Genomic DNA, 107,553 nt, shown 5'->3' with positions numbered 1-107,553 from the left:
GTTATTGGGAAATGAGTGTCTTTGCGCCCAGCCGTGCAGCAGGTGAATGCAGGTGGACTGAAGGGGGGGCATAAACCCTAAAGGCTTAGTTCTGACTCCTTCCCCAGCCCAAATTTGTGCTGGCAGGGTGTTTTAGCCCAGCAAGGACCACAGGGCTGGGCCGGCTGGGACTCGGAGGGATCGTGGTGCCATCTCGTGGCAAAAATAAAGTAGACATTGGATTGTGTGCAATGCTCGTTGCTCTGGCCAGTGCAGAGGAGCTGCAGGTGGAGTCGCTGCAATCCTTGTCCCTGGTCCTTGCCCCTCTCAGGGCAGGAGCCCCTGGTCTCAGCACCACACAGCCCTGGGGGTTGCTGGCTGGGCCGTGGGACAGTGCCACAAAATGAGTTGGTGTTGTTCAGATCTGACTCTAAACATCCAGGTACCTGTCCTGCCTCAAGGTGTTTGCCTTCAATCCAGCTGAGAGTTGCAAGGCACAAACATGTTTTGCAGCTCCAGGGAAGACCCTCAGGGCCACTGAGGAATGTGGAAATGGTATTTCCACCACTGAGAGCCAATGTTTTCTGCTAGATAAATAGATAGCTGAGTCATAATCAATGTTCTGCCATCGCTTGGCTGAGCAAATAAATGGGAGAGAGGTACTTTATTTCGTGGAGATATGTTCAGCTGTGTAATTCAGTGTGCTGGGGAGGGATCACTTCTATCCATCTGCTGACACAGGCATAAGTAGGATGCATTTTTCAAAGGAATCAAAGGAACCTGCTTTCCTTGGATGTTTGCAGCTCTGAAGGCTGCTGTGCCGTGGAGGAAGGGATCCATCTCTCTACTTGAAAGCTGAGGACCTGAGAGCCCACGGCAAGGGGCAGGTCTGAGGTTCCACCAGTGAATCCTGCAGAGTTGAGCCCAGCCCACTGTTGTCCCCTAGAGCACTACATTGCTGCCTTACCTGTCTTTCGAGGTCACACTATTTTCGGAGGGGTTAAAACAGGAACAGTCCTGACCTTTCTGAAGCCAAAGGCAAAAGTCTTTTTTTTATTATTTCAGCAAGACCAAAACTTCCTTCACAGGGTTTATATGCGGTTTGCTGCCCAGTTGCTTTACCTGTCTCTCCTTGCCTTCCCATCCAAAGCACTGAGCAGAGGGCCAGCACCAGCATCAGTGAGGCTGTGGTGGCAACCTTTGGTTCAGCCTCTGCAAGCAAGAGGCATAGAAGTGAAGAACTGAGGCTGTCCCCAGGGCTGACTCACAGCCCATAGCTGAGCAATTTGCCCTGATGAAACCACCCTGCAGCTATGGAGGGTGTCTTGTTGAGCTGGTGTTCACTAGGATGAGCATATGCAGAACTTCTCAGCCATGGGATACATCTAACATTTTATTTGTTGTCACTCTGGGCTCAGGACCAACCTTTCATGGTGTTTGCATTTCTGTGTACTGCAAAGTTGGGTGCCAGGCATAGGAAATGTAATGAGGACATGGGATCAAAACTTTATTGGCTTCCCATGAAGGGGAAACAAAGAGTATGATAAAACACATAAGAAAATGCATGTGGAGGAGTGGGAAGTCACAGGCAGATAAATGAATGGGAAGCTGCCTGAGCCATATGTCAGCTCGAGTAAGGTTGTGGAATATAATGGAATGTGACTGCCACAGAGAGAAACAACAGCCAGGCTGAGCTACAGAGGAAAGGAAGCCAACCCAAACCAGGTCTCGTTTAATCCCCGATCCCAATTCTCTGTGCATGTGTGTGTGTGCAAAACAAGCCCTGTGAAATGAGATGGCGTTTGCAGGGGAATTGCACGGCTGGTTCCAAAGGCCAGACCATCCCAGACACCGGAATGACTGCTGATGTGGGCTCTTAACATTAACCAGGATAGCTGAAGAGAGAGAACAGTCTTTGCTGCTATTAACAAGGTCAGGAAGGACAGAGATGCGTAAAACTAGCAGTGGGTGTAGTTTATTTTTCTGTGTCATTAGCCTTTTATGACTGGATGCTGGTGCAAATCTCACGTGGCCTCATGATTTAAATTGCAAACTTCGGAATGTAGCTCCTGTTTCATTCAGACTGGGGAGCAGTGTTGAGCTTGGTAGCAGCACTTGCTTATCTGAATGGGTTTGCAGACCCTGGGGCATCTTCCAGGACACTGTTCCAAGGCAGGAATAACTTAGTCCTCAAATCACATGAACCAATCTGTTTTTTCACTCTTGGTGTTTGACTTGGCTGCCTGGTAGGTGAAATCCTGATAGGATTTTGGTGTGAGATGTGGGAAAGCTCAGGAGGTACCTATGGATGGCTCAAGCAGTGTCTTTCTGTGGCTTCCAGCAAACTGTGGTTTGTTCTTCCTCAGGATTCTGGGCAGATTTCTGTGACGTGGTGAACCTTGGGAGCCTGGGTGTTGCCCCTACTGCTCATGGGCTGCATCCCCTCCACCAGACCAGCAGCTTGGTCCCTTCATCAGCTCCATGCACGGTCTGTCTTGAGAAGTGGGGTGTGATTGTCAGCACCATGGTTTGTGTTTGCATCTCCCCCACAGCACGGGAGCACAGAGCAGCCTGTGGGGGGCATGGAGCAGTGGAGGGGGAGTGGATGGAGACAGTGGGAAGGGGATGTGGTGGTGAGGCAGCATGGGGGGATGGTGAGTTGGAGCAAAGTTGGGGTCTGGGACCCCCAAAGCTCTTGGATGAGGCCGTGGTTATTCCCGCAGGACAGCACAGGTGGCCTGAGGCTGAGGCCGTAGTGTGAAAGTCGTTTGGGGGACAGTGAGGTCCAAGTCAGACTCTGAAACTCCCGGCTGGGGTCGGAAAGTGAATGTTTGGAGCAACCCTACAAAGAAGACAAACAGCTCCATCTTGGCCAGGCTTTCTCCGATGCAGTTCCGCCGCCCTGCAGGTGAAAGCAGAGTGTTTTACCTGATGGAAAACCCGACTGGAATGTTTGCCATGCACACGTTAGCGTCCGAGATGCTGCAGTGGGAGCAGGAGGGAAACCTTGAAATGCACTAAAGCATTTTGGAGTAGAGGGGCCTGTGTTGCTAAAGGCTCCTGCCTGGTCTCTTTTGTCACAGCCACAGCCATCTTACAGGGTTATTACACATTTGTGGTGTGCCCTCTCCTCTCCTTAGCTCTTCCAACCCTCTCAGCATCTTTAACCCTTTCTTTGGAAAAGCAGCCTGATCGAAGAATGCCACCTTCTTCCAAAGTGGAATGGTTTGAAACTCACTTTTCCTGTGGAATTTATCCTCACATCCCACTTTAAGAAAAGAGTGTGTTTCTTCTTTACCACCCTTCTTTGTGCTATATTTAGCAGTGGGAGAGCTGTGCTCTGAGAGCAGCCATTTGCCCAGATGCAGAATAATTGATTCCATTCTGTTTTCTGGTTGCTTATTGACGGAGTTAGGGGCAGTATTTAGACATGAAGACCTCATTAGTGTGTATTGTAATGAAATGGCCCTGCCATAGCCCCAGCTCTGTGCAGAGCAGCCTTTTAGTTACCTGTGGAGAAGGGCAGGAAAGCTCCTTTCTTTACAAAATTCCCTTCAGCATCAAGAAAGTGGTTGGGGTTGAACTGATGTGGTGTCTCCCATTGTGTCTTATCCAGCAGCACTGAGGTAAGTGATGGGATTACAATTATACCCTGGAAGAAAAGTACATGAAGGCACAAAAGATAGCAAAGTGCTCTGTTTTGGTTCATTTTCTCACACAGACTTTGGTGTCCTAGGAGATTTGCTCTACCTGGGGTAGGTGGAGACCACGAGGGTTTTATCCCATCAGCCAGTGGAGAGACATCAATGAGACTGTCCCACCAGTGCCAAGGATCAGAGCCAAACCCCACATGGTGCTGTGGAAACCTCAAGTGGAAGGCAAGATCCTGCAAGTTCTCTGGCAGATACTTCACTGTATCTTGCTGCAGATGGCAGCAAGGAGGTAAACCAGGGTTGTCATGGAGTGGGGAAGTCCTGAGCATGAGAGGGACTGGATTGAGTCCTGTGGCACACTCCGAGCTCAGTACAGGAACTCTTCTGGGCATGATTTTGGGCTCTGTCCAGTAATTCCCTCTAAAGAAACCATCCTCCAGTGGCACTGGTGAATCTGGGGAGGGTGGTGGATTCCTGGGAGGGAGCAGTCACCTACCTTGGGAAGGAAGTAGCCCCTGAAGTGGGTGTCCACAGCAGTGCAGCGGGGCACGTGTGGCAGGAGGGTGATGAACCTCTGCACCTCGTGCAGCACCGCGTTGGTGTAGGGCATGTTCTTCCTGTCCTCGTATGTGGCCCAGCTCCCCGCTTTCACCGTTCTCCCAATCTCCTCCTGGACCTTTTCTGGAAGGAACAAACGAAAGGGATGTGTCCCAGCAAGGAAGCCAACTCCCTCCTTGGATTTGGTTTGGGGGAAAAAAACCCATTTTTTTCCAGAGTTTGAAGAGAGAGAGGATTCTTAAAGCAGCAGTGTGGATATGTTTAATTCAGGCATGTAGGTGGGTTGTTTTCTCAGCATCGTACTGGATTTCCACTCATCCTCTCTCCTAGCAAGTCAAAGGGACTATTTTACTGTGACTTTGATCAGCACCTAGGTACATTAGGGATTCATCACAGTGAAGGGACAGGATTCAGCTCTTAAGTCAAAAGAGCTTCTGTGGATCTGAGGCCAGGCCTCTCCCTTCCCCATTTCAGCCTTGCCATGGATGGAGTAGGTAAAAGCTGCTCACTTTGAATCTCTGGGTATTTCATCATGAGCAGGATGGACCACTGGAGTGTGGTGGCAATGGTCTCTGTTCCGGCCATGACCAGGTCAAGTATGGATGCCATTAAGTTGTCGTCATGGAAAAGGCTGTCTTTCTTGTTCTTCTCCTTGAAAAACACGAGATGTAAGAGGAGTCATAAAACCATCAGTCTGAGTATTCAGCAAGCTCAGGAAACACTGCATAACCCAAAGCACTGCTGGCTGTGGTCTCGTGTTTGTGACCTGGGTGATAAAATAGACCTGATCTTGAATGCACAGCATCCCCCAGAGACAGAGCACCACAGGTGGAAGGTCTGGAGTGGAGTTTTGGTTCAACACCCATGTCCCCTGGAAGCAGGCTGAAACCCAGAGCCAGGTGCTGTTCACAGACTCAGCCTCACAGGTTTGGAAAGTGCCTGGTCTCTGCCCTGTACAGAGTAGATTCAGCTAATCCTACCTCTGAGGGACTCCTGCCCAAGGCCAGGTTTGAATCCCCCACAATGCTCAAAATCACCTTTCAGGCCATTTCTGCCTGGGCTTTAGAATTGTGCTAACTCCTCCTCCACACAGCTGAGTAGAATACTTAGTGCCTAAGGTCAGCCTGGATCCAGCTGGAAAGAAGAAAAAGCTCAGAGCCCAAATATTTTGTGTTGAATGAAATCAACTGATGTGTGAAACTGCCAGGCCTCTACTAAGTAAGATGCAGGGCAAGGTTAGGGCTTGTACTGATGATTTGTCGTTCAAGTACTTACTTTAAGGGGATCATTCATCTTGATGGAGCAACAGTATCAATGATTAATTGATTTGTTTTCATAAAAAGAAAGGCAGAGTCAGCTTTCATGTGAATTCAGGCATTTTCTACTAGGAGCAAGTAGGTGATCTCACATTATTAGTGCTGCTATTTCAGGAGTGGATGAGAGTACCTTTTGTATCTTAATTTTGATAGAAAAATGTACCAATTGTAAGAGGCTAGCATCTGATTTAAATACCACTGGAATAACAGCATGGATTTCAAAAGATTTACATGACATGACTGGAATCAAGACTCAGCAACTGTTTCAGCTAGAAAATCCAAAGGAAACACTGCAAACAGCCAACAGAGCTAAGCAGTCCAATACCTCTTGTTGCTTGAATATCAGTGCATCGATGTAGCTCCTCACACTGTTCTCGTTGATGTCCTCCCTGCTCGCCTTCATGTATTGCCTTAAAATGACACGCACATCTTCGATTTTCTTGAGCATAATCTTGTGGGTTTTGAAAAGAAATCCAAGGAACGGGTAGAAATTGAAATACTAATGAGAAATTAAAGAAGAGAAGCGTTAGGCCTGCAGAAATATCACACAGAATCACCTTGGCACATGCTGAAACAGCTTTTTCCTAAGGCACAACATATCAGTTGAGTTTTGTCTTTAGTAGCAATATCTCAGCATCCCAGGGACTTCCTGGGCAGATTTTCATAAGCTGAAATAGCCATAGTTCAGTTTTTATTTCAGCTCCACACAAATGTGCAGGTTGGTCAAAAGGAAAGTAGGCAAGGGGAGATTTTGGTGACCAAAGTGGCACGCGGAGAACTGTCACGTTTTAGGTGTGGTGGCTGGTTCTGAATATTTGAAAGCTGCTGAAGTCAATCCTATGGTCGGTGTGGCTCACATGCCAGTGTAAAAAAATTGTTTATCTGTGGGACAGGCTACTTACGTTTAAATATGGGGATCCGAGAAGAATCATAATTTCATCTATGAGTCTTAAGAGAGTGAGAAACGTTGGGTCCTTGTAGTCAAACCTGTCCCCAAAGAGCATGACGAAGGTGACGTTGATGGGAGCGCAGTTGAAGGATGGCAGGCTGAAAGGTTCCCCTGCAGCAGGAGCAGGATGGGAAAGCTGTGAGCCATGGAGCAGCTGTGACACACACGAGGCTGGACAGCCCCAGGATTGTCCCCAACTCACCTTTGAAGGATTTGATCATCTCGATGAGGAAGTGGAGCTCCTCGAAGATTCTGCCTTCTATCATTTGTTTCCCCATGCCGAGGTTGCGCATGCTGGACACGGTGAACCTCCGCGTTGTCCTCCACAGCTCCCCGATGGAGAAGAACAGACCTGGGGAGCCCGTGAGAAATGTGCTGGGTTCAGGCACGGAGGAGCCCCCCACACCAAACCACACAGGGCACTGGGTGAGCAGGGAGCTCCACAGGTGTTTCTGCTGCCTGTTTTCCCATGGATTTAGGGGCTAAAGGTCTCCCCTTTCTGTGCGTCTCGTCCCTGTATCCTCTCAGCTCCACTCTCCCCATCTCACTGAGCCTGTAGTTTGGGAAAAGCAAGCTCCCTCCCAGCCCAGTTACCCCAGCCCTCTCCTGAGTGGCAGATGGGCAGCTGTGGCTTTCAGATCAGTATGGCTTGGCTGTAGAGCTGGGGGAGGTGTTGGTCTGAGTCAATCACAGGACATTTTTGACTCCATTGATTGCAAGTCTAGGGCCTCAAGCACCTTGTATCTCTGAAGCTTCTCCCTTCATCCTATTCCAGTCATAAAGGTAATTTATCTGTGTGGGATGGGATAATTCAGTCTCCTCAACCCTAAATGGTTTTATTGAGATTCCCAGTAGTGCTGTATTTTTAGCAGTGGTGAAAATACTGACATTTTTGTGGAGGTTTCTGAGCTCATGCCTCGATGATCTCTAGCACCTCCAAGCAGGGATGGCTATTTCATCCCATCAGAGTGCTGTAAAGAAAAAACTGAGTCAATAATCCAAAAACTACCTCAGATTATGGTCAGTTGAAAAGCTGTATACCAGCACTTCGCATCTTCATCGTGGCTGTGAGGCTTTTAAATATGTCTGCTTTTCTGTTTAAAGCAGTGTAGTTTTAATTTGGATAGCAAAACCTTTTGCTCTAAAAATGTCGAAGCAAATTTCTAAACTTCAATTTCTAATTTTTCTTTAATTTATGCAATTTCATCTGGATCATTCCTTTTCTGAGACCATCTTCACAGCCAACAAAATGGCTTTTTCTGAAGAAAAAATGTTTCACGGGAAAATTTGTGACCATTGTTGCTTAACAGCCCTTGAGAACTTCCATCTTTGGGTCACCTCTGGTGCCTCAGACTCGGGTTGAGAAGGTAACTGTGAAAGGACTTATGGTGCAATACTGATAGTCTCCCACAGGGATGTTTTACATGTAAATTAGCTCAAAAAAATACCTTTCTTCCCACTGATTCCTTTTATTTGTGTAGCGATAGATTCACCTATTGATATTATGGCTGGGTAATTTAGTTTCTAATTCCAATCCCAGCTTCAGCCTGTGACCAGCATATAAAGCTGCCTTTTGGTTCTCAAAGCTAAAGCCTCAGATGAAGCAGAGGATGGACAAAGCTAAAAGTGCTCTGAAATAGTCAGGGGTGGAAAGTTACCTTGGCAAAACTATGGGATTGTTTGTGGGGGTAAATTTCCAGCCTCAGCCTCTTGCTTCTGCCTGAACCTGTTTCAGGCTGGTCAACCTAAGAACCTTTGTGGGGAGGCAAAGGTGTGGGAACTGACATGACAAAGGCAATGGGAGAAAGGCAAAAACCCAACAGCTCTGAACAGCCAAGCCAGGTAGTCCAAAGTCTCCTGGAAACGTGTGGAGGGTTCATAAACACGGTGGTGACAGCGAGCCGCTTGCACCAACATCTCACAGAGATTAACCCCACAATTACCACAGTGCCTTTAAAAATCCCACCCCTCCCACCCTTCAGCTTTTAGGATATGGATGGGCTGCAAGTGCATCAGCAAAAATGATGGAAAGCCAGGAGTCATTGCGTGCAAGGAAAGCCAAATATTTTCTGTTGGCTTGGCTTCAGAAGGGCCCAAGGGGGATGTTTAAAAGCTGGGCTCAGGGGACGCACAGTTAGGCTGTATTTCATCACCATCATCATCATGGGCACTAAGCAGCAGTGTCGTCCCTCCCACCCACCCCCACTCATTGCTCTAGTACCGTTTCTGTTCTGAATTTGGTCAAATATTGGGATGGATGGTCTGTCTACAAACTCCTCTGTGTAGTTCACAAGCGCCTCCCGCACAACTTCGTACCCGGTCAGGACCACAACTTTCTGGAACCCAAAGTGGAGGGTGAAGATGGGGCCATATTTTTCTGCAAGCTGAAAAAAGAGGTGAGCTGTGATGATCAGGAAGGGAGGAAACCTGCATGGAACAGCTCTTGCTTTCTGAAAGGACATTTTTCATTGTAGATCCTGCTGGGAATGGCTGCAGAGCCACTACCTGCAGAAGGACGCCTGTGAGCCAGAGCTCATCATGGTCAAACATTTTGTACAGATGCCTCACTGTCATCTGTATGGAATTCAGGCTTCTTGCTATGAAAGAGCCCCCACCCCATCAGTGCATCACTAATCTGTTTTTCCTGTTAAGGAGAAAATAAATGGAAACCAAAAAACCCACCCAGAGTTAAAGACTAGACCTCAAATGGCAACAAAAGTTGGCAAACCAGAGATAGACCAAAGAAGAGAAGGCCGTTCAGTGCAAAATGATGCTGTCACAGAGGAAAGCTTTGGTCTGATGCTCCTGATGTCCTAAAGCACTCCTGCATCCTGCTACCAGAGCAGAGGAGCAGTGCATCTTTCACAGGACAAAGGGGGCACCCAGCAGTACCCACCCAACAAACCCCAGCTGGTGCCAGCTGCTTAGTGCAAACACCACTTTTTGCTCTGCGTGGGGTGAGATGGAGGGATAACCCCTCTGGAGTAATCCCAAAGCAAAGGCAAACATAGGCAACACCAAACTCAGCCTAGCAAGGGACAGAAGCACGCGGAGGTAATTCCAAAGCGCCGTTCAGAGGCTGCAGCCGCGTCTGCCCAGCCCTGCTGGGTAAACTGACCCCAACCCTGACACTGCCCGTAACAGCTCCAGGTGCTGGAGCCTCACCCCATGGCAGCAGAAAGCCCCAGCAGCTTCTCCCGCAGCACAGCCCGTGTTTGCTGAGCGCTGGGGTCACAGGAGCCGTGTGGACAGCCGGCTGTGACCCCCGCTGCCTGTTTGCTCACTCTCTCCGTGACCCCGGTGTGGGTCAGCCCCAAGGGAGCCATCTCCAAAGCCAGGTGGGAATGCCCGGCAGCCCCAGGAACAGCCTCGTCCTGCACACAAGGACAGTTTACCACCGTGAGTGGGGTAAGTTGTCTTAATTACAGGTTAGGGGAAGAGCTCACAGGTTTTTCCCTCTGGTTCCTTAGCACAGCCTTCCCATCTCTCTCTTGCACTGCCTTCTAGACTTTAATGCGTATCCCATTCATCCAGAGAGAAAGGGATTTTGCAACGGAGCATCTGGATTTGGCCCTCTCCGCGGCAGTTTTGGGGTCACTGCATTGTGGAATTCCTCTTGCCAGATCTCTGGGGCATAGAGGAGGGAAGCAATTTAATTCATGTTAGTTATATCCTAATGCTTTAAAAGATTTCTGGGTGTCCAAGCTGTCAAATTAATATTTCAAATCCCACAAGCATTATAGACTTCCTGTACATCATCACAATTACATGAAGAAATCCCATATTACCCAGAGGTCTTTCTTTAATGGTTGATTGCTCCTAAATTACATTGCATCAACACAGACATTGACTAGAAGAAGCCCAGAAAGATATTATAAAGCTATTTTCACACCTTTACAATTTAGTTTGAATTTAAAAAGACAGAAAGTTCTCACTGATACATCCCAGGCAGCTTTAAAATCTATGAGGGTCTGGGTTAGGGGTTTTTTTTTCCTACCTTCATTAGTGATTTATCTTGCCTTCTAAGATCCACCAAGTGCAGGTTACCAATGATCGGAAGAGGAGTTGGACCAGGAGGTAATTTAAAAGCTGAATTTTTATAGCCAGTTGAAAAATAGACTACAGCTAATAATACTGCTGCACACAGCAGACAAACTAATGCAGGATCAGAGAGAAATGAAATTAAAAAAGACATTTTTTTTTAGTAATAATCTGGTTTTTGGGGTTAGAAGCAATAAAAATGCAGTGGCACTGTTCAGTTTCTGCCAGCTGGCTTTCTGTTTGCTCTCTGCAATTGCTACAAGCACTCAATTCTTATTAAGGTTTGTAGAGTACCTAAATAAATACTGCATACTCCACCCTCTTTAAACACCTCAGAGAATGTGGTCTAAGCAGTTTGCAAAGCCTGTCCAGAAGTAAAGAGAGTTTCAAATTACAAACCCATGCATGTGTGTGCAAGAACATATACATGGGAAAAGGTGCTTGGCATTCCTCTGTAACCTCCTCCTCCCTGAGACCTCAAGGTCCTTCATTAGCGGTACTATGACCCTCCAAACACTCTGCTGACACAGGGAAATGAAAAGGCTCTTGGAATCCTATCAGAACCTTCAGGTTTAGGTAGGATTTGAGATCTCTGTGTTACTAGAGAGAAAAATCAGTATAGTTACAGGAGACTTTCGCTTTCTTGATGTCAAGTGGAGATCAAAGGTCGTTAATAATGGTAAAGCCCAACTATCCCTGGGGGGTTGTAGCCCATAAACTTCTTCATAAAGTCAGCTCTGAACTGCCTGGGGGGGATGTGAGTTCAGACTTTGTGTCTGAGGTAGAAGACATGTAATAGCTAGCCATGGAAAATTAGCTTGGATCAAGTGATCATGAGTGGATTCATGAGTGCAATGGAAAGACAAAATTAGATTTGAAGCTTCTGTGAGGACTCGTCATTTTGCAAGGGCAGCTTCTAAGAGATAGAAGGAAGAAGTTAATGAAGTTAATGAAGCCAGCTGACCTGGCAGGCTCCAGAAGGGAACAAGACAGGAGAATGCAATGATTTTAAGTCAAAGATACTAAACACCTGGAGCTTGCATCCCTCATAAAGGCTTAAATCTTGTAGAAAATAATTGAGGTCTACCTGGTTGAATAGTGGTTTTCAGGAGGAAGTTGGGCATAACCAGCCAGAGGAATAAGATTGTTCAGGGAAGAAAGGGCTGTCTTACATGATGAGGAAGCGCAAGGCTAAAGGTACATTTGTCCAAAGGTTAGATCATATAAAGGCCATTATTCAGCAAATATGGGCCCTCAGCCTTGGAAATGCAAAGAAGGCAGGGAAGGAGGTGAATCTGATCCAGAGCAGGGCATAGGCAGCAGGGTCCTGGAGCAAACAGCTGCTGGGCACTCACTGGAGCTGCCTGCATCGTATGGAGATGTTGCAGCACAAAAGCCACCCAGAAGCAGAAGCAGCAAGTGTGTCGCAACATTTCTGGGATTTATTTTTTTATTAGTTTCCAAGAAATGGGCTGGAGGCAACAGTTTCTCCCAGAGCATGCTTAGGATGACTCAGCCCTGCCTGCTCCAGTGAGCTAAGACGCAAAGGGGCTGTAAAGACAGGCAGGAAGGATCATGGCTGGCACAGGATGCAGAATGTGGGCACTGCGACAAGAACTTGCAATGGCACATGCCCTGTGCCTGGGCAAAATGTTCCTGCAGGGTTTTCTTGGACCAGCAGCACCCTGCAGGGCAAAAGTTACGTGTTGCTGCTGCTCTCCTGGTATTTCATCCTTGCCCTGGGAGCCTCTGAACTCATAAAAAAGCCTTTCAGAAAGAGACTTAAATTATCTCTGAAAAGCCAGGGGGAGTGTATTGTGTTTTTTTTCAAGCCAGGCTCTGAGTGCAATGCATTAAAATGACAAAGGTAAGTAAAAGTCTTGCGATGACAAGAAATTCCTGTCTCACTAATGTGTCTGGTACGTGTTTCGCTCCGGAGCTGCGCTGCTACGTGCTGCCCTGCCTGAGCACACAGAGCCGAGCACAAAACACCTGCCAGGCACTGACACTGCTCTGGGTGCATTCCTGGGGCAGCCGGGTCCCTCAGGGTGCTCGTGGCCCGGTTGTCCTCCATCCCTCGTGCCCATGTGGCATTCAGCCACCTCTTGTGACCTGGGTGGTGCTGGTGAGGATGGGGAGCATCGGCCACCTAAAGGCAACCACATCACTGCCAGTCAGCCAGCCTGGGCCAGTAAAACAGCAGCCCTGCATCCTGTAACTTAAATCCCCCCCCCAAGTCTCTGTGCCTTCCCTTCAATGCCAGTCCCATTCTTGACCAGCAGTGCATCCCAGACAGCACCCTCGGATAACTCCTGCTGGATTTTATTGTGATGGGTTCCTTGTGAGCATGGGCAAGAGACACAGGAAGCACTGTAAGGGGCCACATCAGAGAGGCGTGCAGAGCCACACCCTGCCTCACACAGCAGTTGTGATGTTCTGGGGTTAGAAATTCAGCCATTTCCTTTGAGATGTCTGTGGCTATGAGTATATTGCTCACTTTTTGTGCTGCTGAACATGTCCTGGCTGCAGGCTGCCCCGGGGATCCCTGTGCTCACCTCTCTTGTGCGGGTGTATTAAAGGTGGTGCAGCCCAGCTTTATCGGTTTGACCCAAAATCAACTTCATACTGTCACACCAGACAGAGCAACAGAACAAAATATTTAATGATCAAGTAGGTGATAAGGTCAGGCTTGCAGTAGTTAGACTGCAAATAGAGCAACAGCAAAACAAGTGCAAGCAAGCGCAGCAGCAGCAGCTTCCTTGTCACAGAGCCTGCTGAGCACTCCCTGAGCTGTGCCCAGGAGCTGGAGCTGGGCCTGTGGTACAGCCCCTGTTCAAGTGCAACACCAGCACAAGTACAAGCTGGAGTATAACTACTACAGTGCTACCTTTAGTCGCGTGAACTAAAGCTAGTGAGGCCCGAGGCCGCCCTACTTTGTCATCCCTTTATATTCTTCCTCCTTTCTTTCCTTCCATTTGCAGCACAGATCAGCTTTAGATGACAGCAGCTTTAGTTTTATGTTGTAGGTTTACCATAACTGCCCTATTTTCAGTCGAATGGACAATACTGTCCCTATTCATCACAACACACCTGCTAATTGAGACTGAAGTTTGGAATTAGAAGCCTGTGGATGATGGTTCACCCTGCAGTCAATGCAGAGAGTGAGAAATTACCTTATGCCAGCTGATTCATCCCCTGAAGGATCCTTTCTCTGAAGGGTAGAGAAGAGCTCCTGAGCAGGTACAGCTCCTGAGGTGCAAGTGCAGCAGGGGGCTGAGCTCTCCCAGCTCTCTGGTGGAGCGTGGCAGTCCTGCTGCCCAGCCCCAGCTCCATTGCCCTCACACCGCCTCAGGCTTGTATCGCTTCAGCCACACTGACTCAGAAACTCTTCCCTTGCCATGGCTTCTCATTTTCTGCCACTTTAGGGATCTAAGATGGCCCAGTAAGGGATTGGACAAGTGCCAGAGCCAGGATGAGCCAGGAGAGGTGAGAGAGGGGTAGAAATGCCTTTCTCAGCAGAAGCAGAAAGCTGCTCAACTGGCCCCATCATAAATAGGCTGTTAAGCATAAAGTGCCTGGTGTGAGTTGGAAAGAACCCACTTCCCAAACCACTTAGATGTTTCCTGATAACTGTCTCGTGCCTGGGTCTTGGCATCAGCCCATGTTACACCCTTGTGTCTGGGACTCTGTAACAAAGATAAGGCAGGTTGTATCGCACAATGGAAGCTCAGTCTGAGGCTCAGCTGAACAACCATCCTGAGGAGACTTCCAGATCCATTGAGTGTCTCTTGTCTCCAGCTAGGCCATCGATAATCAGCTCTGCTCTAGGGTTTGGACTTTGGGCTGAGAAATTCCCCATAGGGGCTGTCAGGGGAGAGTTCTCATGGGTTACATCTATAGAGGAGGTTTGAAGGCATTTCACTCTTTCAAACTGTCCTGAAAACAGGATCTCTGATGTGCTGTTCTGGGAATGAATCAGTTTCTGAGAGCAGGAAGGGTTTGCATGATACAGACATTGCAAGAGCTGTTGGAGAGAATGTCATGAATGAGAGAAAGTAACAGTGCCTGGTGTCTTCCTTCCCCTAAAGCTCAGGGCCAGACAGCTTCTCCCCACTGTACCTAGATTTGCTTTCAAGCTTGAAGTGCTCACTACTCTAATGCCATGTTGTTTGATCATTCACAGGGCACAGCACAAACCAGGTGAGGCATGGGAGTCAAGGTAAAGCCGACATCAGCAGTGAGATCCAGGTCTGACTTATCCACTCCTGGAGGGGGCTGGAAAACAAATTTGCGGAGCAAGCCCGAAAAGAAGAGGAACAGCTCCATTTTAGCCAGTCCTTCACCAAGGCAAGCCCTTCGTCCTGAAAACAGCCAGGGGAGAAGTTAATGATCAGCACTGTAACTGTTAATGTTGATGTCTGAGACCTTCTAAACTGGAGGTACAGTTTGGAAGAGCAGGCTGCTGAGATGGGAAATCTTCCCTTCCTTCTCTCAAACTACACAGAAGCCTGTAGGTGTATGAAATTGTTCAGTGACTGTGGGTAACTCAGTGTCTCCCAGCTCTCCCAAAGAAGAGGTGGTTACCTACAGCAATGGTGGACAGGAGAAATGACCAGAAATCCCTTACCCTCTGTTCTGTGTCCCTGGCTTTCATACTTTCCTGAAATCAGGGGGAACTGCCATTAGCCTTGTCCCAGATGGTACACCCACACCCCTCTTACCTATGGAGAATGGAATAAATGCTTCTCTCCTAATGAAGTTCCCACTGGCATCCAGGAAATGTGAAGGGTTGAACTGATCTGGGGTTTTCCAATGTAACTCATCATTCAGAGCGGAGGTCAGCAGTGGAATAATCTCAGTACCCTGAAAGAGATCAAAGAAACTCATGGAAGAGGAGATCACTCCCCTACTTGAGCCAGACTTTTTTTTTTTCCAATGTGAAGAGGCAAATAAGACATGACAAATAGAACTGGGGAATGCTCCCCTGCCCCATTGTGGCTCTGTCTGTTTTCAGTAGCTGCTGTTTTATTTTTTTGGACCACAAAACATTCCTTTCTTACAGAGTCAGATCTTTCAAGAAAGGTGCTGGGGTAGAGGTTCCACAATTGACATAAAAGATTCAAACCAGTGTGATTTAATTAAATCTCTGGTTAATCGTGATTCAATCAACTGCAGCAGACCACAATCCATTGTAAGTTTATAATAATTATCCTGGATCCAAGACAAAGGGTCACAGCACAGATTAAACCATGCATCACCGTGTCTTTAAGTTATTTATGTGTTTCTTCATCTGCTTTAAAGAAAGCTGTGAGGAATCTGTGCAGCATAAGCTGCCAGCCTCAGAGCTCACCTTAGGAATCACATAGCCTCGGAAATTCACATCGCTGGGAGTCGATCGTGATACACCCATGGGGACAATATTGGCAAACCTCTGTATTTCATGTATTACTGCTTCTGTATAAGGCATTTTTTTCCGGTCCTCCAACTTAGGCAGCTCTCCCGGTTCAATGACATGGTTCATTTCTTCCTGAATCTTTCCTTGGAGGGAGGAAAGGATTAAGAAGCTGATAACAATCTCATCTTGCAACTGGAATGGCTACCAGTTTGGCAGAGATGAAGAAAAGGGAAAACTGTAAATATCTGGGAAGGGCAGAAGTGGGTAAGTCAGGGCATGGTGTCGTTCTTTCAGGTTTGTTGTTGAGCTAAGGCAGCTTGAATAGAGTCAGTACCATCCATCCCATGCCTGACTCTCATTACACACCTTTGTTACCCTATAACCTTCAACAGAAACCAGATCAGAATCAGCTCCTGAGGAGACCTTTAGTGATGTCAGCCCATAGCCTGCAGGTGAATAACGATGGGGGAGCTTTACTGTACCTGTAGGCTGCCCCTTAGCCTCTCCCACTTGGCTGGGCTGGTTTATTGCAACCCAGCTGAATAAAATTCCTTTGTAAAGTCAATGGTTTTTATATCTCCCAGAGCACTCAGAATAATTACTCTAGGCAACACTGAATGAGTTCCACTCCCTTCCACAACCAAAGACTTAAGCATGCAGCAATAAATTGTACAAGAGACTTGTCCTCCTTACTCTGAATTTCTGGGTATTTCATCATCAGAAGCAGCCCCCAGCGCACAGTTGTGGATGTGGTCTCAGTCCCAGCAGCAAAGAGGTCCAGAGTTGAAAACATCAGGTTTCCATTGTTGAATGCAGTGTGGGGCTTCTTTGACTCCTTCAAAACATGTGGGTAATACAGCAAGTGACACCCATATGTGACTGTGTTGCCACCATTTTTATCTGCATTTTAGCTTTCTGTGGCTTTATATGTGCTGGAAAACTAAACATTTAGTCTTTTAGCATTAGGGCCTATGCTGTGTGGAATTTGTCTGGTCCCAAGCATATGTGCAATCCCCAGGCCCAGATATTAGAAATAATTCCAATAAATTGGAATTTATTTACTGCAACACAGTTTATCACTGTACCATTCTCACAGGAAGGTTTGGGATGATCTCTTCCTCATCTGTGCTGAGTGGCAACTTATTTCACCCACGTGGGACATCTCGACAACGAAATCCCTTTAACCAGCAGTTCCAGAGGGGCCATGGAGCGAACACAGCACAACTCCCTGTGAGTATGATATATTCTGCTTGCTGCAGTTGTTCTGTTTCCACTCACTCCCAGTCCCTGACAGATGGCCAGTCCTAAGAATAAGCCAAAGCTAAAGGAACAGAAAGACACTGAGACTCAGCTTTAAAGTACCTGTTTTTGCTTCAGCAGAAAGGCATCCACAAAGCCTGTTAGGTCATTTTCATTCAGCTCCTCTTTGTGTTCCTGGAAGAGCTTCTGGAGAAAAGCGTTCAATTCACTGATATTTTGTAGCACTATCTTGGAAGCTCCAGAGAGAAATCCAAGGGATGGGTAGAAATTATATAACTGTGGAGCAAGAGAGGTCTTACTGTTAATTGGCATTTTTGAACACATACTGGTATCTCAAATCTCACTTCTGGTCCCTTGTCCTATGCCCTGCCATTTCAGGCTGTAATTGCCCCCCTTCTACAGTCCAAGGAGCTCTGGATTCCTGCAGAAATAGTATTCTTTCTGTAATACAAGAAGGCAGGTTTGGGATTGTGCTTCTGCACTTCAAAGAGGATAAAATTGTTCATTTCTGAAGACTTTGGTTTGTTGGTTTTTTTTTTTTTTCTTTTTCTAATAAGCTTCACAGACTAAGTGCAGGAGCCTGGGAATCTGTGCACTGCAGATACAGAACCACAGATGTGTTCTGTACAGGATGACTTGCTGATAATGTTCTTGTTCTCAAGAAGAAAGATGTGGGAGGCCAGGAGAATGAACCCAGGAAACTGGATATCCCCCAAAAACCTAAAAGCTAAAACATAAAATTAGGCTCTTACCAGCACCATAGGGGAGCCCAACAGCTTAGTATTTTGATTTATCAGCTTCAGCAAAGCTAGAAACACTGGATCATCATATTCAAACCTCTCTCCAAACAATATAGAGCAGATGACATTGGATACAGCATTGTTGAGTATCATTTTCGTATCAATTGGTTTCCCTGTATTTCAAGCAATGAAAACAAATAATGATGTGATTATGTTCCTTTCAGTCTGGTTTCCTATGGAAATGTAGTCCTGAGCTCCCAAAGAAAACTCATTCCCCACCCAGAATGCATAGCAGGGAACTCTGTTTCAGTGTTTTAAGGCCTTGGTTCAATAACTACTGCAGTGCATGCTGAACTTTAACCACGAGATACCATTTGCTCAGAGTTAAACTTTCATTAATCTTTATTGTTCTGCTAGACCTGTTCTCTGTCTCTGGCTGAAAGATTTGACACTCACCATGATAGGATTCAAAATATTTGATAAGGGCATTTACTTCCTCCAGGATTCGGATCTCAAGGGTTCTCTTTCCCATTCCAAAATCTCGCAGCGTGGACAAGGTAAATCTTCTCATAGTTTTCCACAGCTCTCCGTGGCTGAATGCTATGCCTGAAATAAAAGTGTAACATCCTTATGGCCCCTGGGGTTCATAAACGTTTGTAAGGCTTTCTTATGCACTGGTACCTCCTAAGATCACAAAAAGTGATCTCTAAGAGGACATTGCTCTCTGCTGTGAGAATATAATGAACAGAGACAAAACTTATCCAACCAAAACGTCAATTACCATTTCCTTGTGTCATTTTCCTAAATATGGGTATTTCTGCCCTCTCTCCAAACTCTTCAGCATGATTTAAGAGGGCATCCTTGATGGTTTCATATCCAGCCAGTACCACAACTCTCCTGGGTCCAAAATGCACAGTGAAGACGTTGCCATATATCTTGGAGAGCTGTCAAGGTGAATAAATATGTTCATTCAAAGCCAGATCTGGACTCAAACACTAGTACTGGCCACCCTAGGTGGTTTCTAGTCCAAAAGGAGCCTCCCAGCCCTGTCTGATGTCTGCAGGTAATTCAAGTAGTGAGCAACAGCTATCGATTGCCAGCATCTCTGCTTGCACCCTGTTTGCACAACAAGGTGTCTGCTATCAGTGCTCCTAGCAGGGGAGTCAGGAAAATGCCACAGCATTCCTGTGGTGTTCTGCAGTAACAGGCCAGCAATACCACGTTGGGAGGCTGGTTAGAGAATGCTGTAGCAGGCAGGCCTGTTTATTGTAGTGCTGGTGACCTGAGGCAAGCGGGTGTGCACACACCTATGCTGAAGCCACAAACACTGCAAAAACAAAGCCAGACAATAACTCTTTCTTTCAGGACAGCACTTGTCTCTAATTATGTCAAGGTGGGTAGTGTTGCAGTCATCACGAAATTATTTGCTGGCCACCAGAAACTTGAATCCAACTAGGAAGCATATTCTGGTAGATAATGTCACAGGAACGTTAGGCTTTTATAGCAAATTAAATATGAATCATCTGTTACCCAAAAGGTGGCTTTGACAAGCTAATCATTCACTCGGTATTTTAGGCTTCGTTCAAACACACTGCAAGCCATCCGCTCCAAATGTCTTCTTGTTTCTGCTATGCCTGGGTTACCATTTTCTATGCATTAGATACATTCCACAAATTGAATTTCAGATTAGAAGCAGCTCCTGTTATTACGCCAGACAAATTGAATTTGTTTTCATCAAACGGTGGTTTGACGGCTTGGGAGATAACATTAGTGCTGGTTCTTTCATCCCTGGCAGCTCACAGGGTGTGTGGCAGAGCCAGGGGCAGGGAATCACAGCTGCCTCCGAGCCTTCCTTTGGCCATCTCCTTGCGTTAGTGCTTCTTGGCATCCACTCTGGTTTTGCTCAGCAGCACAAGTATTGAATGTGGCAGGCCTGAAAGCCCAAATAAAGCTTCTTGGTAGATTATAGGAAATCAGTCTGGTGCCATCACATGACATTTGTATCATAAAATCCCCCAGCACTGCCAAAAATAGTTCATAGTTTCATACTGACATCCTCAAACATACCCAGGATCAGATGGGAACTCAGGACCAGAAGCCCGTCAGAACTGATCTCTACACAATCCTCTGCCCCATAAATCAAGGCAGATGAGCACTGTGTGCCTGCTGTAGGAATTCTGTACTTTGGCAACACAGGATGCCCTTTCTTCTACAGCTAACTGGAGGATTTCAGTGTCTGCACTGCCCTCTCACTGCAGATGTTCAAGTGGCTGAAGGAGTTCTCTGGGGACCAGCTTTCCCCCATCATAGTGTCCAGTAAGCAGCACAGACACAGGGCATGTGACATATCACTCACAGCACCTCAACTGTCTCTACAGAAACCAGATAAAATCTGAATTCCCCCTGACTTGTCCCCAGCTCCCTATGGGAACACAGCAGACACTTTCTGAAACAAACATTGCCCCTGGCTTTTTAATATTTAAGTCTTTTTTTATTTTTCTCTTCTAGAAATATAAGTATCCATGGAACTGTGTAAGAAAAAGCAATTTGTTTAGCTAGACATATAAAATCCATGCATCAAGTCCTTAACAACCCTGGGCAGTGTGTGCAGGGGAAGGGCTGGGGAGGCAGAGCTGTGCTTTGCATTGCAGAGATATAATTAGTTTTGGAAATAAGTGTGCATAGGACACCCCCTTTCTCTCTGCTGTGGGGATGATGCCTGTTCTTGCTTCATCCCTTCCATCCACCCATTCTTCCTAGAGGTCTGGTGGCAATGAGACATCTCTTGATGGCAGCAGCCTGGCCCAACCTGCAGCCTCTGAAGGGCTCAAAACACCAACGATTTGGAGTGGATTGCAAGGGGGGTGTGTGTGTGTGAGGGGGGTCTACATTTGAGTGTGTATAAAGAAAGGAGTGTCTTATATTTATATATAAATACAAGTATGTGCATGTGCACCTCTGAAGGTGAAGTTGTTCTGCCAGCCTACCTGTATGCCAAATATCCCCTTGCTGCCCTCCACACAAAGCAAACACAACCACATCTCTATTTCCCCAGCTGCGTTTCTCGCTTCAGGAATTGCACATTTGCCCCCTGCCTGCTCGCTCAGCCCCTACCTCTGTCAGCGACTGGAACGGCTTTTTCAGGTCCACCACGTTCAGGTTTCCGATCAGAGGAAGAGGTCGTGGCCCAGGGGGCAAATTGCAAACTGACTTCTTGGAGCTGGAGAAAAAGTAAAGGAGAGCAAACAGCCCTGCTGCCAAACAGAGCAGTGAGCTGGAGCCCACGTACTGCAGGAAACTCTGCACAGCCATGACCAAACCCAGGTGTGGGCATGAGCATATTGGGGTCCCTTTATAGCCCTTCTGTCCTTGCCTGAACACACCTTCTGGGAAAGTGCCTTTACACAGAGAAAAGGGCTCTGCAGACTTGTTTACGTCCACTTAGACCAGATGTACTCAATTTTCCTGCCAGATAAAACACCCTCTTTTATTCTGAACCATGGATTATCATAATCTGGAGCTCTTATTTCAGCTGTAACACTGGGATGAGGTATTTGTTTTCCAGTGAAGATCTGTGTTATGGGCGTGTTGTTCTCTGTGTGATTTCAGGGCCAGAACTCAAGGACAAGACCCATGCTGGACTGCTGTCACTGTGCCAGGTCACAGGACTCAGCTGGACCACTGGTGGTGCAATGGAGGAAGCAGGACGCAGGAGGGAAAGCCCACAATAATGCAGGGCCCAGGGTGCAGCTGGCAAGGAAGCCCTCGGGGAGGACAAGACTGACCATGGAGAAGCTGGAATGGTGGATTCAGGACTGCTGACAGGAGCAGATCTATTTACAGGTGACAGTTCTGATTCTCTTTGCTTTCCTGACACCTCTTTGAACAAATCAGTGTTTTCATTGCAGTGTTTTCATTGCAGTGTTTTCACTGTTACTGTCTTTGTCCCAAAAATCCTCTACCAGCAACCCCAAAATGCTCCTGAAACCACTTCAGTCACTATTTTGCAGTTTACTGCCCATAGAACTGTGTGCCTGGATGGCCGTGTCTGGCTCATCACCATTTGGTGATGACTCTCTCTGTTCATGAACAGCTGCAATCCTCTAGGAGAAACCATCCCCTGCCCCTGCAGGCAATCCTGCCTAGATTGGGCAAGAGATCCTGAATCCTTGTAACTTGGGAGGAGCCAGGATCAGAATCTGCAGCTGGCCAGGCAGAGGATGGAGGAGGGAGGCTGCCTGGGCAGCTGCTGCCAAGGAGGAGCACATGGCAGCAGTCCTGGCCCTGCAGGTACTGAGTCATGTCCCAAGCCAGGGCACGGTCCTGCAAGAGCTCACGTGCCCGGGTGACAGCTCCCCAGGAGCCACCCCCACACTCTGCATCCTTGGGGGGTGACAACAAAGCAGAAGTGACCATGAACAGGAAGCCACTGTTAGAGATGGTGGCTCTGGGGGAAGGAGCTGATTTGATGCTCTATCCCATATTCCCCAGTGGGGATATTTTGCTCCCCAGTTGCAGATTCTGGCAGATTACTGGGCCGTGCTGCTGTTCAACCCTTTAGAAATCTTTAGTTTAATAATTCTTTTGCTGGAATTCTCCAAGGCTCCGGGGTGCAGGCTACACTGATGGAAAAATGATGATTATTTATTAATAATAATAAAAGTACATTAGCCAAAGGCAAGGGGAATCAATAAACTCTAACTAGATTGACAAGAAAAAGGAGCCTGCACGTCTGCCTGCTCTCCAAGGCTTGTTATCAGGAGTGGAGTTTTTCACAAGGGGGAACTTTCCTGTGCAGAAGAGGACCAGGCAGGGTGGGCAAAGAAAGCAGGGCAATGGATGGTCACGTCCATCTCAACATTTGCTGCACAGTTATGAGGTCTTGGCCTGCACCCTCCTCTCCCAGACATTTCCAAGAATATCCTGTTCTGCCAGATTCTTCTCTGAGCAAATGGTGTGACTACTGGGACTCCTGAGACTTCATAATATGCAGCAAAGGAAGGAAAAAGCCCTACATGGGGCCAGTTGGGTACCAAAGGAGGAAATTTGTTGTTTCTGTTTACATAAAACTCTGTTGGAGTAGAGCTGGCTGCTGCCAGAGTGAGCAAAAGCACCTTCCCAAGGACTTCACTCTGTGGTAACAATACAGGGTGAGGGCCTTTCTCAAGTATTGAGCCCATGGACTTGCAGCCTGCTGGATTGGTGTGCTGTGAGAAATGATGGATGAGCTCTCCAGAGGGAGGGAATCTTTGCAGTTTTAAAAGACAGCCAGTGTGATTCCTCACCTCCATTTCTTCCTCACATCCTTCAGCTTCCAGTATGCAATCCTGAACTCAGCCTACAGCTACAGGCTTGCAGGTGAGGATCCCACACAGGACTGGGGAGAAAACATTGCTCTCTGCTCATGTCTTTGTCTTTCTACCAGCCCAAGGCAGAACCATCTTCAGGTAAGCAGACTTTGTAGGCACAGTTCAGGGGACTCATCAGTTCCTCCTAGAAAATGAGCCTGCACCTTAAACAGCACAGTAACTCCTGTGTGCTCATCTGGAGAAGGTCACATCACCTTCTAATGGGACACAGGTTAGCAGTGCTACAGTAACCGTAGGATAATGCAGGGAAAGAGTTGTTATAAGGCCATAATTCAGTCAATGACTGCTGATAACATAATAAACCATGAGAGTGAACACCAAGTGCTTGTGTGCCTTGCAAGGCTCTGCCACTGATTTACAGCCTCCAGAGATGCCTATCAGCCCATGCATTGTTATCAGGGATATATAAAGCCTGAGCACACCCTATTAAACATTAACATTTTTAAAGACCCAGATGTGTTAAAACTCAGGCTGCTCCTTGCTAATGGATTTTGCTTGCCTTGACAAATGCCAGTGCAAAAAGAAATCAAAAGCTTTCCGACTCTGACCTCTTTCAATTTTTCATCATTATTGCATTGTTTTATTGGATTACACCCACTTCTTCCCACCCTGAAAATCTTTGTTTCTACAGGATCACTACAGGGTAGTGATCAGTATCTCAAGTGTTCACTTTGCTCATTTTTATACAAACAACTCTTTAACTTCTTTTCATTTATCTGTCAAATCAGTGTGGGTTGCAAATCTACTTTGGGAAGAAAGACTCCTGAAAAATATTTTTTTAAATCATTATTTCATTGCAGTATTTTTTTTTCTAGGAAGAGATTCATGGTTGGTTATTTTTCCGTATTCTGAGCTGAAAGATTATATGTGACTGGTCACTGGGAGAAGAAAATAAAAAAATCTGTGCATGAGATTAGTGCATTGTCCCTGCAATGCAGGTGAGAATATTTCCCACTTGTGTTGAGTATTTACCATTCTTGGGAACTTTGTTGCTTATAAAAGCCTTCTTTTTGTACTGAATGGATGCCATTCCTTCAGGAGTCTCACTCAGTGAGAAAGTACATGGGACATCCTTGGCTTTGGTGCTGGTACTGTACTTTTAAATATGCTTATCTACAAAAATATTTGCAGTAAAATCCCTTGTAACTGTAGCTAGAACCATGATCTTCCAGATCTACATTTACACCAAGTCAAGGCAGCCTGACCTGGGAAGTGAGTATTGAGTAGGTTGGGTTATGAAGAGCTGATTTTCAAAAGACAACTGATAAATCAAATGCCTCGACATAGCTCCAAGGATTTTTTGTTCTGGGTCTCTGGCTTCTGTCTATCTCAACAAAATACTGCAGAAATTGTATTAATCCAAGAGAAATTTGAGGCATATCATGAAGGGTGATTAGTTGGTATCTACAGAAGCAGGGTTCCAGCATCTTACTTTTGGCCCCTGTCTTGATGCAGGTGGAGATGTGGATTTAGATGTACCAGAATTGCAGTGAGCAGTTTGAGATAAAGGTTTATTTCGCCTCTCAGTGCAGCATTGCTATTTCTACAATGTTCTTCTCTAACCTGATGAGGTTTTGGCTCAGTAATAACAGAAAATGAGCTATCACTCTGTACATCTTTGTAGAGCATATAACATATTAAGGCCCTGACCTTATTGGCATGAAGCTACAATTCCCCTGTAAGTGCAAAACAATAATATTTCATTAATCATCCACAACAGAAATCCCCATTCCCCAGACTATTCTGCCAATATTCTGCATTTTTGCTTGTCTAGTAATCTGAATTAAAAGGGAGAAAAATGGTTTACAACAGCCTGTGGCAGTGATGTAGCAAGAGGCCTTATGTAAGAGCTGGCAGCATGCACGAAGGTGAGGTGCAGGAATGAGTGATCCTGGAAGGATGTTTCTCTGAGGTGTGTTCTGTGCCTGGCCTGGGAACAGCAGTCTCAAGGGCACAAATTCCAGCATCTGAATGTGCTTGGTCTTGTTCAGCTCATTAATTTCCTACAGCTATCCCAAGTCAAGCTACAAAATCCCCTGGTGCTTTACTCCAAGCCTTTCATGGCTCGTCAGTAAATTATTTTCCAATTAACTACCTGATAATTTGAGTCTGCAGGCTCTTAAAAGAGGCAGCGTGGTGAGAGAGGGAAAATAATGGAAGTCATGGACGTCACCCTGCCCGTAAAAAAGAATAAAGGTTCTTCTCTGAAGTATTATTCAATTTGGTGCTTCCAAAAAGTAAGGGTGAGTGTGTAATAACTCCTTCTGAGGAGACATTTGTCCAGCTGATGGATAAACACCAATAGTGGAATAAGTTTTCAGCACTATCTGACAACATTGGAAAAGAGCAGCTGTAAATGTTATTTCAGTCCATAATTAATGATGAAAGACTCCAATTCAAGCAAATGATTTTTATTTCTTTTTTAGTCTATCAATCTGTGTAACTTGAAAGGGGAAGATCCAAGATTTTCCCTAGTTTGGGAAGTCTTCTAATTTGGGCATTCTAATTTTTGGCAAGGGCTCAGGACTCCATACTAGAGATACTGTGAAACACTACGAATTATCTGATCTCTCTTGGCACCCTCTTGCTGAAGCAGCTATTTCAGATTTACCTGATGCTGTCAAAGTCTCTCAGTCCTTTGAAAGATAATATGTGAAAAGCATTTAATTCTCTGTTTGTGGCACTGCTTTTTGTGGCCCTGCTTTTGTTGAGTTCTTTTGGACCTGGTTGGTTTAATCCGCAAATGAGGTTTTTTTCTTCACAGTGATTATCTAATGGGAGTTTCATTCGATCTCCTTGGGAAAAATATATCCTAAATTGCTAAAGCACATGTATTAGATTGTATGGCAACCTGTACCTTGAAAGGAAATTCTAGAAGATACAACTGGCTTTTGCAATAAAAACATTAAGTAATCATAACCAAACACCTGCTACTATACCTGACCTGAATTTGAGTAACTACAACATTTAAGACTCCAAAGAAAGACCCTGAGTTAATGAATAGGTTAAAAAAAAAAAGGATATAATAAAATATAGCAAGCTGATGTAGCCTTTGCAGGGAATCATAGAATGATTTAGGTTGGAAAAGACGTTTAAGATCATTGAGTCCAACTGTTCCCCCAGCGCTGCCAAGGCCACCACTAAAATCATGTCCCCAGGTGCCACATCTACATGGCTTTTAAATACCTCCAGGGATGGGGGCTCCTCCACTGCCCTGGGCAGCCTGTGGCAATGCCTGGGGAAGTGAATTTTCCTAATATCCACACTCATGCCCAGTTGGGTGTCATCTACAAACTTGCTGAGGGTGCACCCGATCCCAACATCCAGATCATTGGTAAAGATATTAAACAGAACTGGAAAGGGTTGTTGCTGTCTGCCTGGGAATAATTCCACTGGGGGATCTTTGCACATGTTTTTCCTTTGACTTCTTCCTTCATCACATGGAAAATCAGCAAGTTGGCCACTGTGGCAGAAAGTAAGGAACGTAATTCGGGCAGTTTGCTGAAGTGAAGTGCCTTGACACTTCAGTTAAACTTGTCCAGATAAAGCAAAGTTACTTCCCTGCTGCTCGGTCATCTGAAATCTGGGAGACAGTTTGCTGCATGTATTTATGAAAGAGGAGTATCTCCCTTTTACCATTAAGTGTTATAACGAAGTCAAGTGGAAAAGTGCTATTTACTGTATAATAAAACCCATCTATTGTTCATAGCCCTGAAAACCTAATAATCAAATCTTATATTTCAAGCTGTGCAAACCAGTTGCTTATGTAATAGAACATGGTGTAATTTTCCATTTACAATTTCAATACTGTAATAAGAAAGCAATCAAAGCATAAACAAAAGACACTTTAAACAGAACTGCAGTTAATATTTCCATAATGGCTGTCCTTAAAAATTGAAGCTATTTCATTTTTTTTCCCCTGCCTTGAATTCTTTCTGCTTAGCTCAGTCTTTTAATTAAAAGAAAATCAACTTAGATAAAATACTGTCTTAAACCAATTGCAGCTATGGGCAAAGAAGAAAAAATACCAGCATAATTCATGGTTAACACCCGGTGAGTTAAATTAAAGCAATTTCTCATCCTCCTTTCAGAAGCAGACTGTGGATCTGCAGAGTTTGTGCCGTAAACCTGCAGGCAAAAAGGGTGTTTTTCTTCGTTGTACATCTTGAGGATCTGGAAGTTCACCATTTCCCAAGCATCTGCTGACACCCCCTTGGTGTCACTGGTCTCACCAGCGTTTACACCACATGATGGGAACCCACTGCTCTCCCGCTGCTTGCAGCAGGCACAAAACAACTCAGCGCTGTCCATCGGGTTTGTGCACAACTTAAACCGTGAGGATTCATGCGGGATGAGGAATCTCATCGTGGCCACCACGGGTGGCTGCTGGTTGAGCGGAATGGGAATGGCCCATCCGAAATCCTGCTGGGTTTCTTTCTAAGGGAAGTTGGTGCTGCCTTCCTGCCGGTGCCATTCCCCAGGCTCTGGGGTCACATGCCAGCCGCAGCTAGGTCCAGAAAATGGGCTTTTAAGTCAAGAGCCAGAGCTCAGCAGTGACACGTGAGGGATTTATTCTTTGGTCAGAAGGGAAGGAGGAGCCCGGCCTCAGCCCTGGATAGAAAAGGGAAAGGTTGGACAAGGCTGGATCCTGTATGAAGGGATTTGCTGACGCCAGGCTCCAAGTTTGGCTCTTTCCCCCTCCATTTCCCAATGCACAAATGCCAAGCACAGACCATTTTCCCGGGCCCCTCCCCAGGCAGGCAGCCCATGACCATCACAGCCACCCATTCACTGAAAGGAATCACAGACTCACAGAATACCCTAAGCTGGAAGGGACCCCCAAGGATCATCAAAGTCCTGCACAGGACAACACAGAAGACATTCGGAGCATTCAGAGGGGAATGAGGACAATGACACGGGTTTTGTGAGGAGGAACCAGTCTATTTCGCAGCCCTGTGTGAAAAACGAGGTCCACTCTCCTGTGAGAATTTAAAGGGTTTAATATAAAGACAGTAAGAGACATAAAATAAAGCAAGGAGGTAATGGCCGGGTGCCTTGGCGCTCTGCCAAGAGCACACCTGATGCTCAAGGTGAGTCCTTTTTATACCATTTTTACTGTCTGTTCTTTATGCATATTCAAACTTTTCCTGGAGCTGTTCTGCGTGGCCACTCCTTGGTCCCGCCTTTGTAGAGCATGCGTATTCTTCTGCCTTGCGGTTTTATTTCTTTTGATTCTTGGCCTTGGGCTCGCCAGGTGCGAGTTGATAGTTGAGTGGGCCTCTTAATTTCCCAGACAGTCAGGGCCGATTGCAGCTTTGGCCTCTTTGCCCCCCGGGCAGAGCGGTGATTAGCCACTCTTGGGCCTCATCCTCTGTTCGCTTGGAGGTTATCTTACTCGCTCACACTTGCTAGTATTCTTGCTAAAAAGAAAGAAAACTACATCCACACAGCAAAAAGCATTTCTAACATTATATAATATCTACCTTAATACTTGCGAGAAGCCAACATTACAATATATGTTTATAACACCTGGGTGCACGGACGGGAGCGGCTCCCGCTCGGGGCCAGGCCCAACATGGCGGGCGGCGGCGTCTCCATGGCGACGCGCGCCTCGCTCCCGCCGCCGCTCCGGTTGCCATAACAACGCCCACGCCGTTTCCAAGGCGGCGCGGCCCCGCCCCCTCCGCGCGCCGGCGGTCACGTGAGCCGCTCGATGCGCTCGGCGCGCGGCTCCCCCCGGCGGCGGCAGTGAGTGGGCGAGTGACCGCGGGGACCGGCGAGTGACCGCGGGGACCGGGCCGTCCGTGTCTCCACCCCCGGCGGCGACATGTCCACCGCCATGAACTTCAGCAACAAGAGCTTCACGCCGCGGCCGCCGGACAAGGGCGCGTTCCCGCTGGATCACTTCGGTGCGGTAGCGCGGCCTAGCGCCGGGCCTGCCCCGCGCCCCGCCGCCCCCGGGCCGCCCCCGGGCCGCCCCCGAGCGCGGCGGTAGCGCGGCCCTCGCTCTGTGTTGCAGGGGAGTGCAGCGCCTTCAAAGAGCGCTTCATGGAGTGTCTCCGCCGCAGCGGCTACGAGAGCGCGGCCTGCCGGCAGAGCGCCATGGCCTACCTGGAGTGTCGCATGGACAGGCGAGTGGCCCCCGCCACACCGGCCCGGCTGCGGGCCAGCCCGCTGGGCCCCGGGGCGAGCAGAGCGGGGATCCCCTTGCGGGACCGGGAGGGGAAGTGAGCCCGCAGTCACGCAGGAATTTTTGTCCCGGAAGGAAACAGGTGCCCCGTGTGGCACCAGCAGGTTTCCTGGCGTGTGGTTTCGATGTTATCCAGCCCGTAGTGCGGGGTAACAGCGAGACCCGGGCAGCTTCCACCCTGCACAACGGGCAGTGTGAAGCTATTCTTTTGTTTTCAACTGCGGTTACAAGTTAAACTTTTAACTCGTAGCCCATACTTGGCTCACCTTGTGCGTGGCCTTCTCAATAAGCGCTGAGTATGTTTTTAAGATCCCTGAAGGTGCTGTGTATAACTTAACCATGAATTATCAGAGCCAGTGATATTTTTCTTGCATATACTTCATTAGTGCTGACTTCAAGTGGAAATAATTTTGCCTGTTAGCCCTTTAGAAATATGTTTCAAGCAGGAGAGTTAAAAGTCTAACTTGTTCCTCAGTTCAAGTGAAGAATGTGTTGGTGATTGGTTTTCCAGGGATGTTTCCATTCGTGCGTTGCTTTGCAATGCTTCCAGCACAGGGGTGAGTCAGGGAACTGCGGGAAATGCACCAATTTCCCTGTATTTAGGGAAAATACACTGCATGGGCTGGTGGTGAGGAGGGCTGCAAATCAAAAACGAGTTTGAAAAGCACTACAGCAAAGTCTAGTGGCACCACAAATGCTGTTCTAAGCCATATTCACTTGAAAATGTAAATGGCATTGGTAGAATTTTAGGAAGCTCTTATGCAATTAAAGATAACCAGGAGTCAGGTTGGTTTCTGAGGAAACTTAGTACCTAAAATGAGGAAACAACACATTTAATTGGAAAACCTGTTAAGGGGGAAATAAATAATCCCTGAATGTTGCTTTCTTAAAACTGAATTTTCTGAGGTCTTGTCAAACAGCAGTCACTCTGTATAGATGTCTTGGATTTGTTTAGGGTAAATAATAGTAAATGAAATAGAAAATGCTGCTGTTCTCATGGTTATAGGCTGTGTACTCTAAAATATATTTTTGTTGTTTTCTTCTTTTTTACTTAGGCAACTTATGGCTAATGAACCACTGGAAAAATTGGGATTTAAAGACCTGATAAATGAGAAATCAGAAGAAAAACCTGAAAAGTCGTGATGAAGACAGATAACTTTGCTCCTCATGAAGGGAAAGCATAACTCTGAATGTAGTACATATTGTACATTCTGTTCATATTGCAATAGGAAGTGTTTCCTGAAAGAACCTTTTTTCCAAAGTTTAATTTTCCTAAAATAAGATTTTTCTTTAAATGAGCAAAAGTACTGCCTTTGTCTGCTTTGCTCAAGTATTTCTTAACTTCTTTCTTTTAATTTCTCTAGAGGCAAAACAGTTACAACCCAAAGTGTTCTCCATATCCCTGTAAAAACAGTGAAGTCTTATTTTAAGAGGACAAAAACCAAACAATCCTTTATTGTGTAGGGCTTGAACTACTGATTACTCCTCTGTGGGCAGTACTGATATGCTCACAGCAGTTATTTTCCACGTGGAAATAAAGCTGTTGTACTTTAAAATTGCTTTTTGTTAAATACTGGCATTAGTCCCTATCCCTGGGGTCATCTCACCCTGCTATGGAAGACACTGGGGTCCTGTGGGGGTACTCGGGGTGGGGTGATTTTTCAATCATTTCATCTTCCACCATTGTTGGGAGAGTATTTCTGGTTCCACACACCAGTCAGGGAGTGATTCTGCCAGCAGTGTTCACCTAATTTTGTCATACTTTAAATGGGAATAGTGGTATTTCTCTTGCATGTTCTAACGCATCAGAGTCTTTCTTAATTAATGTTGAGTTCAAGCAGAAATAATTTGGCCTGTTAGCCCCCTAGAAATGTGTTTCAAGCAGGCAATAAATTTGTAAATCTTCTGGATGTGTTTTCCACTGTATGTTCTGCCCTGTTATCGCTGCTTCTCTTGTTTTTCTTTTAACCCAGGGAATAATTTCTCTGTGTATCTGGCTCTGGCATGTTAAGCTTTAGGGTTCAGGGCCTGCAGAGAGTCATACATGCCCTGAAGGCAGTTCTCCCACACTTCCCTCTTTAGCTGGTGTCCCCTCTGATATATCTCACCTCCCTGGCTGGCTGCTTTTGCTTCTGCTTCTCTCCACTGTGCATCTGCTCATACTGAGTTCCAGGAAAGGGTGAAAGAACATTTTCTGCTCTTCATACTGATCATTGGGGCTGAGATTTAAATTGTTGCTCTGTCTAATCTGATGGAACAGAGTGCACACTGCTCAGAGCAGGTTCCTATTTGAAAAGGACATTTGCCTGCTGCTGCATATTTTTATTCCACTTCATTCTACTGTTCAAATTATATCCTTTGGTGAGATTAGTACATTTATAGGAAAGAAAGCAGAAATTGTATTGCTGCAACAGATACTAAAAGACTTTATATTAAACCACTGAATAAGGGCTTTCTTTCAGTGATGCCAAGTTAGAATTAAAATAATCTCCAGCATCTCCAGAAGAAAGAAATCAAATTTCATGCTTCTGTGCTCCCTGAATATTATAAGGCAAAGGGAATTCCTGGTAGGTCTGAAAGAATCCACCAGTGGTGGGGGAGTAATCTGGGCTGTTATCAGTGGTGGTTTCATTTTTGGATGTTACTCTGCACTGTGGTTTGGCCAAGCATTTCCTTCATGAATTCCATCCGTGTTTCCCTGAGACATTGATGCCAGCTCTGTCCTCTGGGTTGTTACAAAGTTTTTGAGGTGTTGAGTGATTGCCAGCCTAACAGAGAGTGTGGGGGTGAGAGGTTTGCACCTTTCACCAGCCTAAAGATCACATCCTCATCCTGTCCAGATCCGTGGGCACGTTCCATCCTGCTTCCCAGCACAGTGAGTCAGCTGCTGTCCCCTTGTGCCAGAGCTGTGAGTGGGTAGCTGAAAATTCAGGGAATGGGCAGAGGCACATCTGTCCTGGCTGGAAGCATTGGCTGCAGAAAGGAATATGTTCAGTGGAGCTGTAAGGTGAGCTCAGAGCTGCTGAGGGACATCAGACATTGAGATCTAATGCAGCTGGGAAGTGGTGGGGAAAAAGCCATTAGTGCCAGACCTGGGGTCAAACAGTTTTCCCAACTTGCTCAATGGGACAAGTCCCTGCAACACCAGAGTCATCAGGGAGAGTTCCCAGAATGCTCTTCAATTAATTCCTGCCAACATACAGATTGTTAATTAAAGTCTTTCAATTTAAAACCTCTTTATTGCAGCTTTGCTTGTGGTATCCAGGTTTGTGCTTCTTTAAACTGACAGCAAGTTTTAAGCTAAATGAAAGCAGTAGGTTCATAGCCAGCTTTCCTGTGCCCATGCTGAGGAGGAACCTCTCCAGGAGCCTGTCATCAAATTGGGAAAAATCTGTATTCTGGAAACGCTGAGCTGAGGTGTGTGTCCTGCAGGGGAGGCAGTTTGTCAGGGCACTGATTTCTTGGTGGAGCTGTTTGGAGTTGATGAGCTGCTGTGCTGTGGGAGTGGTCCCACACAAGTGCATCAATCTTCCTGTGAGGAGCCTGCCAGGTGCTGCTGCCTGTGCCAGCTCTGCCGTGAAGCTCCACCTGCTGACAGATCCTGCGACCTGGAGAAAGGCAAACCATTGGGAATCGAGGTTCAGCTGGGATTGATGTACAGCCTGCCAACCTGGATGTAATTGCACAGGTGTGGAAGGGATAGCCCGAAGCAGGAGGAAGTGGTGACTGTGTTGGAGTGAAGATCTATGTGAGCTGTTACCATAGCAATAGAAATCAATAAGCCAGGGAGTTGTAATTGTCTTTTCTGTAGCTTTTCTGCAGCAAAGCCTCATTCACACCCTAATGAGGCACCCAGCTGCTTGGGATCCGTCCCAGGGAGTCCCCGGAGGGCTCTGGATCAGCAGAGCTTTGCCCATGCATTCTTTGCTCAGATTAAAATCCACTCAACCACAAAAAGCTTAACCTTGATCACAGCAGTTATTTACAGAGGGAACATTGCTGCAATTTAACCATCGTTACATCTTCCTGGGAGACCTTGAGCTCTAGGTGTATCTCTCCAAACTACTACAGTGACCTGCAGAACCAGGAAGAAAGGGTTTAATAAACATTTCCAGAGCTCTGCGTGTGCTTTCACAGAAAAGCCTACGCAAAGACAGCCTCCTGTGCTTGCTCTGGAAATAGGCCATGGTCCAAAGTCCTTTGTAGGAGCACAATGAGGCCGTGCCTCAGTGCTGAGGAGGGGTTGTTGCTGCATCTGCCACCTGGAAGGGCATACCTGGCATAGCAGGAGAGTCGCATCTGTCAGCACCTGTGGAGTGAATGTTTGCGGTTGTGAGCAGTCAGAGCAGGCAGTGGGTGTGGCTGCTGACTTTCACTCTTGGTCCTTCCCCTGAGCGTTCTCCCTGCTTTGTCCTGCCGGCTTCAAGTCCAAGGAATTCCTTGGGCTGGGTATTACACTCATGGTCAGTAGTCACCAGCTTGGTTTCCTTGGGAGACCACATTGTCGCTGGTGATTATTTGCCCTTTGGGGCAGCAATCCAAGCAGCTTTTACTTATTGCTGCCTTTGGTTTTGGCTGAACCAGGTGAGGGGCAATGAGTTAAAGCACCTCTTAAATTTTACCTCGTTGTTGTCTCACTCCAAGCAGATAACTGAGAGGCAGCACCATTTTTACTGAGCCTCTGGAATGAAACCTGTGTTGTAGGAGGCTATGAGAGAAGGAACAGCCTGCTCCCATATAAAAAATGTCTGGAGCATCACTTGTTGCTGCTCTGAGAAGTGCCTTGGGTGTTCCTGGCTCCACTGGAGAGCAGTATTTTTCTATGTTTCTCATCCATAATTCCTGGGATGGGAGTGATACTTCTGCTAGTGTGCAGGAGTGCTGTCATGTCTGGTAGCATATCTATCCAGTGACCCCAGAGGACTTCAGTATTTTGTGCCTGGAGGAGATCCATGCTGGAGGAGATCCTTCTGCTAAATTGGGAATGTTGTATATTATATCAGGTTTCCCACAAAAATCAAAGCTCTGACTCAGGTTAATTTTAAAAAAGACTGGAAGTGCTCATACAAGGGTATACTTCCTCTTCAAGGGTATTTCAATGAATATTGGACATCTGATAAAACTAACCCTGCTTTTTTTTTTTCTTTTTCTTAATGATTCTGCTTTTGTGAGTAACTGGCAATATTGCATTTTTGTCAGGATGCAGCAGATTTTCTAGCTTACAGATTTCAAGACAAAATGCCTTCCTTCTGGAATGAAGGTGCCATATGGCTTGAAATGCATAATTGATCACTGCTCAAAATAGGAGCTTCATAGAAAGTCACCTAGAAGCCCAATGAGTGCGTGCAGGGGACTTGATAGACCTTGATGCATTTTTTGTTTCCTGGAACTGATGATGATACAGAGACAGGTTTTTATGGCTCTCCTTAGAGGTTCTGATGCCTGTGCTCTCTCATTATCCAGGAGATTTTGGGATTTGCATTAGCAGGTGCATCAACCTTACGCTTGGTGATTCCTGCTGGGCTTGGCTGAATGACAAGCCTGGCATTCTCCATATAGCCCAACAAAGGCCACAGTTCTCTGTGAGGTAAAACAGTTCAGCTGATCAAATCTGGTGGGCTGAATCCAGTCCTTGGTGTCCCACACTCCCCCACCTCCAGTGGGATGCCTGCACAGGCAGCCCTTCCCAGCTCCCACACAGAGTGGGAGGGATGTTGGGGTCCTTCTGGCCACGTGTCCTGCTGCCTGGCAATGAGCAGCACCATAAACCAGCTTGTATTGTGGATGCTTTTCTGTCCAGGTCCTTATGAATTATGGTAAACTCAGATAGGAGCAGTGGTGGAAAGTAGCCTGGCAAAGAAAGAGCAGGGGGGTGAAGGAAGCAAGGAGACAGGATGACCCAGGCTTTTCACTTCACCTCGATGAGTTTAAAAAGCAGGTGGTGGGGGTGCTTCTGCAGCCCATTTGGGTAACTGAGTCCTTTGTCTATTTTAGTAACCTTTGAGAAGTTGGCAGCTCTCATTTCTGGAGGATTCCCAGTGTTCTTGCTGCTAGCAAGCCCCGCTCAGCAAGAACCTGCTCACACACCCAGTTCTGATCCTGCTTGCAGAGCTGCTGAACAAGGGGAGCACGTGGGAAGGCAGCAGCATGGGAGGGGGTGCTCTGCGAAGGACTCAGGCCCCGTTGTGTCTGCTCAATTTACATTTCTCAGTTATTAAACCATGCTCTTGTTTTCAGCAGGGTTTGGAAGCATCTCTCCTTAGTGGGCAGGGCAGGAGAATGAGAGCACTACTGAATCTGGGACACCAGGACGGCCCTGAGGGTTTGATGTAATGCTGTGTGCTGCAGCCATCTGCTGCCAATCTACCGAGGGCTCTTCCCTTCTGGGTTGCACTGACAGCCCCAGGTAGCACGGCTGGGTGGATGGAAAAGCATTTCACCACACTCAGGAAGCCAGTTTTTGGGCAGGCAGACCCAGATGGGGGAAAAAAATTCCTGCTGCCACTCAGGATTGCAGAGAAGCTGCGGATCAGATCAGTGCTGAGAAAATTGCTGGTAACTCGGGACGCTGAACCTCCCACTGATAAATGAGCCTTCATGACCCCATGAGCAAGCACCAAGTAGGAATTCCCAGGGGTGTAATGAGGCTGGCTCCTTGCTGGGTGCTGAGGTTGCCTCCCTTGGCTTTTGCTCTTTAGTGTGGAGGTGGGAGTTAAGCCGTGCTGACTTCAGCCCCTGGATTAAGCAGGTTGCCTTTAGCCTTGTCCTCACCACCCAGCCCGTACAGAGCACGGGCTCCAGGGTGTGCCCGTTGTTTGGCACATCTCCTGTGTCCATGTGCATGCTCACAGTGGTTGCTAAGGCAGCACAAATCTGTGCCCCTTCTCTATGCCTTCCAGTTCCTGTCTGATCCAGAGGTATAGGTGTACTGGGTCCATGCAGCCCAGTCCCAGGGCAGGATCTGTATGGGAAAGCAGAGGCAGTGCCATGGATCAGCTCTGAACAGCCTGTGCGCACAGACATCAGTGTGAGCGGTTCAGGTGGGTGGAGTGTGGGGTTTAGTTTAGTTTCCCCATCCCCAAACTGCGCTGCAGAGTCTGGTGGAGAAGAGGGACCGTCTGCTGCCAACAGCTAGGATGCAGCATGGAGGGGAACATCTCTGGCAGGAGGTGCATCCTGACCTCTGTGTGAAGGGAGATGCTCAGGGAGTGCATGGGCAGCACAGAGATTTACAGGAACCAGGTCACTGCAGGGCTGTGCTGACAGGAGGTGCAAGTTCTGGTCAAAGGGACAGAGTTCACTGGGTGCTGAAAAAGAACCAGGCAGGTGAAAAATGAGAATGCATCTGGAACATCTACGTGCATCCTTTTAGCAGGCATGGCAGGAGACTTGCAGGTGTGGTGGTGCCAGCTAGAAGGACTAATTTGAGCACAGAGATGTCTGGATTGATGGCTTTATTTCAGCTTATTTTAGCAAGTAATAGGCAGGGGGGTGATGTTTATCACTGAAACTGGAGCTGGCTGTACTTTAGATCACAGCTCTAATCGGCTGGACTGACTGGGACAGTAAATCACTTCAGCAGCACTAATAACACAGGGTGACGGGCGTAGTAAACCCTCTATGGCAGCAATAACCTGGTCCTGCTGGTTCTTTCACTCAGGTTGGTGCTTCCACTCTGGTTTGTTTATTAAAGCTCCTTCACAAAAGTCACCTGGGTGATTGCTCCGACTCAGCCATTGAAATGGCTGCTCTCCTGCCATTCCCCAACCTGGCTTGGGCTCTTTTTACACCCTGCTAAAATTGTTTATTTTTGCACCTGTTTAGAAAGGATTTTTGGCCACAGGGGTCTCATGATGTTGTTTTCATGGCTTCTGGAGCAGGGCTGCTCTGTTGTTGCTAGAAATAATTGCTGTTAATTAATTCTTTGCTGATTTTTCTTTGGCAAAGCATACTGAAATAAACAGATAAGTGAGCAGCATGCTCTGTATCTTGATGTTGTGGGAGCTTTTAGGAAGCATACAGTGACATCCAAACAATCTCATCAGCAGCGAGAGAAAGGGCAGGATGTGGCCCTCAACTTTCTGTGGACAAAATTAATTGTGGGGAGGCTGAATTACCATCTCCAGCTGTTTGGCAGCTCACTTCAGGCCAACATTTTTAATCTCTTTCTAGAGAAAAACCACAGTCTTGTTTCTATCTACTGCTTTATTCAAATCACAGCTGAGCAGTGCTACAGAAGGGGATGTGCTCTCAGCTGCCTGAGCTGGACCAGCAGCTGAAGGCAGCAGTCTGTGACACAAGACCGACTGCTGGGGCCAATAACTGCTCTGTTTTCTCTCTTCTTCTGTGCCCTTTTAAAATGGTTTGTTCTTTTTTCTTCTGAGTGACTCAGGCTCTGCTGAAGAGACTTCCAGACCAGAAATGAAGTGCTGGGCTTCAGCCCCTCTGTCCCGTGGTCCTGCCCGTAGCATCTCCATCATCCTCTTTGCTCTGTGTCCCTGGTTGGAGCAGCCCCTGGTTCCCAGAGCCCAGAGCTGGCAGCAGGTGGGTTGGCTGCTGGAGTCCCCACCCCAGAACATGACATTGCACAGCTCGGTCTCCTGCTTGAATGTCTCCAAGCTGTTCCTGGAAGGATGAGCCATTTGAGCCAGGAAGAGATTAAATTATTGGAACTGAGCAAAAGCAATTTCCATGGTAAGTGCTGCCCTGCTGTTTGCACACCGAACCTGTCCTGCTGTGTCTCAGACTCAGACTGAATTGATGACGTCCCACTCTGAATAATCACTTTGACTTTTTTCGGATGAGCTGATCCCCTGATGTACGACTGTCTTTACACACATGTTGGCTTTCTCCATACAGAGATTCCACAGGCCTGAGTCTCTTAATTAGGATAAATCAAGAGTAATGCTAAAAGCAGTGGTCTACCATGGATGTAGGTGAACTATTGACTTCCTTGGTCTAATTTCATCTCCTCTGTGAGCAGAAAAGAACCTGTCATTGGACAATAGAAATCAGCATAGCTCCAGCTGGTTCACTGCAGCTGCCATGGAGCCAATTCCCTCAGCTGCCCCCTCCATGTCATATTTTACATCGTAGGAAATGGGTTTGGTGCAACAACAGGACTGTTGCAGAGCTGTTTTTCTTACATTGAGATTTCCCCCGGTGCTGTGGAGCAGACATACAAATATCCAACATCTTCACGCCATCAATTACCCCCTCACTCTCTCTCTCAGATGTATTTTGGCTCCCGGCCATGCTGTCTGAGCAACTAAGCAGCCCCTGCAACCACGTGCTGACACCCAAACCAGCCCATTGCTGGCCAGAGGCAGGCGGAAAAGAAACTGAAAGGCTGTCCTGAGCACATGATGGGCTGGTGGTTGGAGAATTTTCCTTTTTGTGGTAGCATGGCTGCGAGAGAGCAGTGATCAGCTCTAGGGTGTTGCAGAAATCTAGAAAAAGAGATTTTGGTCTAAACCCCGCCTTGTCCTCATTCTCCCCAGTTGTGCTTCCCTACAGAGGATCTCTGTGGTCTGGTTTGCATGGTGGTAACTGCATGAGTATTAAATCATGGCAGTAAAGGACTCCGCTTTTTTCACACTGGTAACACTGGGCTGCAACAGAACTAACCACTATGCAAATGGAAATACACCCTGATCTGCAGATCACTCCGCAGTGAGATACTTTTAGAGCTGCACAACTCTTTGTCTTCTTTGAGGGCTGCTGCAGGTGCAGAGCAGCTCTGCAGACACAGGACATAGCAGTTCTTTTTCCACCCTCACACCATTATCTCCTGCATCATCCTCTTCCACTTGATCAACACATCCTATCCATACAGATGCTGTGAGTGTGCTTTTCCCTGTTCCACACAAAAACAATCCCACAGGCTCCATAGAGCAATTTGCTCAAAATGAGAGAAAGTTGGCATCAGTATTGGATTTTTGGTTCAAGAATTTTTAGCTGCCCTGGTCTGAGCTCTCTGCTCTGTGGCATTCCTCCCTCCCAGCTACAGCCACTCTTGATTTAACTGGATAACCCAGAAAACCCTTTCTTTTTTTGAAGAAAAACCTCTAGGATTTATTTCTTCCTTTTTCTTTTTTTTCCCCTTTTGAACAGGAAACTAGTGCTGCAGCGGAAATGAGCTGCTTTAACATAGGTGCGGGTGCCAGTGCTGTAGCTTGTTCACACAAACCTCCAGCTGCAAGAGCTGCCTCCGCTGTGGTGCTGAGGAAGCCTATGGAATCCTGCCTGATGTATCTGCTGCTCCAGAGTTTTGCTTGAATGCAGTTGCCATGGCATGAATTATTGATATTTCTGTTCAGGTTTGCTGTTCACGCAGGAATTTGTAATGCTTCCCCACGTTAACGCTGTGAATGCGCTCCCGGGTCACATCAAGGGTTGTGTTTAACACCCCTTTACTTGCATGGTTGTGGCATTGATTTAGCCATTGCAGGGCTAGGGCTGTGAAATTAACTACACCCCAGTGTAAACAGCTCTCTCCTAACAAAAGGCAGTCTCGGGGTGAAAGGAGCTGATAGGGAAGGGCAAGGAGAAGGTATAGTTATGTCTGTGCATTTTCAGGGCGTCACCACCAAGATGATGGAAAGGCTTCCAGGAATCTCTGAGTGTTCTTTGCCCTGACCTCAGTATCTGGCATTTCCAGAGGCTGCCCTTGCTGCCACCGTGCTTAGCACCTCAGGAGATCACATTAATAACGTCCGTTTCTAAGGCAACAACCTTGTGATTTGGAAAGACTGAGTTAAAAGTGTGTGTGTTTACAAACAAACACATCTTACACATAAATATGTAAGTATTTACATACATATGGATACGAATTTATGTCAGACCTCCAAGTCACTTAGCGGTGGAGAGACAGGAAGCATCTGAATGAGGGTGATGTGTTGACAGCGACAACCCATCTCCAGAGTTTGGTCAGAGACTTCACAAGAAGTAAGAGCAAATTCATTTCAGACATTCCCTGAAAGGTGCTACCCACAGGAAAAGTGTGGGGCAAAGCTCAGAGGAGGGAACAGTCTGACATGGACGGGGCTGAGCAGCGATGCCCATCAGCCTCCACCAGCCCTGCAGGGGCAACCTTTGCTCTTTACCCCGTGTGAGATATAAACTCAGATGCAGTCCCTGCTCTATGCCAGGAATCACACTCCTCAGGATTCAATGTCCATCAGGAGAACCTCAGAGCCTGCCCTGGATCAACATTGTGCCAACCAACACTGGGGCAATACCCAACCTCTTCCCCTTGGATAAACCAGGAGTAAATTTACAGAGATACCCTTGTACGTGTGAGGTAGGCTCAAGCCTTTGATTATCCACTGAACAAAAGTTTATCTTCATTTCTGGCTCATTTAGTTCCAACTTTTCTCCCTGTCTCTCCACGTTCCCTCCACCCACGTGGGCTGTTTGTTTCCCCATGTGAAGTCTGGAGTAATTGTGATGAGACTTAAATGCTGAGGATGCTGCTGATCGACCCTTGCTGGCCCTGCTCTCCTGCTCCTCCTGTCCTTTATGAAACTCTCTCCTCTCATCATTGACAACAGGCTCTGTTTTATTTGATTTTATTACAAGATATAAATTTCTGTCTGCAGCCCTGGCTTCCAGCACGCGGAGGAGAGAAAGGAATTGCCTAGCAACCAGGAGAACAAAAAATTAAGAGAATCAATAAGTCTTAATGGAAAGCTAAACAGAGACTTTCAAACCAAACCCCCTCCCTCCTCCCAGCCCTGGCCCGTGGTAAGTTCATGATGATGTGCAGCATCCTGGCTATTGCATGAAGCATTCAGCAAATGCCTCTTCTGGAAAAGCCAAACTGCAAATGAAAACCTGGCCTAACCTGGGCTTAGGTAAAGCTCTGATCCTGTAGCATTTACGCTGTCAAGCTTGAACACAGCACAGGTGTGGAGGGTTAAGACACTGTGCTGAGCTGTTTTCACTCAGAGTGTGTTAGAAGTCAGTGCTCCAGGTTCGTGACTCAGAGGCTGAAGAAGGTGAGGGTCTGGATGCAGCAGCTCAGTTTCCCCACAAAAGGTCTGTGTGGAGGATTATGCTTTTGGTTAGGATGGGAGTGAATTTCCAGACCTTACCAAGCTATGTGTGTAAAACCAGCAAACCCAGCACAATGTGTGACACAGGGTTGAGTCAGCAAGGAACAGTCCAGCATCAGTTTAAAACAGTCAGAAACCAACCTGGATACAGTCACTTGTCTGGCAGCACAAATGCAAAGGTCATTTAGGAAAATGTATTCCAGGGAAAGGGAGCATTGTAAATGTACCAGGCCATGATTCTGCCTGTATTTAGAGGCTATTTTCTCCAACAAAGTGTTCTCAGGAACCTGCTCACACCCTCGTGTTTGCAGGATCAGGATGGTGATTTGGTTGTGGAAGTTTTCCAGGAGCTGCTGGCAGCCTCCTCCTGCAGATGCTCGTGTACACCCTGAATCTCATGGGCAGCACGAACGGCATGAGCCGAGCTTGCAGGAGGGCTCTGCTTTGTTGGAGGAAGCAGAGTTGGATGATTTAAATGGGGGCTTGCTTTGCAAAACCAAAATTGGTTTTGTAAGCAGAGATGTGTGAGCCACAAACAGGACATAGCAGCATCACAGGTGACCCATACTTGAGGGGAAGGTTTCAGCAGGGGTTAAGGATACACAGCTCTGAACCTTTCCTCAGCCAAAGGCTTCCCACATCCTGCCCCCGAGTGCCACTTTAGTCTTTGGCTGGCAAAACAAGGAGTCTTCCCCATAGAAGGCATGAGATGCACGGCCATGATGACACAGGGATGTTTTCTCCCCCGATACTCCCTTGACACCACGGAGGGTGTGAAAAACGTGGGAAGATGCCTGGAGGATGGTTCTGCCAAGACACAGACATGGAAGGTGGTGGTGATGTGCAAGGACAGCAGTGAAGGAGGAGCGTTTTGGAGTGCGTGGGGCTACTAGTGAAACCTTCACAAGTGCCCCCAAAAGATGCTGGTGTAAGAGGGGCACCCCAAACGTGCTGCTCATGAACCTGCCAAGGTGCTTGAGTGGCAAGGCCCCGGCCAGTGATGGCTGGGGTTGCTGCCAGCCGCCACCTCCCACTGGTGAAGACCCTCGGCTCCCACCTGCCCCTGCCCCACCGCTCCCACCGGCGACAGCATCCCCTCCGCGGGCAGGAGTTAAACCAGGGAAGGCACCCCCGAGTGCTGGGGACACCCGGCGGGATGGGATGCCCTGAAGGTCGGGGACCCCCCCTCAGGGGTAGGGGCCGCCCGGGCGGCGCGCTGCCGCTGGAGGTCGCGGGCGAGCGGGGAGCCGGCAGTGCCCGCTGAAAGCGGAACCGGCGGCACCGGGCGGCTCCGGCAGCGGCGGGCGAGAGGCGCCCAGGGCAGAGCAGAGCAGGGCAGAGCAGAGCAGAGCAGAGCAGAGCAGGGCAGGGCAGGGCAGGGCAGGGCAGGGCAGCACCGCCCCGGCGCGGCGCGTCCCGGCGGCCGGAGGCGCGTTCGGCGTGCGCGGGGCGAGCGGGGCCGAATGGAGCCGCCCGGGCGCCGCCCGCCTCGCCAGCGCCCCCCGCCCGCGCCATGAGGCTGCCGTAGCGCGGCGGACCGAGCGCAGCCCCGCCGAGCCGCCCGCCGCCCCCATGGCGAAGGAGAGGAGCAGGAAGGCGCTGGTGGAGCTGCTCCAGCGGCCGGGGAACGCGGCGTGCGCCGACTGCGCCGCCCCGGGTAAGGGCAGGGCAGGGGAGGCGGGGGGCGCGGGCGGCGGCCGCACCTGCACCTGTCCGCACCGCACGGCACCGCCGGGGCGCGGGGCTCTGCCCTCTCCGGGAGCGGCGGGGGTTGCGCCCCTCCGAGGGTGTGCCCGACCCCCCTCCCCGCCGCGGGGGGATGCAGCGGGGATGCTCCGGGGCTGGTGGAGGGATGCGCTGCGCTGCCGCGGTCCCCGCGGACCAGCCCCGGCTGAGGTTTCCCCTGTTTCCCCCGCCCCAGCCCGGCTCCTCGCCCGGCCGTGAGCGCTGATGTCATCCCAGCGGGTCCCCGCGGGCTGCAGCGCAGCCGGGGCCGGTAACCGGGCGGTGGGGGCTCTGCCGGGGTGCCCTGGGCTGCGGGGGCCGCGTGTCCTCCGTGTCCCCTCGGCTGCTCCTGCCCTGTCAGTGAGCAAACACATGGGGACAGCCGGAGGCAGCGCTGCGGACATCCTGCCCAACAACCTTTGCCCAGCTGCCATCGATGGGTGCCTGAGCTGCGCAGGGAGCGGGGCTGGAATGTCTGTAGACGTCTTCGTGTGCGGAGGGGAGAAAATCTGGGCTGGGAATGTCTTCTTCGCCCTTTGGATGGTGAATTTTTGGGGTCGGGCCGTGATGCTCTTGCTGAGCAGAGTCTGCATGGGGTGGTGGGATCTGTCTTTGAGAATAACCTTAAAAAAATTGCCGAGCAAGTAACTTTCCTTTAAAAAAAAAAAAAACAAAAAAACAAAAAAAAACCCCACCATATAGAAAAACCTAAATTTGTATTAGCTTGAGCAGGATGGCTCTGAGGAGGTGTATAGAAAGGATGTCCCTTCTCAGCCTCTGTCATTCTATAGGTTAAAGAAAAACCCAACACTTCATCTGAGCCATATTTTCCCAGCTACTGATTTGTTTAGGATGTCAAGATCTATTGGATACCGCTATCCAGCTTGTACCATTACCAGTGGTTTTGTATCCCTAATCTGCATCCCAGGACATTGCAGTTCACTTTCGGATGCGTTGTGTCCTCTGATACCCAGCTGGAAAGGACAAAGAACTTTCGGCACAGCGTGAATGGCTTTGCAGCGCCGCGCTGCTCTGCCTGCTCCCACCCATCTGCTGCCGGCTGTTGCTGTCTGACTGTAGCAGCCCACCTCGGAGGTGTCTTGCTGAGCACAGCTTGGGCTCTCCGAGTGGGTGTCTGCCTAAATTATTCTTTCCTGGAGAAAACTTTACAAACCTGGCCCATTCAGATCCGTGGGGTGATTCTCCGTCACCCTGCGGATATAGAACGTAAAGCCCCCAGGCAAAATGGGAAGTTTCTCAGCATCACCAGGGTGGAGATGAAGCTGTAGGTCAATAAAATAGCTCACATCAGAGAAGGAGGGTTGTTGTTAAAGGCACCTTTTGAATAAAAGGGCTGTAAAACAACAAAAGCATACTTTGGTTTTGATGACGTTTGCATACAGAGATGTCTTAGTGAATCTGAAAGTCAGAGAGGAGAATTTGGGCCAGTGTCTTTTGTAAGTCAGGATGTGCTATATTAATATCGTTCAGCCTCTTCTGGACTCTCATGGCATTACTTCTGTAGGACCAGCTCCCTGTTCATCAACCCAATTTCTTTAGTTCCTACTTTGCTTCAGTTTCTTTGGCAAATGAGAGCTATTCATGGTGCTGTAATGTGCTCGTGTGCCTGGGAGTGACAATAAACTTGAGATGCCCTGGGCTACTTAACATAAGATATTAACTTGTGTCTGTAGGTAGTATAGAAAATACCCAGCCTGGATTCAGTTACTCATTCTGGGCAGGTGTGGCAGGCCAGGTCTTTCTGGGGATGAGGTAATGCAGGAGAGACAGGAAAAGTATCCAGAGAGCCTCCAGAAAAGGGGTGCAAGAATGTTCTTTGCTGAGAAGGGGGATGCACAGAAAGATAGGTGGCAGCTGGAACCAGGTGGGCAGCTGACACTGGAAAAGTGTCAAAGAGAAAATGGAGTGAGAAGGAAAGAAGAGAGGGTGGGGAATGAACAGAAGAATGAGGAAAGCAGTGCAGAGTTGTGCTTTCCCACACCTGAGTATCATCATAGGGCTGATCTGGTACAGCTGGGGGAAAGCCAAAGAGCAGGATGCCTGATTTGTTATTGCTGTTTCTCAGGTGGGTGAGTGCCATTCCCTGAAAGACCCTGTTAGTACAGGATCCACGATAGGAGGTAGCCATTTAGCTCATAACAAAGAATAGGATGGGTTGGAAATGTAACAGGGGAAAATTCTCTGTTAGTCACTTTAATTTGTGTATGTGGAAGCCAGCTGGGTTTTCTTTTTCTTTTGGAAATGTTTATTTGAGAAATCAACCAGTCAGTGAAAGTTTGGGTTTTTTTCGTTCCCTGCTGTCAAAAAGGGTTATTTCCTTTTGTTACTGTTTTGGCATATGGGAGAGGCTCAGCAGCCAGAGCCCTGAAGCCACAGCTTGTCCCAGGTATTCTGTGTCCTATCACAAATCCCTGGGTTCCTGGTGCAGAGGAGCTCTCAGCATGGCATCATTGGGCTAAACTGTGACCATATAAAAATCAAAGTTGGGGGTGGACGGGGGGCATCGGGGGAGGCTGTTCCTTCTGGGCTGGGTAAATAACTTCATCCCCTGCAGGATCATCCCATCTCCTTGGGGAGACCTGGGCACAACCTGCTGCTTGCCTGGGGCTGGGCCAGAATTTGCCACTTAATCATGACTGAGGATTATTGAAGTGGCCAAGCCCTGTAGGGCTGCTCTGTTCAAGATGTGTTTCCCTGGTCTGTGCACAGGAAACTTGCAGCTGGGTGGAATGGGGTATTGAGTGTGGTGCTCAGGAAGGTCAGAGCTGGGTCTTCCCCAGGACCTGTGTATATGTCTGGCAAAAAAAATCTCTTCTGCAAAACCAGAGCTTCCAAAGAGATTTTGAGGGATGTCTCAGGTGGAGGGAACAGTCTTACAGGGGCCATGACAGCTGGGAATGCAGAAAGGATGCTAAAGTAGAAAGCGAAAATCAGAGTGTAAAATAACGGAGAGGTTACATTTCTCACTTGCAGGCTTTTTGTGTTTGTAATTTTTTTTAAAGTTTCTAGTTAGGTTTTTATTAATTGCATTTTTATAAAACCTGAAATTGCAAAGAAAAGATTTTTCAGTTTCAAAAATGTCATTGATCTGTAATGCATAATGAGACTGCCTTGGTTACATCTTCGGGACTGAGTTCTGGGGTAGGAGCCACTAATAAAGTCATTAGCTGGGGCTTTGGGTCCTCTGTAATTACACACTTCTGTGTCCTGGGTGTTGTGTTTTTTGTGGGTTTAAAGCTGTGCTTTCTCAGTGAAGACAGCATGGTAAATGCAGTCTTAAGTGCAAAACCGAGCAATGTTACTGAATTGCTGGTGTGTAATGGCTCTCTGTGCATTAGAATAATCTTTTTTTCTTCAAGACTAATGTGGCAGTTCAGCCTTTTCTTTTCCTAAATGATTCTTTGTCTCAGGCAATCTTTCCTCACATCATGAGGCGGATGGTTATCTCAGGGCATAACAAGACCTTGAGTATTTTCCTCTTTACTCTATTTTTCTATGTCTTAGGCTCGTGTTTCCATGGAGTGAGAATCATTTTACATTGTAGGAGGACAGAGAGGCTCTGAAGACAGAAATGGAAATCCCATCAAAGCAATCCCGCACTTTAAACCCTCCAGCAGCAGTTTACATGGCTTGTTATCATTTTATCTTTCTCATTTGGGATGGATTATTGGGACATGGATCCTGGGTAACATCGGCCTCGGTGCCTCAGGCCCAGAGGGGATGAAGGATGGAGGAAGAGCAGAAGGCACACGCTGGAGGGGAGTCTGGAATTGGAGCTTTGTGCTGGGGAGCCGAGCAGATCTGGTGTTCTGGTGTTAACAGTGCATCTCAAAGCCCCTGGGTGGCTGGTGCTGGCTGAGGTGGTTGTAAACACCTTTCCCTTCTCAGTTCTACAGCAGGTGAAGTTTTTCCGTTCCCTGGATGTCACCGAGTGAGGGTGGTGATTAGAGGGAAACGCCTGAGCACTGGGGATGGCTTGGTTTGCTCAGGACTGAGGAGAGCACCGGTTTGATCTCAGCTTCTCCTTCCCCCATCCAACCGCTGGTCCTAAAAACCCAGATCAGGAAGGGGACTGAGTCCTCGGGTCCTGCCAAGTGCTGCCATCTGCAGCGCCTCTGCCCATCCCCTCGGGGAGCGACGGGCTCTGCTCGCAGCTCCTTCCCTCTCTTGCCCCCACTGCCTCCCACTGGAAAGCTGTTCCCGAGCTCTGCTGCTCTAATGGAGTGAAACGGGCTTTTCATCTTCCAGCTCGAAGTGGAAACTTGTTCCCGCACCTCCATTGTCCTCTCAAATACTGAATTTTTTCCTTTTCTCTCTTTTTTTTTTTTTTTTTTTTTTTTTTTTTTTTTTGGTGTCCCTGGGAATTTGCCAGCCCTTCTCCCTGGGCATAAGAACAGGGGTAAGAAGGAAAAAAAAAAAAAAATCCCACAGCAGTTGTGTTTAGCTCAATGCCACTTTCTGCAGGAAAAAGGGCTTTTTGAAACAAAGGAGGTTTAATGTGATGGTGTTTTTTGTCCGATCCTGGTGCCTGGGCTGCAGCACAATCGTGGGCTGCAGACAGCGAGAGGGGGCTGCTGGGACCTGCCAGCTGAATTAAAAGACCTTGGCAAGTTTAGTGCCTTCACTGAAAAATTTTCCTACTTAGAGAGGAGTGTTGGTGGGAGGCTGTTTGACTTCAGCGTTAACTCTTTTATTGTTACTTTTCAACATGCATGACCAGGGTCTGTTTATTAGCCTCCTAATCCTTCCCCAGAGTAAATAGCTACAGAACTTCAGTGCTGAACACGAGGTTCTCTGTCTAAGGCATGGAGGAAATCAGCAGCAGCTGAGCAGCAAGCAGAAAGGCTTTGTGCTTGTGTGGATTGCACTAAAATCCCTGTGATTCTACCCAGTATCGATGAATTACACTTCTTGTGCAGGGTGAAAAAGGTTTTGCCTGCCTGGAGAGGTATCTTTATCACCTCAAACAGGAGAGGGTTCAGGAAAATCCACTGAGTCTGCATCCCAGCCGTAGAGCAGCTCCTGCCCAGCTGATGTGGCAGGGATGCAGCAGGGCAGCTTGTTAAGGGTCAGGCCATCATTCGTGTGCTGAGGGATGTGTTGAGGGTGTGTTGCTGTGCATTGGCCTCAGATGTTTGCCTTGGTCATCAATATTGTGCTGTAAGTAGTGATAAATGTAGTTTAAGGCAGAAGGTGGAGCAGGAACATCCAAATTTTGGGACTTTTGAGTTTTTGCTCTTGTCTACTTCGAGCCTGTTGCTGCTCTACTTCATGGGATTTTACTTGGATTGATGGCATCTAGGGATTTTCAAACTGGAACTCCATGGCTTTTTTCTGGATACAGGAAATACTGATTCTTTATTAAAAAAAATTCCATTAGCATCCAGCTTCCAATCTCTTTGGTTTCTATAAGTTGTCCTGTGTCTTATGCTGGTTTTTCTTCCATAATATTTTCTGTGTCTAGCCTTCATTTTTTTCGTTTTTTCCGAAGCTCAGGAACGCTGGGTTCAAGCTGCAGAGTTCATGGTTCACTGTGCTGGGTTTTCCTGAGGATTGTGGTGACAAAAAGGGCTGGGTGAAGTTTCTGAATTTAGCTGTGTTGCCAAAATGTTTTAGTTTTGTTTTGGGTGCTTCTTTAATCTCTGGCTATGCCTTTGCTTTCAGATGAGTGAGATGGGAAAATACCAGCCCAGTGCCCTTCTCCTGAGTTTAGTTTAGCTTTCTTTGTTTTGTTTAATTTTTAAAATGAAGCTGACTCACATCTTTATTTTGAAAGTCATTATAATCTGTTTATAAGTTACAGGAATCTCTACCACACTGGGCAGTGAAAGCCTTTTAGAGCTGGAATCAGTCGTTCAGGATGAGTCTTTCTGCACTTAAAACAGTGTGTTTGGTTTAATGTTCCCGTTGTTCCCCGTTCATTTTTATTCCTTTTGGCTTGAAATAATGGAATAAAGTAATTTGTGTGGAACTTAGGCGTGCTGGGGAGTTTTCATTAGGCTTCACTGCTGTTTGCTCAAAATTCTGGTGGCTTAGGAAAAAAAAATTATCTTTTTTGAGCAACACCCAGAAAGCCCAGATTATGACATATTACCATTTCAGTGCACCTTTTTGGAACGTGCCCAGACAGAATAATAAAATTACTGAACTCTCAGTAATGTCCAGCATAGGAGAACGTGTTCTAGCTGTTGAAGTGTCCACCAGCAAGGTGGACTTCACTTACCTGTGCGAAGCTCAGCTTGCCAGCTGTGCAGCCTGGGGTTACTGGCTCACTAATCTAATGATGCTGCCCCAGAATTCACTGTTTGGTGTGAAGACACTTAGGAAAATTTATTTCCATGTTTGATAAGATGTTGTCTTATCTCTGGTGCAGTCATTTGAAGGGTTGGAGTCTGTGCTAAGCCGAGGTTGGGGATCACTGGCATTATCCACCGTGTCCCTGAGCTGAGAATTTGTGCTGGAGAGCAGGAGAGAGGGACTGTGATGTGTTTGGGAAGCAACGCAGCCACTGCCAACCCCAAACCCTTTAAAAGGCTTTGCAGAAGCATTCCTGCAGCAGTGGGTGCTGGCCCTGGCTGGCAACGCCTGCCTGGGGTCTGTCACCAGTCCCTGCAGAAGACGTGTGGGTGTGGCAGTCTCGTTGCTGCGTTTCTTCAAAAATGGTGTCATGAGTGTGGGAGAAGGGGAAGCGGTGTTGGCAGAGCCCTCCAGAAGCCAGAGTTGGGGAATCCTCCACCCCCTGCTTCCTGTCCACAGAGCTGTGACACAGGGAGGTCACAGGGAAGCACGAGCCCGAGGGCTCATGTGGCTCTGTAATCCTCTGGTTTGTTCAGATGATGCTTAGAAATTCCTTTTGGCTTTCAGCTAAAGCCTGGGAAAGGTTTGGGCTGCCTTGCTTTCTGTTAAATGTCCTCAGCTGGGAGAGCAAGAGCCATGAGAAATCTCAAGTTATGGTTACGGTGACATTTCAGAGGGACTTGCCCTGGTCAATCAGTTGGTTCTGGGGGTTTTCACTACCCAGCGATTTTTGGATGGCACTAGGTCAGTGCCTGAAGCCTTTGAACGCTCCTCCTGCCTGGTGTTCCCTTTGGCACTAAATCCAGTTGCCAAATGTGGGTAGTTCTGGGCTGTAACAGGAGAGCAGCACACAACCAGCCGAGCATCTACAGCTCTCCCACCCACCCTCACCACACGAGAGACATATTTCTAAAACCAGAAGAGCAGTGAGGAGGAAGTTGCTATTAATACCTGGCAGAGATGTGAGTGGCTGGGGTTGGGTCTGGTGGGGCAGGTGAAATGTGCAGCTCTGTCATGGTGCTCCTCGAAATTTGCCGTGAGGGATGTTGGTGGTGTTGGATGGACATGGATTTGGAGGGGAAATGCTGAAAGGAAGGTGACCAGGAGGAGATAGCTACTGGCTGTGGTTTATTGAACAAACTGGGAACATCCCTTCCAAGGCTGGGTCACCACTGACCCCGTTGTGTCTGCTCCTGTGAAGGACTGTTGTCACCTTCTGGCAGCCACACACGGGTGGCCCTGTGTATGTGATGTGATACAGGTGTGTGTATGTACCCTGTGAGATAATCCAGCTTTTGTTTTCTTAGTTAGACAAGGCTTGACGTGATGTGGAGCAGGGGGAAGTGTTTAAGAGTCTGGTCTGAAGAAGATCTTGTTGTTGTTGTGAGAATGCCTTAAAGCCCAGGTGAGACTGAAACCTGTTGCTTGAGGTGCTGTTTGCCTGTGTCAAGAATAGACAACTTGGGTATGAGCTGACCTGGTGGCCACTGGAGCTGCAGTCTCTGCCAGGATCTTCTTGCAGGGTGTTCCTCCAGCAGAATGTGTCCTCATCCAGGCTGGAGGAAGGTGTGCTGTCTCCTGGTCCTGTCACACACAGCAGTGCAGGCAGGGGAGGGTTTACCTCTTGGAGAGGACTTTGGAAGCCTGAGTCCACCAAGTTGTAAACAACAGGAAGAAATCCACCCACATGCCTAAGATAAATCTGGTAACATTAAAGAGGCATTGGGACTCCCAATAAAAGCTGTTTTATTGGCCAGTGCATTCTTTGATACCCATTTCCCTGGGTTGGGCAGTGCTTTGATCAGATCTCGTGACTCTGAGAAGGCTTGAAGCTCAGTTATCCTGGAGTAGCTGTGCTGGGCACAGGGACCCAACTCCAAACTTTGCTGCCACAGCTTCCTCCCCACTGCCACGGCTCTGTCTCTGGACCCCCTCACCATTCCGTGTATCTGATCCTCTGCATGAACGTCAGTGATGGGTGTTTGAACACGAGACCCTGGTGCTTTCACCTTGCCTGACTTGCACCCTTTGGGACCTTTCAGCAGTGCTGAACCTTGGGATGTTCTTGTGGCAGGAAGTTTGGAGGGTCCCAGACTTTTATTACAAATGTGTTTGGAGATGGCAGGGGACAAAACGATGAATTAGAGCACAGAAAGTGCCTGAGCATCCAAAACTCTTGATTCTTTCTGCCAGCCTGCAGCCCAATAACTGGCCACAATCTCTGAGGTTGGAATAAGTGGGGTGTGTGAGCTGGGATGGGGTGTGTGAGCTGGGATGGGGTGTGTGAGCTGGGATGGGGTGTGTAGCTGAGGCACCCCGTGCTTGTGGAAGGAGCAGGGTGGGCAGCAGCAGGCCCTTAGATCAACCTGACTGGTTTTATATTTCCCAGGCTTGAGTTGTAGTCACTGGGGTCTCGCATGAGGATAGGAGACCATGTGAAAAAAACTACCTTTGTGTCTGCTGGTGGCTGATGGGACTTGTATCAGCTTGGGAATTTGCTCCTCTCTCCCACGTGGGCACTCAGCTGTGTCTGATGAGAATCCTCATCTAGCGCTGGGGCTTTCATCTGAGCAGAGCCACCTCTGGAGAACTGAATTGGTCTTCCCCAGGGTGTGCTGGGGGAGGCTGGTGGCTGTCCCTGCGGGCAGGGCTGGTGGCAGCCCCTGGTTACCCCTCAGGAGCTGAGCTGCCCCATGCCAGCCTGCTCCCTGCACTGACACAGCCAGAGCATTAAATATGGATAAGGAGGACAAAGCACGTTCCCTGGCCTTTTATAAATGATTGCTGTGCTGTGGGGAGTGAGGGTTTGGTGTAATTACTGCAGGGGAATAAGCGGATGACGAGGGGCTGCGAGAAGGGAAGACCTGCCCTTACCCCTCGACAGCCTGATGTCATGGGTTGGCCGAGGGGCTCCCAGCCCTGTGGGTTTGGGGAGGATGGAGGATCAGGGTCTGACCGGGTGACCTGCAGTGAAGCTCTTTCTGCCGGGGTGCAGCTGGATCTGCAGGCGTTGACATTTGCCAGTCGGAGTTCAAACAAAGATCCCTGTATTGGGCTACTGGCGAGGCAGTGCCAGGGACACTGCTGGATGTCCCTCTGTCTCCCTGCTTCGGGCAGTGCCTCTCCCAAAAAGGAATTTGGAGGCAAGGGACTCGTCTTTAAAGTGCTTTGTGTGAGATGTCAGCTCGGGGTTGTAAACAGTGCGTGGTTTTGCTCAGAGAAAGTACAGAGCTGCCACTGGCAGCATTTTTCCATTAAGGCGAGGGCTGGAAACCTCCTGGCATGGAGGGCTGGGCTGCTGGGAGCTGCAGCTGTGGGAGGAAAGTCTCTGTGTGGAGCACATGTAATAAATAAAGCAGCATAACGGTTTCCCTGAGCTGGTGTGATTTCTGTTCCATGCAGTGTTTGGGTGGAATTTCCTCATGAAAGATGGATATTCCCCTCTCCTCTTCACGTGAGCATGGAGTGAGTTATGGAGGACTTGGGCACATGCAGTTGTCTGTATATTGGGATTTTTGTGAATAACAGCTGCACTGGGGATTGCAGATCTGTTAATTGTTAGTTTAATTTGTATTCCTTTCAATATAAACATCTACTTCCCTTCTGTATTATCTGATGCCTTTAGAATCAGGGACACCAGACCTGGTGTCTACTGAACTCCTCTGCCATGCCCTGTCCTGCCCTGAATCCAAAAGATCAGTCAAGTGCAATTCCCTCTTTCCTTCTTGCTTCCAGACCCGGACTGGGCATCCCACAGCCTCGGGATCTTCATTTGCTTGAACTGTTCAGGAATCCACCGCAATATTCCCCAGGTCAGCAAGGTGAAGTCGGTGCGCTTGGACGACTGGGATGATGCCCAAGTGGAGGTACGTGCACCTGGGGCTGGGAGCAGCAGGGAGTTTGGGCTCTTCCCTTTGGAGCCCTTTCTAGAGGTGCCCCAACAAATGTGATTTCAGAAAGCGTGTCTAGATAATTCCTGACTGTGGGAGTGAGGCCCATGATGCTGGTTGAAATAGAACACCCATTCTGTGAAGAACTTGTGAGGGTTTCCCCCAGCCCTATGAAAAAATCAGTGAAATAGTGTGTGGAAATTACTGATTTTAATTAATTGTCTTCTCTTTTTTCTTACGATATCTCTAGCCTAGACTAGACCTCTGGTCTACCACCCCTGCCCAGCTCAGCTATTTCTGGCTTTGTTCCTCTTAAACTCACATCTTGAAAAGCTGAACCACAATGTAAATTATCCCAATTTATGCCCCACACCTGCCTAGATTTGGGTGGTGCTGCTAAAGGCACCCAGGAAACCTTTCTGCTTTGACTACTGGTGTCTTTAAAGGCACGAAGGACTCTACCAGTCATTGATTTCTTTCTTCTATGTGTAGAGCTGAGGTTTTTCTGAAGGCTGCATGTCATAGAGTTGTGTGTTTTATGGGAAGAATAGGCATTAGTGTTGCTTGGGTATTTCCTTCCCTGATATTTTTTGGGGGGAATAGATTGAATATGTGAATGTGAGAAATTCAAAACCATGACAATAATAAAAAAAGCTTGGCTGCTTGTTATGTTTGTATGCTTGGCATTTGACACGAAACAAAATGTATTTAGCATGGCTGCCTGGAAAAGAATGGGGTTTTTACACTTATAAAGTGAATTTCAATAAATAAAATATATGAATAAGGAAATAAGTAATTTTCTTTGCTGAGTTCTCAACTAGCCATTTGTGTACAAGATCAGAAGAAACGGAGGGCTGTCAGTCTAGACAGAAACATTATATATTTATTTATTGGAAAGGAGGGCTGTCAAGGCAGATAGAACTTTTACTTGTTTGTTTGTTTATTTATTTATTTGTCTATCACTTCAAGCTCCTTCCTGAGGTAGCTGGAATGACTTTGCAAAAACGAAATCATCCTTTTGGCACGAGTGATGTGATCCAAAGCACAGGATGTGTTGTCAGAGGCCATCACCTTGCTGGAGCTGTAACTCATGGAGACTAAAAGCAGTGTGAGGGTTTGCCCTCTGGTTACCTCATTCCCATCTGATTCCATGGCTGTGAGGTGGAAATGCCGCTGTGTGCTGCCCCCTGCTCCTGTGGAGGTCATGCAGGTGGGACTGGGACATGTCCTCAGCATCGTTTTAAGCTGTAGGATCCCTGCAATAATAATTAATATTGATTTGGGAGCCCTGGTTTGCAGGCACAGCTTTTACAGCAACCTTACTGTGCACAGTCCTGGGCAAACCTCTCAGTAAGAGAACAGGTCCCCCCTTCCCAATAATTTTACTGCTCTGTAGAAGCAAAAGAGAATTAAAGGAAAATACTGTCAACATTTGTTTAATTCTTTCTGTTTTTTCTCTTTTTACAGTTTATGGCCTCGAATGGAAACAATGTAGCAAAAGCAAAATATGAATCTAAAATGCCACCATTTTATTATAAACCAACATATCTTGACTGCCAGTAAGTAAATACCTCTGCTGGTAAACAGCATTTATTTGTTTGTGCAGCTGCAGCCTCTGTAATACTTTAGTTTTAGCATAATACTTTCCTTTTTTTCTTTTTTTAGCCACAGTGGAAGTTTCATTTATAAAAGGCCCTGAAAATGCTTTTCCTTCTGCACACATGTGGTAGAGTTTGTGCTGCGCGTGGGATCTTATTTAATAAGTACAGTTGAGATGATGCAGAGGAGTCAATAGTTTGTCTGTTCCCCAGACTCTTCCAAGTTTCTAAAGCTACAAGAATTCCAATTTCTACCCATTGATTTCCTCTGTCTTTTCAAATCCCCCTCCTGCATCAAAGCAGAACTTGCTGATCTGCTGTGTGAGATGCTGCGTTGCTTGTAATGCAAAAATCCTGGGGGTTTGTGTTGTTAGGGTTTTTTTAATCTATTGACAAATAATCTCCTCCACAAAGGCAGGTAAAAGGTGGTATCTCCCGTACAGTGTAGAGTAAACCTCTCTAGTAAGGTGGGGTGGACTTTGTAGAGCAAGAAGCTGAGCAGCCAGGATGTGCTATGCCATCCAGGGTGCCAGGAGATGAACTGAATTTGGTTTTTAGGGTCCAATCCTGCTGTGTACCAGGGTGGTTTTGTATCTTTGTGTGAGTGGAGCTGCCTGGCCTGACAAGAAAAAAGCACCCATTTATGGAGTGTTCTGAGCTCCAGAATCCCAGCAGTTTGTCTGTGCCATCTTGAGACTGGTATGTGCTTGTCATGTTGGGGTTGGAGAAGCAGGATTGGTAGGAGAAACACAATTCTAGGGGATTTTGATTTTGCTTACTCCTGAGTCTCAGTTAAGTTCAGTTAGATGCTGCCTGTCTGATACTCAGGAGCAGAGTCCTGGTTCTTTTCCGTGCCCCATCCCTGCCTGAGGGGTGCAGAGCTCATGCTGGCAGGGAGCTGGGCAGGTCCCTCCAGCTTGGCATGTGCTGAGCTCCGGGTGCTAATCACAGCCAGCTCTCCTTGCAGGGGTCTGCCTGAGGGACAGCAGGAGCTGCTCCTGCTCTCAGGCAGCTTGGAGACCATGAGCATTTCCATTCCTGCTGCTGTGGGGCTGGCAGGAGTGTCTGTGCTCGGTGGTTTGGCCTCCTTGGCTCAGCTCTAGCACTGTGCTGTTCCCTCCCTCCATCCTGCAGAGCCGTGTCACTCTGGGGAGCTCTGCCAGGCAGTGGCTCGGCTCCAGCCACAGCCCTGCCAGGGCTGTCTGCGCTCACAGGGACCCTGCTGGGGCAGCCACTCCATCCACAGCCCGTCCCCATGGCTGGTGGAGCGGCACGGTGCTGGGCTGGGAACCTGTGAGGAGCTGCAGCAGGAGATTGGAAGGATTTTTTTGTTGTTGTTTCTTTTTGGTTATTTATTGATTCACTGGGAGGATGAGGCAAGGCCAGTCTTCCTGAGAGCAGCTGGAAGAATAATTTCTACCCTTTTCTGGTCCCAGCTTGTGCCTGTTCTGCACTGGGACAATTACCAGCCTGCATGGCCTGATTTCTGTGCTCAGCCTGGAGCTCTGCTCTTGCAGGGGCTCTCTGGACCAGCATTGCTGGGTCCCTTCCGTAACAGCAGGACGTGATGGGACGGATGTGACCTCTCACAGGAGCAGACAATGTCCTGACACTGCTGCAGGATCAGCAGCTGTGGGCACATCACACCCTGGGAGTGTCTCAAGGATGCTATGCCAGGTTGTGTTTTTCTTTCTCTAGTTCAGGGCTCTCTGTGCCTCTCCACAGACGCATGTTAAACAAGTGCAGGGGAGTGCTGCTTTTTACAGGAATATATATTTAGCTGTTTCCCCGCCTCGCTGCAGTCCAGTCACTGCAACAGCATGAGTTGTTCCCAGCTCACAGCCCTGGGAAGCATCGCCGTGGATGACACCTCCATCCAGCACTGGCAATGATTCCAGCCACGTTCTGCAGCATCAAGAGGTTTTGGTGCTTCTAATTCCAACAGCAGCACATGCTGGACAGCTGCAGCGCCTGGGCAGGCTGTGGGAGCTGCCCTCGGCACAGCAGGATGCTGACAAGCCATAACAAAGCTGTTTGTTCATTTGAAGCTTCTTAATTTTATAATGCTGCTTCTGGAATCCCTCTGCTTTGGTTGCATGAAGAATTGGGAAGTTCAGGGCAAGACAGAAGACGTGCTCCAGCGCCAGCTTGTTCTTTTTTCTTCTTGCCTACAATGTTGTGGTTGGCTCCTTGGGAAATTCGTGGTGTTTGCCTGGTGCATTTGGCTTCTGTATCCTTCAGAAACCTCATTGTGGCTTTCTTCTTCTGCATGACACTTGGAAAAGGTTAGAGAAGTTGGAGGGGTGCTCTGGAATTGCCCAGGGAAAGTTTACCAGCTGTTCATAGACAAAATAAATTACCCAACCAAAAAAAAAAAAAAAAAAAAAAACCCCAAACATCCTCTTCTGTCCTTTCCTCTCATTTTCTGTCTGTCTGCCAGCACCTTGACCCGTGCCCCAGAGACAGTGACCAGAGCAGCCAGCTCCTGTACCTCTGGGGAGTCCCTAACAGTGAAATGAGTCCCAGACTCTGGGATGCTCCAACACCACCGCAGTGTTGGCCCAAAGAGCTTTGGGCGAGGAATTTAAACCACAAAACCGCTCTTTGGATGGTCACGAGTGGTCATGGCCCAGCTTGGAAGACCACAGCAGCAGCTGGAGAGCTGCAAACCCGCCTTTTCTGGGGCAGATACATTGTAAGCACATGGCCGAGTTTTGAGTCACCACTGAGCAGCAGGGATAGCGTCACTCTCGAGTAAAAGCAAAGGAAAAAGGCTTTATTCAGTCTTTTACTGGGCTGAAGACTGATAGAATAAAGTGAGATAATCTCTTACTGGGCTTTTGCAGAACTGGAAGTACATCCCTGTCCCTGCCCAGCACCTACCATCGTTTTCTTTTGCTTGATTTGGGAATGCAGAGCCTCATCCTGCGGGACTGCCTGTGAGCTGCAGTGCATTGCTCCGCTCCTCTCCCCGTGCTCGGATAAGTGGGAGCTACATCTGCTCCTCGTGGAGAACACTTCGGTGTACTGACTGTCAGCACAGAAAAATGGGGCAGAATGAGATGGCATGAGTTGTGCTGGGTGGTTGTCTTATCTGGAACGAGATGAGACATCAGTCGGAGAGAGGCTCACATCTTGAGGAGTCATCCATGTTCTCATCTAAAGAACAACAGTTATTAGCTGAAGTGGCTTTTTGTATTGATTAAGATGTGCAGAGAGAAAATTGCCTGGTAGATCCTCTGGATTTTTTTTTTTTTTTTTGATAATTTAAGGTTTGGTACATTTGGTAGAGGAGCTACCAAGCCCATCTCCTCCGTCTGGTGTGTGAAGGTCAGCGTGGCCCCCTCCTCTCCTATGCGTGGGGCGCAGTGGCAGTCAGGGGTGCAAACTTCTCACCTCTTCCTCTGTCACCTCTTTTGGCCAGTAATTTATAGATAATAAAAACTTTATAGATGTAAAAACTTTATTACATAATGTCCAGAGGGGTAAAACTGGCTTCTACTTCTTAATAAGTGTTTTCACATTTTACGTTCACAGCTTTCAGAAGTGCCTCATGTCTTGGGTGTGAAGTTTGAGGTGCTGCATTGTGGCCACTTGGAGTGGCTGCTCATCAATTCATTCCCAAGTGGTGGAGCCTCCTGTGGTGGCTCACACTGGGCACTCAGCCTCGGGAATTCTTAGAGTCACCCAAGTGCTGAGATCTGCCCAGTCCTTCAATCCTGACCAGCCATGGGGTTTTCTCTCCTTGTTAATATTCTCTTTGCTGTTAGCTTGTAAACCTGTTAATTCATATTGATTCCCTTAATTTCCAAAGGAAATTGCTACAAGGTTAAGGTAGTACCAACAGAGGCTGTTTGCTACGTTTTTAATCAGTGTTTAACCATCCTGAAAAATAGCGTTGGGGTGAACTGGACTGTGCACATAAAACAATCAAACAAAAAAGGAACCAGTTAGCATTTTAATTGAGAATGTTGTGATTTTGCATACCCGGAATCGGTTTTAACTTCTCCAAATCCATAATGCAAGGTTTTATACCTTGAAAGCCAAACCCCCTCTCTTTTTGCTCTCCTCTGGCAGTTTGCTGTTGGGCGCTGGTCTTCTTGGGTGATGGCACATCAATCCTCGGGCACTACAGGCTGAGGTGATGCACAGAGAGCCTGCAAGAAGCCCCCCAGCTGTCTCAGACCTCCAAAAAGCAATTTAAAAGCAAGCACTCACAGCAAGAACTTGCTAGATAGGAAAAGAGAGTGAAGCTTGACAGGCTTTTAGTCTACGCTGAGTGGCTCTCCTTGCAGTCTGAGCAAAGAATTTGGACTCAGACTTAAGATTTCATTAAGGCAGTTGTTTGACAGAAACCTGGCATAGCTTCATCCACCAAGCTGCCAGTGGAAAGCAGATTGGCTTTTGCTGGAAAAACCTCTGACAAATTCCAGAAGCTACAAATTTGGCTTCTGGAAATGGTGTTTCTGGATGACATTGATTTCTTTTGTCTTTCTTGGACTTGATGGTGCCTCACAAGGATGCAATTAGGCAGTGGTGGTGTATGGTGTTTGATGACTTTTTGGGCCACATTCACCTCTGGCTGGGGTTTCTTGTCTGTCACATCTCCCCAAAAAAGCCGCAGCGGCTGTGCGGCATCTGTGGGGTGTGCTTTGGAGTGCATCAGCCAGCCCAGCTGAGAGTTTTGGGAAAAAAACTGGAGACTCTGAATTTGGCTGGCCAGCACCTCCTCCACACAGCACACTGAAGCCATGCAGCCACAGTTTGATATTAAACTGCTTGAGCAGCTTTTCCTGTGGTGCTTTTTGCTGTGAGCAAAAGGCTTTGAGTAGGTGGGACCAAGATAAAACTGCTCCAGTGGCTTCTTCTGGAACCTTCCTCGCTGGCTCTTGGGCAGAGCCCTTGTTTCCATGTGGGTGGTCAGGAAGGCAAACAAGTGCCTCCGATAGTGTTGGCAGTGCTTTGTCAGCCTCTGAACCTGCTGCCTCCTCAGTGAAGCCCAGTCCTTTCCCATTTGGGGGATGAATTTTCCCTTATTCTGTTGGCAATGTGGATTTCTGTAGCATTTTGTTTTGTTGGTGGGGTTTTTTGATTTGCCTCTAGGTTTCTGATGAGTGCAAGGACTTTTCTGTTCTAATTGCCAAAAAATGACATGTTCCCTGTAACCCAGCAGCCTGACAGACTTTAGGTGGGCTGTTAAAGCTTTTGGAGTTGATCCTGAAAGCTGTGCATCTCCGCAGTTTAGGAATGATGCACTTACATTTTTCTAACAAACACAAATTATATATTTGCTTATTTGCTGCATTATCCCATCACCAGAAATGCAGTAAAATACCGGGGGGCTGTTCCTGCAGTCCTTTCTGGTCACAGAACTCCTTTTGGAGTCAAAGGTGGATTTGGATGGAGGCTCCTGCGTTGGGTGTGTGATGTCTGCCCTGGGTTCTGTACGCACACATTCACACCTGGAAAAGTACATTTCAACTAAAACACAGCAACAGATATTTCTAAAGCCCCTGAAGACATACTTAAATTAAGATCAGGTCAGCAGTCCACTGAAAATGGTGGCTGTTTTCATACAATCCCTGCATGGTTTGAGGGTCTTCTGGATGGTCCCTGCCCTCCAATTGCTCTCAGATCCTATAGATCCCAGGACAAATTCCTGCTCCTGTATGAGTTCACCAAAGCTGTGCTGGTGAAACTGGGGTTTAGCACCAGCAGCTTTTAATGTCAGGATTGCATCCAGTCCGTGAGAGTGAATGTGGTCAAATCCCTGCTCAGCTTCTCTGTCACAGTGAAGGGAGATGGTGAACTCCTCACTGCCCTAGTTGGGTTTTTGTTTTGGTTTCTTTTACTGGAGTTGTTCTGCTTTCTATAAATAGCCACTGGAGCAGAAGCTGCAGCTACTGGTCCTGTGCTGAGTTGTCTGAACTGTTGGCTGCCCTTGGTGTAGCCCTGGGTCTTGGGAAATTATTGCTGAAAGAGCTTGGGTTTGTGACAATAAGGAAAGGGGAAGAATGTGTGAACTGTCAGGAAGCTGCAGGGAAGGTGGCACAGATGGATTCCCGTGTGCTCTGGGAGTTGCCACCGGAGCCACTCGTGTTCAGGGCCAGATGCTGAGAGAGGCCACTGAGAGTATTTTGCAGCTTCTCGGGGCACCCCTTTGGGCGTGGTGCCTGCTGGCTGCCCCGGGGGTGCCCCCTGAAGCACTGCCATGGGCAGTCAGTCCCTGCAGGGAAGTGCTCCCCCAGGAGTGAGCCCTGCAATGTGTCTGGTGTACGATCTGCATCCTACAGCAGGAGTGTTTTCCCACTGCTGCACATGAATCTTAATTTATGCTGTATTTAAAGCCCCGTGCTGGAAGGCTGACTCTCAGAGACTCGGAGCAGCTGCAGCTCCTGCTGAATCCACTGACGTCAGCTGGAGCTGAGGGTGGTGTGAATTTTCCTCCTCCCAGTTCGATCTGTAATCGTCTCGTTGAAAAGGTTCAGGTTTGGCTTCAGGGATAACAAGCTGTCCGCAGCAGCTGGCCAGGAAAAATTGCAAGAAGGATAGTAAATTCAAGTATTTCTGTTTATTTTATGATTAAATTTTGGTAGCTCTGCTGGTTAGTGACAGCGTTATAGAACAGGCATTTGGGTGCCACCCTTTGGGTCATCAGGCTTCTATGTTTGTGGATATCAGGTCCAGAAGAGGCATCCTGCTGGACCCAGCAGAGCCCCCTTGGATGCTGGATGGGATTTGAGCAACCCCACAGCAGGGGAGTTGGAATTAGATGACCTTTAAGGTCCCTTCCAAGCCTTTCTATGATTGTACAAAGTGCACCTGAACCTCCTGAGGATGAGTTGCACCCTGACCAGAGCGTAGCGCAGGGTGGCAGCAGAAGGGAGATGGGTGTTTGTCTTCAGAGTTCACAGTCAAACTTGCAGATGTGTGTGTAACAGCTGAAGATCAGTCATGCAAACAGGAGCAGAAGGGGAAAGGCAGACTTGGAGCATTGCTCCTATTACAGCAGAAGCTCACTGCTGGGTTTTGGGGACAGGGAAGCAGTGGTGCTCCCTGAGCCTTGGGGAGAAGGCTGGTGCCCCAGCCAAGGAGATGACACAATGAGTGGGACAAAATCTATGTAATTATTTCCCCCTTCATTGCCAGGAAACCTGTCACAGCCACAGTTTTCATTGGATAGTGTCTTGCAGATTTATTGCATGTGCTTGCTGTACCTGAGGATGAATTTTCATAAGCCATGTTGGGATGTTTGTATTCTTTGAGTATTTCTGGGATGTGTCTGCTGAAAAGACACCATTTAGTTTGCATAATCAGCAAAAAAGAAAAGGTGATTAAGCATATGAACAGTTTTCATTGGCAGAGAATTTGATGAGTTGAAGTGTGATGGTTTTACAAAACACACCCAGTGCTGGGGGATCTTTTACTGTCTTCAGTGTAGGCTGCTCCAAAATGTCTGCTGTGAAGCTGGGATAACACATGCCTTTATTTCTGTGTGTGATCTGCCTGCTTAGGCTATTTAGGGTTCTAGGGCAATTAAGAAATAAGTTCAGTTAAAAATGGTTTGAAGCGATTTCCAGCATATTCTAGATCAAAGTTACTTCAGTGGTTAAAGCACTCACAGTAAAATAAAATAGCAAAAAAAAAAAAAGTATTTATAATCTTTGGGGTATTTTTTTCCGTTTTGGAAATAGAGGTCTCAGTGTATAAATCATTGGTATCATTTCAGGATTAAAAGTAAAGGACTTCTAATCAGGTTCGCTGCCATGCATCGTAGATTGCTTTCTTAAACTTGGCGGCATGAGCTGTGAGCTTGGAAGAGCTTGGCCAGATGGGTTTTCAGCACCTTCTGCTTTTGTATTGATATCTTCAGGGCAATAATCTCTCTTTTGTGTGTAGTTAGCTGAGGTTTTTCATTTACTGACCCTGTTCACTGAAGAATGTGGTCTGAGGAAATTAGGTTTAAAATGGTCCATATACTGAGGGAGTTTTTTACAGAGGCTGATTGGGTGGGTGGGGACAGGCTGTTCTGCTAAATCTGTGCATTTTTTAAAAAATAAGTTTCCAATAAAATTGGATGTACAAGGAAATGATTTATTGTTGTCAAACAGTAACCAGAGCAAACCCTTGACTCCAGACTGTACAATGCAATTTTTGGAAGACTTCTAAATCACACTTGTATTTTGATGGAAGAATTAATGTTTCTGGTTTCTTTCTTAATGTATCTTGGACCATGTTTCCTTTTCTCTGTATCTTTTTTTTCCAGGCTGCTGCGGGAACAGTGGATCCGAGCCAAATACGAACGAAAAGAGTTCATCCACAGTGAGAAGCAGGAGCCTTATTCTGCAGGTAGCGAGAGACACTTTGGTAGATAAGTTTTTTGATGTCCAGCACCTTCCATTTTCTTCCTCTCTGTTTATATGTTCTTTATGTTGATTATTGCCCGTATGTCATTAAGTAGGAAAAGTAAGTGTGCTCTTTTGCAAAAGATCCCTCCCGGCATTCCCTGTATTTGATTTGGAATATTGGGAATTTTGGTGCCTGATGGAAACAAATCAGTTACCAAGAGTCTTTCTGTTGACTTCCACGGGCTGCTCAGCAGGAGCAAGTCAGACCAAGCACCAGCGGGTTCGTGTCTGGGGAGCAGATGTGGAGCTGCATTGAAGTGGGATAAAGGATGTTTGTGTCATCCAGGTGGCTTTTGCTTTGGAGAGGTGAAGTAGCCCTGTTAGCCTGGTTTGGGTGGTGGTGGGTGTGTGCACCACGTCCCCCACTCTCCCCAGGGATCTGTTACTCTCTCTCCACAACGCTTCAGGTGTCAGCAGCAGGACCAGGTCTGCCTGTGGCACAGTCAGTGTCTCACAGTAGCACACGTGCAGCTGATGTGACAGAGCTCATTTCAGCACTGCCAGCAGGGTGACAGTGGCCTTGCAAGGGGCTGGGGTAGCAGAGCAAGGGGTTGGATGCTTTTCTTGCAGAAGGGCAGGGTTTGAAGAGGAGACACAGAGCTCGACTGTGTTTGTTGTGTGGCTGCACCAGCATGAAAGTGCATGAAATTAGCTGGGTATTTATTTGCTATATGTAAGTGGCATTTAATTTATTCTGCATATTAAGTAGTTGACACCAGCTATGTGCTTGGATGACTCTGGGATAATTTTATTAGCAAAGACCATGTTACAGATTAAAGGTTAAAATACTGTTTTCATGATGCTTTTCAAGACTAATAATATGCAGGTAGCTCCAGCAGTTTGCTGTTTTGAAAACCACAGTTAAATTCTGATCTCATATATTCTCAATTTTTGTTTAGAGCATTTCAGCTCTGCTGTATTGTGTCCATGAGGCACACAGTGTGTGGGGAGTATCCATATTCATAGAGAGTACATTAGGCACATTATTATTTTAGGTTTTTAAAAAAGCTATCTGCTGGAGTCAGACGGATGTGTTCTATTAACAATAAATAGTTTTATTTCTTAGATCATTTTGGAATGTATCTGCCAATGTGTGTATAATACTCACCCAAGAATAATGTTTCCAATCTCTACCGTGCAACTTCTGGATATAAAAGCTGGGATTCAACCAAGTACTTGAGGAAAATGCATAATTTTAAGCACAGGATGAGTCCTTTCGACTCCAAGAGGAGTGTGTACCTGGTTAAAGTGAAGTAGGTGCTTCAGTGCTGTGTGGGAAGAAGGGCAGCATGTTCTGAGCTCTCTGAAAGAAATTATAAGAAGAATTCAAAGGGGAGTTTATTTTAGCAGCTCATTTTGTAGGTGTTCTTCAGTAATGTGGCTGCATAATATTTAACTGCATGCTGAAGTGAGAGGGTTTTCTCACCTCTCTTTGAAGTTCAAAAGCCATTAAATACTTAGAATAGAATAGGAGAGAAGAGGATGAGCCATTTCCAGTGAGCAGCGCTTTGGGGAGGAGGAGGGGAGGGGAAGCAGGCTGGTGGGCATCATGTAAGTGGTGTAGGAGTGATTTTAGGTTGTGTCTTTGGGAATGGCACTATCCCTAAAATCCAGTGAAGGAGCCACACAAATGACCTGTGCAACTGGGATGTCATTTGTTGGTTCTTCTGGACAGCAAATGCAAGGGGAGCACCTTTGGCCAGGTGACTCCTCCTTAGGGGGACCAGGTTGATGTTACAACTAAACAAAGCTGGGGATGCACACACCAAACTCCCAGTGCCAGCTTTTCCCTTGTGCTGCATCACTGCAGCCCCCAGTTGCAGCTGCCCCCCCTGTCCTTCACCCTGTGCCAAAAAGTGCTCCTTCTTCCAGACTCTCCTGCAAATCAGTTGATGATGCTGCTTTCAGCTCTTGGGATGTCAGGCTGGGAGTTGGTTGTTTCCTGGGGCTGTGTCCTAAGGAGGGAGCCCAGGGAAAACCCTGTGTCCTGTAGGAAAGCAGCACACTGAGCATCACACAATGATTTAGGTTGTAAAAGACCCCCAAGGCCATTGAGCCCAGCCTGTAACCCAGCACTGCCGAGGCTGCACTAGGCCATGTCTCCAGCAGAAGTGTTCCTGTGTGTGTTGGGACAGTTCTTGTATCACTCCAGTGAAGTGGGGGAGCTTTGTCACTGTGCTGTGCATGGTGCTGGACCTCCTGTGCCTGTCCCTGCCGGGCTCAGCACAGACAGAGGGTCTGGGCTGCTGCTTTCCACTGTTGACCTGAACTGTCTGTGAACACACCGAGGTGGCACCGACACCAGGGCGCCCTCCTGCCCACCCCACATCCAGTTGTGTCTCACTGGAGTGTACCTACATCTCTGTTTCTTCCTAGTGCTGTCTCAGACCATTTTTCCTCACCCCCCTGAGTTCCCTGGAGCAGTGTCAGGTTACCAGTTCCTAAGCATGAAATGTTTTCTTGCTAATAGAAATGTCAGTATCCATTTTCTCATGTTTGCTGGAAGATTTAATTCCATTTTCCAGTCCCAGGGGCTATTTTGCATTCTGATACTTGTTCAATAATTGCATAAAAAATAAGAAAATGCTATATCAGAATAGTTCTGAGCAACATCCTTTTCCAAGCAGCCTGATGAAACCCTGGTCAGAAATTCAGTGTCTTTCAGAATATCCTTTGGGGAGAGACTGTCTGGAGCCTGTAGAGGCCAAGCAGAAGCTATCACAGCTGAACTGCCAGACTCAGGAGAAATGAGCCTGGGGACAGGAGTGTCGGATGTGCAGGTCAGAGCTGAGCGAGTCGTGCAGGGAAGCCTGGCAGGAGGATGCAGCAAGCTTCAGCTGCTGGGGAGGGCTGTAAATAAGAGGCAGTGTGGGATGCAAAGGCAACAGCTGCCCCAAAGGGTCTTGCATATCCCCCCAACTGCTGGGAAACATCTGCCTCGTGAGACACAGAGTGATGCCAGGTAGCAGGATCAGAACTGGGAAACAAAGACACTTCCCATGTGAAGAAATCCCCGGTGTGGGCAGTGCTGAGCATTGAAACCGGCTCTTGAGCCTGGGAAGAGCCATGGCTTTGGATCCATGGGTCTTGGTTCAGTCCCTAAATGGGATGTCCCCTCTTGGGGATGTGCTGTTGCACGTGCAGTCACAGCCACTTACCCTCGGTGGGAGATCGCAGTGGAAATTCCTGTGAGGGAGTTTTTAGAGTTCCTTGCTCCCCCAGGAAGCCTTGGAGCACAAGCCCATGTGCTATTCCCAGCTTTCAGCTCCTCTGCCCCCAGTTAGTGTTGGTTCTGCTGTTAATGAGTGTATCAGCACCATTGATTTCAGGGTGAGGAGTCACTTTGAGTTCAGGTAGCGCAGCGAGATCAGGAAAACAGTGATTAAATGTTTCGGTGATCACTATCGATTGTCAGATACACCCTCTTAGACATTCGAGCTCTTCATTCAGCTGTAGTACGAGCTAAATAATTTGTTTGCCCTAGCCAGACTTTATGAAACAAAACATTATTTACACCCCAGCAATCCCAATTAACACCATGGCCACATCCCTTTCTCTAGCAGTACAGCAGCACAGAATGATACCAGTTTTGAGACTCTCACATCAACGTGTTTCAGGTTGGCTTTATCCCTTCTGGTAAATGAACTGGCAAAATTACTGTCAGTCTACAGCTAATTGTCCCTTCTAACGGAGTTTAATGGGGCATGGGTGTTGAATTCTCCTAGAAACGAGATGCTTGTAATTGCCATCACAGTCTGGGTCTGTATCTCAAGGCGATTGCAAGGTTTGATAAACTTACAAAAATATTTTGATCGGTTTTAAAAAGCTTGGACATTTTCCACTGCTGTTGATCGACGGCAGTTATGGCAATGCTTCCCAAAGGAAAGCTGGAAGTTAGTTCAGTTGGGTGCTCTTGATTTCTCTTAATCAAAGGGATTTGTTTTAACTGAGGGAGACGTGGAGGAAGCAAAAGGGAATGGTGTTTGCAGGGCTGGAGCACTGTGATGGTGTAAGCTGGTCAAGGGGCAGCTGCTCTGATGCATCTCAGGCTACAGACAAGAGAATGGGAACATGGCCAACAGAGAGCAAAGGGGAATTGTTTGCTCTTTGAACTTTGACTTCATTGCTTTCATTCATTGGTCACGGGAAGCTGGAACTCCTCAGCTGATAAAAATTGTCATAGGTCCCATGAAAATGTTGGAGGAGTCCAGATTTGCACCAGGTGAAGGTTTAAACCCTATGCTTCGGGCTGGAATTTGGAGGACTGGGATTTTTTGACTGGTAGTTCCATAGATGGGTGGGATGACCTGCTGGGTTGCAGAGTAAGATAATGTGGTGTTACTGCAACCTGAGGTGGCCTGTAAACTTGCACTGGAACTGCTGAGAAAGCTGGAAGACACAGGCACAAAGTCAGTGATGATCAGGGCTTTAGGCTCTGTTGGATTGTATTCCTGTATTTATAGCGCTGTGGACTGGATCATATTGTCACTATTCAGGTGAGCTGTGCTTTATTCAGGTAGCATTTCTCTGAAGGCCCCTATCTGCTTGTACTATCTTCTGCCAGCACCCTAAGGGTTCCTTGGCTTATGTGTTGTTTCCTATTTGTCTGCAAATATGATGGCAAAATAAATTATGAGACATAAAAGAACACCCTAAAATAGTAAAATCTGTTAATATGCACTTTCCATTCCATGAGGCTCTTGCATAATTTGGGCAGCAGTCTGAATTAATTTTCCCCTGCACTCACACAGTTGGAAGGAGCTCTGACTGCAAAGCACTGGAGAAAACACAGGGGACACAAAAACGTCCTTTCTCGGTGGGAGGAAGAGACCCTTATTAGCTCAGTCTGACCTGCAGTGATGTAATGCAGTTTATTTTGAGCCTCATCAGACAAAACAGTGAGCAGTGTTGCAGTTAAGATCCAATTATTTTAACTGACAGACCTGATCCTCTGCTGTCTCTTGCCCCATTTCCTCCAGCTAGTGGGGGGCTGTGGGTGTCAGAGCGACACCAGCTCTGCCGTGTGTTTTTTCACAACCTCAGAAGCCAATTACAGGGCTGAGCAGCACCCAGAGAGCAAACCAGTGCTAATGGCAGCCTCAGAGGGCACGGGGTTTACTGCACATCAGACAGCCCAAAGCACTGAGCAAGGAAATAAAGGGTCAGCTTGAGGGCTCCTGGTGCCCTTTGCTAAGCCCTGAACACTCGTGGTCTTTAAGGAGATGCTTGTGCAGAAGGGGGTGCGAAGCCACCCGAGAACCATCCCCTCCCTTTGCAAGCACGTGCAGTAGAGCCCAGGGGTGGAGGTGACATGGGGACAGGAGGTGTGGTGACACTGTGTGGGTGGGAGGATGAGTGGCTGGGGACAGGCAGGGTCTCCTGATGCGTGGGTGTTTGCAAGAAGGGAGGATGAGAGTGGAGAGGGCCTGCAGGCTCGGGAGCAGGGCACCTCTGTGCAGCCTGCAGGATTTTAATGCTGCAGACTGGTGGGGGTGGAGTCGTGGTGGGAAGTGGGCTGCTCCAGAGAGGTGTTTTCTCCAGTGTCCTGTCACACACACAGGCCTTGCCTGTGCCACTGCCCTGCTCGGGCTTGCCTGCAGCTCCCGTGCTGCAGGGAAGGACAGTTGAACCAGAAGAGAAAAGGGTGCTGATGAGAAGGTTTAAAGAAAGACCAAAGTCCCAGTTCAGGGCACTGTAGCGGTGTCAGGGTTGTGGCAGCAGAGTGTTCCCAGATTTGGGCTCCCACGAGAGGTGCAAGAGAGGCAAAAGTGGGTTGTTGGGGTTTTTTCCCTATTTCTTGTGCTGGTTTATGCTGTCTGAAAGTCTTGATGTGGAACACTGCTCCCCTCCCACTGGACCTGCTCCATGGTCAGAGCATCACCCCCGTGGGTAGGGAGAAACCCTGTGGGAGAGACTTGATACGGTTGAGACACAGCTGTTGTGTGAAACCAGCTCCTTGCAAGTGGGGAGAAATGCCATAGGTGCTTCCTGTAGCATCCTTTAACTGCTGACAAGACACCAGACATGCATGTCAAATACGAGTTTAACCAAAACTCTGTTCTTGCTAAGGTGTTGTCAGCTAAATCAAGAGCTGCTTTTAGCACTGGGGAGGATTTGAGCCAGCTCATGTGTGTGGTCAGGATTGCAGCCAGCTGCCTTCTCAGCTTCTCTCATGCAGACCAGCAGGAAGATTTAGTTCACTGTTGTTTTTTCCCCAAGTGCAGCCCACATCCTTGGCTGATGTTCCTCTTTATATTTCCACCAACTGCAGGGCAGCTCTCCTGGCTTTTCCCCGGTGAAGGTCTGAGGGTGGTCAGGGTGATGCTGTGCTAAGCACTGTACAAACACAGAGCAGGATGGGGCTATGGTTGGGTGTGAGGTGAGAGCAGGCAGATGCCAGCCCCTCACAGGAGAGGCAGTGCCCCACCACGAGGGTGATTCTGCAAAACGTAGGGATGAGGATGGTTTTTGAAAGTGTGTAAATTATCCCATTGCTTTATAAGCAAGAGAGACTGGAGTGTTCAGCAGCTCCAAGGAGCCACATGTGGCTGAAATTATCCAAGATGCTGAGAAGCCAGAGGGAGAGATGGATGAGCAACGCTCACATAAGCCTTGGTTCCTTAGGAAACAGAGCTCACAGGAGCAGTAAGAGAAACCACGAGATAAAAGCAACCATGTCGAGGGTTATCAGCGTTATCAGCAGCATCTCGCTGGGCTTTGTCCAGGCACCGTGTGCTGCAGGGGAGCGCAGTGGTGCAGAGCAAGGTCACCTGCCCAGCTTGCAGGGGGTGCACTGGGGTGTGCAGCAGCATCCCACTGCCTTCCAGGGCATGGGTGGCACTTGCCTGGTTTGGGGCTGATGCATGTGAAATAATCCTCCATCATTTCCATGCCGTTGCTGCCTTTGCAAGGGCGGCTGTACCTGGCCAGGGTGCGGGGCAGGGCTCTGCCTCTCTTCTCTGACCTGACAAGGTACAGAAATACTTCAGCATCGATTTTTTTTTTTTTCCTCCTTAAACCTCTTCTCCCTTCCCCCAGTCCCTTATGAGCTTACAACATCTCCTCGTGCTAAAAATAGCCTTTGGTGTGGGAGCGAAGCCGCCGTGGCTCCGCCCGCCCTTTGTCCGAGGGGCTGCGGCACCAGCCCGGGGCAGCCCCCACGAGTGTCCGAGTGTCCGAGTGTCCGAGGCCGGAGCAGATCCGCCAGTTCATGTCACTGCCTTTGCAATGGCAGCTCGGAGTGGTTTGTAATTGGGCCATGAGCACTGTTAAACAAAATCAGTTCGTGATCCCCACTGCCTGCCCGGTGCTGGGAGCGCTGGCGGAGTCTCTGCAGAGCAGCGGCGATGTTTGTACTGATGCACCCAAACCCGAGCCGGGGCCACGGAGGCGCTTCTGGTGAGGGCAGTGAGGTTGGAAATGTCACTGTATAAACACCAGCTCACATTAGACTCTGAATACCACAGTAAAAGCTTTAGTGCCACATGCTGCAAATTTATAAATGGCCTTTAAAGCCCTGGCTGCGTTACGTGTCTGTAAAGTGAATTGTATCATGCAAATAAAGAGTTTATTTTCCCCTCATTCTGCTTTTTTGCTGGCATGTTTCCTGTAATGCCAGTGACTTGCCTCCTGATTTACACCATATATAGAAATGTAGAAAAAGCCTAATTATAACTGGCTCTTCTAACATTTTGTGAGTTGAACTTCTGAAAATACTGGCTGCATCTTGATCCAAAGGTCTGAGTTTTTCAGAACTTTCTGTGAGTGTAAATCTCTATTTAACCCCAATGCAGATGTGGCTGATGGACAAACAGAGCTGTCAAAAGCTTTAGCAGGCCTTGATCTTCGTCCATAGAGAGGAGTTTTCAATATACAGAAATAAGTTAATTTATTTCTGCTTAATAGACTCAAAAAGAAGTTGCTGCTTGGCTCTGACTGCTTTTTAATGTCACTGTTATCTGATGCTAGTTGTAAAATGGATTAAATTCTCTTCTGATGCTTGAAAGGCTCAAGTATTAGAGCAGGGCTTTGAGAGAAGCTCCTTAATTTTCTGCTCTGTCCCTCACTGATGGGAAGCGCTTGTTTTTGTGATTCAGGGCAGCAGCGTGTGTCGGGAAGATGCAGCTGTCATGGGATCTGTGGAGCATCCCTCACTGTGGGATGCTTTTCTGTGCCGTCTTAGCCCCTCTTTCCAATCCCTGTAAGAAGATTCCTCATAGACCTAGAGATGGAAAAAAAATAATAGCAGCGTGGTTAAAAAGCAGCAAAAAACAAGGTAGCCTGGTATTTTGTCGAGAATTCATGTTGGCTTTTGCGAAGCAGAGATTTGGGCATGGAGGGGGAGATGTTTTGTGGTAGGAAGTCATGACACCAGTTCCCTGCAGTGCATGTTGGTGCTTGGTGTGCACACAGGATTGCATCACTGGTGCCTTCTGCTAAATCACCCTTTCCAGTAAATTCCCAGCAGCCAATTCCGGTATTTGGCTGAACCAAAGCACCAGGTTTGGCTCTTACTGTGATTTCAGCAAAAGTGTGTTACAAATCTCTGCCCTCAGTCCTGCCCTGGTCAGTAAGGGCTTTGGTGCAGGGTCCCAAAGGCTGGCTGCATTTTCACTCTTCCCAGCTGACACCAGGAGCAGCTCCTCTGCTTGGCACTGCTGCGCCCTGGCAGTGGGTGGCTGTACCCAGGGCACTGAAGGTGGGACTGGTCTGTGAACAGGCTGGATTTGTGTCTGAATGAGGGGCCAGGGCACAGGGATGTTGCATCTCTTTGGCACGGACCTCTGCCCTGTCTCAGTGTCCCAGAGGATGAAGTGATTTAGCATCACAGCCAGGCAGGGACTGTATCAGGGAATTTGGCTTCTTGGCTGAGTTTTGCAGCCTGCCATGAACTTGGTGCTGTGCAAGTTCTGCTGATGCTTCTCTTTGTGGTTGTTGGAGCAGTGGGGACCGTGGCAGGCAGGGATGCAGGATGTCAGGCTAAGTGGCAGCAGGGTCCTAGCCCTCTCCAGAAAGGATGCAGCCTCCACTATTTGCTTTTCAAGGGAGCATAAGAGTGTTTTAGCATTTCAAGGGTGCACAAGAGTGTTACGTGCAGGTTGCACCCGGTGCTCTGGGTGCTGTACAGATGCCCCAAAAAAGCAGCCCCTATCCAGAGGCTTCCATCAGAGGGCTGGGGGTGTGAGTGCCCGATGGCAATTAAACACCCTGCAGTTCTCCCAGCCCAGCACCAAGGTCACTGGAGGCTGATGTGCTGCTGTCAGGAGTGGGTTAAAGCACGAGCATCCCTCCAGCGAGCAACCTTGCCTGGCACGGAAACCTCCTTCTCATGCTGCCGAGCCACAGAGAGGCTTCTGTTCTCAGCACTGACATCAGCCGCGGCCGGGACGTGAGTCACGCTGGCAGCCAGGCTCGGGGGCAGCTGCTCCCCCTCCCCACGTCCTGGTGAAGCCCCTCTCCGTGGGTCTGAGCCCCCACGCTCGCTCCTCACGTGTGTCAGGTGTGATGTTTGCAGCCCCAGGAGCAGGGCATGACCCCAGTGGGGGTGTGGGAAGTGTGGCTTCCATGCCCTGGCACTTGTGCTGTGGAGTTTGGGTACAGAAAAGGGGGATTAAGGCCTGGGTTGGTTTTTTCTGGTTTTTTGGGGGTTTTTTGGGGTTTTTTTCCCCCCAAAAAAACCTTTTGTCTAATAGGGAGGAAGAGTTTAAGATGAAAGGCTCTAGAGAAACATTGAAATGGTTGAAGGAGGAAAGTCTACAGAAAAGTATGTTCAGCTGAAGCAGATGGGACCCCATTGCTGATGCTCAGTCTCCTTTTCATGCCTTCCCAGTATAATCCTTTACGCATTTAACATTACACAACTCCATGTCAGGACTTGCTCCAAGAAACCTTTCCCCATCCTCTCCTTGGAGGTTTGAGGGAAATGCAGTCATTGCTTTAAAACAAATGACTGCTTCTTCTTCTTCTGCCTTGGTGTGCCCTGGCACTGCTACCATGGGAAGTGGATGGGGGCTAATGCTTTGCAGGTCACTTCTGCTCTCTGCAGCCTCACCCAGAGCAAAGCAAAAACTCACACAGCGAGTGAACAAGTATTGAGCCAAATTGCCTTGGAAGGAAATGAATCCATTTGAAAAAATCCACTCAAGAAACCAGCAGCAGATCCAATCCCCAGCCAGACTGACAGCACCCACTGCAGCATCCTCAGTGGGTCCAGGCAGGGCTGGGGAGGGCAGGGCTCTCCTGGAGAGCTGCCTGTGGTGGGTCCCACTCAGCCTCGCTCCGCCGTCAGCAGCTTCACGATACAGATGGTGTAAACATCAAACAGGACTTTGCTGCAGCAAAGACAAGGCACATCAAAGGGCTGTTTAACAAACTAAACTCAGGAGGAGGGTGCAAGGGGAGATCACAGTGTAGTTTGTCTTACTATTATTTTTTCTTGCGCAAGGGGAGCAGGCCTGTGACAGGGACCCAGGCGTGGCATCGCTCCCATGCCAGGATGCGCTGACATTCCCACAGGACTGGCATCATATGACCAGGAGCTGGAGAAGCCTTTCAGTGCCTTTCAGGAGCTGTTTGGATGTGCTGATTGAGGGTTGGTGCAAGCCCCTCCGAAGGAGTACTGCCGCCTCCTGGGGCTCCGTGGGAATCAAAGGAAGATGCTGCACCACTCCCCAGCCTTGCTAAGGAGACACCGCACAAAGTCGCCACCAGAAGGCAAAGGACAGTGTTCCAAATGCAAAAGCTTGTCTTTTAGAGTTAAATTCGGTGCATTTTTATTTTTTCTATCTCTCTGAGCTATGGCAAGAGGCCAGCGACTGCTGTTATGCTTTCCAGGAAATCCATGAACACTGCAGTGACAAAGTGATGGGGCGGTGATGGATCTTACAGATAGCTGCCGTAGGAAGAAAAACATCTAGCAAAGAGAAATACTCTGATGTCTTCAACTCCCCTGAAGCAGAAAAGCATTTAGGCAGCCAAAAATTGCAGGTGAGGACCTGTGGGTCTGAACTTAGAGGAGGAGGAGCAGCCGGCCAAGCAAGGCGTTGGCAGCCAGCTCTGGGAAGGGGGTAGCACCACTGCGAGCTAAAGCTGGATGCTCACAGCTAGTTTAGGATCCAGCTGTAATTTTAACAGCTGGTTCTGTCAAGCTGCCTTCAGCACAGCTCTGATCCAAGCTTCTATAATTAGCCAAGGAGCAGCAGCTCTCGTGCAAGAAGCAAGGCAGCAGCGATGCTCGATGCAGGGGAAGCAGAGCAGCGTGGGAGTGAGCCTTGCTGAAAGGGGTAAGGGCTGCTCCATGAAATTTTAAGTAGTTGGAGGTTGGGCTTCTTTTTTTTCTCCATCTAAGGATTTTGTGCAAAATGTTTCATTAGGGTTTTTTCCCCCTTTCAAAAAAGCACACCTAAGAAATGTTGTTTCATTTTGTGTCATCCTTAACAGAAATATTTATATTTATCAACTCAAACCAAAAGCATTGAATTTGTGGTCAGTTTGAGGTTGGCTGAGTTTGCTGAACTAGTGCAGTTTCTCATGGGGGAGGTGGTCTGAGCCCCTCCTGCCCCCAGCAGCTGAATGTGCTGCCTGTGTTTTGGGGTGTGCTTGGAATGCTCCCTGGGGACGCCCTGAGTTGTCCCCAGGAGAGTCAGTCCACCTTCTGGGGATAGACTGTAAGATCAGTAAGGGTGTGAAACATCCCCACCATAATTATCATGACTCACTCCTGTCCTTGAGCTTTCCCTGTTTGAGGTCAATCAACTTGAAATAGTGTATTTTGATATTGCTCAGGCTGCCTGTTCCTTTAACCTTTAGTTTTTGCAGTCAATAAATGGACTTACATCAATTGGAGAGAGCTGAAGACAAGTATAAGGCTTTGTTCTTCATGTCTTGGATGATAAATATTTAAGGAAAGAATAGGAGAACCATCCCTTTTATTTCCTATGCTTTATGGGGGTAATCCTTGGTGCCTCAGGTCTGGTGTTTCTCGGTGATTTTATATTGTGCACATTCACATTTCCTGAGTAATGACACAGCACCAAAAGGCTGGGGCATCTTTCTTCCACTAATGAGAAGGGAGTGTCTAGGAAGCAATGGGATAACAAAGAACATGGAAAAGGCTGTTTTCATGGCAACTCGTGGTAGCTTAATTAAATTTCTACTAAAGAAACATCTGTTTTACTTTGGAGACCTGCGCAGGGTCAGGCGGTTTCTGTCTCTCACCAGAGAAAGAACATTCTCCAGGGTGAGGTCATGTCTTTTTCTGGAGTTTGCCAGACATGTAGCTGAGTTAGATCAGCCTCGACTCAGAAGCACGAGCATTTGCTGGTGCTTCTTTCTTACCAACACCAGCCCACATCCACCTGCATTTTCCCCCTGTAGCGAGCTCACACGAGTTTTCACTTTGAAATCTCCAGTGCAGCAGGGAAGTCTGCAGCAGAGGAGTTGTCCACACCTGGCTTTTCAGATGCTTACACTGAAATGGGACAGGGTGGTGCTTCCCAGGCTGGGTAAATGGGACTGGTTTTATAAATGCTGCTGCTGTTGAGGTGTAGACACAGCAGCCACCTCCAGTTTCATAACCAGGGTAGCCCCTGAGGGATGTGGTTATGTGGCACAGCACTAACAAGCACCACATCCCCAAAACACCTAAAAGACAATGAGGCTGCTCAGCAGGGAGTGAATTTCAAACTCTCATGCATTGCAGAGGGTGGAAGAAAAAGTTTTAGCCTAGCCAAGTCAGTGGGAATTTTGGTCAATGATTTATTAGGGCAGAATTTAGCCTTGATTTATAGAATTCCAGGAGTTCATTAAGTGGGGTTATGCTGCTCCAGGGAATGGGAGCTGATAGTTTTAGAAAAACCAAGGTGTGCAAATGTCCTTGTGCAACCTGGAGGTTGTGGCTGTGCTGCCAAATGCTCCTCCCTTGACAGCACAGCTGCCAGAGCATCGTGTAGCAGCTGATTTCTGGGACAGCTGCAACACCAGCAGCCAGGGCAGGAACGAGTCCTAAATTAAAAAATTCTCCTTTCCTGTGTGAAGTTTTCACTGTAAATGTATTGAACACTCAATAAAAGACGTTCAGAAGCCATTAGCAGCACTGCAGCAGATCTGCTCAAAGCCATTTGGATTTCTCTTCAAAGCAAAAAAAGAGGAATGTTCCGTGCGTGTGAGAATGGGTTTCCATGATTTATGATTGTATGGAAATGCTGCCTACGTGGGGGAATGCTTTATTCCAGGATGCCCCAGAACAGAGAGTCCTAAACCCATCTAAAGTCTGTGGTGAACTCTGCTGACTTCTCTACAGCTCTGTTGGGGGTTTAAATTCATCTCACCCTTGCTTGGAGTGATCTGTGTGAGCAGCTGCCTAGGCTGACGTTTTATTTATTGGTGTGGGGAAGAGATCCATCTAAAGCTCTTCAGGCTTGGAGACTATTTTAGCCTGATCCCATAGGTGTGGTTTGAGGATGCCTATGTAAAACCCAGACCTTCAGGTGGTTCCTGGTGCTTTGCAGGTGTTTTGAGCTGAAGCCTCAGCAGCTGTAGGCTGGTGAATCCCACTGTGGTGCATGAGGAGCGTGCCAAGGTCCCTCGTCCTGTTTCAGTGTCTCTCTTCTTTGCTTCCTGCACGAGCCATTGCAGTTGCAGGTGGGGCTGCAGGCGGGTTCTCCCTCGCCTTGCAGAGGTCCAGGCAGGACCAGCTCTGTGTGGGCATCCCTGGGCAGGGATGATGATGGTGTGGGACGGGGGCAGTGGCTCTTCCAGGTGCAGAGAGGGAAGGCTGCAGGATATCTTCCTGTGCAGCTTCTGTGCATAACTCACAGCCTTGCTGTGGCTGCAGCCAGGACTTTTTGGAGAGTTTATGTCTTGCCCAAGGAGGATCCTTGCCTTGTGGTTTGGGAGAGGTTTGGCTGTCAGAATTCAGCTCCTGAAGTGAACTGCTGCAGGATGTTATTGTGAGTTAGTACCGTGTGCTTGCCCTTAAACGTTTTCTCGCCCATCTTTCCAGCTAAATCAGGCTTTGAGTGCACTCAGTGCTGGTAAATGGGATGAACATCACACTGGGAACCTCCCAGCTTTCATCTGCCTTTTATTATGAAAGACTGCCTTCAAAAGATAAAAACCTGAAGGTTATTTACCTGGAACAGGGTTTTTTTCTCCAAGCAGCCAGCAGCTCCCAGGTGGGTATTGCGGGGATGCCACTCAAAGAGGAAGCATTTGATTTCCAAGTAAAATTAGCTTCCACATTCAATTCTCAGCAATGTAAGCGCAAGGCTTCCAGTAAAGACATTTTCTGTAGCAAGGGGTTGTAGCAACTCCCAGCAGATACAATCGAATTATGCTGCAGCAGCCAGCTGTGGTCTTATCTTTAATATGTAAACACTTGGTCAGTAATTAGGTTGGCACGGAAGTTGTACTGTATCGATGGTCAATTATAAGGTAAACTGATAAAAGGCAGGATGTGGCTGTCTTCTTTTATCAAACCTGATATGCCTGCAGCAGTCAGGTGAAGACTTGGGAATTGTATAATTTGGTGTTTTCCCCTGATACTTGTTCCCACACAGCATTTTCAGGCAAGGTGAGTGCTCGCTGGGAGATCAATATCACTCTGCCAAAAGAAGTTTTTTCTCTGATGAAGTGTCCTTTGCAGCATCTTACCCTGCAGTTGCTTGCCCAGTGGCTGTCACCCCCTGCACCTCTGGTTTTTATCCCACTGATGGCTTCCCAAGCTCTGCAGAGGCACCTGTGTGTCTTGAGTCGGCACAAGGGGTAAGGTGATCCCATCTGAGATACCTCCCGGGAGTATGAATGGCTGTGCTAATGTCTTTGTCACCTGAGAGCTGCTCCATAGGGGATCATAACATGTGATTAAAGAAACCAGTTAAAAACATCTTAGAAAGCTGGATTAGCTACATGATCTCTTATTATGGCTCCTTTTAGCTGACAACCCGGTGAAAGAAGGGGGGTCTGGATTACATGGAGAAACATCAGACTTGACAGGAGTGTTTTCTGACTGTTCAGCTTAGTGGTGTCATGTACAATTTTAATCAGATTTAAATAGTGGCAAACATCACAGGCTTAATGGATTTCAGCTTTATTACTGGGGCTTTGCTTAGAAGCAATTTGGATTTTCAGCTGTGAGCCACCAATGCAAGTGTGTTCACGATTAAGTGAGACTGGAAACCCAGGGACGGACCTGGCATTTAAATGCCACATGCCTGTGTGTGGGGACAGACCTCGTCTTCTTGCTGTCAGCCTCAGGATCTCGATGTGTAGTTAAGCTCAGCCCCGTGCTCTTTCCATAGAGATGGTGCATTTGGCTCCATTTTCCACACTGATCCGAGCAGCTGGGGAGCACCTTTTCCATTATGGAAGCAAGAGGACAATGTCTTTTTGCAGTGATCTGGAGAATTGTTTTTTCCATGCTTGGCTCCAGCCTTGAAGTTGTTCCTCACATGGTCTAAAATGGTCTCTGTCTTCTGCTTTAAGTGTCATGGGTTGCTCCTCTTGACCTTCCCGTGGTGAGGCTTTGTCTTGCCTCGGCTGTGCCAGTTTGGGGTGATTTGTCTAGAGGAAAACATTCCCTGAGGACACTGACACCTGTATTTCTAAAGAGATGTGGTCCTGCCTCCAAACTGAGTCTTTTGGGGTGTTGTTTTTTTTTTTTTTACATCGTGGGAAAAGGTGCTGTGGAAGAATTCAATATTGAAGGTGGTTTTGTAAAACAGTTTTGACTTTGCTCAGAGGACTGGATGTGACTATCAGAGGCAAATTAACATTTCAGGACCCTGTTGGTCACTGAGGTCTGGTCAACTGCTTGGTGCTCCGGGCCCTGCACGAGCAGAAAAAGTAGGAAAAAGGGAACATCAATCATTGCAAGTTCCCCTTCTATCAGTAAAGGGAAGTGTGTGTTCCTATTCCCTTGTGTTTTCTGTGCCACCTCACACCACCGATCTGAGGTTTCATCTACTTCCAGCTCTGCGCTGAGCATTAGTGAAGACATTTTCCTTTAGAAGGCCAAGGAGATGTCTGTACAACGTTATCTGAATCATCCTCTAAATCCTGGCTTTCTGTCTGCTGTAGCCATTCAAGCGCTAATTGCCTTTGATTAAGTCAATCGTCTGCAGACTGAGTGGGTTAATTGGGTATTGTGGAAGCAATCAATCTCATCAGCTGCTTGCATCCAAGGCTGAGGAGACAATGCAGTGGGGCAGTAATTGTTTTATGAGCTCCTGGAAGGCAGCAGAGGCAGACTGGATGACAACAGGAAACCCTTCTCTGCAAAATGGCCTTTAGGAAAGGTAATTTGGATGCTAAGTGCTCGTTAAGAGAGGACTGATTGATTAGGGAAATTTTGTGCCTCTAAAACACGTGTGCAGGAGAAAATGGTTGGTGTGGGTGTGAGGGTGCTGCACTTGGGTGTTCCTGGGCTCTTTTGCCTGGCTGGGTGAGATGTGAAGGGGATGTGGTGTCTTAACCGGGGAGAAAGAGTTGTATTCAGGGAGGTGAAGGGAAATCATTCCCTTCTCGGCCTGTGTGAGCTGAGACATGCCAGGCACCCACCCTGCATTAGGGGCACCAAGCCCAGACCGTCCAGGTGTCCTGGGGGCAGAGACTGGGCTGCAGGATCGCTGAGCACATCCTTGTTTGCTGCTTGCCGAGGCTTTAATTTCCGAAGAACTGAACTGTGCAGGGGCAGCAGCAGCTCCTGGTGGCTCCTCACCTGGTCAGTGCAGGAGGACTCCCGGGGGAAGGGTTCCCATCTCATCATCAAACCTCCCAGGTCCCTCCTGCCGTGGGGATGCTGACGCATCTCCAGCACGGCTGTATCTGCACTGCTCGACGTGGGACCAGCAGGAGATATATTAGAGATGGCTGCAGAATTATTGCAGGGAAGTTACGAGCTCCTCAGCACAGCTGCAAACAGGCAAAAAGGCCAGGCAAAAAAAAGCAATCTGCTGGTGCTGTGCAGGGGAGCAGGGTGCAAGCTCTGAGAGACTTGACCAACCCGGACCCTGCTTGCTTTTGGAGGATCTGGACAAAGAGTTGTGTTTTCACTCCATGAGAAAACTTAGTGTTCCTTGGTTTATGACTTTTATTGGAATACAAATTCTTAAAATATGTAAATTGAAGTCATTGAAATGTCTTGCTTTGATGGTGGCTGAATGCTACAGGAAGAGATGTTGCAACTTAGAGCAGTCAAACCAAACCATTTACACTGACATGGCCAAACAAGAGGTGCACTGTTTTTTTTGCAACCCTATTCAAAGTCCAGGCTGTAGGGAAAATATAGAATATGCCACCTTCTCCACCCAACCCTCTGGCTGTGGACAGTGGGGTTTATTTCAGAGGGAATGTCCTTCAGACTGTTTGTTTAAAAAGGAGGCTGTAAAACTGGGGTCAGAGGTGACGTGGGATGTCAGGGATCCACACTCAACTGCTCCAGATAATTATGCAGTTCCTTAACCTCTCAGGAGAGGTGGGCACACCCTGTCCACTGAGCGCCTATCTGCTGTTCTGCCTTAATTAGCATCTTACAGTGCTAATAGAGCCGGCTGCTCAGCTCTGACACGAAGAGGAGCAGCGATCTGCAATTTTAGCAGCAAAGTGAGGGAGTTGTATCTGAATCTTCTCCAAAGCTCTGGATTGAGGTCAATGCACTTTAACTGCTGAGAGGAAGGACAGCTGGCTTCTGTAGGAGGAGGTGCCCTGCCTGAACTCTAGGAAAATGAGATTCTCTTGGATTACACGCACAAGTACATTTTTTTCTCCTATTCAACCGGTCGTGCTTTGTCTTGCAGTGAGATAAGAAGGCAATAAACCACACAGTGGTGCATCTGTTTGGTGTTGGATACACTCAGGTTTCTTCTAAAAGCCTGGGACCAGACCTGGTTTTACCACAGCCGTAGAAGCGTCCTGGGAGCAAGCAGTTCTGATGCCTCTTTCCAGGTGAAACTGCAAAATAAGGAGCCAAAGAAACTGAAGATCAGACATGGTTTTAATTCCCAGTTTATAATGCCTTACTTAGGATGACAGAAGGAAAGTCCATGCATGTTGGTTTTTGCAAGCCAGTGAGTCTGACTGTCCTCCTTGCAGGAGGGATTTCTCTTCTCTGAGAACAAAGGCTAAAACTGAACAAGTAATTTTGGGTGCTTCCTGTAATCCACATTCTCGGAGACCAAACCCCCCACCATTAACTAAGCTCTGTAACAGCTTTCTGAGGTGGGGAAGTAGCAATATCCCTCTTCTTTAAAATGGGGAACTTGAACCAAATGCTGGTAGAAGTCAGATGGAAAGATGGTGGCTACAAGAGACAGTCTTGATATAAAATCCTCTTCCTTGCTTCCTCTGCAGCCTGTCAGGCAGGGGAAGGCCGGGCTGCACTAGAGCACCCCGCGGGTGCGGCCAGTTTTATGTGCCTGGCTTAGATGGCCTCCAGCCCACCTGAGCTGACACAAGGCCATGCACTATCTTCTTTTCAGTCAGCCAAGGTGGTGATCCTGTTTTCCTTGCCCCCAGAGTTTTAGCTGTGAGGGTGAAGTGGGTATAGAAGTGACAGTTCCGTGTTTTACCTTGGAAGCCACGTAATGGGTCAGAAATACCCGCTTGGGCTGGGTGGTTTCAGGTTGTGTCGTGTGCCATTTGCTGGCTAACTTTGAGACAACTGCTTGGTGGGGCTTTTGCAGGTGTTACAGGTTTGTGCCAGGGCAGCCTGCAGAAGCAAGTGATTGATTTTGCTGCTTGGCAGGTGGCAGAAGTGATGCAGGAAACACGACAGTGTGACAGCAGCAGTGTTAGCAATGTGAGAGTGGTGCTCCTTTAGCAGGTCTTCCCCAGGTAGTGCTTCCTACACTCGTGGTTGGGTGCTGGTGATCACTGGGATGGTGGCAGGTGGTTGCATCCCTCATTCTGTGCTTGGGAGAGGAAGGCAGCATTGTTGACACGATGCTGCATGGTCCAACACCAGCAGTCAGCAGGTGTTTTAGGGCTTGTGGATGTTCAGCTTCAACATAAGCAGAACAGCCCTCACCGATTCACAGAATGGTTTGGGTTGGAAGGGACCTTAAAGATCTTCCCATTTCACCGTGTCGTGGGCAGGGACACCTTCCACTGTCCCAGGCTGCTCCAAGCTCCATCCAACCTGGCCTTGGACACTTGCAGGGATGGGGCAGCCACAGCTTCTCTGGGCACCCTCACCAGGGCCTCCCCAGCCCTGGAGATCCCAATGTGACCAGGTACCTCTAAATACGAAGCTGTTGCTGAGGTAGTGCAGCACATGAGACAAGGAAGAGAGGGTTTATTTTCTGTCTCCAATGCCCTCCAGTGTGAGAGCTGTTCCCTGTTCAGCCTCCTGCAGTTTTGTTTCTCAGCACCGTCTCTGGCTGTTTTCACAACCCTTTAGATCAGGACTTTGAGGACACATCTTGCTGACACACAGTTTGCCTGGGGAATCCGTGTGGGTTCACATTGGGTTCAAGTCCTGTTCACGGTGGTTTGCACTGATGGGTGCTGACAGGGGTGCAGGCAGCAGATTTGGGCAGAGCAGAGGAGCAGCTCCTGAGGATGAAGCCCTGAAGGGAAGAAAAAAAGAAGCAAGCAAATATCTGTACCAAAGTACACTGAAACCAGCAGCTGGCTTTGTCAGAGCAGCCAGGAGCTCTTTTGCTGAGGCGATTGGCCTGGGAAGAGCCAACATGTGAGCCACAGAATGGGATAACACTTGGTTGTGTTGGGTTTTTGTAATTCTTCCTTTGAGTGGAATTTGGATCCTGTGTTTTGACACAAGAAGTTGGAAAGAGAAGATCAAAATGATGAAATGTCCTATGTAAGAGGGCAGGGGAAACTGAGTTTCCAGGCTGACTTTGACCCTGGCTCACAGCCTTGTCCTGAAGGAATGGATGGGCTTTCCTCCTGCATCACACCATGTTTGTATTTGGAGATACCGCTGTCCTATTGTTTGATGTCCTTTCCTCCAAGCCAGCTCTCTGCAGCCCCCTATGAGACATCAGTGTTCCTCAAATGCCAGGCACAGAGAGGCTCTGAAACCCTCGCTGCTGTTCGATGGAGTGAACAGCAATAGCTTTCAAAGTACTCTCCTGCTGCTCCAACTGGCTTGGCACTAAAACCCAGCACCTTTTGGGAACAGAAGCCACTTTTCCTTGGTTTCCAAACTGCACACTCTGAGGAAAAGCTGCTTCACGTGTTGCCCTTCAGGGGAGCAGCCGGCCATCGCCAGCCGTCAGAGCCCCGGCAGCATCTCTGCCCCACGTGAGGCAAATCTGCTTGCAGTAAATGGATCAGCTGGGCATCACCTCCTGCCTGTCTGTCTCCTGCCACAGAGACGCTGTTCCTGTTCAGCTCCATCGTGTACAGCCTGCCACAGGGTGCAGAGGGGGCTGCTGATGAGCCTGGCGGGGAGCAGCGCCTGACTGCGTCAGGCAGAGCTGCGGTTCCTCAGCAGTTCTGCCCTGCTGGGGTGACAAGCACAGCAGCCTCAGCTGTTCCTGCACTGCTGTTGGATGCAGCTGCCCTTGGCTGGGCTTTGGTGGCTTCCTTGGCTGCTTCCCCTTGCTCAGACTTGGGGTAATCCTGCTCCCTGCGGGTTCATCTCTTTGTGACACTGCAAGTGCCCTCCAGAGGGGCTTTTTGTGAGGAAAGTCCTAGCAAGCCCAGAGTGGGATAGGGTTGAATTGATGGACTGAATGAGCTGGGTCTGCGCCTGGCTTTGGGGAAGATTCTCTCAAGTTGGATGGGTGAACCAGAGAAAGAATTTTAGCCTTGTCTTTCCCCTGATGTATGCAGTGTTGGGATAGTGGGATACTGGACTGGTGCACACGGGCAATGATGCTCTGATGGGACCGAGCACTACTTCTGCACTGGAGGGATGGAGAGGGCTCAGAGGTGGAAGGATTAGGTGGACAGTGTTGTGTCATGCCCCAGTGCTGGCTGTGGGTTTGGACCACACATCTGCATCTCTGGGCAGTGACAGGGTGGGACTGTGGGAATGCAGGCAGCAGGGGCTGCTGGATCTCACGGGGATGGAGGTGCTCATTCTGCCCGTGCTGGCTCACCCCAGGACTGAGCTGCAATAATGCACGAGGGGGCCTCTGCAGGCAGTCACTCCTTGGGTGTCAGAGTGGAGATGTCTGAAGCACAAGCTGTTGGATAAGAACGAGAGCAGAGTGAGAAGGGCAGATCTGAAGGAGAAGGTCTGTTTCTTTCATGTCTTCAGCAAAACAGCCACACACTTGTTCTGCTTAGTTCCAAAGTCTCAGTTCTTTTCTTTACCCTAACTCTCTTTCTAAATACAGCACTTTGTCCCTGGTTCTCAGTCATTCCTTTCTGCTGCAGGGTACCGAGAAGGATTTCTGTGGAAGAGAGGACGTGACAATGGGCAATTCTTAAGCCGAAAATTCGTGTTATCAGAGAGGGAAGGTGCTCTGAAGTACTTCAACAAAAATGATGTGAGTACCCGGGGTTGCTGCGTGCAGGCGGGATCACAGCTGTGAGAGCATCCTGGAACACGTAATTCCCAGTGTGCCAGTTTATTTATACAGTTTCCATAAGCACTGGGTCCCCAGTTGCTCCAGGGGCACCAGGCTCAGCTCACCCTTCCTTTAGTGGGGTTTGCTCTTGCTCCACCACCACAGCCATGGAGAGGTGCCCCACTGGCCAGTTCACCCATCCCTGCTCTGTTGCCCTTTAAAGTCCGTAGGGCTTTTCTCAAACCACCAGCAAAGGACTTTCTCTCACCTCTGGCTCTGCATCATCCAGCTAACAGGGGGTTCATGTAAATGACTACCTTGTGATGAAGGTGGCACCACTTCACAGTGGTCACTGGGGTCTGAGTCCTCCTTTGCATGGCATGGCATGCAATCCAGAGGGAAGGCTCCCTGGTTTTCTGTTCCAGTGTCAAGCAGTGTGGAAGTATTTGTCTTTTTCCCCAGAGCACATTTCATTGTTGTGAGAAATGGAGTTATTACCATGAAAATTGCATTTGTGATGAATGGATGGACACTCCAGTGTTCTGCACCATGTGCTGGAGGAAGCCAAGGTGTTTCCTCTGACCTTTGAGTTTCCCCTGAACACCACAGCTGAGAGCAGCCCAGGCTGAGCCACCAGCCAGTTTTCCCAAGCAGTTGCTGCAGTCAGGGTGTTGTGATGAGGCAGAGGAGGGGAACATCCATCCTCACTTCTCCATGGCTTTGACAGCACCATCTTCCTGTTCAGCTTGGTTTGTTGTGGTGCAGTTGCAGCTCGTGGAGAGGAGAGAGCCAGTCCTTGCCGAGGGAGAAGTGAAAGTCCCAGCAGTTCCATTCAGCCACTCTTGACTCTCTGGGAGTTTAAAGCTGCTTTGCTTTGCTGCTGACCACAGCTGTGGTGGGAATGGTGCTGTCTAGATGTCCTCTCTGCTGGGATTTCCCCACCATGGTCACCCACCAGGGCCCTGTGTCCACAGCAAGTCCCCAAGTTCCCAAAGCAGCACTGACACCTCTGCCAGCTCAGGACTTCTGCAGGGTGCTGGGACCACCCCACAGCCTTCTGCTGGCCCCTGGCCCTGCTCTAGAGCTGGTGTTACCAAGGGGCTGATCTGTGTTTGTTGGGATATTTCATTCACAGTAGCTGGTTCTCTTCTCAGTGCAGTCCTGGAGGGGTGGTCGACTTCTAGAGACACTTTGTGGGAAGATGAGCAGCACCACAGCGCTGCCACTGAGGGTGCAGGGGGGGTTGGTGCCGGGTAGGGCCTGACCCAGGCTCCCCATTGGGCTAACCCACCCTAGAGATGGGCTGTCAGGATTATATTTGTCCCTCTGAAAAGAAAGTTCTGGTTCAGAAGGCGAGGGGAGGAGCAGAGTCAGCAGCCAGCGGCTCACGTGAGAGGAAGGGACAGATGGGGACATGGACATGATGCTCCCCAGCTGAGCACCCAGGTCTGATGATGGCAGGAGGGATAATCCTCCATTTTTTGGGACAAGGATGAACTGGCTGTGGTGCTGGAGATGCAGAAAGCATCCTGGCCTATTAGCAGTCTGGGTTTTTTTTGCATCCCTGCTGAATTTTGCAGAAGAACAGAGCATTTTTCCAGGCTGGCAGGAAGCACTCATTGACATCCGAGCAGAGTCTTGGGTGCCTCATCACCAGGTAGTTTTGTGGGCTGGGATTCAGGTGGTTTTAGTTGATGGCCTCAATCAGGCCTTTTTTCTGACCAAGTGAACTGCTTTCTGGTTTGAAAGCTGATTCTCAGGTGTTTGCTCACTCAGCTGTGCTTTCCAGGCAAAAGAACCCAAAGCAATTATGAAGATCGAACACCTCAACGCGACTTTCCAGCCTGCAAAAATCGGGAACCCACACGGACTGCAGATCACTTACTTGAAGGACAATAGCACAAGGAACATCTTTGTCTATCATGAAGATGGCAAGGTGAGGCTGTGGAGGTAACCAGAAGGTTTGGGTTGTGGTCCTGGGGGCTGGTGCTGTGGAGAGCCAGCCTGTGGCACACCGGGCTCTAACCGAGCTGGAATTGCTTGGGGGGTGGAAGAGATACAGGGTGCAGAACCAGCTTTGAGAGTGTTTGTCGTGTTCTTCCAAGCACAAAGGGTGTCAAACTGTTCTAAGTAAAGAGATGCAAATGGAAGGAATTGGTGTTCTTTTCTTGTAACTTGGAGTAGAGGATTTTTCAAGGCAGGCTCCTGGGTGCCCAGGGAAGGAGAGAGGGTGGATGGAGCAATGGAAGATGAGGGGACTCAGTCCAAAGACTTGCAAAAGGGGAGCAAACTGGAATGTAGGAGAAGCGGGGAGCTGTTGTGGTTGTGCCTGTCTCATGCTTCATAAAATGCAGATATTCATGTTTGTATTGAAACAAATCCCCTTGCTCAGGTGCCTCTGAAGGGAGGTGTGAAGGAGAGGCCCTGTGGGTCTGGGGTGCTTGTTTGTGGGTCCCAGGGAGCTGCTCCAGCAGGGCTGCTCCCAAACCTCCCCTCCACGCCAAGTGCTTGTCAGCAGGTGCTTCTTTAGCCCAGCACAGTGTCACTGGTACTCTCAGGTACCTCCCTGGCTGCAATGGGAACCAGAATAATGAGCAGCAGCCCTTTCGTGGGAAAGCTGCATGCCACTGTCGTGTCAGTGTCTGTGGTTTGCTGGGCATTGGTGGTTTGCTCAGCCAAGCTGTGAGGAATGCAGGCAGGGCTGTCCTGGGTTTGGGGTTTGGGTTTCAGCTGCTGAGGTTTCTGCTGGGGGCTGGTGGAGGGAGCGGTCTTGCCGGTCCCACGCAGGGCAGGATGTGCTCTGATGAAATCTGGCGGTGACCCCGCTGAATTTCTCTCAACTTCCCTGAATTTGGTCTGTCTCCTTGGCTTCATGAGGGCTGCAGGAAGATGAACCCCCTGGAGTAAACTCCTGCCCTTTGGGATTGGAGGCTGCCCTGGGACTTGCCTGTGGTCTCTTGCTGCCCTTTGCTCCCTCTTGTCTTGCTGGGGTCTCTTGCTCCCCCAGCAGCCCCAGTGTGTCCTCCTGGACCCCAGAGGTGCTGCCTCTCCCTGATCTGAAGTGGTGGATTTAGGCTCCTCACATTTCATAGAATCACAGGATGGTTTGGGTTGGAAGGGACCTTAAAGATGGTCTCATTCCTCCCCAGCCATGGGCAGGGACACCTTCCACTATCCCAGGGTGCTCCAAGCCCTGTCCACCCTGGCCTTGGACACTGCCAGGAATGAGGCAGCCACAGTTGCTCTGGGCAACCTGTGAAGCCAGGGCCTCACCACACTCACAGGGAAGAATTTGGTCAAACCCCATTTGTGGCAATGGATTATCAATATTCCAGGAAGCAATTTACTGCTAGAAGTCAGTGAGGGTTTCAGCTTCTGCTTTTCTGCAGGGGGAAACCCTACCTCACATCATGATCACAGAGAGGACCCACAGGTAAATAAATAAATAACTAAATATGTATATAACCACCTGGTTGGTGGCTGTATGAGATGTCAGCATTTTAATATTACAGCTTATTGTTCATTAGCTCCAGCCTGGTTTGGTCATCGTTAACTTCAGGAGTGAATTCTTCTCTCTGATCCTCTTTGTGATGCTGTCTGGGGTCTCCTCAGCTGCTTAGGGTAGGGAAGCAAGTGACAAGTGAGTAAAGCCTCAGACAAGTAGGTCAGGTTTTCCAAAACATTGTTTGTCTGTGTCCTATTAGGTTTTGGATTTTTTTCCTTTCAACCTGAAGTAGCTTAACAAACCAAAGCAAAGGTTCTAAATTTTTGAGGATGGCTGTTTACCACATTAGACCATTTTTGAGATACCTCCAATTCAGGTCGTTAAAACTGAGATTTCAAAATTGCACATGAGCCTTTCCTCCTTACCCTGACCATTTTTAGAGCATAAAAAAAGTTTAAATCTTAGAGAAGGCCAACTTCTCCTTTGATATAGTCTTCCCTACGCTACAGCGACCTCACCTGAAAGGGTTGGCAGTGTTTATTTTAGGATTAAGTCTGGCTCATTGAACACATCCCTGATCTGATGTGTGAAGCTTCACATGCATTAACGACAGCAGGACAGCTCAGCATCCCTCTCCCTGTGCTCAGCATCCCAGGCAGGGCAGCTCTTAATCTCCCTTCCAACATGCCTTTCCTTGTCCCACAGTCTCAGACCACAAGGCAGTGTTTCAGTGCTCCCTGTGTGGATCACTTAAAATTAACGTGGCATTTCTCATCAAAACCTTCAGAGGCATACAGCACAAGCTCTAGGGTCTTACCAGAGACAAGTGAACACATGGCTCTAAAAACAAAAGAATTATAAAACAATTGTTTTGTAGGAGGGGAAAAAAATGGAGAGAGATTTTTGCCAAGGAAAGAGAGAAGTGCCAGAGCTTCTTGGACTTCAGTATCACTGTGGGTGTCCCTGAAGGGCTCACAGACACAGCTGATAGACTGGGATAGAGAGATGTTTAGCTACTCTTTGAGCAAAACATTGAAGTATGTATCTGGAATTTGGGTGGGATGCAGGCATTGCTCAGGTGTCCTGCTGAAGGGGCAGGGGTGGGTGGGTGGGCAGGCTGCAGCAGCCAGCATGAGCCCAGCCATGTTTATAGGGTCAGCTCAATATCTCAAATGCTCATTTGGGGCTGCTTTTGCCAGTTCAGAGATGTGTTTAAATCCTTCCCTCTGCAGAAATCCCCCTTTGTGCTCACTGGAAGCTGCAGAGCTCTGCACACGTCTGGCAGCCCGGAACAGCAGCTGAATATTCCCCATCCTTCACCTTTTTGCTGTATTCTGTGCTTTTTAGGATCGCTGCTACATTGTGCTCTGTTGCTGGGGCCAGAGTGATGGGAGAGACAGAACACAGCGGGCTCAGGTTCTTTTGTGTGCAGGCTGCATTCCTCACTCTGCTCTTCTCCCTCGTTATTAGGAAATAGTGGATTGGTTCAACGCCATCCGGGCAGCACGCTTCCATTACTTACAAGTGGCATTCCCTGGAGCCAGTGACTCTGATGTGAGTGTTCCTGCAGGATTGGTTGGGTGGTTTGGTTCTTTTTCTCCCCCTCTCGCTCATTTTTAGCATCCTGTTAACAAGCTGGAAGGCTTGGGGAGTGCTCCATCCTTCGGAGCGTTCTGCAATTACCGGGCTGAGATGATTGTGGTGGGATGCTGAGCCCACGTGCAGCACCTGCTCCCAGCACCCAGCCTTGGGCCCCGTGCACACACACACACACACGGGCTGTGGGAGGAACTCCAGCACTGGCACGCCTGAGCATCTGTCTCAAAGGGTGCTGCTGTAATTACAAAAGCCAAAACAAAGGCTGGAAGGCAGGAAAGATGAGGGCAGAAAGATGTCAGTGCCGTGCCCGAGTTCTTCTCTGCGGGTCAGCGCAGCCTGGCTTATAAATGCCTGTGTTTTGTGTGTGCTGGAGCTGCTAATTGTGTTACCCCTGGCTAATGCAATTCCAGAGGCTGCTCTGACGTGCTGTCAGCCAGGGCTGTGTGCTGGGCTGTAACGTCACTGTGGAGGTGCTTGTTGATTACTCCCTGCTACCTCCTTGGCTGTAGATTTTGAAATCTAATTGCATTTCCTGCCTTCTATCAATTATCTGGGAGGGGTCCAGTCGTGGTTCTGCAGGGTGGCTCTGTCCCTGGCTGCCCTGCACCCTGAGGGCTTTGGGAGATTCTCCTGGAGGCTGCTGGCTGTGCTGGGGAGCTGCTCCAAGGTGTTTCATGGCTGCGCCCTCCTCTTCTGAGCTCTGTGGAGGAGGAGGACTGGAGCTCCCAGGCAGGGCTGTGGGGTGGGCTCAGGGCTGGGGGCACACTCAGTGTGGGTTTTCCTTCCAGTGACCCCCCCAGCCCTGCCCAGCACACCCCAGTCCCCCCCATCTGACACTGTTCTCTTTTCTGTCCTCTTTGGTTGCTCCAGCTGGTGCCAAAGCTTTCTAGAAACTACCTGAAGGAAGGATACATGGAGAAAACAGGGCCAAAGGTAGGATATGAAGCATTTTTCAGGGGCTCTGTATGGCCCCAAGAAGGGGTTGCTGGTGGGACAAACCAACCCTTGCCAGAGAGGCAAAGTTGTAACTCTGTGAATGTGTTTAATGCACTTTCCTCACCTGGGAGCAAATGTTAAAAAAATTCAAGATCACATCACAAACTCAATGCCCCTTCCTGGTACAGCTGGCCCAGACCCTGGCTGTGGTGGCTCATGATGGCCCAGAAGCCATCTGTTCCCAGCTCCCCCAGCCCATCAGGCTTCTCCAAGTGCTTTGAGACTCCTGGGTCATGCCTGGTTAGAGAGAAGCTGTGCTGTTTCCGTGTGTGATCTGGCATTTTTTGACTCTTCAGCAAACAGAGGGGTTCAAGAAGCGATGGTTCACCATGGATGACCGACGGCTCATGTATTTCAAAGATCCCCTGGTAAGATGAGGGTGCCTGGGCTGCCTGTTAGGAATTATCTGCAATACTACCACTATTAATAATCAGAGTGGTAATAATAGTAGTATTAATCTGCAGTGAAGTGTAAGAAGCTGCTGGGGGAGCCAAGAGGGCACAACGCTGTCGCTGCCTAGTGGCTCTGCCTGGTGTCCAGCCTGCAGCAGCCCTGTGCATAAATACCAAAAACTCTTTAGAAGCCCTGTCCACCGGACATTTTGCCTCTGGGTTTTGGCTCCCTGGTGTTGGTGCTGCATTGTGGGTGCCCCTGGGGGAGAAGCAGGGGTTTGGGGGTTGCTGGTGCTGTTGGGGTTTGGCTGATGGGCTTGTGGCTGCTGCCGGGTGAGCTGTCCTGGCTGCCGGGGATGCAGAGCTCCCTTCCCACTCACCCCTGCCTGACTGCTCTGCTGTCTCCTAGGATGCCTTTGCTAGAGGGGAGGTTTTTATTGGGAGCAAGGAAAACAGCTACAAGGTGCTGGAAGGGCTCCCGCCATCCACGCAGGGGAACCACTGGCAGCACGGGATAACCATCGTCACCCCGGACCGGAAATTCCTCTTTGCCTGCGAGACGGAGGACGACCAGCTGGAGTGGATCACCACCTTTCAGAAAGTTATAAGCCGGCCCATGCTGCCTCAGGAATACGCAGGTGTGTTTCCTGGGGAGGGCTGGGTGCCAGCCCTGGCCCTGCCGTGGGCTGTGGGCTGGAGGATGGGATGGCTGGAGGGGGATTGGGGATGCAGGATGCTGCTCCCTCCTGCGCCGTGTGAGCGAGGCAGCCCTTCGCTGCCCAGGGGATGCAAGGGCTGTTTAACCAGAGAGGGGCTTGCCCTGGGAGGAGGAGGATGGTATCCTTCCCTCTTCATTGCCTCTGGTGTGATGTCCATGCTGCTGTAAGGATCAGTGATATGGTTATAAGGGTAATTGGAGCCAAGAAGCATCGGTAAGGACCATTCTCAGGGTGGGCTTGTGCCAGGCTGTCACCACCTGCCAGTGCTTGTCCTGTTCAACTTTATTTTCTCTGTTTTTTTCCTTTCAGTGGAAGCCCATTTCAAACATAAACCTTAGCTGGGACTGGCTGGGCAGACCTGAGGAGTGAGCTTCTGTTTACAACACAACGTGGTTTTATTTGAAATGTTAAAAATAATGAATAATAACAGTAATAATAATAACAATAATAATACTTCCCTTTCCCCTCATCATTCACTTGATCATGTCAGAAGGGCGGCAGTGGAACGTCGGAGAAGATCCTGATCCAACTTGAAATTCAGCTCTGTGGCTGCTCTGTGGGATGGGACAGGTGGTCCTGCCACCCCATCACCCTGCACCCACTGGAAGGGGCATCCCACCTGGCTTCAGCAGGATGGCAGAGACTGTTGGTGGCACATCCCTGGGGCAGATGGGACTTTTCCCCATGCACAGGTCGCTGGGTGCTGGAGCTGAGCATCCCTGCACTTCAGATGGCTGCCAGCCCTTTTTTCAGAGGGGCTGCAAGTCCCCAAGGGCTGACATCCCTGTGGGATGGGAAACAGCCTGGAAACACACGAAATGGTGCTGTGCAGAACAGCTGAGCCTGCCATGGCACCGGGGTAAATGATAAGTAAATTATCCCCCTGGGGACTGGTGGTGATGCTGTACCTGGATAGGGTCAAATAGGATTTTGGAATAGAGGAAATGGGCATCATCAGCCTCGTTACTGCTTAACGAAGGGCAGGGAGGAAGGGGCTGCAAGGGGGACACCAACCCATGAGGTGATGCTGGGGAAGCAGAGCTTTGGGGGCCAGGCCTGCATTCGGCTCCCTGGGTCATCCCTGTTCCATGGTCTGGGGGGCTTTGCCCCATTTGGGGAGCCCCGTATGGAGCTGGGGGTTGAGCTTTATCTGCAGTTTTCCTGACAGGCACCATCAAAGCCTGTCCCAGCTCACTCCCAGCAGGCACATCCCTTCTCCAGACTTGGTGGTTGCACTTTTCCCCCCAATAATTCAATTTTTTTTTTTTGTTGATTTTTCTTTTCCTGCCAAAAAAAAAAAAAAAAAAAAAAGACAAAAAAAAAAAGGCAAAAAAAAAAAAAGCTGCTTGAAGTGATGTCTCAGCGCGGTGTTGAGCACTGTAATTCCTGCAGTCAGGGCGGGCGGGCTGGGACCTGCACACCAGGTGCTGGATTTTTACCCAAAAATGAGATTCTGGCGTGCCCTGCAGGCGCAGCCCTGGCCATGGACCTGTCCGACGTGTTTCTTAGATTGGTTGTGTATCTGAGAGCATCTCATCGGCTGTGTGCATTCGTTCTGTCACTGGTAAGACAACTGTGGTACTAAATGTCATTCGAACCAATAAATTATTATTATGTCAGAGCCGTGGCCGTGTGGTGCTGGGGCAGGGGAGGGAGGTGGGGTTGAAAAGCAGCAAATGGAATCAAGGAGGTGCTGGCAGAGCCCTGGGGGTGTGGGACACCCACAAAACCCTCTGCCCCACCCTGGCACAGTGTGTATTGTTTTATATATTATTTGTGTATATGTGTGTTTTATACAGTGCATGTTCTGTGTATTTTCTCTCCAGTACTTTACGTGTGCACACACATACACAAAGGAGAGCTGGTTCTTAGTAACAGAGAAAGCAGCTTTGGGAAGGGATTGCTGGCTGTTCACAGCCAGCTATAAACTGCACAGGGGATAGAGTGTAATACATGAAATGTGTGTGTGTGTATGAGCTGTTCATATGCACACGTTCATGTATAGATGTAGCACTCAGACAGACTCAATTTACAAATACATGAGCTAAATGTATTTCATACTCCTGTATATGTATAGAGACATTTCTATACTTTGTTTTATAAAATATGTGATTATATATTATATACACATGTGCATGCTTTATAGACATATAATTTATAAGCATATTTATAAATTTAAGGTGAATATATTGCATATAAACATACATATATCTGCATGCACATGTGTAAGCATAACTATAATTATATATTTAACTTCTATTAAAAGTATTTATATGTTACACACACACTGTCACTCACACCTACTTACCAACCCAGGCACGGCAGAAGCAGGGAGAGGACAGACTGGGCTCCTTGTTTGTGTTTATAGGTAGCTGTAAAAATTGTTTTGTGTGCATGTATAATTAAGAATAATTTAAGAATATTAGAAATTATATGCCATACAATTATATAATCATGAGCTATACAAAAGGCTGTTTATATGTGTGTGCATATACATGTATTTTAAATTCCTGGGTAAATATTTTATACACACACACACATATATACTGCTGTAATTATTGAATATACATTTTGTATGTCCACAGCACTGGAGCACTGCCCTCCTGTCAGGGCTGGGGTTTTGGGATCAGGGCAAATGCAGGGCTCACACTGGGGGCTGCTGGAGGCTGCAGACAGCTGAAGCCAACAACCTCACACTGGGTCTTACATACAGGACACAGGAGGGGATGTGCTGGACACCTGTGGACACTTTACACTGCCTGAGAGGCACCTTCCTCGCAGCCAAAGGCACTGAAATGATGTGGTTCTAAACCTCTGCTGCTGTCCCAGATCATTTATTAAATGTCTACAGCACCATCTTGGGTAGGGAGCTCTTAACTTGCTGCCCAGCAAAGCAATCCCCATCTGCTCCAGCCATTCCAATATTCCACTACAATTCTGCCTTTAGTGCACAGAGGTGAAGCTGCAGCACTGAGGGCTGAATGACCCACAGTCAAATGCAGAGTGAAAAAAATAGCAAGGAAAGTAAAGCTCTGCTTGGGAAATTCTTAGAAAGCAGCAGTATCGCACATCCTGGTATAAAGTGTTTATTTGAGACTTCACAATTAACACAAAGTCTTCCTGTCAATGCCTTTTTTTTTTTTCCATACAGTCAATAAATTTGTATTAATCCCTCCCCCATGCATGATTGCTGTTTATTAATCTAAGCCTTTTTATTTTCATCGTGAAAAAATAAAGCGTTTCCCCACCCTTTCAGCTGTTCCCTGTACCAGACTGTGCTGCATTACAGAGGAGATGGAGAATGGCTATGCCTACTGCTGGGGGTGAAGTTACTCCATTATTTATTGATTTATTCTTTTCTTAACAGAAAGTGTTAAATGAATCAATCACCCAAGAAAAATAAATATATCATAAAGAACCAGGAGCTCTGCAGTATCCCTTTTCTTGCCATGCAGCCCAGTTCAAACACATACCCTGCCCACGGCAAACCGCTCCGCTCACAGCAACGCCGCCGCCTGCACGTACAGCTGGGAACTTACACTGGCAAGATCTCTTCCAAAGGAGTAGAGCCACGAGCCACAGGAGGTATTTTAGATGCCAAATTTTTATACCTAGGCAAGAGAGATCCACCTGGAAGCCAATTACCTGCGTTCCACTGATGGGCTTTTACTCAAGAGTAATTCAACCTTGTGCTTTTCAGGAAGTATCGGCTAAACACACGTGTGGGCTCAGCCAGAGCCTGGCCTTGGGGAGAGGGGCAGGCAGTATGAAGGGTGTGCACGTTACACGTGGCAGTGGAAGCAAGTTCTTGTATCAATGTCTCTTGGATGTGCATCTCAAATTATGCTGCTTGGCTCGTCTCGCAGTACTTTTGGCACCAGCCTCGCAAATCAATTATTCAATTGCTCCCCCTGCCTTTGGAGATCTTCCTTGGAAGAGGGCAGAGGGCAAGGAGGCTTTCTCAGAACAGAGACGGTATTGGGTAGGCCGTGAAGGACAAGCCCCATGGTTATGCTTTATTGAATGACTGTGCAAAAGGGAATACTGCATCAGAAACCACAGGCTATGTTTAACCAGTCCCCAGCCGCTGGATCGGAACCCCACTAACAACCGCTCCCATTGGTTCGTTCGGCTACTTTTTGTTGGTTTCTTTCTTTTTTTTTTTTACATAAATAATATAGACCGACAGTATAAACATTTCAGCAACCATTTCTAAAAGACCAGAGGAGCCCTTTTAGGAGCCAAGAAACAACTGCAGGATTCAAATTCCAAAAGTGTCTTTGGAGTCATCGAACCATCAGATTTACACGGCACCCAATGACAACAACATTCAGTCGAGCTCGATAGGACTGCTGTCTTCCTGACCATCTTCTGTGTCATCATCTTCCCCAGTTCCCATCAGACTGTTTAAAAGATTACCTACAATAAAATACAGGACAGTCAAAATCATTAATTTTACATTCTCATCTCAAGACCTTTTAACTGATCTTCCATCCTGCTACGATACAGATATCTGTAACAAAAAAACCCCAAGAGTTTTGAAGTAAAAGAGTCTCAGCAAGACATCAGTAATCCCACACTGGTTTCCATTAAGAATATTGGTTTGGGAAGCTGTACACTCTTAGCTGTAATACTGATACTGTTCCTTCTCCAAGAATACACTGGAAAAACCCAAAGTCACATATTTATGTGCTATAGTTGCACCCTCAGAGGGAAAAGGCCCTAATCAAAAGAGGAAAAACACACCTCCAGCAGTGAAACTCTCAAAAAGCAGCCACAGTCTGCAGCACGCTGTAAAAAAAATTGTCTGAAACTCACAGGCATCAATTTAAAGGTGCCTGAATTGCTGAAAAGCAAATTACAGATGGTAAAAACATGATGTCCATGTTTTTCATCAAACTTTGGATATCAGTGAACTGACTGTAGGTAAAGCTTCAAGTCAGTTTACAAACAAAGCAGCTTAGTTCTCAGGGAAAACATTCAATTTTATTCACATTTTGCTCAAGAGCCAGGAAATGAGGGCTGAATTTCTCTATTCCCTTTCAGTCCTTGTAGAAGGGCAGTATTAATTTCAGAACTTTCTCTTTGGGCACATTCATGTTGTATCAGCACTGATTATATTCCTACCAAAGCCCCATACTTAATTTAAGAAAAATCACACTGAACTTTGAGGAAATTAAGCTTTAACACCAGTGAGATGCTTCTTTACATTAGGAAGCTGTACCATAATGTCAAAACTTAACCATAAGAGTCTTTTTAGTGCTTCTCCCCTTCTCAGTGATGAAAAGTCCACAAGCTCCACCAAACTAATTCCACATGCAACCCATTAATCTTGTATTCTACAGCAGGGGCTGTTCCTACAGGCTATGAAAAGAATTATAAATTCCTTAGAATAAATTATCTGTTTCCAACACAGATGTTTTATCCAGGTCACTGAACAAAGTCTGGAGGTACCTACAAGCAGAGCTTACCTAGCAATCCCCCGTAGGACGAGGTCTGCTTGGGTGGAACTCCGAAGAAAAGCTGTCCTATTCTATCTAGGTACTGTAGGGATACAAGACCAAAAAAAAGTCAATTACTTCATTTACAGGTGGAAATACTATGGGCAGAAACCACCCACACAAGGTAAAGCACCAGCTCCTATCTACAAGTCACAAAGCTGGAGACAATCAGCCATGATTTCACTAATTCACAGAGTTAAATCCTGTTTCTGAGTGACTCACCTCATTATACATGGGGTCTCTTTTCAGCGAAGGTTGATACTGTTCACACAATACTGTAAATACTGTTAGTTTTCCTCTAGAAAGGAAACAACCAAAAATGTAATCTCAGTTAAAAACTGAAAAGGAAACCAAGAACAACACGACAGAAATCAGACTGTACCCATCAACTGCCAACAACAGAAACCAGATGAAGTTTAGCAGTGGTTGCACAAAGGGTGGACCCTTCTCTATTGAAGGATGTTTCTGTGTGTATGTCGTAAAAACAACTGATGCGCTGGTCTTATTTTTTAAGCAGAGAAATCTGAAAAAGGAAAGAGAACGGGGCAAGTTAAAAACAAAGGGCAGAGAAATGCTTTCACCACAGAAAAAGGGAAGCCAAAATCTACTTCACTTGTGCATAGAGGCCATTTCAGGCTTGAACTGATGGCAAAACACAACTGGTAGAGATGTACATCTTGGGGACGGTTTGGCCATCAGCTGAGGAAGGGGAAAATCACTACTAGAACACACTGTGGAATAGGCAGGTTGGGAGGGAAAACAGACATTAAATATTAATAGAATGAGTTTAACCAGGATCTAAGCAGATTGTACAGGATGGTTACTGAAAGAGAGCACCAATTTAATCAAAATGTGGAAAGACTGGCTACCCTGTAATTCACATTAACGTGATATTACATCTACTGGTCCAGAGTTTACTATGTTGAGGTGAAAACTGAATTAAAGACCCATTCATCCCCAACACATCTCCCTTTAGTATGTATCTGTCAGTATTTGTTGACTCTCATTCTATTCCACCTCAACATAATGTGGCATCAGGACCACTAACAGCTTAACACACATGCCTAAAAGTCTCATAATAAAGCTGTACTTCGAGCTCCCAAGCCATTTGTCCCCAACAGATTGATCCCCCAAACAGATCAAATCCTTGTTCAGGTTCAGTTAATTTAACTGGCAATCTCTGCAAGTCCCATTGGCCTAACAGGCTTTATCTGGGACAAATGCTGTCAGCAAGCACTAGGAAGGCTGCCACAAGCCATCTCATTTTTGATGGCCGGCTGGCCCCTAATTCTGCACCCTCACATGTGCAAGGGCTTGGGGCTGTTTTGCCTCCCTGCTAGCAAGGAACTGCAATTAATTTCATTAGAGAATAAACTGCTATATAAGAGGATTTAACACAGTATTTGACATGCAGGCCAGTAAAGGATGCGGTAGAAGTGCTGTATAAACACTGAAAAAATAATCTCTTAACTTCTCCACAGAATTTCTCCCCACAGAATGGTTTGAGTCCTGCATACACTGGATTTCCATAAAGGATTTGCTAATTTCTCAAAATCACAGCAATCTATAGCAACCAGCTATAAAGCAGGACAAATCTGACATGACAGCTCACTGCTGCCAAAAGAGAAACTTGCTCTCACCTCCTCCCTCTCCCCCAACACCTACTCTCTCCCTGACTCCCTGCCACACAGTCCTGTCTCCACCTCCTCCTCAGACTCCTCCATGAGCTGCTTTCCCTGCCTGAAGAAAGCCATCAGCTGATTAAACACAGTAAAATTGGCTTTGTCAACCTTCATTCTACATGAGCTCTGCAAAAGCACATAATAGCTTGCATTCCCACCTCCTACAAAATAAATGCCAAAAATGAGAGCCAGCAGCAACTCTGTCAAGGCAAGAGCCATCAAGCTGCTCCTTATCCAGGCTGACCATGACAAGTTGTCTCTTAGGACCTGAGGGAGAGCAAGTTCTCAGCTAAAGGTTAATATAAGGCCTGCTTGAGTCCAGTCTCTGTAAGAACATATAGATAAGCCCTAACTAGACATAAAGCAGTGTTAACAAAGCTAAGAATTGTGCTTTCAGAGTTAAACAGATTACATTCATTCTTCAGGCAATTAACATAATTCAGGTTTTGACCTTAGTATTTTTATTTTTTCTCTCCCCAGTCTGACGAATTTAACACATCGGTTTTCAGACGGTTTTCTCCTGTTGTTGTTCTGGCCAGTTTCACAGTTTCTTTTGCAAAGGCTGTGTGGTTAAATTAGATTGGTCCCACACATAATGTCATCTCAGCAAAATGCTTCAAGAGAAGTTTAACACCTACTGTAGTACTGCCTGAGCTACAAACATGTCCACCTCACTGCGGTATCCGCGGGACGAGGAGTATTCCACCAGCATATTTGCACAGCCCTCACCATCTGTGGAGTGCAAGAAGTGATACCGAGATTCACTATAGTTTTGCTCTAGAAAAAGAAAAAGGAAAAGGCTTTTAAGAAGTCAGATCATTGTACCTGAATGGAAAAAGAAATTTATTAGGCTTGTACTTTATTAGCTGGTAAAAGAACAAGAGTTACAGGTGTTGTATGTAAACAAGACAGCTAGTAAAAAGTCTGTAAGTTACAGACAATTTATAAAGGGAGATAATAACAAGTTTTATCCTAAATACATTTGAACAACTGCTATTGAACAACTGTTAAATACAGTTTACTCAACTACAGCTACTGCTGGCTTGAACTTCGGTCATATCATTTTACCTAAGGGAATGCTGACACTTGATGTGCTATCATCAGTGTTTAGGACAGGAATAAAGAAATTCCATATTAGACCATGTGCACCAAGAAGTCAAACAGCACCTTCAGAGTCCTTCTTTCCTTTCCTATTTTTAGCTTAGCCCACTCTTGCTATCAAAATTAAAATCATTTCCATAAGCTGAACAGAACAGCAGTTATACAGGAAAAATGGTGTAAGAAATGGCAGTGATTTGTCAGAACCTGAAGCAAAGGAGTGTGCAAAACCGCTGCAATGACAAAACTGGATAGCTGCTAATCTTTTGAATTTGAAAGCTTTTTTTAAGAGATTTGTTTCAAAAATCTGAGCCTTTTGTGATGAAACTCAAAAAGCTACAGACTAAGAAAATGTAGGCATTTTGCTCTTCAAGAGAACAGTGAGCAGGCAGCTACAAAATGGGGACTTTTACTTTCAGAATGCAACTGTTTCTTATCTTAATTGTAGCAGCCTCTAACCTGAATGCTGTAAGAAAAATCCTCCCTTTCTGGCTGGCAGCAGCCATCAGGCTAACATAAATCCCAGGAGAGCAGCTGGGGAATTGCCTATGGCACGCTGAGAGGCTGCAGCATTGACCATTATTGGGTCAGGGTTGTTACATGAAACCACTGTCATCACTTGGCAGCTACTGAAAAATGCAAAATAAACAATCATCTTGCACAGTTATCCAGGAGAAACCACAGAAAAAATGGCACGTATTCAACTGTTCTCAATCACCTTTGCTATGTTTTGAACACAAAACTGTAAATACTGGCTACTATCCACAATTAAAATAATTATTTGGAGCATTTTGTGTTTCTCTTACATCCCATCCCAAGTGATAAAATGGCTCATAAATCAAAGGCAACAGCATTCATTTTGGAATAATCCTGTTGGCCAACTTCTCAAAAAGTACTTAATTACAGTCCAAAGACTGTTTTGGATGCCAGGTGATGTATTTCAATCTTTGTCATGTTTATCCAGGATTTAAAAACAAAAAAACTTGCCAACAGAACATCTTTGCTCCCCAGCAATTTTCCTTCTAATGACACAACTGAACTACCTCAGTATCTAAATGATCAACCTGCCTTTTAGAGAGCCTTACAGCAGTTGTGTTTTGGATTTTGCACTAATATAGAGTTACAGACCCATTTCTTTCCCTGTTAATAACATTAAGAAGACGTTAATGCAAAAATCAGGTAATATCAGAACTCGATCAATCATTTTCATCTCAGCTTCCTTAGATTATTCCCAGAGCAGATCTTTTATAACATCTTGCTTTCAACATTTTCAAAGGAAAACACACAAATGCCAGTTGATTTTTCTTACCTTTCCACAGGGTAATAGCTAGTAACTGGTGTAATTTTGGATGTCCAAGTTTTCCTGATCCCCCACTGGACCATTTTAGTGCTCTGGATACGAAAGCCACTCTTTCGGGAGAATTTGGATCCATTAAACTAAACAATTTAGCCAAGTTTTCTAGAAGCAATAAGATTCAAAAATATTTAGCATTAAGAAAAATAAGATGCTCTGCTGCTTCTGATGCATATCTAAGATCTGTCTTTAAGACAGGCAGCTGTGATAGTTCCAAGCATGCCCACAAAGTCATCAGGAACCCATTATTCTCTAACAAAGTTTCCCCCAGTCCATTCCTATGGGGAAGGTAACCCTTAGCTATGTTGGGAATGCATCCAAAAAAGGATTGCAGCTTTCGAGACTATTAACAAGTCACTGTGAAGGGAAAGCACAACTAAATGCCATTAAACTAAGAGCAAAGGTCACCTCACCTAAAAGGTCTTCTGCTACTTTTGCATCCGACTTCTCCAAAGACTCCAAAACCAGCATGGACAGATCAGCAGCACTGTTTTGCTACAAAACAGACATACACTGGCAGTGATGAATGTATCAGGGCATAAAAAGAAACATCAACAAGAATTTTGGCAGCAGCAGGTTTAATGCTTTTATCAACATCTACAGCTATGGCACAGTATCAAGTCTCAGCCTTTCTGATAAAAAAATTATAGTAATTTGATGGCATCAAAGAGAAGCCTCCAGGAAAGCAGAACGCAGGCATTGTCTGGATGCTCACAAACACTCCTGCTGCATGTTCCAGCTTGGCATAATCCTTCTTTGTGGAGAAAGGCTCAACAAAGAGATAAACCAAAAGATTACAAAGCAACTACCCCAAACATTTACCACTGAGAACTCACCATTCATCTCTCATGATCTTGGGAGTAACAACCCCTTGCCCCCCAAACCACACACAGAAAACCAGTGACTTACCTGGTTATGACTGAAGAACAGTAAAGCCCCTGAATACATTAGTTCTCTTGCTTCTGCATGTTTTCCTTGTGACATATACCTGAAAAAAATACCAAAGCCGTGATAAAAATTACCACTAAGTTAGTTGTGTATGCTTTAAGTTACTTTTACTTAAAGGATTAAAAGATTGCTAAAATTTAAAATAATAACACGGGATTTATTTTTAAATCGGGTTAGTTTTAATAATGATGTAGCTTGAATTGCAAGTTGCAATTTGTTTTCTGCTCCAGACCTGATGGAATAAAATGAAGAATACAGGAATGAAAATGGAGAGCTACAAATCTGTTTGGGGCTGGAACAAGAAAAGGGAATGAACCCAGGACTTCACCTGAGCAAAAGATGCCAACGCACTGAGTCTCTACCAAAGCCATCCCAGTGAAACAATTTTTGGAATACCTCCTGGAGAGCTCACTGACCTTTCCACTGGTCTAAGTCTCTCTGACCACTACAACTCTGCCAGGGGACATCAGCCTGTCCTAGTTCTCTGCTAACAAAAGGAGCTCGTCTCTCATGGGTTCAAGAGTAAGATTAAGTACAGCCAGCAAGATTCACCATGCAACACCTCAAAAGAAACAAAATATAACGCCTCAAAACACACCTTCCACCTTCCTCACTTAAGAGTTAATGAAGAAATAAGGCATGAAAGAATTTGCTGCCAGTGGTTACCTCAGGACCTCTTAGCACAGAGCTGTGATGGCAGCCTCCTGCACATCATCACTGTCAGTAACTACAGCTCTTGGAGAGTCACAGCTCTAGATTATAAACACAGCATTTCCCATAAAAGCAGTTTAGGGGTGGCAGAGTTTCCAAATTCCATTTTTCTTAACTGCTACTCAAAAAGTCTGTGTTCTCAGTGGCTGATTTGCTCATATCAGCAGAGATAAGTGTCAGCCCTACCCTGCTGCTTTAGCACCTGCAGAGTTTGGTTTGTCCTCTGTGACACACCTGGCTGGGCTGTGCCCGTGTCACCCCTTTCTGTTCCTGGGGCCAGGGCAGCCCCTCTGCTCCGGAAGCCCCAAGGCCTCCCAGGCTGTTCCAAAGCCCAAGAGTGCCCATGGGGTAACAGAGGGGTCGGTGGTTTTGGGGGTGGAGCAGTCAGGGGGTGGTGGGACAGCAGGACAGCGTGGCCATGGGGGTCACACTAACCAGAGGGACAACCAGAAGGAGCAGTGCATCCCAAACCTCTTGTGCTGTGTCCCAGATTCCTGTCACATGTGACAGCTCCAGGACAGGCCCTACTGGTAACATCACACAGACAGCAAACAAGGGAGGAGACACTCCTCCCATCTACTCATCAACTCTGAGAAACCCCAAGGTCTTTTATCCAAAACAGAACGGAAATAATGGAAGTGGTGTTTTGGAATAATCCTCAACAACTCGGACTTGCAATCACCATGGTAAATGTGAATCAAATGAATCCGCAGCTCCAACGTTTTATAGCTGGGCTCCCATCCAGGTTTGCTTCTAGGAGTTGGACTCAGCGTGGATCCCCTTCCACAAATTCTACTACCAGTAGATTCACAATGCTATATGGAAGCTCCTAATCTGGGAATAATTACAAAGATACTAAAAGATGCTCAAAACAATTTTACAAAATAAAATACATTTTAAAGAGCTGGGGTTTTTCAAAGAACTTTGATTCGAAAAGTTGTTTAATAAAAATAATAATTGATGACATTGCTCTAGATGGCATTTAGAACAAGAAAAATCCTGGAACACAATATTTATACCAGAAAAATGACCTACAAGTATCAGGAAAATAGAAATGGATGTAACAAGGATGTTACACTTTGAAGAGTGACTCAGTTACCAAATGATGAAGAGAGAAGATTCAGCCCAGCCAGCCTGTGGAGTAACAAACATCACCAGCTCAGGTGTGTTCAGGGGAGCTCAGGGTTAGGCACGAACAGCAGCTTTCCACCTGCTCTGTGGATCACCAAGGGATAATACATCTGCAGGAGGCAGGCTTATGGTAATCTTTCCTCCTCCACTTCTTCCCCTCCTCCGTTCTAAAATACATCTCAGCGCATGAAACTGAGTCAGGATTTCCAGTTTACCCTCTGACAGACAAGACAAATGTTTTACAGGCCCGTGTGTTTAAAAGGAGTAAGCACTTGCTATCCCAATCACAATTCCAGAGCTCATGTCATCCCAATCCACATTAATGCATCTCTGAAAAAATGCTGATTTTTATCACATTTTACAGAGGATTGACAACACTACCCAGCCATGTAAATGTCACCATTTCATTTAACTGAACACATCCTTTCACTTGCATTTAAAATGGAAAAGGCAGGATCTTTGATTCCAAATTAATTCAGGGAGGTTTGAGTATGTGAGTTAATACATCCAGAAGACTGAAGGAGAAGTGACCTCCTGAGCCAAGACTTCTCACACCACTGCAGACACCACATCACATAATCCCTACTACAAAATAGGCCAGGCTTTGTCTTAAATTTAGACTTATTCTCAAATACAATTTAAGTCTTAAGGCCTGGATGGTGCCTCGCTGATCCCATCAGAGGGGTTATGGAAGAACAAACTGATTGAATGTGATGATGCTGGTACACAGGGCAGGGCAGGGCAGGGCAGGGCAGGGCAGGGCAGGCTGTCTGACGTGCACTGGGAGCATAAGTAGGATTATGCACCAAGGACTTTCTTCCCCCACTTCTTCCATGACTGCTGTTTCTCTGTGCTTACTCACAGGCCTGTTCTCATCCTAACACAGATGAGGTCTGAGGACAGCAGACGCAAGACACAGGGCAGGGAGGGTGGTGTCCAGTTTTGGATCTCTCACTTTAGGAAAGACACTGAGAGGCTGGAACATGTCCAGAGAAAGGCAATGGAGCTGGTGAAAGGTCCAGAGCATGAGTCTGATGAAGAGCAGCTGAGGGAGCTGGGGGGGCTCAGCTTGGACAAAAGGAGGCTCGGGGGGAACCTTCTCTCTACAACATCTGAAAGGAGGGTGGAGCCAGATGCTCTTCTCCCAGGCAGCCAGTGACAGGATGAGAGGAAAAGGCTTTAAGGGGAGGTTCAGGAGAAATTTCTTCACAGAAGGGGTGGTCAGGCATTGGAACTGGGCCTGGCTGCCCAGGCAGATGGTGGAGTCACATTCCCTAGAAGGATTCAAGAAACAACCAGAGTGGCATTTAGTGCCACTGTCCAGTTGACAGGTGATAAGCCAAAGATTGACCCTGATGACCTCAGAGGTCTTTCCCAACCTAATTGATTCTGTGAAGCCAATTTTCCATCCTGTCCTCTCCCAGCAGAACCACAAGTCACCAAAGCCGAGACCAACAGAGGAAGCCCTCAGAATAAACACCTTATTCTGTGCACCTGCAAGCAAGAGTCTACATGTTAAATGCTGATGAGAGAAAGGGTGACACCTGCAAATCGCAGCAAATGCGAAAAATGAAGCCTAAAAACGCTTTGCAATACAAACTATTTTCTTACAACAAAAGAGGCAGTAGTAACATTTCTGAATAAATGCTCAGGCCTGCTCTACTTAGTCACTGTCACGTACACAAATACTACACCAAGTGGAATTTATTCTAAAAAGCTCCTCCGCTCCAGGCGATCTGAGAGCTGCCCCTTTCTGACCGCGGCACCAGGGTGACCGTGTCGTGCAACAAAGTAGCCCCATGTCCCGGCTCAGCAACAATCAAATCAACCTTCAAACCCTGAGACTGGCACGACGCAGCCACCTGATGTTTACACTGAGCTGGCAAAGCACCGGCTGCGCAGGGTTCAGCTCCAGGATGGCCCCGGGGCTCGGGGCGAGCCCCGACCCGAGCGCCAGGGGACACCCAGGGGGACAGCCCGAGCCCATCCCGCCGGGCGGGGGGCCTCACTCGGCCTCCCCGGCACGTGGGGCCACCGAGAGACGCTGGGAAACGGGGGGCCGAAATTGCGCTCTGCCCGTGACCTCTGGGCAGTGTGACGCAACACCCCCCGCCCGTCACCGGACGGTGCCCGGGCCGGCGGGGCAGGGACCGGGCCAGGGTCGGGGTTGGCCTCCAAGGGCCGGCGAGCAGCGGCTCCCCGCGCCACCCCGAGCCGCTGACCGAGCCGGCGGAGCTGAAGGAGGTGACGCGGCCGGGCCGGACCGAGCCTGGGGCCGCCGCTCCTCCGGCCCGGCCCGGGCCCCGCTTGGGTCGGCGCCGCGCACCCGCCCCACCCCGCCCCCTCGCGGGCCAATCAGAGAGCGGGGCGCGGAGATGGGCAGGGGCGGCGGCCAATGGGGAGCGGCCGTGGGCGCGGCGGGCGGCAGCGGGGGAGAGTGCGTGGGAAGGCTCTGGAAGGCCGGGCGGGGGAGGGGCGGCGCGGCGGGCCCGGGCGCGGCCCTACCTGAAGAACAGCGTCCGGTACATCTGGTGCGCCTCGTAGTAGTCGCCCTTCTCGACGCTGGCGCGCAGCTTGCCCTCCACGCGCTGCACGCCGCCGCGGTTCCTGCCGCCGCCGCCTTTCGCCGCTTCCTGCTCCGCCGCCATGATCGCCGCCGCCATCAGCGCGGAGGACGGGAGGGGAGGCGGGGGGGCTGGCGCATGCGCACCCAGCCCGGGCGCCCCGCTGCCCGGCTTCCGCCCGTTCGGACGGCGGCCCGCGAGGCTCAAAGCCCGCGGCTGCGCGCGGCGCCCCGAGCGGCCCGGCGGGCGGGGGAGCGGTAGCGGCGGTAGAGGAACCCCGGGAAGCGGAGCCGGGACACGACCGGAGCTGGAGCGCACAACAGCACAGGAAACTGCAGAATAATAATAAAATATATATATCAAGGAATGGTTGATGGAGCGCAGGCAATAAGACTGGCTCAGGACTGCTCTGGCTCAGGGATACAGGCAAGGCTAAGGGAACAGGAATTAAACCAACCCCCCCCCAGCCTGCACACAGCTGAAAGTCAT

The 107,553-nt window shown here is 47.9% G+C and overlaps 5 protein-coding genes and 1 long non-coding RNA gene across 8 annotated transcripts; 3 read left to right on the top strand and 3 right to left on the bottom strand.

Annotated features, from left to right (window-relative positions):
• Positions 1–1,460: 1,460 nt before the first annotated feature.
• On the bottom strand, positions 1,461–11,084 carry LOC116452027 (cytochrome P450 2W1-like). 3 transcript variants are annotated; one of them, XM_032126115.1, is made up of 9 exons: positions 10,453–11,078; positions 8,677–8,839; positions 6,658–6,807; positions 6,409–6,566; positions 5,832–6,005; positions 4,700–4,841; positions 4,129–4,313; positions 3,490–3,631; positions 1,461–2,881 (listed from the first exon to the last, which is right to left on the bottom strand). In XM_032126115.1, the coding sequence occupies exons 1-9, from the start codon at positions 10,648–10,650 to the stop codon at positions 2,691–2,693; spliced, it is 1,503 nt and encodes a 500-aa protein (XP_031982006.1). In that variant the 5' UTR covers positions 10,651–11,078; the 3' UTR covers positions 1,461–2,690. The 3 variants fall into 3 exon arrangements, with proteins under 3 accessions (XP_031982006.1, XP_031982008.1, XP_031982007.1); XM_032126116.1 differs by having other exon boundaries at positions 2,796–2,881; positions 3,490–3,600; positions 10,453–11,084; XM_032126117.1 differs by lacking the exon at positions 10,453–11,078 and having other exon boundaries at positions 8,772–8,839.
• A 2,381-nt stretch (positions 11,085–13,465) lies between these two features.
• Positions 13,466–21,362, bottom strand: LOC116452026 (cytochrome P450 2K4-like). Its single transcript, XM_032126113.1, has 9 exons — positions 21,006–21,362; positions 18,673–18,835; positions 18,348–18,497; positions 17,904–18,064; positions 17,254–17,427; positions 16,585–16,726; positions 15,847–16,034; positions 15,218–15,359; positions 13,466–14,857 (listed from the first exon to the last, which is right to left on the bottom strand). The coding sequence occupies exons 1-9, from the start codon at positions 21,201–21,203 to the stop codon at positions 14,670–14,672; spliced, it is 1,506 nt and encodes a 501-aa protein (XP_031982004.1). The 5' UTR covers positions 21,204–21,362; the 3' UTR covers positions 13,466–14,669.
• On the top strand, positions 16,666–24,171 carry LOC116452029. Its single transcript, XR_004243381.1, has 4 exons — positions 16,666–17,121; positions 21,501–21,734; positions 23,203–23,338; positions 24,076–24,171. It is a non-coding gene; the product is annotated as an uncharacterized LOC116452029 (long non-coding RNA).
• A 4,775-nt stretch (positions 24,172–28,946) lies between these two features.
• Positions 28,947–31,356, top strand: LOC116452028 (cytochrome c oxidase assembly protein COX19). Its single transcript, XM_032126118.1, has 3 exons — positions 28,947–29,169; positions 29,280–29,391; positions 30,506–31,356. The coding sequence occupies exons 1-3, from the start codon at positions 29,088–29,090 to the stop codon at positions 30,591–30,593; spliced, it is 282 nt and encodes a 93-aa protein (XP_031982009.1). The 5' UTR covers positions 28,947–29,087; the 3' UTR covers positions 30,594–31,356.
• Positions 31,357–42,998: 11,642 nt separating this feature from the next.
• On the top strand, positions 42,999–93,696 carry ADAP1 (ArfGAP with dual PH domains 1). Its single transcript, XM_032126219.1, has 11 exons — positions 42,999–43,163; positions 53,285–53,415; positions 54,907–54,998; positions 63,304–63,386; positions 84,791–84,903; positions 86,714–86,860; positions 89,840–89,923; positions 90,839–90,901; positions 91,261–91,332; positions 91,766–91,994; positions 92,385–93,696. The coding sequence occupies exons 1-11, from the start codon at positions 43,079–43,081 to the stop codon at positions 92,411–92,413; spliced, it is 1,128 nt and encodes a 375-aa protein (XP_031982110.1). The 5' UTR covers positions 42,999–43,078; the 3' UTR covers positions 92,414–93,696.
• Positions 93,697–95,145: 1,449 nt separating this feature from the next.
• GET4 (guided entry of tail-anchored proteins factor 4) lies at positions 95,146–107,221 on the bottom strand. Its single transcript, XM_032126220.1, has 9 exons — positions 107,006–107,221; positions 102,620–102,698; positions 102,124–102,205; positions 101,666–101,815; positions 99,897–100,035; positions 97,959–98,099; positions 97,799–97,874; positions 97,547–97,619; positions 95,146–96,494 (listed from the first exon to the last, which is right to left on the bottom strand). The coding sequence occupies exons 1-9, from the start codon at positions 107,161–107,163 to the stop codon at positions 96,406–96,408; spliced, it is 987 nt and encodes a 328-aa protein (XP_031982111.1). The 5' UTR covers positions 107,164–107,221; the 3' UTR covers positions 95,146–96,405.
• Positions 107,222–107,553: the final 332 nt, after the last annotated feature.

This window comes from Corvus moneduloides, chromosome 16 (genome assembly GCF_009650955.1).
Source record: "Corvus moneduloides isolate bCorMon1 chromosome 16, bCorMon1.pri, whole genome shotgun sequence".
NCBI classification, from domain to species: domain Eukaryota; kingdom Metazoa; phylum Chordata; class Aves; order Passeriformes; family Corvidae; genus Corvus; species Corvus moneduloides.
The sequence above is the reverse complement of the archived record's forward strand: the minus strand, read 5'-3'. Positions and strand labels throughout refer to the sequence as shown.

Coding starts and splice junctions, on each gene's coding strand:
- LOC116452027 (XM_032126115.1), bottom strand. CDS start 10,650: ATGTCTTTTTTAATTTCATTTCTCTCTGATCCTGCATTAGTTTGTCTG. Junction 8,840..10,452: donor AAGATAAATCACTAATGAAG/GTAGGAAAAAAA, acceptor CTCTTTTTTCAG/CTTGCAGAAAAATATGGCCC. Junction 3,632..4,128: donor GGGGCTACTTCCTTCCCAAG/GTAGGTGACTGC, acceptor CTTTTCTTCCAG/GGTATAATTGTAATCCCATC.
- LOC116452026 (XM_032126113.1), bottom strand. CDS start 21,203: ATGGCTGTGCAGAGTTTCCTGCAGTACGTGGGCTCCAGCTCACTGCTC. Junction 16,035..16,584: donor GAAATACCCAGAAATTCAGA/GTAAGGAGGACA, acceptor CCTCCCTCCAAG/GAAAGATTCAGGAAGAAATG. Junction 14,858..15,217: donor ATTTATTCCATTCTCCATAG/GTAAGAGGGGTG, acceptor GGCTGTTTTCAG/GACGAAGGGCTTGCCTTGGT.
- LOC116452028 (XM_032126118.1), top strand. CDS start 29,088: ATGTCCACCGCCATGAACTTCAGCAACAAGAGCTTCACGCCGCGGCCG. Junction 29,170..29,279: donor GTTCCCGCTGGATCACTTCG/GTGCGGTAGCGC, acceptor TCTGTGTTGCAG/GGGAGTGCAGCGCCTTCAAA. Junction 29,392..30,505: donor CTGGAGTGTCGCATGGACAG/GCGAGTGGCCCC, acceptor TTTTTTACTTAG/GCAACTTATGGCTAATGAAC.
- ADAP1 (XM_032126219.1), top strand. CDS start 43,079: ATGGCGAAGGAGAGGAGCAGGAAGGCGCTGGTGGAGCTGCTCCAGCGG. Junction 54,999..63,303: donor CCAACATATCTTGACTGCCA/GTAAGTAAATAC, acceptor TTTTTTTTCCAG/GCTGCTGCGGGAACAGTGGA. Junction 89,924..90,838: donor CTGGAGCCAGTGACTCTGAT/GTGAGTGTTCCT, acceptor TGGTTGCTCCAG/CTGGTGCCAAAGCTTTCTAG.
- GET4 (XM_032126220.1), bottom strand. CDS start 107,163: ATGGCGGCGGCGATCATGGCGGCGGAGCAGGAAGCGGCGAAAGGCGGC. Junction 102,699..107,005: donor TACCGGACGCTGTTCTTCAG/GTAGGGCCGCGC, acceptor TATTTTTTTCAG/GTATATGTCACAAGGAAAAC. Junction 98,100..99,896: donor GTAGCTCAGGCAGTACTACA/GTAGGTGTTAAA, acceptor TTCCTTTTTCAG/ATTTCTCTGCTTAAAAAATA.